The 144,179-nt window shown below is 37.8% G+C and overlaps 1 protein-coding gene across 1 annotated transcript; it reads left to right on the top strand.

The window, feature by feature from the left end:
* Positions 1-32,941: 32,941 nt before the first annotated feature.
* FAT1 (FAT atypical cadherin 1) lies at positions 32,942-135,375 on the top strand (the record flags this gene model as incomplete). The annotated part of the gene is made up of 26 exons (XM_081999421.1): positions 32,942-36,209; positions 61,954-62,268; positions 82,463-82,524; positions 86,991-87,320; positions 87,737-87,947; positions 92,102-92,241; positions 100,869-101,144; positions 101,362-101,572; positions 104,081-108,148; positions 108,798-108,994; positions 110,386-110,539; positions 111,997-112,230; positions 113,521-113,910; positions 115,281-115,495; positions 115,904-116,041; positions 116,349-116,492; positions 118,675-118,872; positions 123,092-123,893; positions 124,825-124,956; positions 125,069-125,226; positions 125,824-126,286; positions 126,830-126,983; positions 127,229-127,339; positions 127,545-128,176; positions 128,425-128,562; positions 134,081-135,375. The coding sequence occupies 26 exons, from the start codon at positions 32,942-32,944 to the stop codon at positions 134,704-134,706; spliced, it is 13,767 nt and encodes a 4,588-aa protein (XP_081855547.1). The 3' UTR covers positions 134,707-135,375.
* Positions 135,376-144,179: the final 8,804 nt, after the last annotated feature.

Here is a 144,179-nt window from a genome sequence, read left to right as displayed (position 1 = left end):
CTGCTAGATACAATTGCAGATTTACAGAACTTCATGCTTTCCTTTTAGAGACAACATTTCAGTTCTGTCAATATACATTATTCCTAAAGCAATGAAAGAATTTTAAAAAAAAAAAAAAAAGGAAGAAGAGAGAGAAAGGAAGGCTGGAGAGCTCTTATTTTTGCTTAAGGATATTATAGTTTATAAAGAAAGCTCCCAGAGAATGCAGTGTTCATATGTGCGTTCCTTATAGATGACAGTCATTTCGGAGAGGCCTTGCAGTTAACCCTGTCAATGGAAATGTATGGATTCTGGTAGGAAAGAGAATTATAAGCTACCACAATTTGTAAGAAAGTTTTATTTTTAAAATATTGACTACATGGTTATGAAAAAAGATGATTGAGGAGACTAGCAGTGAAGTGAAGATTTGTTCTTGCTCCTCCTGAAATCAGTAGATGAAATAAGCCTCTCTGATTTAATGGAGGAAAATCTGGCTCAGGAAATTTTATGCCAAAGGTAGAGACTATTTTCTAATTTTATATACAACTTACAGCATGTTTCTATAGCAGGAAGTTAAGGATTTTTTTTTTAAATGAAATTCTATTAATTTTAAAGGTTTTACAGCAACTTCTCTAGGTCAGAAAGGTATTTTGGTAAACATCAGAGATTTTATTATTATAGTGCTTTTGGGGTTGACTTGGCATCAACAGCTTAATAAATTATTCTATAATAGAAACCAAATCAGAAACATATAGCTATTTAAAATTATAGAATAACAATTGCTACTGTATCAAGTAAATCATAATATTTCAGAGAAAACTGTTGTCCTCCTCTATTTGATGGATCAACTTCCTGAAGAAAGGAAAAAAATAATTGGAAATGCTGAATGAATGACAGAAACATGGAAAGAACCCACTTTGGGGTTTTCATCAAGATTTTACTTTCCAGCAGGCATATAGCCTTTCTGCCACTTTAAGATGAACAAATATGGAACACTTTGCACTGTATTCTACATGTTATTGCATGCTGACACACCTCCCCCAGAAGTCTGACCACATATCTAATCTTGATTAGATGTTAATAAGCTTTAAAGAGAAAGAAGCTGATACATGAAGTTTAATCTCTTCTTATGTCTTAAGAAGGACAATCAGGGTTAAATTTCAAAAAGACATTTTAAAATGTAGTAAAGTGTGATGTGGCAGAAACAGTCATTTTTGCAGACAAAATGAACAGGTATACAAATAAATGCATGCACAAATCCAAATATTTTGTAGAAACAAAGAAGTTGCCTGGTTTTAATTGCATTTGATATTGCAGAACAGCAGAAATCATGCATGAACAGAATTTCTAAAAAGCACAGTCCTAAGGCAAAACTGAGATTCTGCTATTTAAAATTACTAGGATATCTCTGGAGAATCATCTAAAGTTTTAGGATTCTCATTAAGTACGTTACATTTTGAAAAGTTCCTAAGTTAATTGTCCCATTCTCATTGAAATCAATAGCAATCAGTGCTGGCTCTGTACAAAAGACTCAATCTTATTTAGGCAATTTTTCACGGCAATTTTTCATTCTTAGGTCCTTACTCGTCTGTCGGAATCCAGAGCTCTGAGCTAGGTGGATAAGTTTCTCATGAAATGCATGGCAGCTCGCCCAAAAAATGACTATGCATCTCCAGAAATACAGCTGTGATTCCTGCTCAGGTCTGCCTAGGCCAAAAGCGTTTACGCTCCACAGCCACAGAAGTCTGAACATCAGTATTTGCCAAGCACCTGAAGTTCTGTTTCTCCGTGCACAGAAGAGCTCTGTTCCTGATGCTTCGCTGCTCCCCGCTTCACAGACATTAAAGCAAACAAGGATCTGTCTTCTAGGCACCTTATATCTTCAGCTGCTCGGTCTGTTTGGCGTACTGCAACGCTTCCTATCACATGTACCTGAAATCAGGGTGCATAGAAAACCTCTTTCGCCCCCTCAAATAGCACTGCTTTTGCCGGCACGTGAGTCAAAGTGCTTATCTACTAGCTTGGAGTTCTCACTCAAGGCCTTTCTCCCTGAAGGTGAAACCCTAGCTGTTCTGTAACAGTGCTCAAACCCCAAGCTATTAAAAGAGAAATGGGGAAATATCTTTTGATCCTTTTGAAGCTATTTCACCAGGCAAAAAAATACTTAAATTCTCCATTGTGACAGTGGGGGAGAGAGGGATTGCAACTATGGCGTGTATATATAGATCATTTGTGGGATACAAATTTTCCTCCTCAACCGGTTTGGGGAATAGTCTTCTGATTCTCAGAAGGTCTGTGTTTATGCCTTGTCCTTTGGAAAGTAAGCATCTCAGCTGCCATTTCACTCTGCGAATATCGAATTGGGCAATACAGAAGTTCAACTGTTTCAGCAAAAATAGACATTCAGGAAACCAGTGAATTCAGGAGTTCTGTAAATGGTACATTTTTTTCTTCAGTGGTGAAGCTAGACATCCACAAACCCACACCAATCACTCTTCCTTCACTTATGATAGTACAATAGTTTGTGGGCAGGCACTATGAACTGAATGACTAAAATATATTGAGATTGAAAACTAAAGAATCTCCGTAACAAAGCATCCAGCTGGCTTTTAACCAGCTTTTAACGACTTTAATCACTGAGAAAAGGTCTGCAACTGTAGATTGCATCTACACTTATCCATACCATGTTGCTTGGAGATAACTGGTTAGTGCCAACTACAGTAGCTCCAAAACTGGAATCAGTGTAGCACCATCAGTGTGATTTTCTACTCTACATACTTGGCAAAGAGAAGGAGAGAAAATACGATGCTGCATTCTGTCAAGCTCCCTTCTTGATAACCTGGAGCAAAGCTACACATCTCCAAGCCTCTGTCGTAGCATCTTAACATGGCTATGTGTGGCACTGTTTGCACGGAGTTAACTGAGACATCTTTGATACACCACTGCGTAATGTGGTGTAGAAATACCCTGCTCTAAATTAGCAGAAGGGGAAATGGCCAACTGCTGGGGATGTCACTGCTGGTGCTCTGGGTCATGCTGCACAATACATCTTTTCACTCTCAAGGTTCACCAGTTAGTAAGCTAAACTGGCTAAATACGCAACGGGTTTCAATACAGGTAGTGCTATGAGGTATCTCTACACATACGGTTGATAGTCACAGGCCCCGATCCTCAGCTGTTATGAGCGGCTGTCAGTGGAACAGCATAACGTGGAGCTGCCTTGATTTACACTTGCAGTGTGTTTGGTTTTGGGGTTTTGAGAGAGGGGGGGATTCTCTATTAGTTTTCCTATAATCTATGTTTTTAATATCCTTAAAATCTACCCGTCCACTTGCCCAACCCTCTCTCTACCTATTCACCTATGTTTGGGCGTTACATGTAGTAGCAGGTTGGGAATTAACTTAAAATTTAAACCATGAAAGCTAATGATCCCATCTTGCAAGACTTTGTTTAGGCCTCATCTAAAATCAGCAAGAGCAGAATATGTTAGATTGGAAAAAAGACTTGATGAGGAAAGACTTAGTAATATACAGCTATATGAAAGGTTGGTGGGGGAAGCGAAGGTGTGAACCGAGAACGAACTCGCTGTCATTGCTGTATTCAAATATAAACTGTATGCATAAGCTAAAATGATGAACACAGACATGAAAGGGGAAGAAAAAGTGAAGGGATTAAAGTTTGTTGAGACAGAAAGAGATATCTGAAAATTTTGCATATGACACATTATTCATATTCTAAACATGTAAAATCACTGCATTGTATCAATTCCTCCTTACATTAAATAAGAAAATACTGAGAGATGGGAAGGGCAAGCCCAGTACAAAACATTCATCAGTTACAAATACAGCACTGCATTACATGGTGTTGCTGCTCAAAACAAAAGAAATGTTTCAAACGTTTTCTGCAGTTTCTAAGAGGCTTTTAACAGTATTATCACCATCAGACAAATCATGTCTTTTCTTGCTAACTGGAAGATGCAACTTTATAACTGTATTAAAAAGCTACTGCGAAACAATTATCCAGAGCAGTGTCTAAAAGCATTTGTTAGGACATTCTTTCATTCTGTGGCAGTACGTGCTCAGGGCACAGTTCTTGACAGGGACAAATGGAAGATTGCATTTTGATGGCCAAAGATACCTACAAAAACAAGAGAGAAAAATTTGCAATGCCCTTTCCTTCAGTATATCACACTGCTTTGTAGCGTGAAAGAGCAGCTTTCGAAAGACTAAAATGCAGATGAGGGTGCGTACTCGTACAGCCGACCCTCTTAGGAAGGGGAGCAGAACTATAACTGAATTTGAAAACTTAAAATTAGCTAAGAAAAGGATGAAGGCAATTTTTCTGGTTTGCCCCAGAAAGTTTTATACCTGACTAGCAATTAACCAGCTCTTAGTCCCTACAACCGTACTGACAGGTTAACCAGACTTAGAAGAAGTCCTGGGCTTCTCAGCTTTTGCTAACTTCTTCTGTGATCAATGTTGCTACAAAGCATAAACTTAGATTTTTGGATTACTTCTCTTATTTAACGATGCTTGTATTCAATTTTTAGAGCACTGTCTATGGAAATAAAAAGAACATGCCTTACATCTTTCCATCATGATGCACTTTATTTACTGCAAGGAATTTTGCTAGTGTTCACTTTCTGAACATAAAGAAATATATAAATATTTATATATCTATATATCTCTTCACTTAAATACGCAAATACATGGAGATATGCTTATATAGTAAAAGATATGCATAAAGCTTGTCTGGCAATCAAATATCAACTGGAAGAGCAGGAGATACAACTAAATGCAGCGGAGCACGTCGGTCACTCACTGTTACTTCTCATACAGAGGAACAGCATGCTTTGATAACAGCAGAAAAATGGTGGAACTATGCTGGAAAACTACAGATTGAGCTGTGTGTTTCAAAGAGGGACAAAGATCATGGGCAAGTGAATGAGCATTCATCGAAGTTTTGAAGGACCTGACCCATGCAGCTTCCCACAGGTCTCAGCATTGGAAAATGTGCCCCTTCAGGATCTCTATGGCTTTTTAAGCAGCTCAGATGCTGACGAGTATGAAATAGGATTAAGATGGGTTTCTCCAATTTTCTTACAGTCCTATGCTTTTTTTCTTCTGATCTCCACAGTCATTTTTAGACATGGGGAAGCAGGTTCCCATCCAGACACACTGCAGAGGGACATTGACTCTGAAGCGCTGCTAGCACACGCAGTGACCCCTTGCTTAGTCACTGCAATTTGATGTAGGTCACCATGGCAAATGTGGGGGATCTTCAGCACTGGAAAGAGTGCAGACAAAAAGAATGGAAGATGGACCCAGCTGATACACAGACTTTACAAAATTTCTTTTTTTTTTTTTTAAATCCCTAATGTAAAGCCAGATTGTCCCACAGAGTTTAGACACCTAAACTAATGAAGAAAGGTCATTTAAAATCAGCTGAAACTGGGAAAAAAGCCCAAACAAATAAGTTAAAAAAAAAAAAAAATCCCTCATCCAACCTTCTGTAAACAAGATTAGACCAAGAGATTGTTGATTTTATATACCTGAGCTACAAAGCAAGGGCCAAATTACCAGTATGTCACTCCTCTTGAAAACTAATTTTATTCTCTAGTTCAGCATGATTAAATCTTTGCCTTTAAGACATCAGTGGAAGGGAATGGGAGTTATTTGCTTTTTTTTCCCCTCAACGACATCTCTTCAGCAGCAGACAGGAATTTGCCCTCTGTTTTCAGTTTGTATAACATCATACTGTGCTTAAATAACCTACAGGGTGAAATTCAACCTGATGTAGCTCCAGTTAGTTCAGGAAAATACATCTATATTTTCCTTAGCAAGTTACTCTTCAGAGGTGTGATGTAACATCTGAAATACAGCACCGTAAGGATCAGAGGAAATGTCACCCATGGGGTGCAGTAATGCTGAGAAATACAGAAGCCACAGCCCCTCACAAAGGAACAAAGTTTAAATGAAGATACAACAAACCCAACAATGTTGGGTCACAGTAAACTGAGAAAAGTCAAGCAAACATGAATGGGTCATGCTTCACTTACAGTCCTACATACAGTCCTACAAACTACATGCAGTAAACATCCTTCAAACAACAATAAATTTGATCTACTTTTCTAAATACTCAGTATATGTATTTTCTTTAGACATGTGTATGTGTATTTTCTCAGTATATGTATATATATTTTCAGTATATGTATATGCATTTTCTCAGTATATGTATTTTCTTTCTTTTTTTAGCATAAAAAAGGAGGGCATGCTTTTGCTCTTGAGCTACTTTGTTCTCTTCTGTCTATCTATATAGTTTCTATACAGTTTGGAAGCTCAGTTTCAAAATTAAAATTAAAATTAAGGAGAACTAGTTAGTCAAATTTCTATAAGGATTATGCCATTCCACATAGGTCCTCAAGTACAGGCATATAGGGCACTCCTAGAACGTAAAGATGGACATAAAATTTAAAAGTTAAAAATAACAGAAGGTAACTTTAGGGACTTCTTATCTTAAAACAACTGTGCAAGCAGAAAATAATTGCTACAAACAGTTGTTTTTTTCACAGCAAAGGATGTATCCGATGAACGTATCATAGTTTTGCTTCTATGTTATCCAGTAATCAATCCTAACTGCTGCAATTGTATCCCTTATTCAGAGGCACAGCGTATGGATCTGTAGGCTGAAAACCATCAACATAAGCAGTATGCTGTTTACAAGTCTGCTTGGTCAGTCTCATATTATTCGCAGTAGTCACTTAGGTCACATGGTGGTTTTTTGTTGACTTGCTGGGTGACTTGAATTTTTTTAAACAGGAGGATAATAAAAAATGGCAGGCAATAATTAAGAGCAAATGTTGTTGTTGTATCTACTAGTTATTTTGAATGTGAAAATCAGATATGTTTGAACTAATTTACATTTTGGAGACTTAGTAAGTTATATGGACTTCAATTACACTTTTTTACCTGAGGAAAAAGAATATATTGGCTAGTCTACAGAAAATATTTATTCCTGCTTAGGAATAACCTATAGAGAGAAAGTCTACAGATATTACTATTTGCAGGAGAGAAGCATGACTAACATTAATTTTTCCCTTCAGAAACCCTACGCTTGGTAGAATCATGTTCTCGAGATACTGTGTAGTCTGTGCTGCTCGGTGACACTCTTCACCCTTAAAGATCTTCGTTCTAATTAAACTTTATATTAAGAACTGAATGCAGACAGGTTTTCCTGCTTTCAATTATACAAAGTCAGTAATTCAATGGCTATATGCACATTAATTTACCTAGAACTTAATGGAATTTGCCTACTCAGTTTCAACTGATACTCACATTAGCAGAGCCATGCTGAAACTCCATTCACATTCCATATATTCTTGCCTGGTGAAAAAATAGTTGCACATGCATGTGATTGCCTCTTTGGATGCCTTTCAAAGCCTTCTTTAGGAATCTGAATACGCCCTTCTGTGGGAAAAACTGCAGAAACAAAAAAAGGAATGAAAAACTCTTTAAGACCATCCTTCCTCCCAGAAGTTTCTCAGAACTTGATTGAGGACTTCAGATACAAGGGATCCTAAAAGAGCAGGAAGGATCAAAGCCCCCAGCATCAAAACATTTCGGTGTCACCTTTCATTGCACCTCCTACTTAGAGCCATTGGTGTAGAAAGAGTAAAGCACAGAGAGGGAGGAGACGCAGCTCTGGGAAAGATGTTTAAATGGGAATTCCACCGTGGAGGGGGCCTGGCAGAAAGGTTATCTAAATGGTACTACTTTTCTGCTTTGATCCCTGCTGGGAAAATATGCACCTTTCACTTTCTCAATACCTGCCATCCCAGAGACACTGCAGACTGTCTGGAGCTACAAAAGAATTGTGTGATCTATACGTACATGCACACAAACACACTCAAACATGCTGAGAGCGTAAGTCAGCAGGCGCTTACAGTGATTCATTCACTGTGAAATCATACTCGGCAAAATCAATGAGTTACTGCTGTGTAACCAAAGGTAAATTTCACTCATCACGGACAATTCGTATCTATTGTGTTTGGCAGGATTTTGTCAAAGAGTAATTGAAAAAAATGATTTTATATTATGCATGAATAGTATTGTAAACATCACAGACTGTAACGTGAAAGATCTCTTTAAAATATTAGTTTTGAACCACAGCATTTTGGGCACAGTAAGAAGTCGAAGCATTTGGTGGTTACATGAAAATTTTCATTAGAAAAGTAGGTTTGTTTTATGCTTCCTTTTGTACCTAGATCAAAGAGACTTGTGATGTGCCTCATGATTCTAAATAATATTATGTCTGTCCCCATGGTTTTCACATATCCCAAGGGAATTGGCAATATACATCAATTGCTGTACAGCAATTGTAAAGGATAATAAATGGATCCTGGTGTACTAGCTACTATAAATTACAGCTCCTCATGTTTTACTGATTGGTATGAGAGCATCTGCATTGACTTACAGATGATGCTCAGGGAAGTGCATACATGTTCTACCTGCTTATGAGCTGAATTACTGAAAAGCCCTTGGAAGACGAGTGCTTCTCAGGCACTACATAGCCATAGCATAAATAACTATGAAGAGGTCAGACATAGCAAGCTTTAACCTATTTCCTGATGCTTGAACCGTAGGTGTCTGAGTTTTTGCATGTGGAAGGAATGAAGAAAAAACAAACAACTGTTCATACGTTGTTATTAATCATTTACAGTGAAGTAACTATCCCGCCTTTGTATGAGCTAAATCTATCCAATGTGCAATTAATTAGAAGTGAGGATCAAAGCTGCTCCTTTTGATGTATTATTTTTATAATATATATTTAAATGTTCTGTCTTTTCTTTTTATGTCAGCAGAGAATAATAGAATGGCATGTGACATGTGAACACAAATGCTCACACTGAGTTAATACAACACATACAGAGTTTGAAACTAAACAAGAAATTTTGCACTAATTTATTCCTTATGTAATTTACAGAAAATTATGGTAAACACAACCATTCAGAAGGACATACATTTATTTCTACAGATTTAGTTCATGGTTAGGATTGTAAAGGCGATTTAAAGGAGAAGGGTGCTCAGCGTGAAAATTAAATAAACAATTGGATATTCATGTAATCTCTGGATTTTGTTGGACTTTTTTTGCCAGGGAACTTACAACATCACAGATTTATTGCTATCCCATCTTTTTATTATCAAGGAAAGGGCACATTGGTCCAAGTGGTTCTCATTATATGCTTGGAATATGATTACAGACAATCCCTTCATGGCAGTTCTTGCTTTGTGGGCCTGGGGGTGTGTTTCGGGGTTGTTTTTTTTTTTTTTGCTTTGTGTGTCCTGGGACTGTCTGATTTTAAGAGCAACCTCTTTCTACCTTAGTTACTAAAAGAATGGTCATGATGGGTCCATCTAGCCCGATACCCTGTGCTCTAACTGTGGACAACAGAGGTGCCTGGGGAAGAACACCAATATCAGGTAACAGCCGAATGTCTGGGCCCAGAGGGTTGTGATCAGCAGCACAAAATCCAGCTGGAGGCAAGTCAGTGTATACCCCAGAGGCTGGCACTGGGGCCGATGTTGTTTAACACATTCGTTAATGACCTGGACACTACTCAGGTGAGGACAGGGTGAGAGCTGGGACTGTTCTGCCTGGAGAAGATCTTATCAATGTTGGGGGGAAGGGGGACCTTATCAATGTGTATAAATATCTTACGAGAGGGAAAGAAGTTGAGGGAGCCTGATTCCCCTCAGCGGTGCCCAGTGACAGGACAAAAGGCAGTGGGCACAAATTAAAACACCTGAAATTCACTCTGAACATAAGAAACTCCTTTTTACCATGAGGATCATCAAACACTGACACAGGTTGCCCTGAGAGGTCATGGAGTCTCCATCCTTGATGATACTCAAAACAGAAGTGGGCACAGTCCTGGGCAACCACCTCTAGCTGACCCTGCCCAAACAGAGGGTTTAGGCTAGATGATCTCCTCCAGCCACCCAGTCACTCTGTACGATTCTGCGACAACAGGAATGCCTAGGAAAGAATGTCAATATGAGCTAAGCACAGAGAGATAGTTCTCCTGAACACTCATCTAACACTTCGTCTTGGGAATTTCTTTCAGGCAGAAGTGGTGTTTTGATATTTAACAGAACAGTCATAAATTTCAGTTTCCCATAAAATGTTTCTCTCTCTTCCTTTTTCTTCTACCATTTGGCCAATGATTAAATAGTTAACACTCTGGAGAGGCACTAATTTCAGCCTGGCTGCAGACTCACAAGAACCACTAAATTATTTTGGGCTAATATTTTTGTATTATCCCTGCAATCTGTAAATGTGTTTAGGGCCTAATATCATTTACAGATGTGGATAGATGAGTTCAGTGGCAACTCACCATTTGCATTAAATTTTTGAATGAGGTAAGTGCTTAACTTACCATGGTACTTCTGAAAACACCTGTAAGCATTTAAATGCATTTTCTGTCACATAAATTACTTTTGGACACCAATTCCTAATATCTTAGATAATAGCATGCTAGAAGGTAATACATAGGAAATTGCACTTGCTTGCTGAGGTAGCCCAGTTTAGTTGCTACCTTGGTGTATTTCCTTTTTAAGTTATAAGTGGCACTTGATAGTGTGCTAAATTTTGTGTCAATAACACTTAATCTACTATATCTCTTCAGGATCTTTTATAGCACAGATAAACTTTATCATCCTGCAGGCTTGCAACTTTTTTCCATGCAAATCTTCTAATTTCAAGAAAATTATCATGGAATCTAAAAAATGTCATAGGCATTAATATATATTAATTATATATAATATAAGGTATTATATATTATAATTTAATTAATATAGAATAAGTTTTGAGTAGCCATACCTTGAGATACACGTCCTCAGACAGCTGATGAGAGTTGTTCTTTGCTCTCCAGTCTTTGTTTTTTGAACAATGTCACCCTTTGAGTTTCCAGCCCCCAAACCCTAAACTGACAGTATGCTATTAGGCTGCAATAGCACTTCACCTTCCTAAATGATGGTCATACGCTTATCCAAAGCTTGAGAGTAAAAAATCTGATTTGAAACCATTCACCAGGTTCACTCTTACATAGCATTTTTAAGAGTAGATGCAGTCGCCACAGTTTCTACTGTTTGGGATCAGGTATAGCACCAACAATAACAGCTAAAGAGAGTATAGCAACACGCAGTTGGTTCTGATGTTGTCTCATATAAAATGCTAATTATTGTTATTCTGACTTTATTGACCTATTTTTGATGCTTCAATATTTCACAACTAATAATTTAAAATATGGCCCTTAGGTGCTCGAATATCAATAGTACTCAGTGAGATTTTGGCATGAAAGTAATTTAAAAGTGGGACTTGGGCTGGTTAATAAAAGCTCTCCTTTGTGTTTCTCTTCCTCGGGTATGAAATGAATATACTAAAACCTTCTAGTCACAAAGGCTTATTATAAAAAGAAGCACATTGAAGTTGTGAAGTAAACAATGGTTATATGACAATGTAAGATGGTAATTATATAGACTTTTAGCACTGGATATTGAGCTAGATCAATAATATGATTCATATGACAATTCTACACTAAAATGACTTATCTTGTACTCGAAGCTTTGCTACACTTTTTACTTTTCTTCTGCAAAGGAAATGAAGCTCAAAAGCTAATAGTCTCCAAGGGTATGCTACCAAAATGCATTTATTTTATCTAATCAGCCGGTGAATTTAAATGTTTGGTTCTTAAATCTTGCTATGTACAGTCAGATAAAGAAAATACCCAAAATATGATCTTCTCTTGCACAGGTAACCTTCTTCTTCTATCCTACATGTTTTCCTAAAAATATTCAGGAGTCCTGTAACATGCTCGGAGAGTCCATTTATCTGGATTCTGAGAGCAATGAAGAAGTGTGTTTCATGGCCACGGATCTAGAAAGAACAACACCATGGGAGGCAATGAAATAAACCAGCTGGAACTGAGCTTCTCAGTAAATTGAGGCTCTTGTTGTTCATATTTGTCACATCCAAAAAAATATTTTGACAAATCAGACAGAATATATCAGTCCAGATGTGATTAAAAGAACCAAATGAAAACTGCTTACAAAGAGAAAAATATCAACTCCTTAAGCTGATAGATGTACCGAAGCTGACCGGTTAATCCTTACCAATAAGTACTTTTCTTATGGGGCTACTGAGCGTCACAGTGATGGCAATGAATCCTTGTCCTTGTTTCCTGCGTGTCTCCCAACATTAACAAAAACATTTGTGTTCTGAAATCAGTCACAAAGCTTTCCTCACTGGCACTCTGGTGTTTTCTTCCTCTCGTTTCATCTCTTATAAGTCATTGCTACACCTTGATGACAGAGACATGGAGGAAATCATGGAGGGATCCTTTTTTAGCACTTTAGGGTAGGGGATCAATTGCAAATTCTATTTAACATGTTACTTATACAAACATTCTCATATTGCCATCTGGAAACACACAATGAAGCACAAAACATGGAAAATTCTTTCAAAGGACAGCCATCCCTTGACATTCTTCAAGTGCGTTGCTTAAAGACAAAATTCATTCAATTATTAAAATATCTAGTAAGTATCTTCATGTATTTGGTCTCACTGGCCCACAATGTCAGCCTTTCCCATAAATGTTTTCCAAACAACTAGTTAAATTCCTTCTGAAGCAACTTCAAAAGTCTCCTTTACAGTAATCCTGACAACAGTTAAGTTATTGGCAGTAATACTTAGTCCTCTCCAGCTGACCAGCACAGTCTCACTGCTTCTGAGTACTTCTTGTCACCAGTTTGTATCTGTCTGTTTTGCTTATACACACATTTTGAAATCTTTGGAGCAAGAATTTTTTATTATGTACTCAGAATCCAAGAACAATTGTCCTTGAAAGTATTAGCAGAAAATCTAGGCTTTATTTATAGCAATACTTGTAATAGCAACAATAAAACACTTTACAGATTTATGTACCTTTGTTGAGTAGGAATCATGAAATGCAATTGAACAGAAGAGGCAACAGTAACATATGTTGTGAATTGGACCAAGAAACCAAGTTCATTTAAATAAAAGGTGAAGAAAGCAATTCTTAATTTACTGTAGTTTGGGGGGGGGGGAGAATCAAAGAAAGCAAGGGGGTTTTTTTTGGAGACGGAAAAAAAGCATTCCTGACACATCTATTGCAAGGGGGAGCATACTTGTGTGTGTCTTTCTACTCTTGTGCCTGTTTCAGAATATATACTAACTAGTGAAAGGGACATTATGGTATTAAGAAGCTAAACAAAATGTTTATTTAAGAACAGAACAAAATGCACACATAAATAAACTATGGAGGTCTCATTTAGAACAGACCATATTACACAGAGCAGCTTGAAGAAATATTTCAAGATCTTAACCAAAGGAAAAAAGCAGTTTAAAAAAGTTGGGTCACTGGCTAACTATGTTCCTTTTTAATAACTGCCTAATTCACAGATGGAAATCTGAAAGGTGTCTTAACAAATAAATAATGAGAAAATTTTCCTTGGGGTTGTGTGTAATATTTTTCCTGAATTTACTTTCATCAAAAATCAGTCTGTACTTTTCTACAATGTATGATTATGGTAAACATTTTTTTAATCTTGAATTTTGCTTAGGGTCGAATTCTGCAACAGCTGCTTACACCGAATTTTGCTTACGGAAGCAGTTTTGTTCAGTAGTAGTTACAGAATTTCTCCTCACGTTTAACCAGATATCTTTTAAAAAGAATAATTATTGTCCGTAGTAACCTGTGAATAGCCTGAGAAACTCAAGTCCTTGATGCACAGAGCAAACATGGAGGTATGGCAGTACAGGCTTCACTGTATCGCTCTTACCCACTTATTAGCTTTTTCAGCTAAAATGTTAGTCTTATAATAGTGTCTAGAAGAAACCCTTTTTATCTTCTGAAACTTTAAGTGTGTATAATGTCGCCTTTGGCATCCTAAACACACCACTACACAGTACTAAATTAAGTCGCAAACAAATTTCTTACAGACAGCGATGAGCTATCAGAAGGAAACTACTGAAATGGGTCAGCTTCAAGCCGGTGCCCTGGCAGTGAAAAATCCATTCTCACTCCCCTGAGCATCCATCATCGCAGATAGCCTTTTTATTCTGTAATTATTTATTTCCACTAAACTCTAAAGTACCCTATGATGCTTGGTAAGATACAGGCAATTTACCTTTTATATTTGATATTTCATCAAAATGCAGAAAACTTTTTCATGGCCAGAGCTTTTATTCTTCTGTGCAGTGATCTTTGCAATTAGAACACAATTGGAGAAAATACAAAAGAAGAAATAGAGTCCACTGTGTGTGAAGATACTCTGGAAAAATATCTCAGTCGGAACTGAAGGTAGCAGCCAGTGTTGCCAAAGATGAAAAAAAAAGGACAAAATCTTCATAACTCATTTTACAAATACAGCTAACATAATACAATCAAATAGTGCTCTGTTATAGCCACTGCAATTTAATTATGTAGAATCTTTTTTCGATGAGCCTACCTGACCAAAACCACCCATTTTCATCAGAAAGGTCAGAAGAACAAAACAAAATAATTTTAATAGGTTCTTTTATTTACGCAATTGGAGTTGCACAGTCCTTGTCACCATACAGACTAAGCACTTAGTTTAACAATACATTTGACTGTTTAAATCAAGTGAAATGAGAAGATTTGTATACAGCAATACAGTTTTGCATTATAGTTTCTGCCTCCCTGGTAATGAAATAAGGAGATAGCCAGAATACTTCAAGTAGTTGAGTTAAAAACTTACCTCCTGAGAGCTCAAACATAATTACTTACTGAACGTACAAACTTACTGCATTGCTGTGAAAGTAGTGAGTCTTTTTCAGTCTGCATTTTTCTTTCATTTTGCAAAAGATTATGAGAGAGTTATGGTAGTGACTTCAAGAGATACAGTCACTCAACTGCTTTTGATTCCCTGACATACCTCAGTCCTGACAGGAAAATACAGGTGAATAAGTTTTGCATTTAATTTATCTGGTTTTCTTTGGGTCATAAATTAAAAATGCTGGTGTATAAATGTTTCTAACTCAACACATCCTTTCCTTAGAATTGTTTCATTTGAATACTGTCTTGATAATATCAAACATAAAAAAGGGAGTGATGGGCTTTACAGCGGATAAGAGGTTAAAAAAATAATCTGGATTCACCACATTTGTGGGAAAAAGTTTCAAAACCAAGACTTCTTGAAACAGAAGGGCCTCTTATTTATATTGAGGAAACACTAGAGAAGATATTCTGCTGACCGTGGGTAGATTTTCAGCAAAAGTTCAAATGAAGGTTCAATGGAGTGCCGCGTTCCTGAACACTTATGGTGGTAACAGTAATAGAAGAGAAAACTGGGCAGAGAGAAAAGTCAATAACTTGAGAGCAGAGAAGGAGTTATCATCAAAGCCAGCTTTCTGTCGTGTACTCAGATCATGATTCCTATTACAGTCTTGGGATGGTACGTACTCAGAAAACTTGTTAGAGAAGATGGCATTAGCAGAAATATCCTTAAAACCTGTTAAAAAGGAAAGAGTGGACAAGAAGGAAGAAAATACAAATAAAATGTCAGCAAAGGAAAGGCAGAATTAGGTATGTTTTTTGTTAAAAATTATTTAATTTAATACAATGCCTTGGAAATGCCAAATGTAAAATTTAAAGCAACCTTTTTCCTAATTGTTCTCTTTTAGCAGACTGCTTTTGATTAACTGAAGTAAATTTTCCTGTGGGTATTAATTAATCAGTTTGTGTTGGATAAAATACATATATTCCATTATAACTGGAATAAAATTCCAAGTTTTGGGCAGCACTGTGGTTTATTTAGAATATTGGAATGGGCCTGGTGGGGTTTTTGACTCAACAGCCTTGAACAAAGTATCTAAAATTCCGTACATAGGTCTGAAAAATTCCATCTGTGCAAGATGTATATAGATGAATGAATCACCACAAGCATTTATTACTGGCAACATCTGCTTTCAAGGTACAAATAGATTTAACTACATTGGTTAATTGAAAAATGTGCACGAGACATGCAAAAATTGCCTGGTACAATGGTAAGTTTGAACATCTTAACTGAATGTCACCTCTGTAGCTCACATAGTACTGTTTCTGAAAGGGAAAATATTTCCTTCTTTCTCTCTCATGCACCATCTGTTGAACTCTACCCAATCTACCTCATCAATCTACTTTCTCTGTCTTCTTTCTGCTCCCCGTGTAAGACTTTCTTCGCAGGTATGTCTTTCTATTTAGTGTGAACTAAAGCAAGGGTAAACTTTTCTGAAGTTAAAGAAACTGGTTAGGAGTTAAGCCTAGGTAGCATGCAAGTTTTATTATAGAGCTTCAGCTTCTGAGACACTTGCTTTATAAAGACTGTCAATATAAAATAATAATACAATAGAATTTTAAGGGCAATTCATGCCTGAAGGCATGCTCTGTAACTTACTGTAGGTAAGCAATGATGTTGCAATTACAAACAGAAAAGGACACAATATATTTCTCGTGACTGACACATTTATATATGCTTATGATGTGAAAACGGGATATATTGATATTGATTCTTACTTAGATTCTAGTTTGATATATGCTTTTATTTTACAGACATTGACCTTTATGTGATCCCATTTATATGAGGGAATTTTTTGACATGTTCAGCGTGATACAACATTGGTCTGAATGAACACTTCCACAGTGCTCATTATTTGGCTAATTTACATACTAATACCCTATTTGATGTGTCATAACAGTACTAAAGATGGTATAGAGATAGTATAGACACTAGCGCTTAAATATCTGGAGGATGGTGTGTTGTATTGATCTTGGATGTTCTGTGAGGTTTTTAGCGATTTAGTTACTTAAAATAGAGAACTTTGCAAAAAAAAGGAGTAAAGAAGGCAGCAAACCATGTTCTCTATGTTTATAATGCATGTTCTCTATGTTTATAATGAAAGAGCAACAGAAGTTTATTCAGTGCTAGAAGAGTAAGAGCAAAAACAGGTTGTCAAATCCTTTTCAGTAATATAGAGTACATGGGAGAATGAGAACAAGTAGATAAATTTTATGCTGGACATATATATTAATCCTTTTATTCAGAAATTTTGTTTTGGTAACACAATTCCTTTGCTTATACCAGAAAAGAGATGCCACAGTTCTGTGAGAAGGATTGCGCTGGAAACCCAGATCAGATAGAGTGGATAGACCAAGACTTTTATCTTACACCAAGCTTCCAAAAAGGATAGTAAATTGCTTTCAAATAGAGGAAAAGTAAATTTTATTAACTTTTAAAGTAGAAAACTTGACTTCTGAAATTGGAAAAAAATCACAGCCACGAGGTAATACAGAAAAGAAATAAAAAGAGTTCATAAACCATTCTTTCATTGCCCGCTGTGCCCTTGCAGGAAGGGTCCTTGTTTCACACACTGGATTCATTTCAGCCAGATGAGCAACATTTTGAGAAGAACTGCCCTCTAGTACACATGAAATGCCCCCCCACTTTTCTTTCCCTCTTCCCTGGTACAGAGCCGTGTACCTATCGGTTCTCTGTTCCTTCCAGCAAACTCTCCTCAAAGCATAGACTCTCATTGCCTCGCTGTGACACGGCGCTTGAACTAGACCGCTAAAAGGAAAGGGGACTTCTTGTCATGCTGAGCACCTTCTGTTTGTCACTCAGATATTCAGGCACTTGCAAGATCCAATAGGCATTCACTGAACACAGATTCTTTCATTGATTTAAGTTGGATTGTGGTTAATAATATAGAGAAGAACACCACGTAAGCAGTTGATGAAAGGGCCTTGTCACATACGTACTCCTCCTGGGTCAGGCAATCCAGTTTACAGTAGGTAAGACGTCATGCGGGATGGGAATGTCTAGTCACAGGAGTCCTCTCTTCCATTGAATGAAATAATATTCCCAAATATATTGAACTCCAGAAGCTGGATACATGTACACAAAGCTTAATCAGAAATGAATCTTAATATTAGTAAAGTGGGATAAAACCATCAGTAAAGACCAGGAATCTTTATCTTAATGAAATCTGAGGGCTTTGAGCCCACAGTAAAAGAGGATGTAATACTTTACACACACAGGAGACTAAATCTTTATGAGCATACAGACAAGCACTGGGTTCTTAATTCTTTGTTTTTGAAAACCCTAAACTTAGCTGTAAGTCTAGATTAATTGCAGCAGAAGCATTAGGCATAGTTTTCCACACTATGGAATAAAACATTGAGCCTTAGTGATGATGGAAAACAGCTTCCTTTCTAATTATCAGCTTTTCAAATTCTGAAGTCACCTAGGTTTTTAACTATTTGTATTTGCGAATCCTAAATCAAACCATAAGTTAAGATTAATTAAAGCTGGAGGAATAAGCAATACCTCTTAAAGAACCGTGACACTTATGACATTGTAGGTGCCAGCTCAATTAAAATCTCTTTGAGCTCTACAGTATACTGAAGTCAATTGGGTTGTAGAGTTATACTCTATATATATTTTAATGCTGGAGATATATAAGCTCTAAGTCTAAACCTAGTCTTTATAGAAGGACCGATTACCACAATAAAAGGGGCATAATGACTTAGTCCCAGTAGAGACCTATGCCTTCCCTTCTTCTTTATGACCTGAAGAATTTTGAAGACATTCAGAGTATTAAATTCCAACACTAATCATCCTAGACTAAATTAAAACTGGGCTACCAATCCATGAACATTAGGCAAATCCATGGCTTACACAGAGGCCAACCTTATTCTTGACGTTTATGAGTTCCACAGTTGCTGGGGCTCTCTGCTTTTCTCTACAGTTCTTCAAACCCTAATTCTAGCTTTAGGACCAGTTTTAGAAACAAAAGAACCAGTACCTTACTACAAAACAGAACATAGCACTGTAACATCAGCCCTTCTTTTACTTCATTCAGCCCTATGTAATACTAATGTCACCTGAGCTGTTAAAACTTTAATTTGTGAAGTCACACCAGCTCTGGGATGAATAGAACCTGGACAACTAATTCTAACTACCGAAATCCGAGGAAGTTTAGTTCTGAATTTATCACCATCTTTTAGCACTATGATATATTAACATCACTGGGACTACAACTTCTTCAGTTTTGAAAGGCCTAAGCTTCAAATTGTTAAATTTACAGCTGAAGAACCAGCTCAAGAAAACAGGAGGTTTAAGACCCAGTGGAGAGTTCTTTCACCTCTTTTTGTCCTACAGAGTGCCAAAGTCATGTTGGCTCTGGACTGGTGAGCCTGGAAATCGTGTTCCTAACTCCAGTGTTAAACCTGTGCTTCACAAAACCAAAATACTAGCTTACACAGCTAAAAAAAAAAAATAATAAAGCTTAATCACCATTATAGCCTAGGCCTTTTCTGATCTTTTTGAACACTTTAATTGTCCTTCAATTATTTAGATCTAAATTCAAGAGTTCCTCATGCTATAGGCACATGTGAAATTATGTCTTTCTGCCTTGAGCTCTGTGGATTTGAACTTGATAGTGTAGTCCAAGCACCACTCAGTAGTAAGATAACAGCACCCAACAGAGGAGCAGACTTGTTCTACCTTGCTGAGCCAGGCGAAACAAAAATCCCTGCAGATCTCCATACCATCATCATTCCACCCTAGGGAATATTGAAGATAAGTGGGATGTTTCACTTTTGTTTGGGATGCACTAGCACAAACCACTACCCTACTTTCAAGCCAAACCTTTAATCAAAATACCAGTACTGTCTATAACGGTGCAGCTGGTTCTGTTCCAGTTTGCCAGTATGGTAGGATCAATGCCATAACAGCAAACTTACCTTATGTGATGTTTTCTTATTATTTATTATGTGGACTTAAGTAATCTATTTGACTAGCCCTCAGCCTGAGATAGGTTGGTGGAGAAAAGTGTGATGTTGAAAAGTGTCTTGTTTCTGAAGTGATGCTAAAAATCTTCTCAAAAGTTGGCATACGCAGAAGTAATCTGTAAGATCAAAATGCTGTAAATATGAGGCTGCCTAGCTCACTTCTGGTTAGAGAATGTATTTCTTATTCTTTCTGCTAAAAAAACCCCAAAAAATCACTCTTTTCCAGACCAGTTGTCTCTACCAGTTTAAAGGCTCAGAAAATAACTATTCAAATAATTGGATGCCCTCCCCCCATTAGTACCTGAAGAACTAGTTGTACCTAGAAACATAAAGTAATGGTTTAAGTATGTTTTCATTTTTCTCCTCTGTAGAATTGCCCCAGGTTTTCTTTGCTGTTGCATATGTGTGTATTTAACACATATCCACAAACAGCTGTAGCTTGTAGGTTTAATGATTGAGTTGCCTCAGTAAACTCCTCTTTAGGTTCACAGGGCACACAATGGGTTGTCAGGTAGCTGAGATTGTTTAGCATTTCATTATACTGATGCTGATATATGACTATTATTTTGACATTGCTGCCTTGAAAGTCTTGAAAAGCACTGTGAAAGGGTACCTAATCAAATAGGCAGTGATATTTTACACAGTAAGAATTCTCTAGGGTAAAAGAAAGTCAATAAAAATAATTAAACTATGAAAAGTTAAATGTTCCTGCTCAAATTCTGTCAGATAGAGAGATACATGCTAAGGCAATCCTAAAGATTTTCAGGGGTTTTGCAAAAGTTTGGTTTAGGTAGAAAAATGCCAGTGCTCTCTCAAATAAGTGTATCATACAAATTGTCCCCTTTTCCCCCCTAAAAAGGGGGTGGGGGTAAGAAAGTGGTTCAACCTAAGTTTGCAAAGGGTAAGCAAGAATAGCCAGACAGGCTGAATCTACAAGAGAGGAAACAAAATAGAGTAGTAAAGGAGTATGCATCCTTGACTGTAGGCCAGGGAGAGGCTGAATACCAAGTTTTTGGAAGTTTCATAGTTTTGCTTTCCAAAGGCTACAACTAATTGAGATGCTAAATTCATCCTGAAGTGCTGTCATAGGACATTGGGGCCGGATGAAGAAAAGGAGAATGGTCGGAGCGGAGCTTCTGCTAATCAGCCTCCTTCTTTCTGTGTGAACGAGATTCAGATAGGGTACAGGTTTTGCGATAGCTTTTGGTACTGTAGAAAATTTTATTCTTACTGTAAAACCACTGTCAGATCAGTTTGTATTTAACTGATGGAAAACTTGCTTGAAACTGCGCCTGAGAAGATGTATTTGCCCTCTGCCACAGAGGCTCAATGTTTATGGGTCCTTGATTGCCCCTGAATCACAGGCTGCTATTGTGTTCAGAAGTGCTTTTTTTGAAGCTGCACTTGGTGTAGCAATTGCAACTGTTTCACCCTCAGAGAGACCAAGCCATAATTATCCTTGCCTTTGCCGTCCCTGAGCTGGTGCAATTTGAAGTGCTGATTTCGATCTTTAAAGCTTTATGCAGCTGAAGTCCCTACAATTTGAAATTAACTTCTCTTTTCCAAAACAGGAGCTATCAGTCCAAAATACTTGAGATATCATTCCCCACGTGCATAGCTGGGGCTGGTAGCAGGAAAATTTCTCTGCAGGACACTTGACTTAAGTATTTACTTCCGATCTATTGACTTACCCAGTTGATCTATCAGCTCCTGTTTGTTAAATATATAGCAAACGAGTTGAGATCTATGCGGCTAGGTTTTGGGGTAGATTAGTGAGAAGAGTGTTAGTGCCATAATGCCTTACCGGGAGATGATGATGAAGGTGATTATGTAGGAATATAATTTCTGATTGTCTTATTATTTTATGACAAGAGTTCTCTAACAGAATTGCTTGCTGGCAGTCTGAAACCAGATTACTATTTTAGTTTTGGGGCAATAATTCCAAAGTTGAAGGATCCACGTTTCTCTCGAAAGAAAACTGTCTAATGCAGAGAACTATTTTTTTTATTGACAGCTGAGCTAAAACTTGTTTCAGCTTAGTTTGTTGCATAAGAACAAAGATATGTTAATAGATGACAGGGAGCACCAAACATATTTTGCCAGATGGTTATAAGACTGGAAGTTTTTCAGAGCAGTGCATGGTGCCCTAGGCACTGAGGTGTGATTTCAAGTATTCTCTTTTTCACCTTCCCTACAAGTTAGAAAAATGTAACAGAATACATTAATTTTATTTAGGATAACGTATCAGAAAGATACCCTGGGAAGATTAATCTTTAAATATGACAGTCAACAATGATTATAACAACTTTATTAACATTACTTCCAAGAACAAAAATCACAGGGCAGAGAAAACATTAAATAAAAATGGAATATTCAGTAACTATCAGAATGACTGTGTCAATATTATTTATGATGTTAGAAACTTGTTTTAGGAGGTAAAACTATATATATCAAGAAGATTTATGAATACACTTGCCTGGACATTTTGGCTCCAACACTTTATCTGAAGTGCTAAGCACCATTACCCACCATTGGAGAGTGATGGCATATCCCTTTATTCTTCATCTAAGGTACTTACTGTCAGCATAGCATGTGTTTAGCAGGAAATACAGATCAGAAGCCCCCGTTTTTTTGTTATCTTTACCACCTACCTTTGAGAGATGCTCCTGTCCCACTTATAGGAGGTTAGTGCAATTAACCACCACTGCACTTCTCCAGGCATTGAGAATTAAAGCTTAGACAAAAGTTTAAATAATCTGCTGCTCTGGCCTTTCATTACTTAAGAGAGCAATCAGCCACAATATGGCAATGAATCTGAAAGATAGCAAATTTTATACTCCAAAATTTTGAAATATTTGCAACTGTACTGAGTAGAAGTGAGGTTTGCATTTGTTTCTAGCCCTTAACTATAATGACTTTAAAGTGTTCCCCTTTTAGCTCTTCTCTGGAATGCTATCTTCAGTGCAGTTTATTTTATGAAGATCACTTTGAAGCAGTTTTCACAGAAGGAAAGATCATTTGGCCCAGTGGCACTTGGATAAGGATTTAATATAATTCCACTTAGGATCTTCAAAAAGTAACTCTGAGATGCTAAGTCAGTCAATCAGCTGTGTCTGTTGTGGAAATCTACAAGGCCAGAGAATTTTGACATTAGACTTTCCAGACAGGTTAATTCAAAGTGATTGTTCCCCGGCTGAATTGGCTTGTGTGCACTATTTGGAAATGTACTTAGTATTTATATATCATGGTTTGTATCTGCTCCTCCTAACACAGAATGTACTGCACACTCACTTGGTTGATAGATTTTTGTGGTATATCTTATAGGAAATAATGATCCAAAGTCCTCAGAAGTCAATTTGACTTTTGGAGGAAGGCCATGACTTCAAGGTCCTTTGGGATAAATGATGTCATAAAAGAATACCTTACCTTCTGAGAATCTCAGAGTGCTTTGCAAATTTAGTGCTACACAATATCTCTCAGGTAGATAACTTTTAAAGCAGTTTCTGTAGTTTTCCCAAAATTGTATAAACCTCACCATTCAGGAACTATTTAGGTCCCTGTTTTCAGCTGATTCCTGCCACTTAACAGTGCCACCTCTCCTGGACTTTATCAAGGAAGAGTAATTGTTTGGGTGTTACTTTGAATGAGGGAGAACCACAGTATAACTATGCCTTGCTTGGCAATACTTCACTATTTTTGAGAAGCAGCAGCCATTTTGCTTTTTGAGGGGGAAGGTGGGGCAGAAACACTTTGCTGTGCCTTGAAAAATACAGCTCCCTTGAAGAAAAGAAATAGGGAAGGAAGGAAAAAGAAAAGAAAAGGAAGAAGAAAAAGGAGAAGAAAAAGAAAAAAGAAAAAGGGAAAGGGAAAAAATAAAAAAGGGAAAAAAAGAAAAAGAAAAAAGGAAGGAAGGAAGGAAGAAAGAAAGAAAGAAAGAACGAAGAAAGAAGAAAAAAATTTAAAATCCAAAAGAAAAAAAGAAAAAAGAGAAAAAAAAGAAAAAATAATAAAGAGAAAAGAAAAAAAAAAAAAGGAAAAAGAGGAGAGGAGAACTATTCTAGTCTTAACGTGGCTGGGGGAGAGTGAGATTCCCGTGCTCAGCCCACTTGCAGTCACCCGGTTATTTCAGCGGCTGTGCCCCGCCGAGGAGGAGCCGTGCGGCGGGGGTGGCGGCGTCCCGCCGAGCCGAGCGGTGCGGCGGCGGCGGAGCCAGCGGGGCCCCGAACCGCCGGCAGCCGCGGAGAATCGCCACGGAAGGGGGCCGGGGCCGGCGGGGGTGTGCAGGGCGCCTCGCCTCACCTGCGGGCGGGCGAGCGGCCGCGGCCCAGGTGCGCGGCAGCGGCCCCGCGCGGAGCCGTGGCAGCGCGGAGAGGTGCGCGCTGCTGGTGCCGCTGCCGCCGCCGCGTCTCCGCTGCAGCGGTGAGGAGAGAGAGGGAGTGGTGCTGCCGCGAGCAGGGTCCGAGGGGGACGGACGGAGTGCGAAAGAAGACGGGGGGGGGGAGAGGGAGGGCGGGAGGGAGGGAGGCGGGGGAAGGAAGGAAGGAGGGAGGGAATCGGCGATCCGGCACAGCTTCCCACTCTCACTCTCTCCGCGGCTACAACTCCTCAACTCTGCCCGTTCTTTGCCTGGACATGTCTTAAGAAAGTTGGATCTCTCCCTCCTTTTCGCCTTCTTTTTTTTACATTCTTTTTTCTTTTTTTTTTTCCCTTCTCCCCCTCCCCATCTATTTTTCCTTCGACCGTCGTTCAAGTTTAAAGCAACGGATGGGTCGGAGCCGACATGCCGCGTTGTGGCGATGGGGACGGGCGCCGCGCTTGCTGCGCGCCGGGGCCGCGCTGAGCGCCGGGGCCGCGGCGAGGTTCACGCTCTAGAGGGTGTGGGCACCGGGGCATTGGTCGCTTCTTCGCAAAAGGACAAAAAAGAAAGCGGGGGGCGGAAGCGTGCGGAGATGAACTGAGCTGCAGCGGACTTTGGGAGAAAAGCGCCGAGTCCAGCTGGTCTGGTGAGTTCTTTGTTTAATGAGTTTATTATCAGCAGGGTGCTTAGAGAGGTGATTCCCACGAGAGTTTTCGTGCTCTAGTTTGTTGCGTTATTGATAATACTCAGGTTTTCGCTTCAACCCGTAGTTTATAACTGTGTAGTATATGTATGTTTCTGTATATGTATCTATATATAGATACGCACACCGACTTTATCCAGAGCTATGCGTACCGGGGGCTGAGGACACCCCCAGCTATGCCGCCACCTCCACGGAGAGAGCGGCGCGCAGGTTTCCCGACCCATCCCCCTGCAGCCAGAGCCGGGCTCGGCGCCGCGGGCTGCCGGCTCCGCTCTGCCCGGATCGGCTCGGATCGGCCGAGCCCGGTCTGGCCGCCGGCGCCGTGCCCGGCCGCCCGTGCGCTGTGGCGCGGCGCCCCCTGCCCGGCCGCCGCGGAACTGCGGCCCCGCCGCGGGGCGGCCGGTGCCCGGGCCGAGGGCTGCGGGCGCTGCATGGCGGGGGTGCCGGCCGAGGGCTGGTGAGCCCGAAAGCCGGCGCTCTCTGAAGGGGTCGGTTTCTTCTGATCCGCAGCCCCCGGCGTGCGAGGCTTTGGTTACAGAAGGGCCCCCTGCGCAGCTGGCTTTATTTATTTATGTGGCTAATAAAAGACGTGGCGGGGCTAATGCGCCCCCGCCGGCTTCTCCCGCCCGCAGCCCGGCTTCGCCGTGAGCCCGCTGGGTCGGGATTCCCCCGGCAAACCTTTGATCGTTATTGAGCGTGATCACTTATTAACGAGCGGGGAATCCTCCGAGGACTATTTCGGAGTATTTTGGGCTGGCTGACAGACATCCCTTCAGCATGATAGGGTTCCCCGCCTGAGGTAGCCTGTACTCCCTCCCCTGGCCGGGGGGGTCGCCGCCGCCGCACACGCTCCCCCCGCCTCTGCTTTTCCCGGCGCTACTACTTAAAACCGTGGCGGGGAACCGCGGTCGCCGTCAGTCGTTTTTGGCCTCTGCTGGGATACCTCCCTCGGAACGGCCGTTCAGCGGCGGCTCGCCCGGCCCGGCCCAGCCCAGGGCCCGAGGCTGAGAGGCGTGCGGCCAAGCCCGCCGGCGCGTACCGGAGGCGGCGGCCCGGGCGCCCGCGCCCCCTCCCGCTCGCCGCACGGGCGAAGAGGGAGCGGCCGCCAAGGCGCTGCGGTCGCCGCAAAGCGGTCCTCGTTGCCACCGGCGCGAGTGGGGATCGCGGGCCTTGTCCCGAGTACCCGCTGCTCCTCGGACGGCAGATCCCCGCCATCGAGGGCCGCCCGTTCCCGGGGGCTCTGGCGGTCTCGCTCGCCATCCCCGTAAGATATTCCCCGGCAGCAGCCTTCTGAAGTTTCCGAGTAGCCTCTCCGAGGGAGGACTTCGCCACACGCGAAGCCGCCCGCGTCCCCGGACCGGCACCGCCCCCCCCCCCCTTGCGGTCCTGGCCGGGCTGGAGCGGGGCGAGCGTGGCGGAGGTGAGGCGTTCCGCCCCATCCCGGTCCCGCTGGCGTCCCCGTGAGCGGCGGGCCACCGGGAGGAACAGCTTGTGCTGTGGTTCGCCCTCCTTCCGCTCCCCCTTTCCGCGTTTCGTCCTTCCCCTGCGGGGCCGGGCCCAGAGCGGGGAGGCGGGCCGGGGTGCGGGGTCTCCTGCCGCCGCCGCTCCCGCGCCCGCGGAGCGCCGCAGAAACGAGTTCCGGAGGGGCGGCCGTCCAGCTCCGCGGAGGAATACAGCGGCGGGGGGCCGAAGGCCCGGAGGGTGGGCGGAGGGGCACCTCGAGGCGCGTGGGAGTGCGGTGAAGAAAGGGGAGCGGCGCGGCGTGCACCATGCGGGGCTGGCGCCGCCCCGAGCCCCCGCCCCGCAGGCAGTGAGCCGCGGAGAGGAGAAGAGAGGCAAGGTGCGGCCGGGCCGGGCCAGCTGGGTGAGTTGGAAGAAGTTTTGGTGGCGGGGGAAAGCGGGCGGCGGCGCGGGGAGGGGGCGGCCGGGCGGCGCAGGCTCCCTCGGGAACTTGAGGCGAGGCCCGGCGCGCGGCGAGGGCGCCCGGAGGCGCTGGGCGAGCGGCCACCTCGTGCCGCGGGGCCCCCACGGGAAGGGGCTGCGGAGCGGCGCCGGCCCCCTCACCCACCGCCCGCCCGCGGCGCCGGGCCGGGGTGGCCGCCGGTCGTGGCGCCCCGCTGCCCCCTCCGCCCCGGGGACTGGCGGCGGCCGGTGGGGCTGGAGCCCGCGGGAGTTTAGGCAAGTTCCTCCCAAGTTGCGTCGAGGAAAAGGGGTGGCGGTAATATTTCCCCCCGGGAGGCGAGGTGTCTTCGGCTGCCTTTGATGGGCCGTTGCAAACTTAATTCCCTGGTAAGCCGGCGAGCAAGTGCCTCGAGGTGACTTTCTTCCTTTGTTTGCACTTCAACGCCGCGTCCCTCGTTGCGTTCCTCGGCGGATTCCTCCGAAGGATAAAGAGTAGGGTCCGCAAGGGTCTGGCAGACCCCGGCTGAACGCATCAGCCGGCTTCTGCTGCTTGCTTTCTTCCTCTTTACGGCAGTTGAAAGAAAACAAAGCTCCGTTTGAAAGGTGCGCATTCTTAATCTCTTGTCGTCAGTAAGTGACGGTGTGACTTACTGCTGATAATAGCCCCTCGTTCTAAACTTTTTTTTTTTGGGAAACGCATTAATAAATTAAAAAATGCTGTCTTCTAACAGCAGGTTTTCCTACGGTTTAAACTACTTGCATGCAAGTTGTTCCGAGGCAGTTGCATGGGAAATACTACCTGTATTCTTTTACCATCTCTGCTGTCTTTTTGTAAAAGAAAATAATACCATGTAATTGATGTTAAACAAGTCAATAGGAAATATACCACATGGACATATTCAGCTATTCCGTGAGTAAAATACCTTGCATTAAGGCTGAAAACTATTTCGTTTTTAAGTTTTTGTGGTGTTCTCTGTGAAATCCTAAAATCTCACTTTTAGCACCTGGGAAGGCAAACATCCCAATACTAGCATAGTCTTAGGTTTTTATAACTTAGCATGCAAAAGAACTTCGTGTGGCTGTTATCACTGCTATCAGTGCAAGTAAGCTAACATAAAATCCCTTTATACCCTGAAAGATTTACATCGGGTTTTTTTTAAGTTTAAAACAGAGTTCAAGCTCAGTAAAACTATTTTTGTCATCACAAACTTTTAAGGTGCCATGTTAAATTTTGATCAGACTTTCATTTACGGAGATTGGAGGTCTTCTTTTCCTTGCACAACTGGTGAGTTCACTATTAGATACACTAGTAAGTAACTGCTTTGTTTCACTCCAGATTCAGAATCTTCGTGTGCTTGTTTGAATACAGCTGCTGCATTTTTCCTCTTAACAGCAAAGATAGTGGAAGCATAAATGAAAGTATCTCTTGAGGTTAATTCATAGTGTGGAGAATACAAGCATAAAACCTACTGGAGTTTAGTCACAAGTTGAAACTGTTATGTTAATCTCTGTGACAATGTACATTTTTTGAATAACTTACCAGCTTTACTAAAGTAACGTTACCATACGCTTTCATCGTGTTAGTTTTCTGGATACCAAAACAGATGGACATTCTCCCTCCCAGAAAAGTAGAAGACACTGTTAAGTTTTTTGATTGGAAACTTAAGCATGTTGAAACAGCTAAGCCTGATTTTTTTTTTTTTTTCTCCCCACAATCAGACTACATTGGTTTTAAACAATTGAAAGAGTAGATGTAACTACAGTTAGTACAGCCCACAAAGCCACACAGTCTCTCGTAGACTTCTACAATAGAAACCCTGTCATGACAATTTAGTTACTGCAGTAATAACTTTTCACAATGCATTGCTGTCAGGTGGCATCAGTTGCGTATGCTGATCAAAACTGACCTTTAGAGTAAATAGGTGATGTTTGATGCTAAAATGTCTCCACCAATAACTTAACATTGCAAATCAAAGAAGCTGGTGCACACGTTGGAGGGGGGACGCCTCTACTACATTTGCTCAAAGTTAGTGAAAGATTTCAGTGGACAAACATTGTAGAAACAGCACTAAAGAACCTCTTTTAGTCCTCAGAACGCTCTGATGTGTCCCTAGAGTGGTGTAACAGGCCGTGCTCGGCCTCTCATGCTAATATAAACGATGTAGCTTGGTCTTACAGGAGGTCCTTCTGGACTTAACTGGCAGATCTTGCATGTAGAAAAGGGACAGCAATGGCACGAAGACTCATCACAACTTGGGCTATGTGGACTGATTTAGGTTCTTTTTCTACATGCGACTTTTATTTGATTGCTAGAGGAATAAATCTCTCAATGTATGCTCCCCATTGACACATTTTGTAGTTGCCTGTTTTTTGGGTTTAGGTTTTTTTTTTTTGTTGGCTTGCTTGGAATTGAGATTGCCATTTACCAAATTCTGTATTTTATGCTTAAAACATTCAAATCTCAAACTCTAAATTTTGAAGTCTAGATACTGTAAACATACTGCTAAGAGAAAGTCTTTTATATGACAGCTATCTTATCCAAATAATCTTCATTGTTTAGTTACTAGTATGAGGTCTGCTAGCCCCAGAATTTTGCTTGTTCTTATATCTTTAATGTGAAGGTAGTTCATATTTCTAAGTTGTGTTAGTATTTTTTCCCATGTACAAGTTGTGTTAACAATGTTGATGTGTTAATAATTTTGTTAACGTTGTAACTAAATAGTAAAATTATCCTATGTATCCCAGTGTTGAATATGCATATAAATAAAAATGACCTGGATATGCATATAAATAAAAATTATCCAAATAATAATTTCCAAACAGGAAATCAAATGTTGTTTGAAAGCAGCTTTTCAGAATAAATGCAGTGTGCACTTCTAGTGTGTAGAATCTAGGGCTATGATGTTTCGTTAAGCAAACGGTTGCCTTATGTGTGTTGAAAGTGGATGCAGAAAATCCTAAACTGGTCATATTCCAAAGATAATAAAAAATTTAGGAGTTAAAAGTGTAGCCTTTGGCTAAAATGTTTCTGAAATTCAGTTCATTCTGGCTCACTGTAATGAGCCATCTGAGTTTATATCTAACACATTATCACTTCATCTTAACACTTTCGTACTTTCCCTTAGTAGTTAACTGTCTTTACAACTGGCATTGTTTAATAGTTTAGATATTTATCAGGATTATATTATGTTGATTTTTGGATAATCTTGGATCAACATTTTTTAGTTCCTGGTAGCTCTGTAAATTATGACAAGATGGAAAAAGTGTCATGTAACAGAAATGACTAACTTGTTTTTATCCAACATGGTTAACTGTTCAGTTGAGAGATGATCTTAAGCTCTCAATTGTGACTCAGCAAACCTTAGAAGTTGCTGCTGAGGAATGGATTCTTTTACTGGTAGTTGCGTCATCATGCGTAATAGGCTGCCTGTTGCCAGTTCTGAGTGGGCTCCACTTGAAGTTATTACGGAAAAGCAGCAAAAAGTGCTTGAGGTGTTATGGCATAGAAAAATATTTATGGTAATACTAAAACCTGTACATGTGTTCAAATTTTAAAGAGTTCGTATATCTTAAGGCAATCTAATGCATCATAGTGTGGTGCAGGTTGTGTCTAATGTGCATGATATGTGAGGAGCAAGTGATGAAAGATACAGACAGGTACACTTCAGACATCTTGTTGCTAAAAGTAAGTATAGGCAGTGAGTTATGGAATGCCATAGCATCAGAGGTCAAGCTGAGTTTTGGACTTCAGCACAGATTTTAAAAAAAATTTAAAAATCTTAGTGTAACTGAGGAAGAGGGAAAGATCTGATCATTTTAAGTAATTTTTGATAATAGCTTCCAAAATTTCAGCAAGATGGGCTAAAACAACCTGTTTCTGTTGATTACTTAAAAATTACATAATTTCTTAACATGTCTTTTAGGATAGTCTAATGGCATCTTAAATTGCTCAGAGTTTTGGAAGTATTGATATTAGGTATTTATTGCAGGGTTCTGGTTGGTTTTGGGGGGGTTCTTTTTTGGGGGGGTGTTTGATTTTTTTTTGATTAAATGTTTGTTTACTTGGCAGTATGGTGGAGGGATGAAGCCCTGGAGACTCAAGTGTCTGTTTATTCCCAAGACAAATCTTAGCCTGGAAAAGAATAGATAGGAGAGGAATAATATTGTTAACCCATCAAAATGGTGGCTGTTCCAATCTCACACTCATTTGCCCTTCCAAACTTTCCTTCATCCAACATTAAGACCTTGTAAGTCGTGGTTCCAGCTTAGTGACTTACTTTTAAAAGCTCATACACTTTTTATTGTTTGCTCATTCACTTTTTATTGTTTGCTGTGGTTATAGTTTTAATCGTGTAACTTAAGTGCTAACTTTGGAAGACAGATGCACTTTTTTTTCCTTCCAAAAGGATACTAGCTAAGTTTTCATTACTCCTCTCCAATATTTCCTGTAGTTTGTGTGGATCTGAGTCTTAAATTCTTCTCTTCTTGAAATTGTTGACTTAGTAATAGCTGTGACTGAATTACTACTTCTGACGTTTTTGGCGTGAACTGTTGACACAAATAGATTAATTTGCTCTAATGCTTTCTTGTGGGCTGAGACAGTCCATGGAATTTCAGCCAATGTGATCTTTCATGTATCTACCTGAGCAGGGAGGAATTAGGGAAGGAAGAAATAAATGTAAGAGAGAATGTGAGTGGAAGAAGGAGACAACATAATGTGATACCTTTTGAGCTGAGACGAACAGAACTAATGTGACGATAGGCACTGAGGCGAGACTGAAAGCCAAAGAAGGGAGAAAGTAGGGATAAAATGTGGGAGAAAAGATCAGGAAGAATGAAAGAAGGGTTACAGATAGGAATTAGTATGAGTTGTGTAACAGACTGGCCAGGGAAGATGTTAAAGGAGAGGTGAGGGGAAAAATATTCATCATAAATAGAGAATGGTGAAAGAATGTCTACTACTTAATCAAAGTAATCAAGTCAAAGCTAGATTGCTTTCTACTTGCTAGAAAGAAATTTTTCCCCCAAGATTTTGTTGAAAGCTTGGGCTTGTTGAGGAAGCATTCTGAAGCTTTGATTTGATAACAAACAGCCATTTGTTATCCTGTGAGACTTTGGGGAGTAAAGACTGTTGCTGTAAACCCAGATGAAGAGGCTGGTCCCAAAGGTCTTGTTCCTGAGGTTTATGCCTTTCTTCCTACTACAGTCTTGCCTGGATTTAGGGACTGCAAATGAAATGCTGATTTCTTCGAAAGGGAAAGCCAGTGAGGGTGTATCTCTGTCTTGCCATTCCAGGCTCTTTTGCTCTCGCTTCTGGAGTGTGTTTGAGAAACATGTTTTAACAGTTCCTCCAGTTGTTTTCATTGATTCCTGTTCTCATAGCTCTTGATACCGTTTTGATTCAGATCTGTTTTGAGAGGGGAGCAAAGGAATGTCTCATTCTTTATTGGTTTTACAACTTAGTGATGCTTGATAAAAATGTTTTTTATGATATGCGCTGCTATCCACTACTCTTATAAGGGTATTCAGAGCTGGAGAGAACACAATACATACAGAATTACCTCTTTATAATTTTTATAATTCTTGGAACAGGTGCTCATAGGTTACTTTAAAGAATTCATGGTAATTTCAAGCCAACTCTTGCTGTTTACTTCCACATCATTGAACAGCCATTTTACAATCTAAGTGAAATGAGGGAGAAGAATTTTCTGTCAGAAGACCGTGTCACATAGAAAGTAGAGGACTGGAGTGAATATTCACTACTCCAGATTAGTTCAGATCTAGTTTGCTTACTTACAGCAGACAGCATTGGTATATTTCTTCTAACATGTTGCTTCACGGAGTTGTTAATTTGAAGCTAACTCTGTGTATTCCCTTGTGTCATGGTAGTAATTCCTAGACTTTTGGTCTTGGGTATTCTTGGTGGGTTTTAGGAATTCTAATTTATCTGCATTTCTAACACTGTAAATCATGTTAAAACTTTCTGCAAAAAAGGATATAACCTAGATGGGTAATTTGTAGTTTTCTTTAAAGCATGAATTCTAAACAAAAAGTCGCGGTTATTTGAATAATATTTGAACAGTCTTAACATATCTTTCTCTTGTTTCAGGGTTTCTTTGTAATTGCTGCCATGGGAAGATACTTGACTATGCTGTTGCTGCTGATGCTGCTGGTGCAGCATTTTGGAAACTGTGAAGGAAATCAAAGGCCACACCATGCTCCGCCAATGCAATTTACACAAGTACAGTATAATGCCACTGTGTTTGAGAATTCTGCAGCCAAGACGTATGTTGGGCATCCAGTGAAAATGGGCATTTACATTACAAATCCATTATGGGACATAAGATACAAAATTATTTCTGGTGACAGTGAGAACTTGTTCAAAGCTGAGGAATATGTTCTTGGAAACTTCTGCTTTTTGAGAATACGGACCAAGGGAGGAAACACAGCTATCCTTAACAGAGAGGTAAAAGACCATTATATGCTGACTGTGAAGGCAGTTGAAAAAAATACAAATGCTGAAACTCGCACAAAGGTCAGGATACAGGTACTGGATACAAATGACTTGCGGCCTTTGTTTTCTCCAACATCTTACAGTGTTGCTTTGCCTGAAAACACAGCAATAAGGACCAGCATCGCAAGAGTCAGTGCAACAGATGCAGATATAGGAACAAATGGAGAGTTCTACTATAGCTTTAAAGAAAGAACGGATGTGTTTGCTATACATCCAACTAGTGGAGTGGTAGTTCTAACTGGTAGACTTGACTACTCAGACACTAAGCGTTACGAGATGGAAATTCTTGCAGTGGACCGTGGGCTGAAGCTGTATGGTAGCAGTGGCATAAGCAGTATGGCAAAACTAACTGTTCATGTAGAGCAAGCAAACGAATATGCCCCCGTTATTACAGCTGTTACATTGACTCCATCAGAATCAGACAAAGATCCAACTTATGCAATTGTAACTGTAGAGGACAATGATCAGGGTTCAAATGGGGAAATAGCGTCATTAAATATTGTTGCAGGTGATCCGCTCCAACAGTTCAAAACAGTGAGGTCTGTTCCAGGAGGTAAAGAATACAGAATAAAAGCCATTGGTCACATCGATTGGGAGAGCCACCCTTTTGGATACAACCTTACCCTTCAAGCTAAAGATAAAGGCAATCCCCCCCAGTTTTCTTCTGTAAAAGTTGTTCATGTGACATCTCCACAATTTAAGTCTGGTCCTGTCAGATTTGAAAAAGAGATATATAGAGCTGAAATAAGTGAATTTGCCCCTCCAAATACACCTGTGATAATGGTGAAAGCTCTGCCTAGTTACCCGCATTTAAAATACGAATTTAAAAATACACCTGGCAAAGTAAAATTCAATTTAAACACTCACACTGGTCTTATTACCACTTTAGAACCCATAAAAGCACAATATGCATCCCATTTTGAACTTGAAGTTGTGACAAGTGACAGAAGAGCTTCTGCAAAAGTATTAATTAAGGTACTAGGCATGAACAGCAATCCTCCTGAATTTACTCAGACATCCTATAAAGCCTCCTTCGATGAGAATGTGCCAATAGGTACGAGTGTCATGAGAGTAAGTGCAAAAGACCCTGATGAAGGGGAGAATGGTTATGTGACCTATAGCATCGCAAACCTAAATCCTTTGCCGTTTGTGATCAACCACTTCAGTGGGATTATTAGTACCTCAGAAGACTTGGATTATGAATTGATGCCGAGGGTTTACAATTTAAGGATTCGAGCTTCTGATTGGGGTATACCATATCGTCGAGAAGTTGAAGTTCCCGTTACTATTATTTTAAATAACCTGAATGACAATATACCTCTGTTTGAGAAAATAAATTGTGAGGGAACAATCCCTAGGGATCTTGGTGTTGGAGAACAAATAACAACTGTATCTGCTATTGATGCTGATGAGCTCCAGTTGGTGAGGTACCAAATTGAATCTGGCAATGAACTGGATTTTTTTAGCCTAAATCCAAATTCTGGAGTACTTTCACTCAAACAGTCACTAACAGATGGCCTTGGTGCTAAAATGTCTTTTCACAGTTTGAAAATTACAGCTACAGATGGAGAAAACTTTGCAAAACCATTGTATATCAACATAACTGTAGCTACTAGTCGCAAACCGGTCAGCTTGCAATGTGAAGAAACTGGTGTTGCCAAAATGCTTGCAGAGAAACTCTTACAAGCAAATAAATTGCACAGTCGTGGAGAAGTTGAGGATGTTTTCTTTGACACTCACTCTGTGAATCTGCATGCACCTCAATTTAGAAGTACTCTTCCCAGTAACATTGAGATAAGAGAAGACCAACCTGTGGGCTCCAGCATAATACTTATGAATGCTACTGATCTTGATACTGGCTTCAATGGAAAGCTAGTGTATGTCATCTCTGGAGGTAACGAAGATAGTAGTTTCATCGTTGATATGGAAAGAGGAATGCTGAAAATTTTATCTCCCCTTGACCGAGAAGTAAAAGATAAATATACTCTAAATATTACTGTCTATGACCTTGGAATACCACAGAAGTCTGCCTGGAACCTTTTAGATATAAAAATTTTGGATGCTAATGACAACCCACCAGAGTTCCTGCAAGACAGCTATTTTGTTGAAGTGAGTGAAAACAAAGAGCCAAACAGTGAAATAATTCAAATTGAAGCTACCGATAAAGATTTGGGGGCTAATGGAGAAGTGAAATACTCTCTTCTTACAGATACAGATAAGTTTACTATTAATGCTGTGACAGGAGTTGTGAAAGTTGTAGGAGTTCTGGATCGTGAAGAACAGCATGTCTATTTCTTGAAAATAGAGGCTAGGGACCAACCTACTGAAGAACCTCAATTATTTTCAACAGTTATTTTGAAAGTGTCTGTAGAAGATGTTAATGACAATGCTCCTAAGTTTATTCCTTCAAATTATCACGTGAAAATTCGAGAAGATCTTCCTGAGGGAACTATTATTACGTGGCTAGAAGCATATGATCCTGATTTAGGCCAGTCAAGTCAGGTACGATACAGTCTTTTGGACAGTGGCGATGGCACCTTTGATGTTGACAAACTAAGTGGAGCAATACGTATTGTACAAAGACTGGATTATGAAAAGAAACAACTTTATAACTTGACTGTGCGGGCCAAGGACAAAGGAAAGCCCGTTTCATTGTCCTCTACGTGTTACGTTGAGGTTGAGATAGTTGATGTGAATGAAAACTTGCACCCTCCACGGTTCTCTATATTTGCAGATAAAGGCTTTATAAAAGAAGATGCCCCTGTTGGCTCCTCAGTGATGACAGTATCTGCTTATGATGAAGATTCAGGACGAGATGGGGAGATTAGATATTCCATCAGAGATGGATCTGGTATAGGAGTTTTTCGAATAGATGAAGAAAAAGGTAAGGTGGCTTTTGGTTATTTTCCTATTCTAAACAAAATCATATGCCAGCAAAGAGGGAAGAGAAGCAGCATGTCACAGTTGACATAGATGTTCTTGTTAGGACAAAAAGATGTCACCAATAATGTATATAGTTTTATCTGTCACTTTAATGAAATTATATATGTATATAATATATATTTGATAAGTAATTTTCCTCTACTGTCCTCATTTCTATCCAGCCTACCTAAAGCCATTCTTAGATCTTACAAATCTATGCCACCTGTCAAAAGTAAGAATCCTATTGGTATAAAGCAAAGGTCTCCCTCATGTGAACGCTGTTGTCTTGTGGACAGTGGGACTGTGAAGCTAAGGCAGCAAACTGTACCTTGCAGGGATTTTTATGCTTTTTAATCTTCAGTGACATCTCTGTTGCTTCATTTACTGGAGGTATGCATGGGTGTGATATTGCCATACATGCTGGTTTCGGTAGTTATCTTTCAGAGTTATAGGTGCCCATCTGTAAGTTAGTAAGCAGTGCCTTCTTCATGGAAAGGTGTCTGTCAAAGAAAGCATAGATGCAGCCTTTAAAAAAACTTGTATAAATGAAGCAGACTGAAATGTTGACTTAAGTCATTAATAATGCATAAATTAATGAGCAATGTGAGAATTATTCCAGTGTCATGTGTTCAGAAGAAACATAATTATGGTTTCAATAAAATTCTAGCGCTGACTTCAGACACTTTGTTTGGACACCTGTGTAGCTACCTATTCATTTATGTCTCTGATAAAGATAGAGCATTGATATTGTGCTACTATTTAAATGCCTTAAAATAAATTGAGGAGGAATCGTGTGCAAAACTTAGCTATGGGTTACATGTAGGTAAATTATGACATATGTGATTGATACCTTGCAGGAAAAATAACTTGTAACTGAGAATAAAAAATGGTAAACATACCTGATTCATCTAGTAGCCGTTCTGTGTCTTTTGTATGCTTCCCACAATTATGAATGTGGGTAATACAGACTCACAAAGTCACTTTAGTCTTCAAGGTTTAGGTGAACAAAATGTTACTGGCAATATTTTTTTCTTCTATAGAAAGTCAGCTATTAAATTATGTAATTTGTGGCTAAAGACCCAACTCTAGAGCTTGAAATGTAGCATTACTTCCCTTAGCTTTACTTTTAACAAAGCACCTAGTTAAGATTGTGGAACAGACTCTAAAAATGGAGAATTGAGTACTTTCCAAGACTTAGTAGTTTCATTTTTTGGTATGTGCACAGACTATTTATTTGCATATCATTATGCCTCTCTTTTGACATAAGGACATTCAAGTTTACTGTGCGTTATGGTATCTTAGAAAAGTGTCTGGTTGTCCTACAGAATGAGGTGAAGTTTGCCAATTTATTGTCCAAGTGATAAATAACAGTAATGAGAATGAAAGAATGAAGAATTATTTTTATTGTGACACCAGTATGTACATGTGTACCTGCTTATGTGTATGTGGGCAGGTACATGTATTTTTGTGACACTACTACTGTGGCAGAATTAGTTGTCTGCATGTGTTGCCTCTTTACTCTTTTGGCACAAGGCTAGTTTGCTTTACTGAAGAATTGGCGTCAGTTTAAGTACATTCCTCTTTATCTGACAGGTTTACAAGGCTGGCAGAACTTGGGGCAAAACCAACGTCTAATAATCTTGTCCAGGACAGTGGCTCTGTGTTTTCAAGGCTGGGGAGAGGCATTGTGTATATTCATATCTGCTATCTAGTGTTTGCAGTTCTTCAGGGATGAAAGTAGAGGGGTTTGGTGGGGAGGGGGTGGTGGTGAAGAGAGATTGCTAATCTTTAATCTTAGTGAACAAATTCAGCTTAAGATGCTGGCATGGGGAAGAATGTGTGTATTTGTGTTTGGTAGGTGTGTGTTTTCCATCAAATGTTGATCTAAAGGAACCAAGGAAAGAACATGGAGTATTTTATAAGCTTGACAATGTAGCTTAAATTTTGTCTTGACACTTCTTTTTGGCTTAAGCCATCGGAATTCTTACAGAAGGCACTCTTTATACAGCACTGTCTGAATATTTGTCATATTTTTCAAAATGGACTGGCCTTGATACAGGGAGCAGACTGATAATTACCCAAGAAAGCACATTAAAGAGTTTGTAAAAGAGGAGATCTGGCAAGCAACTTGGTAACTTTTTCAGCTTGCTAAAGGGCTCTTCTGACTTCACCCTTGAGCTACATGTCTCTTCCTGCTGTCTTTGAAAGCATCATACTACCCTTCCAGTTTATCCATCTCTGAACTGAATTTAGGAAGGTATTTGGAGTCAACACTTAACTGTTTGGTGGCTAAGAGGAATTCTTTTGTCCCTTGCTTCTTGGGAATCGAGGACAACAATCACATTTGCAGAAAGACTAGATGATTGATGATAATAGAATAATCAAATAGCTAGTTCTATGCATGGAATTTTTGCTGGCTTTCAGGTTATCTTCTCCATGTTAATGGGTTTTTAATTTTATATTTTGAAATGTAGGAAATTGTATTAATGTTTGATATTTGCACTTCTGGAATTTTCACAAGAGAATTTAATACATCTTTACCGCTAACTCTTGAGTACTTCTTTCTAAGACTTACCTTTGTTTTGGGTTAGCTGGTTTTCATAGGTTCTGTTTTCTGCAGTCCTGTCCAAACCCTTAGAAATAAATCTCTTAACAAGGAGCCCTAATGCACCTGTACTCATGAACTCAGGAGTCGCTTTGATTACTTTGTTGCCTAATTGCTGTGATGCTTTTCAAGATGACACAGAAAAACGTACATTAGGATGAATTTGGTAGACAGCCATATTTTAGCATTCATTTAAGTATTCTTTAGCCTGAAAAGGCAATAATGGTCAGGAAAGGAGGAGAGCAGGATCATAGAAGTCTATAAAACCTAAAAAGTTTCTGTACCATCTTCCTCATATCACTGTTTTTTGCAATGCAAGAAATAGGGCACACACAGTTAACAGGTGACCAACTTAAAAGGAAGTATTTTTCACATGAAGTGTGATAAATTTGTGAAACTCATTTCCCTAGGAACTTACAGAGATCGAAAGTACGACTAAAGAAAATAAATGGTACTAGTGAGATTATTTTGAGATAGCATAAGGCTGAACCTCAAACTCATGAATTGTTAACTGGAAGCCAAGTGGGTGAGGGAAGGAGATCAGAGATCATCACTCAATATATAATGATTCAGCAGCATAACAGTGCATTGTGACTTATTATACAGAGATAAAATTAAAATTACATAATAAATGGAGACTCTGAATGTATTATAACAGTATGAGGAGGAAAATGTTAAAACAAAATTTCTGTGCAGTGAATTTATACAACAAAGCAATTTGTTTATCCTTTAGGTGTGTGTGTGTTCAAGAGAAGTTGGAGTTTAAGATAGCTTATTATGTGTGAGCTAGACTGAAGTCTGCAAATTGAGATGATCAGCTGGCTATATAAATTGCCTGCTAAAGCAGCTATAAAATATTTTCCCCAAGAATCTGATAAGGAGTTGAGCAGAATGGGATGTATTAATAATAGAATGCTTTGTGTTGATACAGATCCCAGTGTGCCACAAAAAATACACATGCACTATCTAAATCCCGTTAGCACTGAGCAATAAAAGTGAGATAAATCATGTCAATACCATGCTGCTACTGCCATTTAGAAAAACTCTAAGGAATGATAGAAGCAATTGCGAGAGGAGAACCTAAAGCAGAAGCTGTGTGGGACTGCAATACTGAAACCTCATCCTTCCTTGTCCCAGTTCTCATCCTAGCAGGGAAAAAGAGAATGTCTTCCTGTTTACTTTTTGGTTGTCAAATATAAGGATAGAGCATTTCCATTAGGTATTTACACTCCTCAAAGGTGAAATGAAAGATGGAAGATCTAGTATGTAAAAATGGTATTTGGAAGAACTCCCAGTACTACTTCTAGTTGTATAGGTGAACAAGGCCATTCAGTGTCACCCACTGGGCTGGATGTGACACTGTCATGGGAGTACCAGCACATGGTGAGCAAATTTCCACACTGGTTTTCATCTGTAAAAATGAGAACTGTTACTAGTTTTGCTCAGTATCTGGCCTTCTCCAAGAACTTTTTGTCAAGCAGGCTGCTCCTTTCCTTGAGATATCAGGGCTTCTAGCTTATTACTGAGAGCTGATTTTTATCTTGTTTCAAGTTTGTCATCTTTCGGTTCTGGTTTTCTTCATGGTGCTCAAAATTTAGACAGCTGCAGGAGCCAGCAGACTTTGGGAGTGTAGATGCCCTGGGTCATTTAGCCGAAGAAAGGTCTCACTGCAATGTTTATAGAAGATGGGAACACATCCTGGAAGCTGATGTTCAGAAACAAAGGAACTTTCAAGAGTCCTGTATTCTGTGGTGGTGTCTGGTTGTGTCTATACCAGTTGTGTACTGGAGCGGTTGGATTTGCAACCCTGGCACACACAGATGCAGGGTGTTACGTGTAGTCTCTATGCAGTTCAGGTTTCCCCTGATGACAATTTGAACTATTTTAATAAACCATGGTGAATTTTACAAACACACTGTTATCAGAAACTTCCCAGCTAGTTCAACTTGCAAGGCTACCGGCAGGCGTTTTCTAAAAACTTCTGCAATTGAGGCTATTTCCCAGTAACCTAGTTCCAGAATGGTGTTAAGGGTCATGTGACAGTCTGAACTTCATGCATGACCTTGTTACTCATGTTCAATCCAGTAATACAGTTACTTGTTACCAGGAATCTTACTGTTCTTTCAGTAACCTGAGTTTAAGTTATTAGGCCATGAGTGTTACAGAATAACAGTAATTCTGTTCTAACAATAACAACAAAGTTTAAGGTGATTAAACTAATTTACTGACTTAAAAGATGTAGGTATGACTGTACTTTATTAGAACAAAGTCTGGGTAGCCTGATATGCTGTCTGCAGTAGTATAAGGAAGCATGAGAGGAGGGCAGACACTTCCTTCTAATACTCTCCCAGTCTCTGGTTGTTTTCTACTTGGGAAGTTTTTGAGTTGGATGTGATTTGTAACCTTTAGTGGATTTATCTTTCTTGTGTAGTCTTGCCTTGGAACCATGTAATTTTCAAGTGTAACCTTGCTACCATGATAAGGAAGGATGATTTGTTTTGGTACACAATGCTAAAGGTGCAAGTTAAAAAAAAAATGTTAACGGGGCATGTGGAAGAAAATTGATTTTATTGCCCTATCTCTGTATGCATAAAATACCATCAATAAAGTTTAACGGCTGTGAGATGCTATTTTTAATATTACCAGAACCATTTCCAGCTGGGAAGACAGTCATTCATTAAGGAGCATTAATAGGATTTTAACTATGTAAAGCAAAGTACTGAATTATACTCTTAAAAAGTACAGAGCATTGTTAACACATAATAAGCATGTTGACATTTCTTTGTAGTGTTTTCATAATTGCATTAATTAAAATGCAGGTATGATTGACATTTATACATAAGGTATAGCTTCAGGTTCTGTTTCTTCAGTGATCTTTGGCTTTTGAGCTTTTCAAATCATTCCACCACTCACCATTGTTGAGTTCTAATGCCTGTCTTCATATTAAAAAAAGATTAAATACTGTGATTGTCAGTGGAGCAGAACACTTTAGTACCTATGGATAGCTGTTAAACCAACAGCGTTGTCTGGAACAGAAGCCAACTGGCCTGCATCTATCCTAACAACTCGTACTTTTAGGCAGGGTGGCTGCATCCAGACTGTTGAGAATCCTGTCTGCTGCATTTCAAGTCCTCACTGTGCCCCAGTGCTCTTTGGAAGAGTGGTAGCTGGCACAGGCCAAATGCAGTTTAGGAATGTAGAGAATCAAGTTCCAATGCCTGGGAACGGTTTGTGTCTGTTGTACTGATACAGCCATAAACCACTTGAAGGTAAGGGGGTGTGGGGGGGTACATTTTTAATCAAAATTGAGACTAATATGATTTGTTTTTAAGTTAATTGTAGTTAAGCAGCCTTACAAATACGGGACTATCTTCGCACTCTTAATGTTGACATTAAATTAAAAATTGTAATTGAAGTTGATAGTCAGGAAAGTATTCCTGGTGGGTTTGATATGACAGGCTATGGGGAGGAGATGCTCCAAGATTTAGGCAAAGTTTGCTTACAGAAGTTGTGTCAGTGACACAGATACAGTCTCATTGGCACATGGGTTTTGGCATTAAAGTTCCTTTGATTAAAAATGAGGAGTAAATGGGCTATGAGGGTCTTCTCATAGTGTTTTCTTGCAAAGCGCGCAGTAATTCTCACTATTTTTGAAGAGAGAACTGAATTAGGAAATGCTCTATTTATGCAGAATACTAAGTGGTTGCAGCTTTTTGCACAAGAAATTTTCACCCTAGCTAGTTCGGATACAGACGTGAGTAAACTCAGAGCACAGACTAATCTCCCAGGTATCTAATTAGCTTTTCAGAGAAGTTATTTTTTCACTCTACACTGAATTCTGAACTGCCAGATTACATTGTATTGAAGTTAATGATTTTCCCATATAGCTATAGCAGCTAACTTTCTTTAGTGGATGAGGTATAAATGTGCTAGAGTAAGAATTTCTAAGGTGGTTTGTTTAAAAAAACAGAACAAAACCCTAACCAAACCAAAAAAAGCCCCTTTCAGAATGGTTACTATAAACTTATATAGCTCCAAGTTAGAGTTAAATTCTTAAGCCTGTGAATGTTAATCTTTTAAATGAGGGGCTGCGTCAGCACTTTGTTTAGCAGTTGAGAGCTAAAACCTAATTCTTATATGTATGCCGGAGATTTGAATGAAATTCTAGTCAGCAGAGAGGGTTTTTTTTAATCAAATGACTTATGCAGATTATTCTTGGATTCTAGAATTGGCCAGCCAGTTGCCACACTGACATCTGGAACAGAATTCCAGGTCAAAACCTGGAATTCAAGCACAAACTGTTAAACTCATTATTTCTTTGGAAAATAATACAAGGGCAAGCATCTTCTGTTTGCTTGAATAACGTATAATTAAAGCTCTTAAAGAAATTCAAGTAACACTTTCTGAGTTTGAGAGGCTTTTTATTTTTTGTGCCTATTGGGATAAAAGTATGTGTCAGTGTTTTGTTTTTTGAGAAATGTTAGGAACATATCTGTTCAAGAAACGTTAGTTTATCTCTGCTAAATAATAATAATACAAAATACAGGAGTTCTTATTCTGGAAACAGGTATTAGTTTAGGGCAGAGATGCAGAAAGTAATTTCCTTAGCTTTCTCTGCGAGGAGAGTTTAGTAAAATAATAACAGTATTTTTAAAGAAAGGGGGGGCAAGTGAAGATTAATTTGGTAGCTAACTGCTCTGGAGAGATATTTTAATGTTGATATACATTCAGTGCTATTTCTAGTGGCACGTTTATTTTGTGCCGTGCCTCCTTTTGGTATTGAATTGAGAAAGATGAGCAGCATGAGAACAACTTGAATTGATGTGACTGAGAGACAAGATCTACCCATTTCAAGTTCTTCACTGGCAATCTTGTGAATCCTTTGCAGAAGAGTCCTTATCAAACCTCTCCAGAGCCCACCAGAAGAACAGCTTTGTTGTAACAATAAATACTGAATAATAAATAATTACAGTACCATGCCCACCCAAACACAATAACCTGTTTTTTAAAGCATTTATTCCATGTTTTGGTGACTTCTCTTCCCTACCAGAATTGCCAGTGGTAGTCAAGTATGCAATATGCATGGAGCAGAGCTGAAATCCTTGCTTCGTCTGCAAGATGGGAGAGACAGTTGTATCTGTGTGGGACACTTAAATTGAGGAGGCATATTTATGGTTGTTGATTACAGATATTTTAAGAACTTGTTGTGTAGACTATTTTTTAAATGGGGTATTATTTTATTTTCTGCTTTCTGGTTAATGATACCCAGTGGGTTTGAGTGTGTTCAGCATCATGTTGAAAATAAGAGTGAAGCTGACACAGAAGATCTGTATGGTTTCATTCTGGTTTTATGGCATTTTTTTTTGGGTGGCATGAAGTCAAACTCGGGCCGTTGTGTAAGAACAAATCAGTTATGTTAAAAAAAAAAAAAGAACTGTGCCTGAATTGGATAATAATTTGAGTTTAAAAAACATTTGCTTAAAATTTCATGCAACTAAAATAGATTTTCCGCCAATTTGTTACGGTTTTAAAAATGAGGCATTTGGCACATAGATTCTCTTTTATGAGACAGTACAAATAGCTCTAACAGCAGCTTACTAAGAGTAACTGTGCTATCTTTAGATCCCCTCTAGTATTAGGAGAAATTTAAAAACTTGTTTTGAAGAGGTATAGACCCAATTCAGCACAATTTGTGTCTGTTTAAAGAAATAAAGGTAAAAGCCAGAGACCTGCTATCAGCTAGACTAAAGGCAAGTCTTAAATTTGCTGCAATCAAAAAAAAAAAATCCAGAAAGCTTTTCCTAGGAGATAACTTTTGGGGGTGCATTATTTTGCTTTATTGCTGGTACCAATAGTCTGGCTGCCCGACACCTGAATTTAGTTGTGTGCATGGAATTACTTAAGTTCAGAAGAGGTTACCTGGTTAACCTGTCAAGGACCATCTGATCTTGACTACAGTTCACAGTTTTGCACTCAGGGTATGATTATGTTGAGGCTTAGGTCTGGAACTGATGGTGCTGCTGGGTTAACCTGTGGGATGATGCTGTTGCATTTATGTTTCTTTTCAGGTGTATCGAATATGCTAGAGCTAAGCCTGGCATTTAGAGCTAATGTTGAGTTTCAGTTTTGTCAGAGGTTAAGGAGGCCTGGGTTTGGACCACGGTCCTGAGCAGCCTGGAGCTAGCTCATTACCTTCCTTTCTTAGGCTAGAAGGAAACTATGTAATTTGCATTTGTGATGGTGGTAACTCACAAACTGCTATTAGATTGTTAATGTAGGTTTTAGAACATGTCTTTGGAAGAAGCTGAGTTCGTTTTAGACAAACATATTCCTCTTATGTTTTGCTGTTGGTAGGGGGGGATCTTCCAAAGTAGTTTGAGAGTTTCTTAGGTATCCAGCTGAGTAAAACATCACCTTAGCTGCCGAATAGAGATCCCATACGAAAGCTGGGGCTCCCCTCCTCTTCTGCAGGGATGCTGAAAGTAAGGGATTGTTTTGTTGTGAAAGGTGTTGATTGGGTTACAGCTTGGTCTGATGAAGACAGAGCTGCCGGGGGGCTGTCTCTCTGTAGGAGATGAACTGAGGCTGAGCCACATGTGGTCCCAAAGATTACCTTATAAACAGCAATCAATTCAGGCAGCAGTGTACATATTAAGGGCCTATTAACTTGCTTAGGCCTCTCTTTGACTTGAAAAGTACTTGTGAGCAGAGGAATAATAAAAGGGAAGGGTTGCCAAAAGCTATGGAAGGTGCATCTTGCCATATCACTGTTGGTACATCTGTTGAGTTTATTTCCTACTAAGCATCTGCTTAGCTTTTGAAGTACATATTAAGGTCAAAGGAGGAGAGCTTGAAATGATTGCATAATGTTTATTCTTTTCTTTGAAGATTTTAAACTTTAATCATACAGCATTTGGACATATTTAACAAAGGACAAACCTACATGAGTGTTTGGCAAACTTCCACAACTTATAACATGCAGTAGTTGCAGCTTTAGAACTTGGATTTAAAAATACTTTGGGCCTTGCTGAAACTATGGTTTGCAGGTCTGTTTTGTAATCTGTGTATCGTTCTTACTGCATCTGTGACTTGATTACACTGGTCATCTGAATGTGACCAAAAATGAATTCTCAATTCAGCAGTCTCCATGTGGCTCGGCAAAAGAAAATGTCTAGCGTTCCACTGTCATCAAAGAGGAATTTTTGGGAAAACAGAAGTGTGCAAAGAACCTAGCAACAGGACTGCAACAGATAACCTCATTCCTGAATGACGAAGTTTCCCCAAACTCCTTGTGTTCTATCCACACTCCTAATAGCTGCTTCCATTTAAATTGAAATTATCAGTGAAAAAGGATAAATCAATATGTTCATGGTTCTTACAAAGAGTTGTGTAATTTTGATAGGCATTAGGGTTAAAGAGCAAACTGCTGAGCTAGTGGGTATAAATTGTCTTGACCTATCGGTAGTGGCGATCATTAATAACTCTTCTGGCTCAGAGTTCTGCGTCTGTGCAGACTTGTCAGTGTGGCATTGCTGATACCAGAACTGCCTATATCTGTCTATATGACAGGGAAGGTTACACACAGGAAAATTCAGTAGTTGCATTGCTTTATTGCTCAATCTACTTCGAATAATCCTCGCTGAGATGGACTGCTTCCAAAAACTGCATGTTTAAGCCAATCATTTTGGGTGCGTATATGAAGAAGGGCCACTTTTATTTTGCTGATGCAAAAAGCCTGAAACCACCTCTATACATTAAAAAATGAAAATTCCTGAGTTTTTGTTTTGAAGTTGCTGATCATAGTGTGCTTATTCATATTTTGTACAGGACTTAAGTATTAAAAGATTATTTATATTAAAATTTTAAAATGTAAGAAGCATAGTTACATAATAGCCTTCTGATTTTAGCGTTACTGGTAAATGTACATGAGTATTACAGAACTGCTCCAGTTGTGGGTGAAAAGATTAAGATTTTGGTAACATACTGTGCTAAAAATGAATACAAAATGAATGAATAATAAGCTAAAAATGAATACATAACTTCTCTTCACATGTGTCACATGTAGTCCTGGTTGTATTTACGCACAGAGAAAGTTTGGTAGTTCAGCTTGAAAGACTTGCAGTACAAAGAAGCTTATGATGGAATGTATGAATGGAATTATGTATGTGATCTTTAATACTAGTACCTTGTCCCCTCCATTTCTCCAAAGCTGTGAAGGTGACATGCATAGCTCTTTCATGGGGAATACATCTCCTTTCTATGGATTTTTTTTAATTTTTTTTTTTTTTTACACCCCTAACCCCTCTGAACCTTTGCCTCTAGTTTTGCCATGACAGGGTATATCCTGTCTCTATGAAAATTAGAGATTGCTGTCTAATGATAAGGGTTTAATCTGCAACGAATCAGACATGTGGAAACTTCTGTCTGTGGAATTTTCTGTTTGATCTGGGAGGAATGCCCTTGCTGTGCCCTTCCTGTAATGAAAGCAAGGTAGAGTGAATCAAAGTGATTCTAGATAAGATTGGAATGTGTGCATTGGTTATGCCTCTATTATATTTGGTGTTGCAATTCTCGTTGTATGTATTATTTTACTATCCAAGAGATTAACAGCATAGTTCATCTTTTTAAAAGATACCTCTTTCTGTTTTAGTTAAAAGTGCTGGTTTTTTATTGATTAAATTCCTGCGTTAATTACTTGGGTTTGAACATGGAAAGTCTTACTCAAAAAAAGACTTTGTCAGCAAAATATTGAATGTGCTATGATAATACAACAGGTTTTTTGTTACTGTAAATACTATTACACTATTTACTAAATCTTTTGCCTTAAAGATTTTTTTTGGGGGGGGGGGTGTACCATTGTGAGAAATGGCTAACAGTTTCTCTCCCCTTCTTTGTTACACAAACAGTTAATGATTAGCAAATGTCCAGCTGCCTGTGCAAGGAATGTTAATTACTTTGGGAGGGAGGGAAAGATGACTATGCCTTTGCATAAGAAGTCTGGTATCATAGTTCACTTTGAAGGTAGTGTGACTATTATAGTACCAATTTTAGCAGATTAATCAGAAATGGAAAAATTACCTATGCCTCTCTCTTTGATGTCTGGTTATACATACGTGCTCCCATACCTGTGCTCCTAGCTAGTACAGTAATATTTTTGGTTGCCTGGGTTTGTCCAGACCATTTTAAAATAAAAAGTGTGCAAGAAGAGATGACAGCTTGTTAAGAAGTGGATTACTTTGTGTATGGATATAGAGAAAACATGGCTCAAAAAAAGTGATAAAAATCTAAGCAGTTCATAGTCCCCACTATTTCACACCATTCCTAATCAGCTTTCTGAATGGGGACTTGTGTGTTAAGTAGGTCTAGAAGCACAGAGATCAAGAACTGTGCTTGCAAATAAAACAAACAAACAAAATCTTAGAACTTGCACTTTTCAGTTAGCTTTTTGCTTGCTTAAAAATATTTGTGCTGAATGGTGAAATTTTGTAGTGAAATTTTGGACTGACTTGAATCTTTCCAGATACAGGTAAGGTAGGGGAGGGGAGTGTGAGAAGGTTCAAAAACTGTTAGCAAAAGAGGAGTTGTCAAGTTGTCATTGACTCAAGTGACTTGTCAGTTTTGATGTGCATTGTTTAATAAGAAGTTAAGGGAGTGATGATTATAGTGAGAACAAGATTACTGCAGATTATGTGGCTTAAATTTGGAGTGAATATTGATCCAGCATGTGATGATAGGAGGAAATGGAGTAAGAAATATATGCCGTGCTATGTCTATAATTCCAGGGGCGATCAGAAAATCATTTGGAAATTGAGTTGTTCAGTCTAGTCAAACACTAGAACGGTCAACATTTGAGAACATACTGTTGAGAACAGTCGTGTGCACATAGGGAGATTTGAGAAGATCGCCTCATGCAACTCCATCTCTAGTCACTGCAGATTCTGTGAATTTCTTAAAAAAGGAAAAAATTTTCAGTGCTTCAGGAGCAAAATGCATTTGGTGCTTAAATGGTCTACTACTTACCAACAGTATTGTAGTGTTCTTTCGTTTACACTGAGTGTACCAGTGTAGACAGAGTTGGTCTACTTTTATCATGACTGTCAATTAAACTTCTTGTTTGGTGTAGAGTTATTCATGTCACTCATTCCCTTTGGTATAAGCTGCAGCTTTACTAAAGGTGCAGTTGTATTCAGCAAAAAATGTTTCTGTGGGGAATAATTAAGAGGTTTCCAACGGAAATTCTAACAGAGAAACTGTGGTCTGTTTATCCAAATGCTTGCACGTTCTACTATTAAGCAATAAAGATAGAGTTTATTAAATTTATAGAATTTTAACAGTTAAACTTGCATTAATTTCTACTACCTTTAGTAATTCTTTTCTTCTGGAAAATGTTGATTAAAACTGTGCAGGCAGTTAGCCATTATTTATGTGAAAAACACTGAACCCATCTCCCAACAAGCATCCAGGGCACTTAAAAATAAATATGCTTGACATCTAATAAGTTATTTCTAGTTTTCTAGTTGCAAGTCTCCTTTTTAGATTTTAAGTATTGATTCTTCAGTGTGCATGTAAGAATTTGCTTACAAACAAAAGACTTCTCGTTTACTTGATACAGTAATCTTAACCAAAGAGAATGAGCACATTTTTTCAATCCCAAAGTTCTTTCCCTTCATGACTCTCCTGTACTGAAACTTTTACTCAGAAACAAACAAGTTCAGAAACATTGCTTTCTATGGCCTTTTGTCTATTTTGATTCATATGCAAAGACAAATAAAAAAAAAAAAAAAAGAATAGTATAACAAGTACTGATCAGTATGGAATCCCCTCCGGATACATGAGTAGAAATAAAGCCTGAATAAATGAATGGATACTTTGTAGGTTAATAAATCTGACTTCATCAGAACAAGGGTGAAAATGTTGTTTGATGCCACTGGATACCAGATGCTTTAATCTCATCATTTCATTGATTTACTTTGTTTTCCTCGCACTTGCATGCCCACAGGTACACCAGGTCTTCTTTGTACACATAAATCTGCTTGGGAGCAGATTTCTGTTGGCTGTAATTAAGTGCCATTGTGTATATGGCTACCTCGTGCGATAACAGAAACAGCAGTAATAGCCTGATTTCCAGTATTCCTCGACATGCTACTTGCCCTTTGATAGGTATTGGTATCTTCCCTTGGTCAGAACTTGTCTGGGAACTGTCACCGTTAACCAGCAGTTTCTGCAACTGGAAACAGTCTGGAGACTGAAAGTGTGAAGCCAAACTGCAGCAGTTCAAAACACAAATCAGTACAAATAACATGCACATGCTAAATGACAATCTTTTGCATGTGGATTAGTCGTGAGCCAGTGTTGCTGTAGAACACAACTGTAACTGCTTCTTACTAAAGAGTAGTTAACTAAAGAGTAGTACTGCTCTGTTGAACTTGCTGGGCCTTCAAAGTTACGTCTGTGGAAGTGATATGAGATAGGCTGCAACTGTTCAAATTGCAACCAAAAAGGGAGTCTGAGAGAAATGCTGTGTATGCAGAAGATTCTTGTGATACATGGAACAATTTTCCTTACTTAAGATGGTCATTAAACTTTGGATTTACAGACAAAAAGTGAATATACTTGTCACAGAACTGTCTGTGTATTTTAATAGTTTGCAGAGGTCTAAACAGCTAGATCCTTCTGGATCAACAAACCAGTTTCTGTACAATTAAATGTGTTGCTCTTGTGTGTAATTGGCTTCTCATGCGTCTCACTATTTTCCTTGTAGCCTCTTCTTCTGCCTAAGGGGGACCTAGGTTAATCTGTCAACTCCAGTTAGTTTTGAAATTCCTGGGGCCACTTACAGAGGAATTTCCCCTTCAGAGGCTCCCCATTTCCCAGTTAAATTATTAGAGTGGTAATATAACTACTCACATTGTCAACAATTTCATAGTACTAGGAAGACTGATGGTGAAGTTAGAGGGATTTTGCAGGGTGAAGCCAGACCTCTAAAGAGCATATGTGTTCATTTGTGTGTGTATATAGGAAATTCTTATAACCTTTAACAAAGAACATAGAAATTCATCCTTTGCATTTCTTAGGCACATGCAACTACACATATGTTCTAAACATTTGATTAAATACATTTTCTTCTTTGTCTTTGTTCATAAGTAAAGAGTAGGACTGTAGAAGAACCCTTCACTTGTTTCCAGATTACCTATATTTCAGTAGAAATTCTGTTGGTCATGGAATTGTAGTAAGAGAGCAGGATTTAAAGGTAAATGAATAGTGTAACAATATTATCCCATAGTACTTCTGCTTAAACATAGTTACTTATTCTAATTTTATACTGTGTAATTGTATTTCTTGGGACGTAGAAACCAGTTGTGTATTTACCTGAAGACAAAAATCTGTCCTGGGTAAGGGGATGAATGACTGGCGCAATGATTTGCATCAGATCCTGCAAACCTTGCTCATGTAACACAGTAAGAGGAGCTGCTTTTGTGGGTACTGAGAGCTCACATGCTTGGCCCAGAATCTGCTGGCAGTTTGTTCCATTTTCACTAATATTTTATAAACCTGCTGTAATGCTGATGTAGTAGTGCAGTCATGTTTTTTCAGCATGCTTTCTCTCAAGTCATGAATGACTGCTCATGTTAACAGCAAAGCTTGCCTTGCTTGTTCTTTCTTCAAAGAAATGTAGATTGTATGTGGTTGTATTACAATAAATTTTCTTATTGGCATAGAAGCTAACATTTCATTTCCCTAATGTGCACTCATCAGGGGCTTTTTATGTCTCTCCATATCGAGCTTTAGCAACATGGTACTGTTCCTCTGTATAGCAATTATATTGCCTGTCCGAAAGTCTGACATACAAGCAGCCTAGCTGACAGAAATAAGCTGGAGCTATTAAAATAACCGTAAATGAGGCTGACAATAGGAGCTGTCTGCCATTGTCCCAAAAGATTTTCTGAACTGGAAGTAATCAGTAGAGTTCTAAGGCAACCCCATCAGGGATCTTCTAATTGCAAAAATTCCCCCTTGCCACCCCCCCAACTTCCTGAAAGCAGGTTCACGATCTTTGTGGACCTTAGAAGGTTTATTACTTTTAGCCCAGACTGAATCATAATTTCTGGACATAATGTTTTATGTTGACAATTTTAAGAACATGTTTTCAGAACTTTTTTCTTTTATAAATGGCCTAAACACTGTCTTTTCCATTCATTTGACTTGTTTTTGTATAAATGTGCAGAAAGCAATGTGACAGGAACCAAAATGTTGCTGGGTCTCTATTATTTACAATTCTTTCTCTCGCCCTATGGTTTGTTCTATTTTACATGCAAAACCTCTTTTCCCAACGTTTTAAAATGTAATCTGTGTTTGGTGCAGAGCTTTAACTATCCACATTTTTTCTTCTAGGTCTTCTTATTATCTCTAGATGCTTGTTTAAGTGATAGCTGCTCTTAACTGTTGAACATTGTGTATTTCTTCAAATCTCTCTGTATCTACCTTATTTGTAAGCTGCATGTAGCAGAGATCAATAGTGATTCTTTCTCTCCCTCAGCTTGAACACAGTTCAAATTACTGCCGTCTGTTCATAGCTCAGAAGTGATGCGTCAACTGTTTTGTGTTTTACGTCAAGGTCTGGATTTGACTACATACTAGAGCTCTCTGGATGCAGAGTTTTTGCCCTCAAAAACTGTTTTCCTATGAATGCATTGGTGATTTCTATGCACTTACAGAAGTGAGTCTTCCAGTTTTGACCCTGGTAGTATCTGACTTTCACCAACTGTTCTCTGTTGTTACATTAGTGTCATATGCAGAATTTTGTTTAATTTTGAATACAGTAGGTTATTTAATGGAATTGGGGGGTTTTTGAAAATTTGTATTCCTCACTTACTGAAAGTTTTGATACAAAACTGGATTTGGCTATATATTTCCTTACATCTAGACAGTCCAGTGAAGTTAAACTTGAGACCTAAAACAGGTCATAATTTTATTATGATTGAGGTTTGACTTTGTTCAGTTTGGTTTTGTTCAGTTAAAATCTGAAATTGTTCTGATGATGATGTTTCCTATACTCTTGTTAAGGGTTCTGTGTGCTCTGCAGTGTTATTCGTCCCCTTACACCTCCCAGAACTTGCAATAACTGGTCCCTGGAAAGAGCAAGCAGTGGTGGACTTGACGTGTTGGAAGGTCTTGCAGCAGCACAGTGAAATGGCATTTATCACTTAAAGAACTTGTGAAAATTCACTACAGTTCTATCAGCTTGCTCGTACTGCTAGTTGATAAGTTACTTGAAACTTTCTAAAAGTTGTATTAGAAAATGAGCAATCTGTCCTTGAAACAGTAACAAGAGTTGCCTTCCATTTAAGTGTCTTGTCCAAACATGATTTCTCAGCTGGTACTACAAAAGACACAACTTGAAATGGTACAGCTTTCTATTTCAAAGAGCTATAAATAAAATTTCATTCAATTTTCTGGGAATCTGCCTTTACAGATGCTGACAAAGGACTTGTAATTCCAATATGTTACTTTCAGCTTATTTTCAGTATTTTTTCCTAGCTTCTCCTGAGAGAAGTTTTTTCTGAGCATTCTCTGAAGCAGAAATTGTAAAGTTTAAGTTTTTTTTGTTGCCTTTCTTCAGTACTTACGAAGAAGAAACGTTATATATCTGAAAAAGTGGATTAACGCCACTGTATAGAAACTTTGTGAATATCTAAACAAATAAATGTGTAAAATCTAAATATGTGACAAGCTGTAACTATTAGAAGGAATGTTTATACTGATGATACACCTTAGATTATATTATCTGAGGACTTTTGGGGTAACGTAATTTGTTGCAGAATTTTTCAAGGATGGTTGTGTTTTTGTGGAGTGCAGTTTTGTTTGGTGTTTGGGGTTTTTTTTAAACATTAAAGTACAGTTAACCAGGATGCATGTAAAAGGTAAAGCCACAAGTTTTTTAAAAAATAAATCAGAATGTGTTCATTTAAGATTCAGCTGTACTCAGGCAAAGTAGAAGAATCGAGTGGTCAAAAGGAAACAATGAAACTATTTCAGGCTAGGTTGAATTATTAGTTACGCACATTCATATTCCTCAGATATGTTTGCAAACAAGCAATCTGAATTCTTCATGAGTTATGCAAAACGCAGTATCGATGGTTTGTTGCTAGGTTACAGTCTTCCTAGCTGTGCCTAATTAATGGACCTGGAGGAGAGGAAAGAGAAGAGCAGCGAACACCTCTTGTTCATGTGCGAACCAAAGGCAAGCAATAGTTGCTAAAACTTTCTGCTCTCCTTCAGGGCTGCAGCCAGGGATTATTTACACTCTGAAACAGTACAGTTTAGTCTGTGTGAACCTTCAGGTGGAGGAAGCCTGGTATGTGATTAGCCTGCGCTGTCAGTGATGACTCCATGGCAGTTTAAAGCTTGAACAGCAAATGGTATTTCTCGGGGTGGCTGTTGCACTTTTGTTCCGTGGAGGCATAAACGTGTAATGCCTCCTGTTATAAGTGTATATGTGGTACAAGTAAGGAAGGCTGGCAAGTTTCCAGCTCACTTTGTTTATCAAAAATATTACATCTCTGGAAAGAGAGATTGTATATTCTTTTAGAAGTTCATGCTGCCTGTCACGGGTCTTTACTATTTCAGAAGCTAGAATGCAGTGCCTCTCTTGGCACTCTGCCTTGTTTATAGAGTGGACGACCTGACATTTCTCTTCTGCAAAAGGAATCTCATTCCATTCCTTCTTTAGAAGGAGATTGTTTCAAGGAGTTCACAGGATGGAGATTTTGGTCTTTTCAACTGACATTTTAAGTGCTGAATAGTTCCTTGTCTCTGTGGCAGGACATACTTGAAATCTTCACTGCTTTTGGATAGTTGGTTTGTGTAGAATAAAGACAGGTGTGATATTGTGCTGCCTTTGTTTTGGTTTTACCAAGTGGCTATTACTTGACTGATTAAATTAAATTTTGTTGACATTAGCATTGGATGCTATTTTAGAAGAACTGTGGGCTTACGGCTCAGTTGTCCCTTACACACTGGTGTTTGGTAGAGGCCTGAGTTAAGTAGCACAGCAGCCTCAGGGAAGGAAAAAATTTTTTTCTTGGAAGTTCAATAGGTTACATATTTCAAGACCTTCACTTTATAGAACTCTTTGTGGCACGTAGGGTTGTGGCTTTATTTGACTACTGCTTCAAGGCATTTCCCAATGTCAGACTACAGTGGTGGCCAGAAGATACCAGAAAGACATTAAGAAGTTGACAGAACTACAGATAAATTGGCTAGAGGATTTTATTTTTTTTTTAATTGCTGTAAAAGTAGAAAGAATCTGAGCTATGACACTGATCACAATTAGTAATAGAATCACAATTTATACTGAGTACTCCAATCTGCTGTAGTCTGGTTTATCTTGGGGGAGTGGCTTCCATAACTATTAATAAATTTGCTTTTTTTTCAAATCACCTTGCTTTTTCTTACTATGACTGACGGGGAGCATAAGGGGGGGTGGGGGGAGACCATAAAAAAAACCATACATAATACGCAGGATTGCACTTGCTAACTGTCCTGATTTGACTGTGCCTCTAGAAGTTACTCGAGGGGAGAAGGAGGACGAAAGGGTATGGATGTGTTCCTCTTTGGGGCCTCTTGGGACTGCTGAGAAGCAGAAAAGCACTGCATCTTCTCCTATGCCAGATGCTCTTTCCTGGTTTTGGGTTTGTTTTTTTGAGGGGGTTTTTCTGGTTGTTATTGTTGGTTGATTGGTTTTTTAATGTTTGGGTGTTTTTTATCCTTTCATCTCTGCTATAGCCTCTGTGTGTATACAGCTCAGGTAAATGCTTATCATGTCATGGCAGGTGATAATCTTAAGAAAGAGAGGTGTATTGCAGGAAAAGCAAAAATAGAACGTAGAATGACAGACAAGTAGGAACAAAAAGTCTGCCAAGGGAGTCATCTGCATTCATCTGTGTTTGATCTGGACGGCATTGAAGAACTGCACTGTCACTAACTTGTACCAAAAGGCAAAGTATGGATTAGAACAGATGCTATTTTAAATAAGGTGACCTGGGCAGAAATCAAAAGTTAATTAAAGTGGAAAGTACCAACTTTGTGAAATGTTTTGGTTTTTCTGGACTATTCTGGTTGTGCAAGTGAAGATTTTGGTAACAACCTGAAAACTGTCCTGAATTGCGTAACAACAGAAGCCAAAGTATGATAGTATTATATTTAGTAAGATTTTACTTAAACAAAACAACCAAACCACTAATCAGTGAGGATAATGTGATTCTTTGTTTTAACAACAACTAAGCAAAGTTCCAAAAAAACGGCAAAGCAGAAATTTGACCAGAAAAACTGTAAACTTTTGGGAGTTGGAGTTCTTTGCACCTTTGTCCACATAAAAAGCTGATTTCATAAATGTTAATAACTTTCTGGAAAATATATGCTGCCTATCTAGAGGTAGCAGAGACTGAAGTAGTAAACTGTGGTAAGCGTTTCCCCCATGTTTATTTTTAATTCAAAGGATTGTGCAGACCTTAGTCATAGTTTAGACTGCAGTGACTTACCATTTGTTCAGAATTCAAGACAAAGTTGAAGTCTGTGTTGGCAAGCTAGTGCCATTGAGGGATAGCATGCTTCTGTGTTTATATCAGGCTTAATCCACTCACTTTTAAAACTTTGATTTGGATTGGTTGTTCATTGAAGGTCATATTTGATCAAAACCTTTGTTGATGCAATTCTTAAAATACTCCCTTTTTTTTACCCCCAGAGATGGCTTTTAAAGCAGCTGAAGAAGCTTTTTGATTTGCCCAGCTTATTAGAATTTGGATTAATTAAGTTTGTAATCAGATTTCAAGCATCATGTTCCAGGCCAGGGATTTCTCTTAGTTTGTTTAAAACGTCACTCCCAGGGCAAATTCTGCTAAACTGCATTTTCATGCTTTGCTGAGAAATGATTGCAGGTTTTGATTTCCATTACAGAATCATTAATATTGTTAATGAGAGTTCTCATGGATAAGCACACTTAAGGAGGATCATCCCTGGGAATTGGTAGTATTATAGTTTGAGCATTTGTTAATTAGATAGAATTGGCATATGTAAGACTGTCAGATTTGGGGTGGATTTCTGTATTTATTTTTGTTTCAAGAGTGACTCTGGTTGTAGTGAACTGGGTTGTGGGATTTAAATTGGAAGTAATGTTGGTTCTTGTTGAGAGTGGGGTTAAAGTTCTGATTTTTTTCCTCAGTGTCTGTATTCATGAACCAGCCTGTTCCTCCATGTAGAATTCTGTCCAAATTCTATTCTACAGTATTCACTTATGACTTCTGCCTTCTTTTAATTAGATTGATAGAACAGTCCTATTGCATCAAGTGGGAACGATACCTAGTCTAAAATTTTAGACAGAAGAATATTGTAAAATCAGCTCTGTTGTCCTCTTGTAGATGACTGAGAAACATTTCATCAGAACTCTTTTGTACTCCCCTCTGGTGGTTAGTGACTGAATATGAAAAACTTTTTTCCTGACCACCTGAAAGGCTTCGAGATTGCATATCCAGACAAGTGAAAAATGTTTTTGGAATCCTCACTTCACCGTATTTTATGAACAATAATATTTACAAGTCTTTGGGGTTACTGTACATGCTAAAGATTCTTTAGTGGTGCTCTGTGGAAAATTTCTCTACTTGCCTTGCTACATAAAAAGCAAATGGTTTGTAAAAGTTAATTATCAAATTGCCTCAGCATAGAGAATGGATGGGAAATTCACTGATTAATGATTTTTTTAGAAATGGGAGAAGAGTTAGAGCAGAGATGGAGCTTTTACAGTGTTGAAGATACAATAGAAGCATTTAAGCTGTATTCCCTAAATGTGCTTTGCACCACTGGAAGAAAAAAATGCATATACTTCCTAGGAGCTAAAATGTGCTGTTGAAACAGATGATACTGATCAACATCTATCTTACTGGTGCTTAATGGATCTAGCCGATTGCGAGATTAAAACAAATTAACTCTTACTTTGATTGCTTTATTACTTCTCTGTAATATATGAGTTCCCATAATTTTTCTCTCCGGTGTCTTGAGAACCACTGGAACTAGAAGCCAGTGAATTTATGAACTCTGTGAGTGCTGGCTTTCAGACAGCATACAGTATTATGCTTCCATAATATGTAAAATAGGCCACTATAGTGAACGTTTGCAAAAGCAGAAAGTTGGCACACCAACCAGTGATACTTTAAGGACTAGTTCTAGGCCTGTGATTTGGTAGGAGAACTATTTGTTATCTTTGTTTAAAAAAAAAAAAAAAAAAGTCCTCTTAGCTAAATTATTCTTCTTTGGGCTTGTGTGTTTTGGAAGGTGTAGTAGACTACTGAAGTTTACATGCATTTTGGGGGAAAAAAACCCCAAGTACTCGGTGTAATTGTGTGCGTTTTGTGTTCGTTGTGTTTTGTGACACAAGTGCTGATGCAGAACCAGAAGAAATTCAGGTTTTGGTAGTGAGAGCTTCCCCCCACCCGCAGGCAGGATCAGTATCTGTTCTGTTTTATTGCTGGGCAGAAACAGCAGGAAGAAGGCTGAGTCATGCCAACAGACCAGTCATCCCTTCCCTCACCATGCCTGCAGCTTTGAGTGGTGAAGGAGAACTAGGTGTGGTGGCCTCTCCTCCACCACCCTCAATGTGTGAGAGGTGAAGGGAAATTTTGCTCCCTATCTTCCTGTCCCCTTTTGTATGGCTTTTATACTGGAGGAGTGTTATTTTGAGTCTTTAATATTGTCAAAGTAATCCACTTTGTGTGATGTCCATCTCTTAGTAAGTTTTCTAGCTTGCATACATACCCGTCTATTCCATCTGTTTTGAACTGTGAGGTACATGACAGCTTTTTTTAAGTACCCTTTATGCCTCTAGGAAGTGTTTATTCAGGATTTAATCTGTTGATTATTGTTAAACAGTTATGTAGGAATTTTTACATATCTAACTGATCATAAAGTCATTTTTCTAGATGCTTTCTATTTCAGTTTGGAATTCTAAAGAGCACATACAGAAAAAAACATTCACCTAACAATTCAGGATCTGTTTGGTGAGAAACATGAGAAAAATGGAAGAAAAATTTTAGTGAATGATGTTTCATTTTGCTTTGACTAATGTGCAGTTAGAGTGTGGATGACTCTGTAGAAAATTGGAGATGTGCTGAAAACCGGAGCTATCCTGTCGGGTAAACATCTGTGTTTAGATGGTGGTCAGATGATCAGACTGATTACAAGCCTTTCACTTAAAATTTCTGCAAAAGTCTGTGTAAAATATACAGAAATAATGTCATATATGCAGATCTAATTTGAAATGAAAAATGAACCAAAAAATAAAGTTGCCCATCTTTGCTGTATTGTACTGTTAGCCACTATCTCTACTATCCCTATAATCTTCTTACATATTTCTTTCTGAAATACAGTTGTTGGGTTTTTTGGTGTGGTACTTTTTTCCCCCTTTTCCTTGTGAAGTATGTGACTTTAGAGACTGGACACTTGAGAACTGCGGGTCCACAAAAGCAAAATAGGTTCAGTCTTCTTTTTCCTTGAGGTAGGCTTTGATAACTAAGGTGGTAGAATTTGAAGTGCCAGGTGAGCAGATTGCAGGAGGAGAACTCCATTAACACAAGAGTCTCTCTTAAGTTTCTTGTAAAGTCAGGCAAGGCTGTTTTAAAATTAATCTGACACTTCTGATGTAGCTACTGTTAAGAAAGCAGGATGGGTGTAAAATTTTAATAGTTGCTCAATTCAGCACATAAGCATGCCCACTGTGTTCTGTAAGGATCGCAAGCAACAGAGCAGCATTGCTGGAAGCCTTGCTAAAAGGGAATTGATACAGCCTGGTCCTGTGTTTAGCAGGACATGAAGGTTTTACAGAATTTTCCAAGTCATACATGGAGTCTACCCAAACGTAAGATGAAGTGCTTGCATGCCACATCCAGCATTTAGGTTTAGAAGTGAGGCCACCATAATTAACGAACTTATTGACTCCCAAGCAAGTTTCCTGGTTGAAGTAGAGAGGTGCAAAAGGTGCAAACATGAGTTACAAAAATGGAATCCAGGTAACTGGGTGCTCAAGGCTGTGTGTCCATTTTTAAGAGCAAATTTATATTCATTAACAATTGGAAACTATGCACGTAACCACAGCATAAATCCAGTGACTATATAGGAATTTAAAAAATTTTTTTTAATAATAAAACTGTCATCAAACAAAACCTAAATACTGAGGTGAAGAGACTGGAAATGTAGAATGCCAATATCCTTAAAATTAACAACTTGGCTTAGTTTTTGATGATGTTCCTCTGGAGGGAAAAAAAAAAAGGAGGAAATTATAAAGCCTCTAGTTTGCTTTCAAGAAAACGTTTATAGAGTGTATGTAATGCATGTGTGTTGTCCAGTTGCAGTGCCCCTCCTTTTTACCCATTTGACAGTATATAAAACCAATTTCCACACTGACATCTGCTGGTAGACCTGAAACGCTGTGTTGCTGAAATGCAACACAGGGTGGCTGAATGGGTTTCTTGCAGGTCTAAGCATTAGATGCTCTCCCATCCAGCCCTTCTGAAGCGATCTTACTGACATCTTAAGATTTAAAATTATCATCATCAAACCTTTATTCAGCTTCCCACAAGGCAAATAAAGTAGTGAATAAATGAGTAATTCCTTTGTATTTATCTCATTTTGCCTAGCTGATATAATACTGTCAGAAAAAACTGCCTGCAGTGTGTTAAAGAAACAGTAGTTGGAGTTAATTCCTTTCCTGTAGAACTCCTGTAAAAGCACAGCGACATAGTTTATTGAGGTCCTGTTTGACTGATGATACATATGTTGTGTGGAGTAAATGAGCTCAGGACGAGAGCCACATCACACATAGTCACGTTATGTGGCTGTGTTCAGAGTCCAAAACTGGCTGTCATTCTGATAGTTTGACGCATCTTGGCTCCAATCCCGGTTAGGCTTGGTGTGTCTCAGTATAACAAATAAGAGCCATGACAAAGCCCTTCAAGATTTCCACAGAAATGCTTGCAAGGTCTTGCTATGTCCCTTACTCTGGCATCTATCAGCTTCATTGTAATTCTGTTTAGAAAATATCTCAAATTAGACAACCTGTAAGAGCGACTGGATCAGGAAAACAAAAGTGCAAAGTCTTACTGTGCCATGGCTCCGTGAATCTGTTTGATGTTCACACCCCATCAAATAGGTTGCACCGCGTCAGGTACCCTTCTGAAGCTGTGCATACTGTGACAGTGCATATTATGACTGTACCTGTAGAGTAAGTTGCTTATAAAAACAGATCTGCATTTCCTTCACAGTGGACAAAAACTGGAGTCCCTCATTTTTTTATTTTGTTCTGAGTCAGACAAGCTCCTGTAGACTCGGCAGGTAGATTTTTATTAAATTTGTGAATTGTGGAGCTGTTGCTTAAACAGGAATTCATTTTAAGTGTGTAAAATTGAGCTAAGCGCTGTTTTCCATTACTAGAGTAATGGCAGCCACGAGTTGGTCCTAACATTACAAAGGTTGGCTTCAGGTGTAACTTTTGTTTTCTTTTCTGTGAAATTTCTGTGAGAGCCCAAATAAGCACATCAAGAAAATTCGTTAAATAATTCATTTCAGCATATAGATAATAATGTTTCACGTTTAAGTATCTGCTCATTAATATGAATAATGGTAAATAGTTCAAGAGTTTGGCATCTAAATCAGATAGTTTAACAGGATATAAAATTCACTATACTCAGTGATGAGTAAAGAGGGTCATTCAAGTCCCAAAAGGCTGTGAATTACTCATGATAGTTAATCTTTTAGGCAAAATAGCTTTTATGAATAGTGCTAATTGATCTGATAAGTCTCAAAGGCTGTTGGAAAGGAAATGAAGTAATATATTGTTTTTTGCATAATTGCTGGAAACTGTTGTAATTTTATTTTTTGTCGCTTCAGGTTAACATCAATAGGTTTGCCTGTATATTAACACAGCTTGTAGAATCAATGTCAATACTTGTATTTATTTTTATTTCTTCATTTACTTAAGCTTGTTGCTAACTCTATTTTTACACACTTCTGCATATTTATTGAGCATATTCTATTTATCTTTCTTCCTGTTAAACAGGTATTATTGAGACTGCAGATCGCTTGGATCGTGAGACTACTTCACATTACTGGTTAACTGTTTATGCAACAGACCAAGGTGTTGTGCCTTTATCATCTTTCATTGAAATCTACATAGAAGTTGGGGATGTTAATGATAATGCTCCTCAGACCACAGAACCAGTTTATTACCCAGAGGTCATGGAAAACTCACCTAAAGATGTATCAGTCATTCAGATTGAGGCATTTGATCCAGATTCCAGCTCAAGTGAAAAATTAACTTACAAGATTACAAGTGGAAATCCACAGGGATTCTTTTCAATAAACCCCAAAACTGGTAAGTACAATACAGTGTTTTATTTTGTATATGAATGAATCAAGGTATTTGCATAAATACATAAACCAGGCAAAATTGAGATCTTTAGTTTAACATTGTAACCATGCTTTCACAATAGTTAACCTGGTATCTTGGGCTGTGTCAATATTAGTAAGTTAACCAAACAAGTAGAAGAGGATCTGAGAGTGAAGCGGTTGGTTCAAAGTACTTGACATCCACATCACCTATTGTTTTTGGGAAGGTTTACTTCAGAGTAGCTTCACTGTAGACTGGTCAATGCCCATTTGCTTTTCTAGTGCTGTAAATATACTCTTGGAATACACATTTTAGCTTAGTTTCATCCAAACTGTTTCTAGTAGTCTGTCTTCCAATTCTCACGCATAAGTCTTTTGTCAGGCTTTTTTTTTTTTTTTGATAGTGTCAGTCTAAGCAATGCAAGCCATTTATTAACTGCAAACTCACTCATCCTACAGTCAGAAAGGACTATCTTTGTAAGTAACTGTTGCTGTTGTAAGAGGTGCAAAATCTGGAAGATAGTTTGCAGGTGTGGTTGTTACGTAATGAAAAGAAAGGATCTTGTGTTGGGTGGTTCTTTGGAAAGCTTCAGAAAAACACATACTGAGATGTGAGCAGGAAAGTACAAATACAAGAAACAAATGACCTTTTAGTAACCATGAATTACAAATACTGAAATGTGTGTAGGGCAGAGAGACAGGAAACAAATAAAATAATCAATTTTTAACTGAAGTTACAGAGCAATTTTGAAAACGGTATAAAGGTTGCCTACCATCCCTTGCTTCTGAATGAATATAGAGAAAATAGTACATACACTTTCCTAAGGGTAAAGAAGGGTTTGGTTTTAATAAAGTAATATTTTGCTGTTAGGTGCATCTTAGCTTTTTATATGTTGCACTTAGGTACTATTTTAGACTACAGATTACAGGAGATGCTTCTGGTTCACTCAGAAATTTCTTCTCAGAATCCAGAGATTTAGACTCGAGGTGCAGTATAGGTGTAAAGTGTGACTTTAATCTGTAACAAACCTAGTAAGTAGAAGGGAGCAATAGAAGCCTTATTCATTTAGCTCTTTCTCATTCGTGGAGGGAATCTCAGGGGATTTAAAGGAGTAAAAATTGTGTGAAAAAGGCTGGGTTGACACTATGGCCTTCATTCTGTTTCATACTTGTCTCAGCTCAGGGTATGAAAGACTTGTGTGCTGTATCAGATGTAATTGCTGTGTCAGCAAAGCTCTGAGTGCGAACACAGGTATGTTGTTTGGATTATTTCTGACAATAACTTCTTTGTCAGCATGTGCTGCATCTGCTTGTGAAGACATTGCCAAGAGGGACGTATGAAATAGCTATAGCAACAGAAGTTCTTTAACATAGTTAAAGCCTGTATCTAAATACTATATTTACAGAAACGTTGGTTTTAGAACAAAGGCAGCCTAAGAAGTAAACCAAGAAAAATTCAACCTCATAGTATTCTGAAGTGAATGCAGAAATTCTGGGTGTGGGCTTTATTTCTGTCATTCTCTGCTTACACATGATGCAAAAGGAAAGATTTTGCACTTTTCTGTCTACTTCTTGCCCTTTCTGTTTTTGAAAAGTACTGTTTGCCTGCTACTTTGATATTTCTTGTTGTCTCAATCAGTGATATTGATAAAAATGGTAGTAAAATTGCCTGTGATTTGGGTGGAAAGAACTGAGTGACTGCAGTGTTCAAATAGCAAGCGAATGTAAACTTAATTTACATTCTTAACTACATTCCTTTACTCTTTACTGTATAATTGGCCAACTGTTTTTGGTTGCTGTTCACTTATTTTTTCTGGAGGTCATTTTCTCTTCCTCTTTCTTCCAATCCTTTCCTACTCCTCTCTGCCTTTTGTAACATTATGCAGCATTTTCCAAACTTTGTTTTTAAGAAGATACTTGCATGCCTCCCTTACCTAAGTTTTGAGATGAAGAAACATCTTTACTCCTATTTAATGGATAGAAAAATTAGGGCAGCAGGAGATTACAAACTCTATCTGAAGACAAGTCACAGTTTTCCACATCAGTAGCTTACTGCCGATCTCATTTATGTTAGAAAGGGAGCTCAACACACTGCATGGTGAAGTGATAAGGAACACTTAACAGAAAGCTAAGAAAGATTTTCTGTCAAGAGAGTTTCTCACCTGCCTTTTTTGTGGCATGCATATTGTAGAAGCAAGCAGTGTGGTCCTGAGTCCTTCCCTGCTCTGTGTAAAAAGAAAAAAAAAAAAAAATTAAATAGTTATGTTTCACAGTACAAGCATTGAGAAGAAAAGAATCTCCCTCTAATTTACTTTCTGCAGGAGATTTTTTTTAAATCTAGTTAAAATCACAGGGATAGGTAAACTCATTGATGTCTATTATTGTTAAAATTGTAATGCTAGATAGACATAATAAACAGAGAGAGGAGGGGAAGAGAAGAGGTGGGCAGAAGGGCAGAGAAGGGAAACCTCTTTGGCTGGTTTCTATTGTGTTCTCAGAGTGCGCTCATATAAGTTCAATGAATATTAAATAGCTAGCTCATGTATATTGTCTTCCTATTACATAGGACACTGGATTTCATGGAATCTAATGGGTTGTCTTGTTTTTCCTGTATGTGTGCAGTTTGAAACTGTCAATCTGCAGTAGGCACTAATGTAGTGACAAGATGAGTTTTGATTTATCAGGATCGTAACTGCCCAAGTCTCTCTTCTGTCTATTAGAAATCAAATACATTTAACCTGAATAGATCTTATTTGGGGTGAAAGTGCTAGGATTGGGATGTTAATGAGTTGAAAAATAACTTTAAAAGACACTAGTTGATGTTGTATTTATAATACAGTCTTTTATCTCAATTAATTAAAATAGGTCTTAGCTGAAGGGTATGTTTGACTAGAATTGGTGAGATTAAACCCTGTCTTGTTTGCTTATGCAGGTATGTAACCCTTGTCGGACCTTGTGAGGCTATCGCACCATAAGGTGTTTGTCAAAGGAAGAGAAACCTTCACAGGGCCCCAGGTTTCCGTTCCAGCCAAAGGGGAGATAGGGCTGTAATATGAATTAAGTCTTTAACTGTATCCCATTATACCATTGAAAGTGACAGCGTAAGAGAGTTAAGCCTGTGTGACGTTACTTCAGGCCACTGTGCAGCCCCAAAGGCAAATTGAGGACTGTAATGGCATTCAGTCCAAGTCAAGGAAGGGCTACTGCTGGGATTCTTAAAATATGTGGTGAGTGCTAAAAATACGTTTCAGCTGACCTGTGTTGTTATCTTCTCTCCAGGTCAAGGATCCATCTTTTTCTGTCTCTATAGAATTTAACACTATGGTATTGTGGTCCATGGCTAGAATTCCCACACATAATAGTAATACAGATTAAAAATAGCAATAACCTATATGTAACCTATGTCAAGTAAAACACTGCTTTCTGTTCTCTGTAAGCAGCTAATTAATTTCTAGAATTTTATAGGCTCCCCACTAAGATGTCTGTGTCTTTGTGCAATAATCCTGAATTTTTAGATGGTGAAACTGACTGACATGGACCTATGTAGGATATAGTTTATCTTTCACAGAAATAAGAGATTTCTCTTCACAACAAGAACTATTGACTGACTGATCTGTTCCTCAAAAATGCTACTAGCTAAAGTAGTATCTGTGTGCTTCTTACAGGGATAAGTTTCTGAGTATTCCCTTCAGTAAATCTTCATTGGCACTTAAACAACATCTTTCTTATTTTAAGTAATTATAAAATATCTTAGTTGAAGAAACATCGCTAAGTTTTTCTGTACATGCAGAAATGCTGTTTAACTTTTTGGAGCAGGATATGTAACAGTACGTCACAGGACATTATGTAATCTTTTCAGGTATATCTGGCTTTTCATTAAAGCAAATGAAATACCATTTTCTTCAGTTTTGGAGTTTCCATGTAATAAAAAAAAGCTGCTGTACATGTGAGCTGGTCAGGTGGAATAAAAATAGTTGTTGTAATATTATTTGCAGGAAAAAATTAGAGCAAAGACTAATTTTAGAACTTTCACACTCAACCTGAACACAACTGTAGACAAATATGTAAATTATGGTAACTGCTTTGTATCTGCTTAACTTCTTGCAAAATAGCTTGTAATCAAATATAAAAGTAATTGACAAAAATGATAGAGTTCTAAGGCATTTTAGTATGTTTAGATGGAAGGAGTTAGAGTTGGCAGAATTTGATGGCTGTTCAGAACATATGTCCTGGGACTGTATGGTTAATCTCACAACCCTAGAGCTATTGCACTGAGGATCAGAAAAGATTTGCGCTTTTAGCAACACTCACAGAAAGCAAAGGATTATATAAGAGTAAACAAGTTCTGGGGTTTGTGCTTTGAGCTCAAAATGTACAATGTTTTTTTCTGGTATGTATAGTAGAAAGTAGTTTAGTCATTTTTCACTGTTTATTGTGAGTGTGGTTTATTTGCTTGTGAGTTGTTCAGCGGTTTTTCTTTTTACATTTCATAATTACCTTATTACAAGGTCAAAGACCTTGACACTTAATTATCAAAATATTCTGAGTTGCTAGTTTTCATATTTCATTGTATGCATTTGGGTACGTTTTGTCCGAGAAAGCAATGGGACGGGCAAAAACAGATGCTATGGGGAAAGAGTAAGGAGCAATTTCAGCTAAAAGTCAGTGACTCAACTCCAATCTAGTTGTAGGACTGAAAAGTTTTACATCTTACTGATGTAAACTCCATGGTTGCATTTACAAAATACAATTGAATATTCATAGAATCATAGAATACTTTGGGTTGGAAGGGACCTTTAAAGGCTGTCTAGTCCACCCGCCCTGCAATGAGCAGGGACATCAACTCGATGAGGTTGCTCAGAGCCCTGTCCAATCTGACCTTGAGCGTTTCCAGGGATGGGACATCTACCACATCCTGTTCCAGTGTTTCACCACCTTTATTCTAAAACATTTCTTCCTTTATATCTAGTCTCAATCTGCCCTCTTTTAGTTCAAAGCCATTACCCCTTGTCCTATCGCAGCAGGCCCTGCTAAAAAGTCTGTCCCCATCTTTCTTACAAGCCCCCATTAAGTACTGGACGGCTGCAGTAAGGTCTCCCCAGAGCCTTTTTACACAATCATATGGAGTGGACATACCTACATTTTTTTCTATCTTTGATTCTTTCATATTCTAAGATCTTAATTTGCTTTATTGCTTTTGAGGAGGAATGGAAGCATGACAGTTGATAGCAGGATTGCAGTAATTCTTAGAGAAAGTGGAACACGTACTTAGTATGGCATCTGCTAATAATGGCTGATACACCATTGTATATAAGTGTACATTTATGAGCTTTTTATGAATTATGATTATATAATTTCTAATCTGAACTGGATTAACCATTTAGAAATGGATCTGTTAGTGCCAATTCAAGAGAGTTATTTTATTCTTTTTACAAAGAGCTTTCAGTCAACAATTTAATTTCTTTCTGTCTGATACAGGAGAGCAGGACATGCATTAAATACAAGCTTTTTGTTACACCCAGTAAGAATTGTAAGGGTAGTATGCAAAGTAGCTCCTCAGTTTAAAATGCATATTTAAAGTTCCCCAGAGTGACATTGTAGTGGGCTAGAACAAAAATCTTTTTCTGTTTTTGCTTCCTGTGTTTTGTAGTTTTCTTCTGTTTTCATTCTTTAAATTGTGGGATTGCAAACTTCATGTGACATTACAAGAAACATATTCAGCTTTAACTGACCAACAGTAATGGCTCAAGTCATATATATGTAAAAAATGAAAATTTAAGAGTTGAGCAACCTTAATTGCTGCAGAACTAGAGCCATTAGACTGAACTCTCTAAACAAAAGGAGCTCACTGAATTCCCCTAGGCTCTGTATCTGTTTCTGTATGGATGGAATAGTTTTGCCATGCCATGATTTTAAAATAAGGCTGCTACTTAATTATACAGGCTTTGTATAATTACTGTCTTAAAGATTGTTAAGGTGTGTGAAAGAAGTTTATACTACTTCTTTGTAAGTGGCAGTATATGCATTAGAGTGGCAAAACCTACATTTGCATAGTGAAAGGAGTTCTAGTTCTCCTTGGTATTACTGAGCAAGAAACTGAAATTCTAATCAGGTATCTATACAGGGTGAGGGAAGATCCTTTGTACTCTTTTTGGATTACCTTGCCCCATATATTCAGGCCAGAAATAATTTCTGATCTTTTTGCCAAATTGGTATGCTTATTTCCACTCCCCCAGGACTTCTGTTACATTTATTGTACCGACTAGATTTGGCTTTGGGAAAGAATCAGGTTTGGGTAACAAATAACGCTTTCTCCAGATGTACCAATTTTGAGTCAGATTTGCAGAAATGCTGAGCGCAAAACTATAGGTTTCTATCCCTTTAATGCAACTTGATATGGAAATGATGCACGCCTCCAAAAACTAGACTTGGGTTTATAACCTGGACAGGAGAATGACAAAATCAATTTTGAGTGATAATTTCCCCATACTTCAGTTTTGCAGGTATAAAATAGGAATAATTGCATGACCTAATTGCTTGGAAGTGTGGTGAAGATGTATTCATTCATATTTATGAAGCACTTGGGTATTATGAGAATGCCACGGATGTTCCTTTGAGGAAATTAGTAATCCTGTGGTGTAGGAGTTAGGCCATTTAGATAAGGCCTTTCTTACACAGGGAATTCTAGCAGAAGCATTGACTAATTACCCATTTCAGAACATACTGTAAATCCTGTGCTCCCAGTGAGGCCTGAGTCTCTGCATCTTAATGCACACATGCAAGACAGTCAGATGATATGGCAGTCTTCACAGTGGAATTTCTTCATTTGAGTGACTAAATCTGAAGATAAGTGTTTGGCTAGGATTTAATATTATTTGACATAACTTCTGCTCTTGTTTTCTTCTATGCTCTTTTTTACTATCTCAAGTTTTTGAAGGTACTTAACACTAAATTGATCCTGTAGCAATTTAGGATTGTGTTAGTTTTTGTTTCATAAATTATAAGACAACTCAAAACACGCATTACAAAGTTAACATCAACCTTCAAGTTAAGTGCTGATTTGAAGACATTTTTATATATGCAATCCCAAAATAGAATGCTATTTTAATATAAAAAGTTTGTTCTATCAAACAGGGGAATTTAAATTTTGGTAACACTGAGTCTGTGGCTCTCACTGTCTGTTTGTTAGTCTCTAGTAATCGTTAGAGCTTTGTGAAGTTATAAAATGCTAATAGGTCACGGGCAAATCATCTTCCTCACATGATTTTGTCATTTTACACTGTAACCTTTAAAGCATTTATCTTTGTGTGTGTGTGCGCCTGACTTGGAGACTGTGAAGTGAAATAGGAAATGGGTACAGCTGCAAACAACTTCCATGAGTTTCCGATAACACTGGAGAATTACTTAGTGAGGAAATGAAGGGCCAGTGACCGCACAGTAGTATTGGCTTCATTTTAACAAAGGAAATCTTTGTTGTTTAACTACTTGTGGGTTTTAATCCCAATTGACCTAATATTTTAGAACTTGAATAAAACCAGTATTACTACATTGCACACTAATGTGATTTAAAGTTAAATAAAGACCCAAGCACTGAAATTGTTCGTGTTACTTCTCTAGCTGGCAAACAATGCCAGGCTCAATTATTGTTCATTCATGTCACACAGCTCAAAGCGTATCTAGCAGCCTCCATGTGCCCCACTCTTTGCCTGTCACGTGCAGAGAAAATAAAGTATTTGATTACACTGTCTCTAGAACAGATTTTTTTTTTTTTTTCCCCATAACTTTACTGAAAACGTGACCAGAATTATCCTAAATATTTGTTGAACTCATGTAACCCTCTCTGGTTGCAGGAGTAGACAAAACTTTGTATAGACTTACATTTGGAAAGAGAGTTTAATTCTGCAAAAAGCTACTTTCATTTTCCTTTTTAAATATTGTTTAAGGCACTGGAAGCACTATTAGACTAGTGGTTTTCAACCTGTTCTCTTTTGGAACTGGGAAAACAAGTTCATATCTGTGAAATTTCTAATAACATCTTCATATCCACTCACTCTACAGTGATAATATAGAAAATTTTCTATAGTATAAGCAGGTATTTTAAAAATTATTTGCAAGCATTTATTTAGAGATGACTTTTAAATTTCAGGTGGTGGTATTGGGGCTTTTTAAAAAACATTTATTTATTCTCTTGCATCTTTTTGGAAAAAGATAAATGGTAGGAGCTGGAAAAATAAACAGGAAGCACAGCAGTCCTTCCCTTGTCCTCTTTCTGTCCCTTGAACTACATAACAACTGGGTCATACTCTGTGTGATCTTTGTTGTAAAGCAAAAGTTTGAAAGAAAGTGAGGTTTTATTTAAATTTTCCCATATTCTGATGCAGAAATAGTGATGGAGACAGACTCCGTCTATATTGTTTGTTCTTTTGAGCTGGAATATATAACGTGCAAAATTATGGTTCTGTACAGTGAAGAGATGGTGATCAGATATTGTCAGAGACACTTATGTAGTACCACCTTCACACAGTATAATGGCTTTCAAAGATACCAGTCTTTCCTTGATAGGCGCTCTGAATAGTGTAACTTAATGGAGTTTGGGTATATAACAACGCTATAACACTAGTATTGATTAATTTCAGATTAAGAGAAGATTACTCAGAATTAGTGCCCTGATTCACATCTAGCTTGGCTTGATTTTTGAGTGATGAAAAGATCAATCCCAGCAAAAATATAGTTCTACATGAAGTAATACAATTTTTCTATCTGACATTTTCACAGTGGAGTCAAAGTCTAACTAGGAGTCAGCTATAAAATTCTTCAGCTTTTCTGAGAGCTGAACCAAGACCTTTGGCAGCAGCTTCTGTGATCATCTCTGTCATGAGTGTTGCATAGAGGTCTTTACATATGGCTCAGTTACAAAAGCAGTTCCCTTTAAATCAGCAGGTAAAAAACTGCAATGCATTTCAGAGTTCTTCTAGTAGTATTCTGTCTTGTAAATATAGGAAATAACATGCAATTAAAACAGAAGCGGGGGGAGAAAAGGCAACACCATTGTATAAATTTCCAAATTCTCACTTAGAAACAACCGTTTTAGATGTATAGGGAGTTAGGGGACCTGAAAAGAAAGTCTTTAATGGCGTTGGAAATATCCTAATATTCTTCATGTCATTTGAAAAACTGTGCTTTTGTAAATACGTATGTCATCTCTAAACCATTTTTAACATGAAAGGAGAGAAGATGATAAGGATGATTATATATAACAGGCTTGTTATACTACTGCCTCAACTTTCCTATGAAAATTCCAAGGTTATTTGTAGGCTTAAGGCTGCCCAGAACCTTGAAATATCTCAAAGTGCTAATTTGTGCCTCATTTATCCACATACAGAGATGATTAGAATAAAGCTGTTCTTTAAAAAATAAAAAAATTAAAAATTGTTTTTATTGATAGTGTTGGATCATACGATGTTTTTTCTGGCATGCTACTTGTAGTTCCTGCCTCAGTTCATTTGAGATAAAAACTTATGATCAGTGTCAGTGCTGTGATAAATGTCGAAAAAGCCTCTGCCAAATCACATTGGTAGTTCATCTTTTCCAAGTCTTTCAAAAAATTTATCTATTTCAACAATAGAAAAATAGTTCTGTTTGTTGCCTTCCTAAGAAGACACATTCTGGAATTTGCCTACATTTTCAAATTTAGAAGACACTACTTTCAATTTGGATACCCAGTTATGAAGTTGGCAAAGCAAGACCAACCCTCTTTTGCAACTGATGAGCTTTCTTAAGGAAATCCTCATGGTTTGAATAAATAAAAAACAAATAGTGAAATAAACAAACCATATACACACATAAAAAAAATCCAGTGATGAACTTTGGAACGTGAATTTCCCACTTCCATAATTCTTATCTTCAAAGTTTGGAAGGACTGGATTTTGTCTGTAAGAGTCAGTTAGATAGTTTCATATCCATACTTCACAAATCAGTTGAATAAATATTATTTTTCACATGTTTATATTTTAAAATGTAATCTTAGTTGAATAAAACACTGTGACTTTCTCAGATGAGTTTGTATTTCATGAATTAATATTTTTATCTATATTAAAAATGACTATTTTTAACATTAAGCTGTATTTTGTGTGGCTGCTTACCCCCTTCGTTTGGTTTGGTTTTTTGGTGGCATCAATTACTAGCGTGGTTTTTATGAGCAACATCTAAGTATGAAAAACTTCTGTGCTCAGGGTATTTTATGATCTGTATGCCTTTAAGTTCAGTGGGTGGTCTCATTTGTCCTTGTGTAGATGGAGTCTTAGATGTGCTAAGATAACTGAGATGAAAACCCTCCCTTTATGGTTTTGTTTCCAAGATTATAATAAGAGACACCAGATTTAGAACTAGTACTTCTGTTCCATTTTCTGGCTAAGGTTACTTGGAAACTGTTTTCCCAAAAGACAATTCCTTATTATAATATGATAAATACTAAGAAACTTTAACTAGACAGTTTAATTTCTTATTTCACTTAGAACATATCACTGTAATTTATCAAAGTTTTAAACAGCTGTTCTCATACTTTGCGGAGAAAAAAATTGTAGTAGTATCAAACTTTCTCCTCTCCCCCCGTAATACATTTTCCTGTTTGTAGAATTTTATTAAATGCTAAGAAGAGTTCAGTAATTTATCATGTTACTTACAGGCATTCTCAACCAATGCTGTCATTAGCTATATGCTGTAATTGCAACCAAAACACTGTTTTGTGACTAAAAAGAGGCTTGGTAAGAACAGTTGCATTGCATAAGAGCAATTTTGCCATCAAGGCAATAGCCAACATGGAAACCTGCTATGAGATTTCTCTTCGAAATCGTGTATCCTTAACTTGCTGTAATAACTTTTAAAATCTCTGTATTAAAGTTTAGATTGTGTAGCAGGGTGTAATTGCAATGCATGCAGACTTTGACTTTATGGGTGTTGCCATTTAACTGTAACTACAAATCTACTTGTTGATGAATAATTTCAGGTAACTCAATGCAGAAATTTAAAAATTAAATTTTGTTTAGCTACCTTGCATTTCATAGACAGTATTTACCAACTGTAAATAACGTTACAATCAAGAGTAAAGTCTGAAAACTATACATGTTCTTTCTTTGTGAATTTGTCAATCTTCCTTAATCCAGGTGTCTGTTGCAACAGTTTCATGGGAGATTAATTGTGAAATTGTAGAACTTCTGTGGCAGAGGAAGTGACCTCAAAACTAACCTCAATCCTTTAATAACTGGTCTTAAATACTTCTCTCAGCTGATGATGTGTTTTGTTTTTTTTTTTTTTAACCGCACTAACAACTCAGTGCTGGCTATAGTAAGCTGAAAAATGCATTTTCTTGGCGGCGGGGGGGAACCAAGTTTGGAAAAGTGTAGGGTTTCTTTCTTTGTTCAAGCACTATAAATGCAGTAAGGTTATGTCAGGTTTGAAAAGATCTTTCAAGATCATGTGAGATTTTATGGCAATAATTTTGTACTTAATTATTGAAGATGGTATCTCTCACAACGAGATAACAAAGGTGAGTGGTGAAGATCAGGTTACTTAAAGAGTTAATTACTGAAGGCATATGAGCTTTGAATTGGTGTGGCTTTAGTGTACCAGATGGTGCTGAAGGCAAGAGTATTTTTGCAAGGTAAGCAAATAGATAACACAAATTTATAGTGCTCTGTTGATAGTAAAGATCATTCTAGAGGAAATTCATCATCACTTTCTAGTTTCATTTCAATAATCATACTTGGGTTTTGTTGTTTTATTTCCAATTCAAAATTATTTTAGCTGTTTTTTATTATTTATTAATTGCCTTTTATTTTGTGACTTTATCTTATACTGCTTATGACTTACAGTTCTGTTTTTTATCCTCTTACATATAAGAGAAACAAACTACCAAAAGAATATGATTCACAATGAAACTGTACACATCCTAAATGCTTTCAAGTTCTCAGAATGCAGGATCTTAGACTTAGGTTTATTTTTCTAGTATAGCTATCTGTGGGTGTGTGATTATTTATATACTTCTTTTCATTGTTCCCCAAATAGTTTTACTAGTAAAGGAATCACTCCAGAAGCAGTTATACCACTGTCTTAGTAAATCCAGTCTGAAAATAATGTACTCCATGACTAATTAGAGTATACAAAATTGTATGTTTTACTCTTGTAGGATTCATTTGAGCAGTTTTCTGTAATTACAAGATCACTAAACACAGACTTTATACTTAATTTGAAATCTATCTGAAATTGAAGCTCTATAATGTTTCTTGGATTGGATGACTTAGTTGTTTATGTAAAGTGTTTTTTCCTCCCTATACTATACGTTAATAAACTTTGGTGGGTTGCTTGTCTTTGCTCCCTGCTTGTAATCATTAAATGATTAATGAGTACTCTGATCAGTAAATTCCAGGTCTTTGTATCTGGATGCTGTTAAAATAGTTCAGGGAAGCGACTCAACTTCAGATGTGCACCTTGCACTTACACTGTGTAGTACTAGGATTGAGTAGTTAAATTGCCTGGTTACTGATTAACATGGTGACTGGTGGTATGAAATATCAACCATAGGATTAAGTAACTTTTTGACCCTGTATATAAAGCTTATAGTCTGTCTTGGCAACAAGTAACAAACTCATAAACACTGATACTACTGTAATTCAATAAATGTCTAATGTGCTGACACAAGCATGCCCCTACGGACTAGGCTGGTTATCCCTTATTTGATGCAATCCTGACTTGGGTAGGACTGAGCTCTCAACTATTACTTTGCTTTTCATGGAGTACTTTTCAAAGGGCAAGACACTTATTCAGCTGGGGTAAATGTGCCAAAAATATTTTTTGTGAATGAAAGCACATGGAGCATATGTATCAGCATCTGATACAGGAATAAGGAAGTGCCTAAAGTAAAAAGAGGAGGTGTTCTGACGAGCAAATAAAGGGTGTAGTTCTATAAAGCATTGTAGACCTTTCAGTCTGGAGTTTACCTATGTGCTTGTACACTGTGAGAATGTCCTGCTGGCTTTTGCCCGAAATGCAGCAGATGGGAATTGAAGGGTGAAAGGTACCAAAGCTGTGAGAGAGTGCACTAGTTGAGTGTAATCATGCTATACCTAACAGAAAGGGAACACTGATTTCAGCACAGTGTACTGCAGTAGGTCTTCCTTTTAATTTTTCTAAAACTCCCTATTTATAGGGTATTGTAACTCATTTCTGTAAAATACCCTGATCAGAAAGTTCATACATGAAGTGGGCTCTTGATTTCTCTTGGAAAGTGTTATCAATTTTACAGTCTTTATTGAAAGAACAGAAATAATTGCTTCTAAATGTTTTACTTGAGTGGAAGAGGCATTTTCAGCCATTTAATGTGCTTGTAAGTGATATTGCTGGTTTCCTTTGGGACTGTATGTTTACAAGAATTGTCAGCACTTGAAAATTACTGGTGACAATTCTGTTGCTGGTTTTATTGAGAGCTGCTAAGGTGCTTAGGACAAGGAGGAGTTTAGGAATGATAAGCAAGTTGCTAAGGAACTATCTTTAGGACTATGTAAACCTGTTGTGGTTTAACCCCAGCTGGCAACTAAGCCTCACACAGCCACTCACTCCCCACCGTGGTGGGATGGGGGAGAGAATCAGAAGGGTAAAAGTGAGAAAACTCATGGGTTCAGATAAAGGCAGTTTAGTAGGTAAAGCAAAAGTCACGCACGCAAAGCAAAACAAGGAATTCATTCACTGCTGCCCATGGGCAGGCAGGGGTTCAGCCATTTCCAGGGGAGCAGGGCTGCATCACACGTAATGGTTACTTGGGAGGACAAATGCCGTAACTCCAAATATCCCCCCCTTTCTTCTTCCCCCAGCTTTATATGCTGAGCATGACATCATATGGTATGGAATATCCCTTTGGCCAGTTGGGGTCAGCTGTCCTGGCTGTGTTCCCTCCCAAATTCTTGTGCACCCCCAGCCTACACGCTGGTGGGGTGGGGTGAGAAGCAGGAAAGGCCTTGACTCTGCGTAAGCACTGCTCAGCAATAATTAAAACATCCCTGTGTTATCAACACTGTCTCCAGCACAAATCCCAAGCATAGCCCCATACTAGGTAGTATGTAGAAAGTTAATTCTATCCCTGCCAAAACCAGCATAAAACAAAAGCTGTTCGGTTGCTCTATGATCTGCTTTCTCCAGTATAGCTGGTTAGGACTATGATCTTATTTGGTTTTTAACTCAGCTGTCTGCGTTTATGGTGATATGTTACAATGGCACACTATCTAGCTTATAATTGTTATCTGTACATGACTGATAAGACATGTAAGAGTCTTATATAAAATATTAAGAGTTTATATTTTGTCAGCTGCAAAGTTGAAATCTGTTCTTAAATACCTCTGCTCTTACTTTTTTCATTGACCTGTTCTTATTCACCTGTTTATTTACTTTCATTGTGAAGCCTTGTCTTGGCTTGCATAGAAGCCAAGATTTGGCTACAGTCTTGCCAAAAAGCATATCTGAACATCTTTAGAAAGGAAATGTGGGCCTTTTTCTGATGGTCACTGATTGTAAAGTAATTTAGGTGTAAATCATAGTTATCTTGAAATCAGTTGAAAGAAAGATGACTGGAAAAAAGTTGTCTTTCTGTGGCAGTGGTGAAACAATCATGGATTGTTGTGCTCATCAGTCATTTTGTCCATATTTCAGAAAGTGTTGAGATATTGGAAGCCGTTTAAAACAATGTCATAAGAGATCTTCCTGACAGTGAGACTTGATGCTCACTGTATTATTAGAGATGTCAAGGATATGACTTGATCACACTAAGTACTTTTCATAAGGAGGAAACTGCTGATTCCAGTGGATGACTTTGTCAGACAAAAGAAGGATCTATTCCTCTGTCCAGAAGGGCAAGCTGTCTTGAATTGGACATAATACACTATTTCTTAAATGAGGATGGTTAGTAGGAAATCCTTACTTGAGGTGTGACAGCATCTTTATCACTTGAAGAGATGTAATTGGTCTTCGACTTACAGAATATGCTGTAATTTGCCCAGTGTTTTAGGGTTGTGCTATGCAGTAGTCAAACTAGATTGTCGTTAAAGCCACATGAATTTAAAATCCATACTTCCTTCAACTCTTACACTGATTTATATATTAAGACTTTCTAAAGAAAATACAAAGATAATTGGTTTTAACATTCATTAGTAATTTGTCATTTTTGAGGTTAAAGTTGGGGAATGAGAGCTTAAATAATAATACATTGTAAGTAAACTGATCTAAAGCTTTGAACGGATTGAGTTACACTAATGCAGTCCATAGAAATAATTTCTGCTGACTGGTTATGGTTTGTGTTCAACACAGAAGACTACAATCTCATCAACAAAATGTGACCTCTCCTATATTTAATTCCAGTGTCTTGTATATGTTGAAGTTGATTAAAAAAAAAAATGTTGTAGCTGCTTTCCACATTTCCTTAAACCTTCAGTGCCTATGCATTCGAAGATCAGAGAAACTATATACGTACACTTCTAATACACTGCAATTCAAATAGTGTTCTACTACATTCAGATCAAGCCTATCAGTTCAAACTCCTTGGAGGCAGCTTAGTAGACTTGGCATATGTTTTAGTTTTTTTGGATCATGGTGTGTTAGCCCTGGCTAACAGCCAAACTCCCACCCAGCTCCAGAACCTTCATCTCAAGCTGAATGTGCAGTTGGAAAGTCTATTTGTGAAAGTACAAATGCATGCGTTTGTAGGTATGCCTGTAGTGGGGAACGCATGATGTACACAGAGCAAGACAAAAATTTTGAGCCTTCCTCTTCCCCTTGCAAAGACCTCTTTTCTGATGCTACTTCTTTCATCACTGAGATCATCCATGCCATGAAGATGGCTAATAGCATGGAATTAATATTAACATTCTTAACATGGTGCCCACGTAATGGTCTAGTTTTTTTAAAACAGATTGCCATTTCAGCATTGAATGGAAGTTGTTGATGTGCTATTTTTCAGATACAGAGGTAACGTGATGCGACTGGGCACATGAAAAGCATGAAAGCTTATATGGGATAAAATAAATCCCTGCTAAGGTCAGCTCCCTTGTGCTATTTTCAGTTCCAAATGTAGCAGTTTTAGTTCTGTTTACATAGTTGAACACTGTAGTTGCATTTTTGTCTGTTTGTTTTAATACTGTTTAAAATAGAAATCTGAAGTAAACTTTATTTGAATACAGTTGTAACTACTTTTATTTTTCAGTAGACCTCAAATAGATACCAGATATCCCCAGAATGTTAGCTCAAAGGAGGAAGGAAGGGAGAATACTATTGTATTTGTTACCTAGTATGGGTTTTGTGTTTTGTTTTTCTTATGGATGTTTATAATTAGTTTCAGTTCATTATAGTACCTCTCCAGCTAGTGAGGCAGAACAGCTGTGGTTTATCCAAAATCTTTCTAAATTATTAATCTGTTATTATGAAAATGAGGTGAGTTTTGAAACATTACTAAACAGAAAAATTGTACCAATTTGCCATTTGCTCATCATTATCTTAGAAATGTTTGTAATAAACTTGTGTGTTCCCAAGGATGCTTGACCCATCTTGCCTTAATTTGCACTGATTTCCAGGTGGAATAATAGTCAGTGATGTGAATTACTGGAGCTCATTGTTCCTGTTATTTAGGGGGGTAGTGGTGATAAGAGGCGGCAGAAGGAAAACAGGGAAATCTGGCTGCAAAACGATGCTCTGTGAGTGAGTTTTGCATCAAAAATAAATGCTTTACCACAGTGATCCGTTTCTCTCACACGCTGTCATTTCTCTCATTCAGCAGTGAACAGATTCTCCTCACCTCATAATAAGGATTTCAAAATTGATTGTTACAGACTTCTTCAGAGATTAATTGAAATAATCTTTTACTTGTCACTTCTGTGGGGATGTGGTGTATGTAAAGGTGTGATTATTCATTTATTTGTGTAGAGGGAGGGGCATGGCAAGGACATCTCCAAACTGTTACAGATATGAGAGGGAGCTCAATCTAAAAAGTTTGAGAACTTTCGTTTTCATTGAAAAGAGCACAGTGGTAGCTCTTGTTGCAGGGAGCTGACTTATATTAGGTCCAATGATTCTCCCTAATCATACTAACGGGCAGTCACAAAAGCCACACTGCATAGGAACACTCGACCTTATTATCACAGCCTTAGTACAGAAAAGCTCTTCAACAACTGATGAAATCTGTCATTGCAGCATTAAGCATTTTATAATACAGAAAAACTTGGAAAAAATGGAAAAACTTAGTGATTGCCATAATTATAGTCTTTAGCTGTAGTGGAACACTTCACTGAAGCTAAATTTTCACTTAGGAGAGTGGCTACCAGTAAAGAGTTAAATAAAAAGAATGTCATGCATGTATATGTGATTCTAAATCCAGAAGTGTTACATTTCCTTTGTTGGCATTAGTTTCTGCTGAATATACAGGATACATATGCTGAAGACTAAACCCTTCTGTTATTGGTCTGAAGTGTTTTAACAGAAGTGTGGTATGCTTGGTTGAAAAGACTGGAAGGTTTAACAGATCAAAGCATATATGTTTTGTTCTTACTGGATATTTTTCTGCTTACCCGTTTGAGTTATATTGACCAGCTCCATTAACAAAAATTATATCTGGTGTTAGACTTTCTTTAACAAACTGTAGTATGTAGAGTAGTGGTACATGGTAGAATTCTGTCTGGAGTGCTTGCAGCAAAAGTGTTTTTGGTTTGTTCCCTTCCCTCGCCCACCATCCACACCCCCTAAGCATTAGTTGTCATTCATTGGTGGTGGCTCCAGTCTTAAGGGCTCTTGATGGGGGAAAAAGTGGATAGGAAGCTGTTGGAAGGTGCCACCTCTCAAGTGTTAGCAATTCTCTACTTGCTGCTGCTGTGAGAGATGGAATCTAATATTGTCAGAAGATGTAGACTGGTTATTGACTATTCGGAGAAATGCAAGAATAGTGAGATATTTGTGCAGGCATTACTTTATTCTTCCTGTGCTTTTTGAGATCCTCCCCATCCTCAACCCAGCTATTCAACAGCCAACTCCTTTAGTGGCTATGCTGAAATTTACTCTTCCCTTGCAACTGTGGTGAGTTTCAGGGGATTAATGCTTCATGGGAGGGCTTGTGTTGGCATTCTCCAGAGGTACTTGATAGAAAGAGGTATTTAGGAGAGCTTGTGTATCTTGAGGTCACCTACAAGTAAGTCCCTTTTGCTCCAGAAGCAGATGAGGCATCTGGTCTGCCATTTGTTCACTTCCAATTAACTAATGTCTCTCCCTAATGCAACATTTTTCCCCCTTTTTTTTTTTTTAGCTTTCATTCCCCTTTTCTTTGTAATTAAGGGCAATAACTTCATAATACCAAAATATGTATCCTAGCAATAACGTACATATCTTCTATGTATTGTAAAAGCATAAAAAAATAAAAATAGAAGATGATAGATCTTAATGTCTAGAATACTAGGTATGTAATGGATTTAATACAATGGCAAACCAAACTGCTGGAAAAACAAGGTCAGATTTCACCATTATTGAAACAGCCATTACTTGCACTATCTATTTTTTGAAGAATAGTTGTTTGAACATTTGATACCTGTAATACTGCTTTATATAGGTTTTGTTCATATTATTTAGTACAGGATGTCTGATTTTGTTGGTATATGTAGAGTACAACTGTATTTTGACAGGAGCATTGAATAGCTATGCACTGGTGGTATACAGTTCTGTTTCTGTTGGCCTTTCTCTTTTAAGTGACATTGAAATCATTGCTCTTCTTACTTACATGCTCTAATTTTTTTATCAGATGTGAGACAAAAGGGAAGGCTTTTTATTGTAGCAGATCAACCTTGAAAACTTTATAAATTTATTTTAATTTTGCTTATAAGAAGTCTTATTAATTAAAAGCTTGTGCTATAGTTAGAAAAAGGAACATGAAATACGTGGCCTGTGTTTTGATCTCTATTTTTTCCTTAATTGAGCAATTGCTTCCCTGTTTTTCAGTTTGACAATGAAGGATCAAGATGGCAGTTCTTCCTGTCACTGTAAAAAGCTGGGGTAGTTGGATAAAAGGTCTCATGATGTTGCAGCATCTTCTGTCTCTAGCATATGCTGGGTTCCTGCTACAGAGAACTTGGCATGCTTTGGCCAGTAGTGGCTTGAGTTGGCCAAATCCACATCTTGGTGCTTGCTCCATGAAAAGCCAAGTTGGGTCTAGCAGGAATTACTAGCACAGGCTCAGTGCCAGGTGAACACAGCAATGGTGTTTGTAGGGCCAACTTGTACCTGCAAACAGGTTAATGGCTTTTGTGCAGCGAAGAAACTGAGTTATCTCTTGTGTCTGCATCCATGGCATGGTTAACCCACACCATGGCAAGTCATTCAACTATAACTGGGAGGTGACTGAGTTTACTTTTCATGAAACTCAATAGTTATAATTTTCAACCTACTGTTAGGGAGAATTAATTCAAATAAGATCCTTTTTTATTTAGATTCCACTGTCGTCTTGTTATCTCCTGCTTTTTTGACTTTCTTCATGTAAAGCAAAACTCATCATGCCTTCCTAATCTTGCATCAAAGGTCTATCAAACTTGCTACAAAATCTAGTATCATGCATGAAAAACTTGTGCTCATTCACTGCAATTGCCAACAGCAACTGTTTGACTCCTTGTCCTTGCCAAATCAAGCCAACACACACGAATGCTCTCGTTTCCACCGTTAATGCATCTCTTCAGGTCATCCTTTAGCTATCACTAAAAGTACAAACCGATATTTCTCCTGAAGAGATTTGTAATTATTCAAATAATGTGTGTAAGCACCCTTTGAATAAAGCGTATGAACACCTTCTGAAAACAAGGCTTCATGTGAGAGAATTACGTACATTACTCTTGTCAGAAGCATGACGTGCACAGATGTGTTGGAAAATTTAACTGTGTCTGTCTTAAGGGCTACAACAGTTTATCTTTCAGATTGCAAAGACTATTTTCACGGCCTTTAAGGACTGGAAACCCCTCAGCCCTTCCCTTAACAAAAGCTAAGTTCTGCAAAACCAAAAGAGGCCACCTAAGAAGAAATTGAGGTTGGGTATATCAGTACCTACTGGTTTACCCTAACCTTCATTCAGATTATTTTCTTGAATGATCTGATAAATTATTCTTTTATTTTTACAGGTCTAATTACAACCACATCTAGAAAACTAGATCGAGAGCAGCAGGGAGAACACATTCTGGAGGTAAATAACTTATTTATTTCTCTGAAAAACAGTGACTGTTTTTGCTCTTTCAGAGAGTTATGTTTACAATACTTGATTACTATGTGAAGAATTTAGAGAACTGGATTTCAGAAGTAATTTGCGTCTATGTTCATTATATTGCAATGCACAAGACTCCCTATCTTATAAAAAGAGTGTGTGGGGACTTCTTAAGAAAAGAGTTAAGATACAGATAGAAGGCAATCTTTTGTTTTTATGTCTGTAAACCAAGATTTTCTTTTAAACAGTACAAAGGCATGATTGCTAAAACGAGGAGTGTGATTCTTTTTTTTTCCTTCCTGTGTAATTATTGGAATAGCTATTTCAGCCTACCTATTGCTGAATATGAAAAAGAAGTGCAGAATCTTTTATTAACATTGAGAATACAAACAGATTGTGAGTGAGTAGGCCCTTCTTCCTGCATAACATATTTATCAATCATGTAAGTAGACGAGTTGCAAAATACACATTATAGATGTGGAGTCCAAGAGCATAAAATTTGTGACATAATTCTTTCATTTAGCTACATTTAATTGATAGTCTAGAACTTATGTAATAGCTATTCTCATACTCTGTCAAACAATGTGAAAGAAAAACAGGTAAACAACTGTGAGTCTTCCAGCTTAACAGTGTTGTCATGCAGAGTGATGGCATTGTTAGTCACCTGCAATGAAGGCTTAATATTCACAGTGATATATACTAAGGTATTTCTGGAACATTTATTGTGCTTCTCCTCCTGGATGGTAGATAAAGGACTGCAATGCGAGTCAGCAAAACTAAGATTAAAGATAGAGAAGAAGTCTGGACTTAGTCAAAACTTGTGAAATCTGTAGAAAAGTTTTCTAATAGGAATGCAGTGACTGCATAGACTTGGAGGTGAATATATTCCTTGATAGCACAAACTATCCTTTTGCAGAACTCCAGTGTACATACAAGTCTTCCTGGCCCTTTTCTATCCCTTTGGTGCATTGCAAGCTGGATTAATGCAGCTGTTGGACCAAATTTTTATCATTATTTTCCTTTCTGTATCAGCTTTGGAAAGAACTCTGCACAGATAAGTACTAATAGGGTGGAATTTCCTCTGTAGTGTGTATCTACTAGTAGTAATAGCAAAGTTAATTAATTGGAAAATCTGGTTCAGTACTAGACACATTATTCCTGTAAATTGTAAAGTAACTATATTATTCTCTTTTTAAATTACCTCCTTAAATAGGCTTGTGTCCGTTTCCCAAAGCACTTCATGTCAGTTATATCTTATTTCTTGACCACTGCTATATACTGGTTGTAAAAGTGGTATCTCCTGACTTTTACACCTATGCATATTGTGCTGGCTTTTCTATTAGATTTATACAACGAGCTGTGGACCATTCTCTGATTCTGAAGCCACCTGGCACAGTATGGCTTATACTTTATCTCTGGAACAGCGTGGCCATGTTCAAGTTGCCTATTGAGAATGGTGCCTGAATTGTGTGAATTCTCAGGCTGCAGCTCGGCAATGTGTGGGAGTGTGCTACTTGTTTTGGGCCAAAACTTACGCCAGAGATCACACTAGCAGCGTAATGTTATGGGCAGTTGTCTGCTTGCAGTCATGCCTGACAATTTAACCTAAGTTATTGCAAGATAACATGTACATAAGTCACAAAGTTGGGGTTTTTTTAAGGTTACAGTATCACACAATGGTACATAAATCCTAGTTTCAGCATTATCTGTAAGAATAGCAGATTAAACTCATTGCTCTTTAATTTGGAATATTGGCTATTGCCTGCTGGTATCATTTATAACTCTTCATTCTTCCTTAATTTTTAATTCTAGCTGGTGGTTAAAGTTTTAAATAGAAGTCTGTGAAGTGTCCAAGAGAAGAACTCTTAACTGCAAAACAATAATGACAGACAGCATGGCCCAAAGTAGCCTTTTTCCCATTTATTAGTTTTATGTTGACACCTTTTGAAAATAGGTTGGAAAGGAACCCAGAAATGCACAGAATGGTGGGCAATATTATAAGCCAAGTGCTGAGCATCTGGCTAATTAATTGAGCATTGAAATGTTGACCAGATGGGTTGGTGGGTTTATTCCTTGTTTGCTATTAAATTTGATCCTTGATTGCACTCCTGCTTACATTATAGTAATTACTATGCACCATTCTTTTATTCCCAACTTGTAACTATTTTCTGTGTGCCAATTGGCACTTTATTAATGCCGATATTTTAGATTAGCTTCACGTTATTCTCTCATATCTTAGTATTCTGTTCGTTATGTCAGGAATGCCTTCAAAGTAGATGTTGCATTCAAATAAAACTAGATTTTCTCAAATTTGCCTTTTTTTCTACTTGGCTTAGGGCAGTGCTAATTTTACGTTAACAGACAAGTTATTCTATACCCCCTGGAATTTTTTCTTTTGGGATGTTGTTTTGGTTTGGATTGTTGTTTGGTTTGGGCGGGGGTTGCAAACTGAAAGAGATGTGGTGATGTTCTGTTACAAGAACTGAAGGGAACAAATACTAGTACATGTGGAAATCCTACTGCCTGTTACAGATCAGCATGAATATTTGTATTTCATGTGTTTTGTCATGGTTAATCACTTTACTCATGCTATTTCATTACTCTTCTGCTTGCAAGTTACGCCACGTTTCATTTGTATTTCAATTTTTTTTTCCTAAAATAGACTAGAAAGGGCAAAAAAAAGAATATGTGATCATGTGTAGCTATGACACTTGTCCTCATTCATGTAAATGTGAATGTCTTTTTTTTTTAATCAGGAACTCGATTCTAGTTTTCCATTAGTATTCTTTCCATTATTTTGTATCCGTGTTATCCTTTTATCCTTGTGTTTTTCCATAGTCAAATTTCCCAGGGTATCATAAGAACCAGTGAAGGAATTCACTACATTCATTTTTCTTTGTTGTTTTTTTTGTTGTTGTTGCATTATTCTCGAGCTTTGACAAGTGTCTGGTAGAATTAGATGAGCATATCTCAGATTATTAATTTCCTCTAATCACAGCAGGGCCAGCATAGGTGACTGTCAGACACCCCTGTGTGATTCTATGCAATAATAAGGAGGGTAAAGTCAAGGAAGAAGATTTTTAAAGGGGGGGGGGGGAATTGAAGGGGAGAAGACAAAAAGGCTGAGGAGTGCCTCACTGGATCATAAATATTTCTTTAAATGAGAGACACGAGGATTAAAATTTACAGCTAAAACCAAAATGTGCCTGAGAGCAAAGAGAAAGTAAGGAAAAATGCAGGAAAGATTGACAAAGAAAGAAAAATGTCTTTACCCATCATTATTACTTCGGTCTTTAATGCGAATTTTTGGGAAAACATTCCCCTTGGAAACCGAGATTTAGACAATCTGCTAGAAGTCAGGTAATACTCTTATCAGTGAAGAATTTGTATATGTTTTAAATACTTTATGTAGTAGCAGCTAAACTCTCCCTTGAAAATGCCTGGTGTCTGCTTGAGCCCATGTGGATGGCAGGATGCGGCCAGAAAATGGTGGGCCTGATTCTGTAACTCTTCTACTAACCGAGCTCTTGTCGGAAGCAGGAACATGAACCCTCTGTCTTTTTCTTCTTTGAAATAGATGGTAAAGTGATTTACATATGTTTATATTTCACCCTTTATTAACCAGTAAGAGATTAAATATGTAAGTAGTAAGGTATAAGGTAAGATTCCTATAAACGAACTAAGTTTTTTCCATCAGTTTGATCCTTTCCAGTAGATAAGGATCTTTCTCTCTGTTTTCTGAGTTCAGATTAACACAACTCTTAATTTTATTACATTTTTGTTTACTACCCATGTCAATAACATCAGATCAGTCCTAGAATTAATATTATAGAAGAATTCATAATAATTTCCTTGCTTTATACTAGAAATTTTATCTTTTGCTGGAAGAGCATTTAGTCCATGGAAATAGGTTGTTGTGTGTCTTCCTTGCAAGGCAATTTTTTAAGCTGCTTTCAAACAAGCTAGTGATTTTGTCTTAAAATATAGGGAATTTTTACTGCATAGGCCTGTCAAATTCTGAAAATTATATCTTATTAATTGCTTCTTTTGAGGTGTAAAATCAAATTATTAAATTGAAAAGTTGCAATGAAAAATTAGGCTGGAGGTATATTAAGATATTATTACAGTGAAGCTATTATCAAGAGATACTATACTTGTGCGCTGTTCCTGTACTCAATATTTCAGTTACAATGCTGCAAAAAAGTGAAATAGATTTAATATATATCTGTTGACTGCTACATGCCATACATCAAGCATCAAAATGTTAAGATAGTAACTGAATAAACATTCACCCAATAACTTTACTCAGTGGTCTTCAAGTAACTGAAGCTAGGGAATTGCTTTACAGTCGTAGTAGGCAGTTTTAGGAAAATATGATTAAAAAAGAGCATTGTTGGAAGGATCGTGTTTGAATTGAGCACTGACCATATCTTTTTTAATAAAAACAGGTAACGGTAACAGACAACGGTATTCCTGCAAAATCAACAATTGCACGGGTGATTGTGAAGGTTTTAGATGAGAACGACAATAAGCCTCAGTTCTTGCAGAAGTTTTACAAAATTCGGCTTCCAGAGCGTGGTAAGCCAGAACGAGAGAGAACTGCTAGGAGAGAGCCGATCTATCGAGTCATTGCTGCAGATAAAGATGAAGGCCCCAATGCAGAGATCTCCTACAGCATTGAAGATGGTGATGAACATGGCAAATTCTTTATTGAACCCAAAACTGGAGTGGTTTCATCAAAGAAACTTTCTGCAGCAAGGGACTATGATATCCTTTCTGTGAGTCAAAATCTTGTATATCATGAATATGTGTGTTTTGTGGGGTTTTTTTTTTTTTAAGGATGGTTTCAGATGTTTGTATTGAGAAAGTGAATCAAGAAGCTGCTGTTCTTTTCCAGAACTTGACAGATGATGAACATGATGAGGGAACATAAACAATCAGTTTTACTTTCTTTCAGGAAGAAAGCAAAATAAAAGTAAATTCATGGTAACAGTTTGTGCTACTATCAGGTGCTGCATGCTTTTTCTCTATTTGCTGCCCAGATAATGAAGGGCAAGTGGCACTTTGAGACATTTAACCTTTTTGTATGTATCTCGCACAAGCAAACATGCTTGGAGCTTGTTACTACTTCCCCATTTATGTGACATAATGATTTATGTGATCCTGTAGCCTAAAAGATGTGTCTGTTTCACAGATTAAAGCTGTAGATAATGGTCGTCCACAAAAATCATCAACAACACGGCTTCATATAGAATGGATTCCAAAGCCTGTCCCACCCACAGAGCCCATTTATTTTGAGGAAGCATTTTTTTCATTTACGGTGATGGAAAGTGACCCAGTTGCTCACATGATTGGCGTAATAGCTGTCGAACCTCTTGGAACACCGCTTTGGTTTGACATAACGGGTAAGGATGCCTGAAGGGTTTTTATTATTAGAAACAAGTGCATGGAGTCTGAGATACTAGAGGGCTCATTGCAGCTTGGTTTATTAATCGCTCTTCTAAATAATGCAATGTTTTGGCATTCTTTAGCTGTGGATCTGTATTTTTTTCCCCTTATTTCATTATAAATCAAAATGACTTTTAAGTTTTTATCAATGCTACTATGTATCAAAGATTAAAATTACACTGCAAAATATCTGCTGTGTTGCAGTTTTGGAAATGACTTATGAATATTGTGTCAGTGAAATTAAAATGAATCAAATCCATTTCATAGATTGTAGAATAGGGAAAGAAATAAAATGCGAGTTTTCTGCAAATCAGGATAGTACAACCAAAGAGAGATTATACTGTTCACATTGATTTCTCATCCTCTGGGCTGCCTCTCAGCTTGCTGTCCCTTGATTCAGTACTAAAAGGAAAGCTTGCAATGTTCCTAACCCCAGCAAACTTCTTCCTGTATGTATTCTTACTACTATATCATACCTTCGCCTCTACCATTGAAAGGGGAATTCTAATCAGTAATATGACTATACGTTGATGCTGTGGTGACAAAATGAATAGTACTTTTCCATTTTAGAAAAATGGAGCACCAGGAATACACAGAGTGTTTGCTGTATAGCTGATACTAAAAACAAGTTCTGTCCTGTGTTATGTGCTTCAGAATCGAGGAGAATAGCACAACTTTGTTTCAGGAGAGGTATCTTGCAGTGAACTGTTTCTGGTCTTAGGATGACCCTCAAATGGGGATTTTTCCACCACATTCACAAGAGAGAGAAGGTTTTTCACCTTGGTTACTGATGAAAATTTTAGACATGATTATGGTGTTGTTGGGGAGAGCTTTTTTTTAATTATTTCTTAAAAATTTAATTATTTTTAAGGTCTGTTTTCATGGTATGTATTTCCTAAGGGATGCCAAGAACAGCAACGGTTTGTAAAATTGATACATGTAGCAGGCATATATAAATGCCAAATACTCGTGGGTGTTCTCAGTAAAATTTCAAGCACATGAGAACAGACACAACTCTTCCCTAAATGCATGCTTCATGCCTCAACAACCTGTGATGATATTGGTAATAATTTCTAATGTATTAAATACTTACATAGGTTGTTTAAAAGGGTTCCTGTCCAAATAGATTATAGCTGAATAAAAAGTGTTTGCATTTAGACAGACTGAGGGATTGGAGATCTGTACAACTGTGGAGAGGGAGTAATAAAGAGTTCAGGATGCCCCCTTGAATTCTCATAGGGACAAAGCTTTCTGCATTAGAGGTATTTTGAAACAGAGGCTGCTCTTTTACTGTTCTCCCAAACACACACATACAAAGATATGGGAGTAGAAAAGCAGAAAATATAAAAATAACTTAAATGAGCAGGAGAGAGGAGAAGGTTTCATGTGCTCCAGTTCAAACACTGTCATCCAGTCATCAACAAACAGAAACATCTGTAGACCAAAAAGAGTCCATTAAAGGAAAAGTTAAGAAAGGGATATAGTCAGAAAAAGGTGAGTGGTTCATGGAGATGAGAGTAGATAGAAGAGGCCTCAAAGATCTTGGGAGTTTCCACAGAGTACAGCAATGGCATTTCCTGGGGTCTTTAATTAGCAACACTTATTACTTAGATTGGGGATGTACTTTTCTATTGTTCTTTTTGGTTTGCTTCAGGTGCCGTGCACTCTGAACAGTGTGTACATCTGAATGGAATTCCGATTATAGTATTATTTTGATTTGTTCCTTCTACACACGCAGCACAATTTGGACATTTGCATAACATTTATTGTATGGTTAGTGTGGAAAATAGATGATCTTTTCCTGCTGTTTTTAGAAATACATATACAGAAAACTCCAAGGGGAAAGAGCAGAACTTGTCCATACACTGTGAAATAAACCATTTTATTTGGACTGGTTTTTTAGTGAAAGTGTTTTGGAAACTTTGATATGTGATAAAGTTGTGAAATTATTGGCTACTCTTACAGATGGTTGCTTTACTGCCCTCTTTTACTGTTTCTAATAGCATGAATTAATTTGATTGACAGCTTTCCTTTGTGTTCTGTGCTTGCTTTCCATGCTTTCTTTCTTTTTGGCTGAGCCAGGAGACAAGCTTGCTAGTGAAGTATTTTACATCTTTCAGATGGCTTGTGACCTGAACTGTACAGCAGAAGGTATCTGCTGAGATCACATAATTTATTACCAGATTATGAGATCTGAAATGAAAGCGTACATTTATAAAATATTTATTTTATTAACCCTTCGGAAATCAAAGTGCTCACAGTTGCATTTGTGACAGGTTCGTTTTTGTTTTGTTTTGTCATCATTACATGTATATAGCATCAATTCGGAACATTCAGCTTTGGCTTTGGCCAAAACTGTTGCTGTTACACATTCAGTGTACCAGATGCAGAAGTTTGGGTTGAGTTCTGCTTCAGCGGATTACCACATATCACCACTACTGCAAAAATTAGGCAGGGCCTTTGTGATTTCCTTGATAAAGAAGGAAAAAAAAAAAAAAAGCTAGTGAGAGAGCTTGTCCTCATATGAGGGAAATGGAATGAATGGATTCATACTCACCCTGCTCTTCCCTTAAAATGGAGATGACTTCATTGAGACATTACACTCTCCTTTCCTAGCCATCTCAGAAAATGGTATTGCGCGCCAGCTATAAAAGAAAAGTTAGAGATTTACTTTCTGAAGCTGACATCTTGCACAAAGCCCATTAAAAAATTTCATGTACACCTGTTTGAAAAAAAAGCTGCTACCTTTCAGCTGTCCAGTTTTTATCCGTTCATATGATTCAGAAACTGCTGCTAGACCAGTAAGAGGAGCTGGCTTTTGGTGAAACTAGAAAAATTACATTATCTTTGTCATTATCAAATAACTTAAATCCGGTGAAGCAGATCCAGCCCATCCTTCCTAAACTGATATGTCTGTCATGCAGTGGAACTTTCTAAAGGTTGAAGTCCTTTTTACATGTGACTGGGGGCCCATTTCAGTATTTACTATTCTTTCTTGGATTAAGTACAAATTTGCAACCTTTGGAACTTCACCCTCTCACTTGTAGCCTTGGCTTTTCATAAAAGGCATTCAGTGATTTACATAACATAGCATGTAAAAAAACTCATTAAAAAAAAAAAAGCACTCAGATGATATGTGAATGCTATCCTTGTAAAATATAATTAGAAAAACACATGCATGTAATTAGGAGAAATTGGTTTGCCAGATCTAGCACTGGCTTGACCAAAATAAAAATTGATTCCTCCATTTTAGGCAGTTTATTGAGAGGGCTAAAGCAATTGTAGTTAAATGGCAGTATTTATCATTGCTAACAATATTTGAACTTAATGGACATTGTATTCTCATGACAGTCTGCTCAGGGTGGCGTGATGATGATGAATTAAATGTTTAAACGACTAAGTGTAGTTATTGATCTACACAGTTATTTAACTATGTATTTCAAAGGGTAATTTGAAAGTTTCACAAGGGAAGTTAAGATAATTTGCTTCAGAAAAGGAGCTTGGTCATACTTAAACGTTGGGCATTTAAAACATTTAGCACTCATCTGAGTGCTTATCTCAGTAGGAGTTGGATAGTGAGTTCTTCAGATACTCAGCATTGAGGTGAGAATCCGTTGGAGGTAGTGTAGCTTTTTCAACCTGACGTATAGTCATATGAGAGTATAGTAACTTGTACTCTTCTCCAAAGGACATAAATTTGATAGTATTTCTGATTTGTGACTTTAATTTAGTTTGATAAAAGGTATGTTTTTTCACTAATTAGCCTAACTGCACAGAATAAACTATCGCATATCACCTAGTAATTATGAGTTTCCTGCTATTTGGAACCTGGTTAAAAAAAAAAGGTAGAGACTCTTGTTAAGAGTCTACCTGCTAACTTTCCATGAGCCAGACAAATCAGCTTTGTCCAAAACTGATCAGTTTTAAATATCTGTAAGTAGCAGCATGTCACATTACCAGAAAAAAAAAAAGGGTTTAAAATCAGTGTACGTATATGTGTATATAGTTCCACCTTCATTAAGCATCTGAAGACAGAACATGATCATACATGAAAAAAATGCAACAGTGCTGTGTTTTATGAACCTCTCCCTCTCCCAATTTCCTGAACAAGGTGGCAACTATGACAGTCGATTCGATGTGGACAAGGGTACTGGGACTATCATTGTCGCTAGACCTCTTGATGCAGAACAGAAATCATATTACAACTTGACGGTAGAGGCAACAGATGGAACCAGATCTATCAGCACTCAGGTAATGGACTTTCTAACGAAGCACTTACAGAAGAAGGAATTTTTAGGTGGGGGGTGGGGAGGGTGTTGCATTTTCTCTTTACCATTTTTTTCCATCCTGGACAATGAATATGGTTTTTATAAATTAGGGACTGTCTAAAATAGAAGTGGATTCTGACATTCATAGAGCCATGTTGTTTGGCGGTCCAGGTGGAAGGTTGTGTGTTACTATGCTACAATCTGAATCAGCAGCTTTTAGGTTATATCATATTCCTACATTAGCTGAGCAAATGAAAACAGAAACTAAGACCTTCCATGCATGATTTACAAGAAAAAGGATTAGTACTTCTTATCTGAATTACCCCTCTTTTTCCAACTCCCCCAAAATGGCCAAATAATATGATTCCTTAGCTTGAAATTTAAAAGACTTACTACTGTAAGGTTGTCTGGGTTCCCCACCCCAAGATCTGTGGATGACAAATTGTACAATGACCAATTACCTTTCTGTGAAACTGAGCTGCTCCTTCTGCATGGTGTGCATATAGAAAAAAGGTTTAGATCATCTCTCTGTATCTTCCTGGGTGTTTTCTTTTAGCATCAGTGGATGTAGAGCTTGCCAAAAACTCTCCAAAAAGCAGCAATCCCAGACAAGCCAAATTTTTTTCAAATTGCCACTCTACTAAGGCTCCATAGTGGTGCAATTCTTTGCAGTTGTACTAAGAAGTAGTTCACTTCAAGGCAGAAGCCTTTTGTAACACTACTGGAAGTAACTCATAGTAAAGCAGGTTATGATGTATATCCCTTCTGTTTTTCCCATCTAGTTTCTTTACCTAGTCCAGCTAAGGTTTAGGTGAAGTTGGTGTGAATGGAGCCATGAGCATAGAGGAGCTCCACTTTTCTTCCAAATAGAAAGGAAAGGATTTATTTACTGTTGGATTGGGACAGTGATGTGTCTGTTACATACCCCTCAGGAGCTCAAAGAGCATTAAATGGTTTGCTGCTGTATTTTCTGTACATAGAAATCTGTGTTATGAATGCAATTTCTTGTTCAGTTTTGGTGCAGTCTATTAAGTTAAATAGACTAAAGTCAATAGTGGAAGATTGCAAGGTTAGCAGTTTCCTTTGAGAGCTGCTTCTTCCTTTAGTGATGACAATTGTGAGTGAATTGTGTGACCATGGATCTCCAAACATGACAAACAGAAGTTGCTGCTGTCATAGCTGTGGTGCCATTGCATGGTGCTGATAACCACTGTAAAAGGTTTGGAGAATCCCGCTGTAAATTTATTGCCTAGTTGTAGTAAAAATACTGAGCGGATTCACTTCTGCTGATTACAAAATGCTGGGTAGAAGGCATGAATTAGTTTGAGAAAAAATTGGGAGAAACCCAAATCCAACTAAAAGAGAATTCCCTTTGCCAGGAAAGTCAGAAAGACAGCAAGAGGCTTTCCACACACACTTCCCTCACCTCCTGCAAGAACGCAGTCAAGAATACTGCCATGCAGAGTGTATTGGGATAACTTGGAGACTGGTAAAAGGCTGAATTTGTGGTCTTGATGACTGCAGATATTCTGTCCAGCACTGCTGCTTATGTAGCTGAATTTATGCAAGCATCCTGAGCTGTCACAGTTAAACCATAATCTGTTTTTTCTAGAACAACCAGGAACTGGAAGGTCACAGAAATACTTTAACCCTCACCCCTTTTCTTCCTCTGGGTTATCTGATTCGTTTAGTTTTTCTCGGAAGTGCACAGTGTAGCTTTTGTCAAAATTCTTTAAATGAATTTGTTATTTTAACATTTTGTAAAGCTGGGTGAACATTATAGACATTTACCACAGCAGTCTTCTGCTGAAGAATTGGAGTAGTAGTCTCAAATTTATCCTATCTTATTTCTGTGATTGCTTTGTGTATGATTTTCTTTTGTGTCTTTTCTCTCTCAGCAAGAGTTGGCAGGAGCAGAGGTTGTGGTTTCCATTACAAGCAAGCACAAAGACTTCCTTTGCATGGTCTTCCTTTTTCCCCTGCTTGTGGGATAAGCACAAGTTCTGCTGTTGCTGTCCGAGTCTCATGTTACTGTGGTATATAGATTGAGGAGCATGGATTAGTTTAAACTCCGCAACTGTTGGTGTGTGAACAGACTCCTGATTTTAACTGATCTTATCTCACCCATAACTCCTGGCCTACCCAGATGGACTGATCTCTTAGCCCTCAGGACTTTCCATTAAGAAGATGCATTTTGGATCAGACTTAGCTTCAGGGATGTTAAAAATGTTGCTATGAAATCAAAGTTGAAGATGTGATTTATGGCTGCCAGTGTGTAAATTCCATTACTCACTGCTGAAATAATGATGATTAAAGTTTGAGTATTGATGTGGTGTTGGATTCTTCTAAGAGCTGATAAACAGTTAAAACGGAGTGACAGGCAAAAAAAATTCTGAACACTCAGTGCATACATTAGGAACAACAACATGCCATACACAGCTTTTAGCTTACAAAGTAATTGCTGTAAACACTGGAAATACAGTAAACAATTTAACAGACCTTGATTAACAGCAGATTAAGTAATTTTACGTTTAATTTGAAAAAGGAAACTGCGTTTTCAAGATACTGTGTTAGGGGAACAAGAAACGAAAATCTTATTGTGTAAAAAAACAGTGTATTGAATCTGACTTTAAACTAGAAGGCATTTGCTGGCCTCAGGCCATTAACATCTGTAGAGCATTTGACTCTTTCAGGACTTCAGTTAAATAGCTTTTTGAAAAACAAAGCAGCAGTAGGCGTGGAGGCTGTTAGAATTTTGCATGCATCTAAATGCCAAATGCATGATGCAAAACAAGGACAAACAAATTCCAGGCCTACAGTGGTGGTGTTTGACAGATTACGTTAGAGATGACTAGTGTCACACTAGGAAGGAATATCATTCAAAACCCAAATCACTGTACTAATGTTTTTGGATTATAATGTTTTGGCCTTAAATGGAAAAGATTATTCACAGGATGTAATTAGCAATATATGAACTATTGGGCTACTTTTGGGGGAAGAAAAAAAAAAAAATCCTGTTTCCAGCTACAGCCACTTCTAGTCATTGCTATGTCTATCAGTTTTTTCCACTGGAAGTAATACTTAAGATGTTTTAACACTAATTGCAACATTTTTACCTATTGCTGTTCTGTTGCAGAATATTTAATCTTGCTTTATGCAAAATTTATATGAATATTATGCTTTGAGGCTGTTTTGGGAATAAAGGATAGAATGTTCTTCATTGATTAAGTGTGAATTTTTGCTTGCAATCACCATACTGCTCCGCAGAGAAATTTTAGAGCTGGAATGCAGTTATATTATCTCTGGATAATATAACTTTTTGTTTATGAAAATTATTACAAACGCATCAATGTAACTATAAAGTAATTATGAATGAAGAGAGGAGAAGATTTTAAACTCCACATAGAATCTGCAAATGAAAAAATAATCTAAAACAATCTAGAGGAACATCATGTTTAAATATTATGCACCGTATATGTTTTGTCCATGGCACATTTCTTCTTTATAACTCACTAATAATCAATGCATTCCTATGCAAATTTAGGTTTTACCTGTCAAATAATTCATAGATTTCAAGTCCTTCCTCTAAATAATTGTGGGCTGCTTAGTTCTCTGTCTGTATAACCAGATTGCATTACTCTTACTGGGATGTGTGAGTAGAGATCAGTGGTGCAACACAGCTCAAAATCCATCCAGTTTCTTTAGTTCCAGATTGTTTCATTTCAGAGATGGTGTTATGGTCTATTTATGTCAAACTTTTCTGTAGTGCACCTCCTTTAATATGCAACTTCTTTCTTAAGAGATAATATTAGTATATTTCATTTGAATTTGATCTTACCATTTCACTGAGATTTTATGTAGCTGTTTTTATTGTATTACACGTTACTTTAGAATAACACAAGTTCTTCATATGTGTTGTTCTCAGGTGCACAAATCCATATTATTATGTGTGGATCTTTAAAATTGCACTCACAATTATTACTACAGGTGCCTTTCATTTAATTTGAAGACCTTAACAGTTTACACGAATATTTGGTCCTTTTGCATTTAAAAGGAAATTGCACATCTAGCACCTGTCACTTAGCGTTGATAAGGAACCCTGTCTTGAAAGTAGGGTTTCCTTAGTACATTTATATAATAGTTCTGGTTGTAAGGAGCTCCTGGAGTCCATCTAGTTAAAACTCCTGCTCAGAGCAGAGCAAACTGCAAAATTGGATCAAATTGTTCAGGGAATTGTCAGGTTCTAGGTGCCTGGGAACAGAGGCGTGCTACCTCTTGGGGCATGCTTTTATGTTAACGTTTAACAATCCTCCTTGAAAATAATTTTTTCTTATGTCTGAATGTAGTTTTCCCTTACTGGTGCTTGTGACTGTTACCTCTTGTCCTTTCAGCATGCACCTCTAAGAGGAATCTGGCTCTGTTTTCTGCAGCCCTCCCTTTACACAGCAGGTGGAGTGCTTTTAGATCCCCATGGGTTTTGTTGGACCTTCACTGGCTTCACTTCAGTTAGTCAAGACCTCTCTTGCACTGGAGAGCACAAAACTGTGGTGGATCTACAGTCCCACCAGTGAGTGCCAAATAGAGGAGAATAATTCCTTTCTCTCTACCTGCTGGTCCCATTATTCAAGCAGTCCAGCATGCAGTTAGCCAAAAGGATGAACTTTGATTCACGTTACACTTGTCCACCAGAATCTGGGGAGAGGCATAAACTAACAACATCAGTGAGTGAGAAATGAATCCTGAAGTATGTAGATAAAACACCTTTCTAGTTAAAGATAAACTTTGTATTTTAGGCACATTGAAAATTATCGCACTAATAGATCAAATTGTGTGTTTGCAGTTGTGTTTACCAGTATGCAGAAAAACTATATGCCTTGAGCAAGTAATTTGACAAGTAATGGAATACCTGAGCAAGCCACTTATAATGCCAGAGTCATTATGTTCATTCCTCAGCAACAGTTTTGTTAATAATTCATATTTAATAGTGATGTATATTTTGATGAGCTGTCTCCTTATCTGCTCAGCCCAACGGTACCTTTTTGGAGGATGTCTTAGGTATTTAGTGGTAAGGTGATTTTAACTGCTTCACTAGCTAATACCAGAGGAAGTTGATGCTAAGTCCTTCTGATACAATCAGTAGATCACTTCTCAGTTAAGCTGGTTCATTGGCTATGTGGTTAGTCTTGCAAGTACCAATGTTGGTTTCACAGTTACGACCTTCCTGGCATTTGACTTAATACTTTGCACAGTTTTTTGTGGTGCTCCATTCTACAAATGCTGTTTTCCTATATTCATTTTGTGTAGTACCAGCAGCACAGGTGGCCATGTCTTCTGCTCCAAAGATTCGTCTAACGCAGTTGCTCTGGAGTTGCATCCCCTCCCACCTGAGGGTTTGACCCATGTTTCTGTATTTCCTCATTTGGAAGGAAATAGACATGAACTTAAGTAACAGTTTTGATTTAAATCCATCAAATTTGACACTTTATCTTTTCACTTTCTGTTTTTCTGAGTCTAAACTTAGTATCTGTTGGGGGGTGGGAATTGAATAAAAACATTGTTTGACATGTTCATTTTGAAAGCATAATATCCATGAATTAAGTGTTGTAATTATATATGGTCTTTTAACCTCTTGGTTACACAAAATATATTTGTATAGTTTGATTTGTATTGAGGGTTGAGTTTTTCTGCATTTTTTAAAATTTGTTGGTCATCTTAATTTGGTTTCATTTTTCATTTTCCTGAGGACCAGTGTTCAGTGAGCAGGTGTTTTTACTAAAATGCTATGTAAGTGACTGTATTGGACCCCTTCAGTATTTCTTCTTCCAAGATGCATTAAAATATGTTACTTATACAGAACTTCAAAAAAACCCAACAACTTGTGTTGTACTTATGTTGCTTTATTATAGCCTCTCTAATCGTGACAATTTAAAAAAAATCACATATTTAAGGTCACGTTCTTGTTAGTGAATATATTTGAAAGCTTGAGCTAGTATGTGTCCTGGGCCACCTACCATTAATTTTTCTACCCTCTGAAAATCAATGTTTACTCCAGCTCTTTGTTTCCTCTCTTTAATCAGTTTCTAATCCATGACAAAAACAAACTCCTTAGTTTCCGTAGCAACATCTTCCAAGGGATTTTATCAAGGTGACAAACGATTAGTTTATTTTCTCTTCCTTCTGTTTCCTGAGAAACCTAGTAAGTCGTGGGAGGCGGCATTTTCCTATAAAAAGCAGTGATAGTTTGTATTTATTCTAACAGACTGTTTCAAACACTGAACAACTACCTATGTTCATGAATATTTTCCTGAATGTACTATATGTTGGAATATGGCACAGTGACCTGCAGTGCCTAGGATGGCATCTACTAAAAAAGTTAGGGGCTTGCCTGTGTGGCTGTGGTCACTGGTGTGTGCACACGTAAACGCACATGCCACCCTCCCTGCCCCGACTGTCTGAAGGTGGAGCTCAGTATTATTAATAGCATGTGTTACATTAGGAGTATTGCTATCTTAATTTTTTTTCCTGCCCCCCTGCAGTCTAGCAGAACCTGGGGGTGGCTCCCATCTTATCCTGGTGATTTGTTTCCTTTTAGCAGCTTATTGCAGCACCACTGATTTGCCAGGGTTTCATTTTTACTTTGTTTTGTGCAGGGTCATGCTCACTATTGCTCTTGGTGAATAAGACTGAGGCAAAATTGTACTCTGGGATGGCTTTCCTCCTCCTAATTGCCCTTTATACTTCCTGGTGATCTTGCTTACCTGCAGGTTGTTTCATAGTTTCAAATAAACTTGAAACCCTTTTTATTCCTTATGTGGCTTTTTATTCCATATCTGGCTTCTGACTCTTGAGATTCCACATTTGCCATCTTCAGCTCTATTCCTGTATTTTCTTTTATATGCTCATCTGGTTTGTGGTTTTTTTTTTTTTAATCATCAGAGTGAAATTCTCAGTGAAAACAGTCTTTCTGGTGACAGTTATTTCAGCTATAAGATTGGGCAATATTCCAGGTTTTGGGAGGACTTTCCTATGTTACAATACAAAGTCATCCCAAGAGTTCCACACCCAGGTCTTTGTGTTTCCAGATTCTCACTGCCATTAATCAGTCTGCCCCGTGGTGCCTCCAGGGTTGGTACAGGACTTCGTTACTTAGATGCAAAAGTATTTCTGTTGTAACTTAGAATAAAATCTTTCTAACAGTCCCTTGGTAGCATTTGTAGAGTATATCCAAGGTCTACTTATGTCTGCCTGGAAGTTATTTAAATGTTTTCAGCCTGTATTAAAATATGCCATTGGGAAGAACTCATTGTATTGGAGTTTAGGTAGTAGTTGCAACCTGGGATAATATACCTGCATTTGAAAGAACTATTTTTCCTTGATACAAGTTTTAACATAATATGCTAATTTTGCAAGGTTGAAGTTGAGGAAGTTTTCTCTTCCTGCAGCAAGATATATGGCAATTCCTTATTACTTACCACCATCAGGGTTAATCTCCTCTAGTTTCTACTGCATGCAGTTTGGTGTCTTGTCTAAATTATATATCTAGACTCCACCAGGTATCAATGGAAAGCAGTAAGTATCCTCAAAGAGCAATTTAACCCACTTATGATATCATAAGTACCTATTTTAAACACCTGTTGATGGCACTTAACTAATTTATACAAAGCGGCTAACCTTCGGGTAGCTAAAAGCATGGCTGTATGTACAGCCCATTAAGAACTTGAATTTAGCCATGTGTTCTTGGAGCTTTGCTCTGTGCCTGCCAAGTCCTCTGCGTTACTTAGCTGATGTTACCACTGGTAAAGGAACAGGATGGTTGCTGAGTGTCTTACCCTTTTTAAACAAGAGTTTGATGCTGTGAAAGGCAAATGGGTGTACAGGGATCTTGTGTGGTTCAAGTGAACATTCTTACTCAGACAGAGAGCATTGCCTGCATAGCACATAGGTGAACCCAACTGAAATTCTGTGGGAAAATGCAATTTGAAGCATGAAAGTTAATATAACTGTAACTATAGAGAAATTGTGGTGACCAGTTACCTATGCTGAGGTTGTGCGTCATTGCTGGAGAAAAGCAAACAATCAGTATCTGTGGTCCTTTGAAATAATACACTTCTGTGGGAATTCCATCACTTTTCCATTCTTGCCTAGGAGCTGAAAGAGGATTGTTTCCATCTAAGGGCAAGGGGTACAGTGCATCTGCTGCCTTGGAAAACATTACTTAAAATTCTAAATTTGCACAAATAAAAAGGATTTTTACCCACACTGGCATCCATATTGAGAATTATATGATTTTTTTTTTTTAATTCCAAAATTACTAAGGAATTCTTTTTCATCTTGCTTTAGATAATAATCATTCTCTTCAAGATATCTTACTTAAGGCATTTGTGATCACATAGGTTTCTGGTTTGACTTTGGGGAAGGTGAGGCAGAGCTGGGTTTAGTGAGATTCTTCTTCCCTACACCTCTTAGAAATCTACCCTTCCCTGAAAAAAAATTTTGTCTTGCAGTGGAATTATTTCAGTATTACGGTCTGATTTTTAATGAAATATCCTCTTTTCATCTATGTTTTCCAAATATCATCAATGCTTTCCCCTTCCCATTGTATCATTTCAGGTGTACATCAAAGTTATAGACACAAATAATCACAGGCCTCAGTTTTCTGCTTCAAAATATGAAGTTGTTATACCTGAAGACACCATACCAGAGACAGAAATTCTGCAAGTCAGTGCCACAGACAGAGATGAGAAGAATAAACTGATTTATACTATGCAGGGCAGCACTGATCCCATCAGTCTTAAAAAATTTCGTCTGGACCCTGGAACTGGCTTTCTTTATACTTCAGAAAAACTGGATCATGAGACCATGAACCAGCATATTCTCACAGTAATGGTAAATAAACACAAAATTTCTTGCGTAGTCAATAAGAAACAGATGTTTTTCAATGTCTTTAATTTGTCCCCTTAACTCAAACATTTATTTGTCTGTTTAATTTGTATGCCGTCTTTGTCTCTGTGACTGGTACAGATTGAACCTTGAATTATTACAAATATTTTATGAACTACTGCTATGACAGTGCTAACTACCAGTAATATGCTAACTGTTTCAGGTTCGAGATCAAGATGTTCCTGTAAAGCGTAACTATGCTAGGATCATCATTAATGTTAGTGACACAAACGATCATGCTCCATGGTTCACCAGCTCTTCCTATGAAGGACGGGTGTATGAGTCAGCAGCTGTTGGATCAGCAGTACTCCAGGTTACAGCATTAGATAAAGACAAAGGAAAAAATGCAGAAATTGTGTACTCTATTGAATCAGGTATATTGACTTTCTTACATCTTCAGTTTATTTTGAAACAATGCTTGCTGATACTTTGTTTCAGCTGTAGACATGTAAAAAAAAAAGCCATAAAAAAGCATGCAGTACAGGTATAAGTGTTGTATTCTGTGAAATGTATTTAAGATGTAGCCTCAGAGCACTTAAAAGAAAACTACAATGACAAATATTCATCTCCCTCCCTCAGCTATTTGTATTACCCTTTAGATACATTTGGAACATTTTTGTAGTATAAGAAAAAACTACCTTTAAACCCTTAAGAGGGATGTGTTCTTTAGAAATTACAGAAGCATTAAATTCATATCTTAAAGCATTCTTTTTTGATAATGTAAGTGATGTTTTGTGGCATAGGCAAGGCAAGAATTTGATGAAAAGAGTAAGAGCCTGAAACGAGTGCTTTCATGTTTAGCACAACGCGAAAGAAAGGAGCTCAAAAGTATACATATTCTTAACCACTAAATAGTCCCATTTTTTAAGTTAAACTTCTGATGTAGCAAGGAAGGAGTTGCTTTGCATGGTTCCCTCTGGCTGATTTCAAGTAGTAAGGCTGCTATTGCAGCTCAATAAAATATATATTTAATAGCTGGTCAATTTGGCATTAAGGCTTCTTTCAGATTGCAGGCCAGCGAAGAGCATTAGGTGCTGCTGCTCATTTTTAATGTATCTTTCTGAACTTGCCGTTACAATGCCATTCAAAGATGGCAATTTTGAATAATATGAAAACAGGATAACATAGACTGAGTTCACTTACCAGATGGAAGTGAGTTTGGGTTCAGTCCATTAAATCTATGTACAAGTCTGCTATTACCAAGGCCCTGAACTATTTAGACTCTATGACTGGGGAAAAAAAAGTTCTTTAAATTTCATTACCTATGTGCATTGCTACTTTCAAGGTAGAAAGTAATTTAAAATAAAAATCCCAGTAACAAGCATAAGATACTGTATGTTAAAGAGAACGGTAGGTTAAAAGGTATTCAGTTACTGTTGCGTGCAAGATGACATGTGGAAGTGCATTTTTATTTGCCATAAGTTGCTTTGTAAAGCATAGGAATTGCTTACTTGTAAATATTTTCCTTTCTTTTTCTTCCCCCAAAGTGTTACTTTGATATGAAAACATACTTTAACACTGTATTAAAACAAAGCTGTGATTATGACACTCCAAAGAGGAAGAATGTATTTTAAGTGTCTCATAAGTTGCTTAAAATAAGTGTTTGTTTTCTGTTATATGTAGAAATATGACCTTTTTACTGAGCAGGACACTCACATCCCTGAAACTTTTCTCTTGCCTTTCCCATTTTAGTAGTGCTTGTTTTACGAATGCCAAAACATGGCAAGAAAAAAAATGTGTTTGTGTGCTGTCTAGAATGAAGTTACACCCTGTTCTCTTCCTTTCTTCTAGCTTTTTGTAGGAGTAAATGTAAGACTTCCTTAGGTTTGTTTTAGAGGACTGTGATCCACTGGGAGGTTAAAGCATAATAACTGATGTTCTAAGCATATGGAAGGAACATTCTTTAAATGCTTGTAATGGCTGCTTAGATTTGTAATGGGATATTCTAAGAATGCCACTGTGTTTAGAGCCTGCACTAAAAAAAAAACCACACAACCAAAAAAACCACCTCTTGCCTACTTGTTGGCATAACTCAGAAGTTCTTAATGAATTTTTTCCACACTGAGAACATAGCTTTAGTAATGTAATTTTTTAAGGAAGTAAAATGTTAAATCTTACCATACTTAGTACATGAGCTGAATATTGTGTGCAGTGAAGTTCGGCTTGAAAATACAGAGAAAACAAGTGTTTATCAAATGGTAGCTGGTAATCCTCAGCAGGTAGTATTTTTTTTTTTTTCCTAATACTATAACAGTGAATAATTTGCCTATGTATTAATACGAAGTTAGGAGACATACAACTTTTGGTCCAATTCAGAAAGATTAATTCTGAAGCAGTGATTTAAACAATACTTGTATAAGTAACTAAGACTCACAAGTGTGAATTCATTAAAATGCTCCTTTTTTTAAAAGCAGTCTAGTTATTTTAGGTCATAAAATGTAACTTGTATTCCACCAGTGTTACCTTCTGAATATAATTTTCAGCTTCAGTAGATACTTAAGTTGGCTTAAACATGAACTCGATAACAAAGATAATTTGAGGAAAATACATAATTTATAATGTTGAAACTTGCAAAATACTTTGATCTTTTTAAGGTTTTTTTTTAATGTAAAACGAAACAAATTGTTGCATTTATTTTCAAGGCTTGGGTGGCTTTGCTAACAATGTTTTATGCAGTGTTTCCACAAGTAAACTTAGAATTAGTACTAACTCTTGATTATAGAAAACTTTCCAGAGAGGCTAACAAATGTTTGTTAAACAAAGCTAAGAAACTTTAATACTGTGTTCTTGCTAAGTGATGTTTTTTACTATATAGCTAAATAAGCAATCATCCTTTAAGTTCTGTATACTTCTTTTTTAATTACTTTTCTTTTTCTTCACAGGGAATATTGGAAACTCCTTCTTTATAGATCCCATTTTGGGTATGATTAAAATTGCAAAGGAATTAGATCGTAGTAACCAGGAAGAATACAACCTGATGGTAAAAGCTACAGACAAAGGCGATCCTCCGATGAGTGAAATGACTTCTGTGCATATATTTGTTACGGTTTCTGACAACGCCTCACCAAAATTCACAGCCAAAGAATATTCTGCAGAAATCAGTGAAAGTGCCAGCATTGGCAGTTTTGTTGGAATGGTTACAGCATACAGTCAGTCTTCTGTAGTTTATGAAATAAAAGATGGTAATATAGGTGATGCCTTTGCTATCAACCCAAACTCGGGTGTCATTGTTTCTCAGAAGATACTTGATTTTGAAACTTTGCCTGTTTATACTTTAACTGTGCAAGGAACAAACATGGCTGGCTTGTCCACTAATGCAACAGTTTTGGTACATCTTCGGGATGAGAATGACAATACACCAATTTTTATGCAGCCTGAATATACAGGACTCATCAGTGAATCAGCTTCAATTAACAGCGTGGTTCTGACAGACACGAATATCCCATTAGTAATTCGAGCTACAGATGCTGATAAAGAATCTAATGCTTTGCTTGTTTATCAAATTGTTGAACCATCTGTCCGCAAGTATTTTGCCATTGATTCTAGCACTGGTGCCATTCGGACAGTAATGAGTCTGGATTACGAGGAGACAAATATTTTCCACTTTTCCGTGCAAGTACATGATATGGGGATACCACGTTTATATGCAGAATATGCAGCTAATGTTACTATTTATGTCATTGACATCAATGATTGCCCTCCTGTGTTTTCACGAGAGTTGTATGAGACATCCATTTTGGTTCCAACCTACAAAGGCGTGAAAGTCATCAGCGTAAATGCCACTGATGCAGATTCAGGCATTTTTTCACAATTAATTTATTCCATTATTGAAGGCAACATTGGAGAAAAATTTTCAATAAACCCTAAGACTGGAGATATAACAGTACAAAATACAACTCAGTTAAGAAGCAGATATGAATTAACAGTGAGAGCATCTGATGGCAGATTTGCAAGCACTGCATCTGTAAAAATTAATGTGAGAGAAAGCAAAGCAAGCCAGCTGAAGTTCACCCAGAGTTCTTACTCTGCAACAGTGCAGGAGAATTCCACAGAGGCAAAAACAATAGCTGTTATTACTACTATAGGGAATCAAATAAATGAGCCTTTGTTTTACCATATTCTAAATCCAGACAGCAGATTTAAAATAAGCCCAACTTCAGGAGTCCTTTCAACAACAGGAATACCATTCGATCGTGAACAGCAAGAATCTTTTGATGTGGTCATAGAAGTGACAGAGGAATATAAACCGTCAGTTGTTGCACACATTGTAGTTAAAGTCACAGTGGAAGATGTAAATGATAATGCTCCATTTTTTATCAATCTTCCATATTATGCTGTTGTTAAAGTAGACTCTGAAGTAGGCCATGTTATTCGACGTGTTACTGCAGTGGATAAAGATACAGGGAGAAATGGAGAGGTGCATTACTATCTCAAGGAACATCATGAACATTTCCAAATTGATCCCACTGGTGAAATCTCACTGAAGAAGAAGTTTGAACCAGACACACTAAATAAGGAGTATTTGGTCACAGTAGTGGCAAAAGATGGAGGAGACCCGGCTTTTTCTGCTGAAGTTGTAGTCCCAATTACAGTTATGAGTAAAGCTATGCCAGTTTTCGAAAAGCCTTTCTACAGTGCAGAGATACCAGAAAACATTCAGCTCCATAGTCCTGTGGTACATGTACAAGCAAACAGCCCAGAAGGACTTAAGGTGTTTTACAGCATCACAGATGGAGATCCTTTCAATCAGTTCACCATCAACTTCAACACTGGAGTTATAAATGTTGTTGCCCCTCTTGACTTTGAGTCTCATCCAGCCTACAAACTGAGTGTTCGAGCAACAGACTCCCTAACTGGTGCGCATGCTGATGTGTTTGTAGACATAATAGTGGAAGACATTAATGATAATCCTCCTGTGTTTACAGAGGAGTCTTACACTGCAACCCTTTCTGAGGCATCTGTCATTGGAACATCTGTTGTACAAGTGAGCGCTACAGATGCCGATTCTGGAACAAACAGGGGGATTTCCTATCACTTGATCGAGGATAATAGTGAAAGTCATGACTACTTCCACATAGATAGCAGCACTGGACTCATTCTTACAGCAAGAACTTTGGACTATGAACAAATGAAGCAACACAAGTTACTAATAAGGGCCATAGATGGTGGAATGCTGCCCTTGAGTAGTGATACTGTTGTAACTGTTGATGTAACTGATCTCAATGATAACCCCCCTCTTTTTAACCAATTGGTTTATGAAGCTAAAATTAGTGAACTGGCTCCCCGAGGGCATTTTGTGACATGTGTGCAAGCCTCAGATGCAGATAGTTCAGATGTTGACAAGCTGGAGTACTCCATTCTGACAGGCAATGACCAAAAGAATTTTGTAATTAATAGTAAAACTGGCATTATCACCATCTCAAGCATACGCAGACAGACACTAAAGTCACACTATAATCTTAACGTGTCTGTTTCTGATGGGGTCTTCAGAAGCTCAGCCCAAGTCCATATAACGGTAACCAGTGCCAATATGCACAGTCCTGTTTTCAGCCAGAATGAGTATGAGGTTGAACTAGCTGAAAATGCTCCATTGCATACTTTGGTAACTGAAATTAAAGCAACAGATGAAGATTCTGGTACTTATGGCCACATCACTTACCACATTGTGAATGACTTTGCCAAAGACAGATTTTATACAAATGAGAGAGGGCAGATATTTACCTCGGAAAAGCTTGATCGTGAAACACAAGCAGAAAAAGTAATTGCCATTAGTTTAATGGCCAAAGATTCAGGAGGAAAAGTTGCTTTCTGTACTGTTAATGTAATACTTACAGATGACAATGATAACGCTCCTCAATTCCGAGCAACAGAGTATGAAGTAAATATTGGATCTGATATTCCACGTGGTACTTCTGTCATTAAAGTCTGGGCATCTGATGCTGATGAGGGTACAAATGCAGACATTACATATGCTATTGAAGCAGAGTCAGAAAATGTTAAAGAGAATTTAGAAATTGATTCATTGTCTGGTATAATTACTACAAAAGAAAGCTTAATTGGTTTAGAAAATGAGTTTCTGACCTTCTTTGTTAGAGCAGTTGATGGTGGATCCCCCCAAAAAGAGTCAGTTGTTCCTGTCTATGCTAGAATACTCCCACCAGAAGTACCTCTTCCAAAATTTTCAGAGCCATTTTATTCTTACATGGTTTCTGAGGACATTCCAATTGGGACTGAGATAGATGTTATCAAAGCAGAGCATAATCAGACTTTAGTATATAACCTGATTAAAGGGAACACTCCTGAAAGCAATAGAGATGATTTTTTTGTGATTGACCGACAGACTGGAGGGCTGAAACTTGAGAAGAATCTTGATCATGAAACAACTAAATGGTACCAGTTCTCAGTTCAAGCACGGTATGCAAATGAAGATTATAATGTTGTTTCCTCAGTAGAGGTAAGCATTCAGGTAAAAGATGCAAATGATAACAAACCAGTTTTGGAGTCCAATCCATATGAAGCATTCATCGTAGAAAACATGCCAGCTGGAACAAGAGTCATCCAGGTTAAAGGAACTGACGTAGATTCAGGACTCAACGGCCAGGTTACTTACAGCCTGGAGCCTTCTCAAGAACTAGACACTATAGAGTCTTTTGCCATAAACATGGAAAGTGGCTGGATTACCACTCTCAAAGAACTTGATCATGAGAAACGAGACAAATACAAAATCACTGTGGTTGCATCTGATCGGGGTGAAAAAATTCAGCTGTCTTCTATGGCTGTGGTTGAAGTTACTGTTACGGATGTGAATGACAACCCTCCACGCTTTACTGCAGAGATATATAAAGGAACAGTCAGTGAAGCTGACCCTCCTGGTGGGGTAATTGCTATCTTGAGTACAACTGATGCTGATACAGAAGAAGCCAACAGACAAGTCTCTTATTACATTACAGGTAAATCTTTAGAGTAATGTCAGAATAATCATTTCAGTGGTCCTGGAATGATGTGAGATATAACTTAATCTTCCAAATTATTGAAAAGTATTAGAAACCATAGAGCTGCAAAGAATGAATGTCTGTGTCTTAATATGAATATTAAAAACTTCAGGAGAAAAGAAACAGAGTTTTAGAAAACAGATCTTTAGCTTTCTGGTTCACGTTTGCCTTGTTTAAAATGCTTTCCTACATTTGTTGTTTAGTTTTATATAAAATTTTATTTAAAAAATATATATTACACTGAAATTAGTGATGTAGTTAAAGAACGAATGAAATAAATTTCACAAAATAATAGACTTAATTTCAAGTGGAATATTTTATTGGTCTTGTTATTTAGCATATGTCTTATTATGATGTTATCTATAATACTACATGAATTTCTATGTTGGGTTTTTTTATATATTCTATTGGCTGCAGTTAAATTTGTTGTATGAGTATCTACTCACTATTTCTACCTGGAAAATGAAGCTATTTCCCTATAAAGTCACAGAGAGTGGCTGCTTATTTACATTTACTTTTTTTTTTTTAGCTGTAACTTAATATTGATAGAGTAATAGGAGCAATCTCACTTGTCTCTAAATGTTTTTTCCTGTATCCACCTTTTCAGGAGGTGATCCCTTGGGACAGTTTGCTATTGAAAATATACAGAATGAATGGAAGGTCTATGTCAAAAAACCTCTGGACAGGGAAGAAAAGGATAATTACCTTCTGAATATTACAGCTACTGATGGGACTTTTGCAACTAAAGCTGTGGTGGAGGTTAAAGTCCTTGATGCTAACGATAATAGCCCTGTTTGCGAAAAGGTAGGCACAATCTTGTATCTTCTATGTCCAGCTGCTTCCATATGTAAAATGTAAACTTTCTCTGAAATTGCTTCTGTGGAGACTGACAAATAGGTATTCCTTTTATGCTGGTAACAGGAATTTGGAATATAAACATAGGATGCTGCCAAAGAAAAGTCTTTATGGACAAGTTTGTTAAGTATCCAAAACCAATTCATTGACCTAATTTTAATACTTGACAGGTATTTGAAGAGTATGAGGAGAATTGTAGTACATTTCTCCTGTGTTAATGCATGCTTCTCCAAAAGGAATTGTTTTAAGCTGCAGCCATGATAGCTTATATGCTCTATTTTCTGAAGTAAGCAAAGTCTCAAAGACTGCATACCATCATTTAGTTGATGCATTTGTGCATTTCCTGTCATAAAAAGAGTTGAAAAGACTAGAATATTAGCCTGCAGTTGCACTCAACAGCACCAAAAAATCTATAATATATTAATGTTTTCTTGTTACAAAGCCACCTACTTTACCAGATTGGTAATCTGCAAAAATGGAGATGGAAAAATAAAGAATGGAAAAAAACACAGAAAGTGGACCCTACAAGATGTATAATTGCCTGTGAGAAAGCCCTGGCTTTTCATAGTCAGCTTTTTTTTTTTTTGCACATTTGAACTTTTTCTAGCTATCTTGTTGAAGACAGATTTGATGTTACTGGGTAGGAAGGCAAAATCTTTTCTTGTTCTGGGAAGCATCAACTACATAATGAGCATTTGACTTTTTCTTAGTTGATATTTATGTTGGTTACTTCTATGTAAATGATTGCAGTTATATACAGACTGGTAAGTCGGTGGTTTTAGCTTCTTTTCCTTTGTTAATATTGGTCTTACAAGGCCTAGTTCTTGTAACTCGATGCACATCCCTGACGTGGATGAGCTGTTAGAGTGCTTACTGCCTTTAAATTTTGCGTGTTTTTTTCTTAGTTTTTATTTAAACTGGAAGCTTTTATTTCATGCCATTACAAAAAAGGCAAGTACTAATGTCTTCTAGACTGAGTCAGACCTAAAAAAGTTAATTTACCAAAAGAGGAAAAAACTTATAAGTCCTATTTTGGGAATGCATTTAATTATCAGTTAATTAGTTACAAGGGTCTAGAGTTCTTAGCTATGCAGTGATACTCAAGAATCACTATGGTTGCGATATTAATTAGCTTTCTGAAAAATCTAATAAAAGTGAGAAAATTAATTAGAAAATCAGAAGTTCTTTTCATTTTCAGGTATTTCACCCTCTGGTTCACTTCCTATCTTATCAAAAATTCAAACATGATATCTCACCTGTCATTCCTTCTTCCCTTACTCTTTCCAAGCTCTATTTACTTCATATGTTTAGTCTTTCAATGTAACTTTAAAATCTTGCAGGCTTTATACACTGATTCTGTTCCTGAGGATGCCCTTCCTGGTAAACTGATAATGCAGGTATCTGCTACAGATGCAGATATTCGTTCCAACGCAGAAATTACCTATACACTGCATGGCACAGGAGCAGAAAAATTCAGACTCACTCCAGACACAGGTAATAATGCTTTATACACTATACAAAATTCCAATCATGACCTCATTTTGTAAAAAAAAAAAAAAAAAAAAATGTTTTACTGTTACATTAAGACATACATAAATGTCAGTACTTTATGCTTTCCATTAAGGGTTAGTGTATTCTAGAACTGTTTAACTTAAGAGTTTCTACTACACGAATACTAATTGAATAGAAGTCAGGGGACAGGCAAGTAGTTTAGTATATGAGGAACTAAAGAGTAAATAGGATAATTGCTCTGAAGCCAGAAACTTCCATGCTGAAGCGGCTGGAGTAGAAGTATGCTATAAATTTTGTACTTTTTATATTCATTGTACTAGTAGCAATAATGGTTTATAAACTGAAAATGTAGTCATTCAGATTCTCTGTTGTCATTGGGTTTGGCATATTAAATGGGATGAGGTTAGATGGAGCAACAAATTAACTTTCCATCGTAAACACCAAAAGTGCCTCCAGTTTTATTGGCAGTGTTATATAAACAAGATTAACTTTTAACTTGCCTGACTGGTTTTCATGGCATTCACGTTTTCTGATTTATAATATAGGTCAAAGCTAATGCCAAAATCCTGTGCTCTGCAGGCTGCAGTAGACAAGTAGTAAGAAGGGAGTAGTAAACAATATAGAAAAATTTAGATGGGATAAATACAAAGATATAGTGGAAATATGGAGAAGCAGATTTGACTACTTCATAGCAAAATAAATGAGAAGGATCTTACTTCATGGAGGGTTTTTTTACTTCAAATGTCACCTGTGTGCTGTGCTAGTATGTCATTACAATAGTGGGGCTAGAATACTCATGAACAGTATTTCAGAATACTTTTTGGAATTGCTTAAAAGAAGACAATGGTTGCACATTGTGCCTGTCATTGCGTTTTCTGTCACGTTGGAAAGAAAGTATGTGTTGAACTTCTAGAGTTTTGTAGCAGCAAGTTACATTTGATACTGCGAATAACTGTTTATTCAGTGGCTGTTAGAGGAAGAGAGTCAGATCAATAGCTATGGAAGGAACACAACTAAATAGCCCAGGATATGTGGATTTTACTCTGCATTTTGTTAAAGCCAGAGTTCTAATATTTTAATTTTCTTTACACAAAAACACATGGATTTGTGCGTGTACGCATGTTCTCTCTCTTTCTGCACTGTCAGGTAGTCTTACGTTAGCTAAGTCCTGTTTCAGAGGCATTGGAAAAGAAGGCAAAGGATCTTAGTATTTACAATCTTTTAAAGCTGAAAAGGCAGGCCACTGACATGTTTTGCCCAAAGGGGAGCTCATTAGTGCAGTACAGCTGTTGGCTTAGCCACTGATGAAATTATCATCAAAAAGAAACTTGTTGTTTGGTGGGGTTTTTTTTTTAGTACAAAGATTTTAGAGGAAAACGTGTTAGGGATATTTAACTCTTGCAACTCACATCATCTTATGTATGTTACTCTGTTTATAGGTGAACTGAAAACATTAATGCCACTTGATCGTGAGCAGCAAGCAGTTTATTATCTTCTAGTGAAAGCCACAGATGGAGGAGGAAGATTCTGCCAAGCTAACATTATTCTGACTCTGGAAGATGTGAATGATAATGCCCCAGAGTTTACAGCTGATCCTTACTCCATTACAGTATTTGAAAACACAGAGCCCAAAACCCTTTTGACAAGAGTGCAGGCAACAGATGCAGATACAGGTATGCATTCTTTGACTGATACTTTTGCCATGGTCTCAAAGTTACAGTAATGTTTACTTAGTCTTATCCTGAGAGTTGTTAAGTCTTTCAGTGGAAATGACAGATGTTCAATACCTCTCAGAATTAGACTCCTGAAGGATATATTTAGGGCTACTAAATCATGTAACACCTGACTTTCATGTGTGAGTAGCTTGAAAAACATCCCTTTTGGGTGTCTGCAAAAAAGAAGAGAGGGAAGAGAGACAAAATACCCTGTGTTTTTAGTGTGATAAGCTACTAATGTTATGATGGGTTAGGTTTTACTCCTGGTATAAGTAAAAGAAGTGTCAAGACTTACACAAGTGTTACACTGTTTGTGTAAATGTGCGTTCATAGATTTTGAATGTGTGCTTCTCAGACTAGCCATCAATGATCGCACCATAAAGAGAACACTGGTCAATTGTAGCTTTATGCATATGCTACCCTGTTAAGATTTTTGCTGCCTCTTTATCTTCACTGTTTAGTTACAGGTATTTAAGTGGACATGAACTGAAAATGACATTAGAAAGAGTTTGTTCTTGGGCTTTGCTATAAGGAATACAACAGCATAAGGTCTTTTTAAGGTGTACAATTTCCATATATCATCAGTTTATTAATCAAATAATATTAATTAATAGTTGCCTCAGTCTCATGAAGCAACCAACCTGCTTTCTATGATAAAGCTAGGTTGCTGAATTGGAAGGTAACAGACAGATGTTCTCACACTTGACTAGACTTTGAGGATCAGGAGGAGCAAAAAGCTTTGCTGAAAAACCTGTGGGTTTGTTGTTTGGTAGTTTTATACAGAAATGTTGCCAGAAATTTTGTTCCTGTTGATTTTGGGACATGGTACTTAAATAAACTTAGTGATACTGGGTCTCGTTATTTGATGCAGCCTAACTTTCCCACATCCTCCTGTGTTATTTATAAGCCTGCTTAAGCAGATGCTGTTCTTCTAAAGTTATAATTAGATTTATATTACTAATCGTTTCATATTAGCTAGTACTGTGACTGAAGCAGAACCATGCTTCATGTTTTTTGCGTGGCAGAAAATCAGTGCAATAAAGTGTTAGCTTAATTTCTTTAATTAGATTACATCTTTTTGGAAATCATTCTGCCCTTCACAAGAGTGTTTAACTTTTACTGAAATGTACTTTAACACGAATGATAACATTTAGCATGCATGTTTTATTTCTGTACCTATCAGATATGTTATTATGTTGGTGTATTTTAACAGCTGCTTCACACTCTGCAATTGTTTCCAAAATGCAGGAATGAACCGTAAAATCCATTATTCACTAGTGAACTCTGCAGAGGGCCAGTTCTCTATTGATGAATTCTCTGGAATCATTCGTTTGGAGAAGCCTTTGGATCGGGAATTACAAGCTGTGTACACTCTAACTTTGAAGGCTACGGATGAAGGTTTACCTAGAAGACTGTCTTCAACAAGTAGTCTTATAGTTTCTGTTTTGGATATAAATGATAATCCACCTGTATTTGAGCATAGGGAGTATAGTGCAAGTGTATCAGAGGACATTTTGGTTGGAACTGAAGTTCTACAGATCTATGCTGCAAGCAGGGACATCGAAGCCAATGCTGAAATCACATACTCAATAGTCAGTGGGAATGAACATGGAAAATTCAGCATCGATTCAACAACAGGTAACAGATTGCAACTGTAAATACACGTTAGGCTAACCAAGCACAGTGCCATATTCTGTTCGACAGTAATTCAACCAAATAGGTTATGTATAAGCTGTGAGCATTATCGTGGCTCTAAAGCCAGCGCTACTCTCTGTTCGCTCATTTTGCCACCATGCTTACTAGAGGAGTGGAGTGGAATGTAGAATAGCAACTTTATTTATTGCTGCTATTTATTGTTATTTCGGTTAGCTGGCAAAAGTAAGGGTTTTCTAGATGGAATATTCTCCACCCTGGGAGCAGAGCAGAGCAGGTGGAAAGACATAGTTCTGTAATGATGGAAGTGTAACAATCTTTTCACAAAAGCTATGTAATCAGAATGAGTGGCCAGACTTGGTAAAAGAAAGATCAGAAATTCAGATTATCAGGAAAACTAATCATGGGTCCACAAAGACAGTAATTCTAGAGGAGTTTGATATGGCATTAAAGAGAGGTTGGAATATTCTGTTCAATCATATATCCAGCATGACAGTGGAGATTTTAGGCTTGCGTGTTAGTCAGATTTAGTCTCAGGAAGCATTTAGGTTCTGGGGGAAATTTTTCCCCATTAGTGACAATTCTTTGTTAAAAATCAATATAGACTTCAATTCTAGTTTTGTTTTCTTATTTTCTAGAGTTAATCTCTGGTGAAGCTTCTTTTTTTTCCCCCAGTAAGATTTCTACCTGAAAGTTAATAGTAGTTAATTATACCAGTGTAATTGAAATTATAATTCTTCCAGCTGCTTTTTCCAGTGTGCGTGCTGGTACTATGGTATAGCAGTACTTTGCCAGTTAAACTTTTTCACATATTTGAAAAGAAGAGAAAGGTTCTAGGAAAACACTCTTCCAGCAGCAAATCAGCATGTATGTTAGGGACTGCACTATCTTAACTATTTGATTAAAAACTCACAGTTTAAGTTAGATAATTTTATTAATCAAAATTCATGGTCAGACGCTTCTGTTATTACCTCTGCATTCTCCATGCATGACATTAATGCTGCTTGCAAGGAAAGTCAAGTTAAAGGTTATTTCATATTTTTAGTTAATTTTAATTGAAAATCAAGAAAAGGGCATTTTCTAAACACTTTTTTTTTTTTCTTCATTTTTTCATTACAAAATGTGAGCCAGGTGAGTCTGTGTTAATGGGAGGAACTTCTCACCTTTTTACTTTTATGTGTAAAGCCTGATCATTTTACTGTGTAGCTCCAGCTTTACAGTAACAAATCAAGCCCTGAAGCAGCCAAGTATTTATCAGAGCAAAATCAAAAGTTGCAATATATAATACTACAGTAATAGAGTTTGTATAATATGGTTTGTTTGTTTTTGTTTGTTTGGGTTTTTTTCTTCCCTAGGAGCCATTTTTATCATTGGGAGCTTGGATTATGAAAGTTCTCACGAGTACTACTTGACAGTGGAAGCCACAGATGGAGGCACACCTTCATTAAGTGATGTTGTAACAGTGAATATTAACGTAACAGATATCAATGACAATACGCCAGTGTTTAGCCAAGACACTTACACTGCAGTAATCAGTGAAGATGCTATGCTTGAACAATCAGTCATTACAGTATGTGTTGTTTTTTTCCTTTGAAATACTCTGTCATGACAATCTTGCTTTCAGTCTTGAAGGAATAAATATTGATTTGAGGATGGATGTAAGTGAATAGATAAGTTTGCCACCAAGTGAATTGAAAACTTATTTTGAAAAAGTTTTGGAACGAGGGACTTGAGATGCTATGGGAAAGTAGATGATATTTTGTGATATATTTGTGTCATCCTCATGAGAATGTGACTTCATTTCCTGAATTTCTTCTGAAAATTAAGTGATGTTGGTATGTTCTATTCAGATGACATTTCCCCTGAGAACTATGAAATGTGTTAGACCAAAACAACTGTGCTCCTCTTCAGGATGAGTTTATCTGCAAGATGATAGTGTGTTTTGAGCTGTTTTAAATGAGACTGTAATGTCCCTTAGGTTATGGCAGATGATGCTGATGGACCTTCAAACAACCGCATTCACTACACAATTATAGATGGCAATCAGGGAAATCCTTTTACAATTGACCCTACGAGGGGTGAAATAAAAGTGACTAAACTTCTAGACAGAGAAAAGGTAAGTTTTTGATGCTTTTTTTGAGCATTTGGGATTAATTTAGCTATACGTAATTGATGACTACCATTTTTTGGATTGTACTTGTAAATCACCATTTCATATGTTCCAAAATGAATATAGCCATAATAACGTGAAAGCATCGATTTATGCCAATGCTTTTTGGGGGCAGGGAGAAAGAGAAAGGATTAACTATATGAAGACAAGCTTTACTTGGGCTTTGCACTACAATATTTCTTCCTTAAAACAAAATCTGCGTTTGTTACTTTTCGCTCTTTAGTGAATGTTTGAATTTTTTTCTATTTCTTAGATTTCAGGATATACCTTGACAGTTCAAGCTTCAGATAATGGAAACCCACCTAGACTTAACACAACCACGGTTAATATTGATGTTTCTGATGTAAATGACAATCCTCCAGTATTCTCAAAAGGAAACTATAGCGTTATCATCCAGGTAATATAAATACAGATGGTGAACTTTTAGTAATATTATTTGCACGTTAATTTGTGTCTTGAAAAATTCTGCAAGTTATGATAAACCTAATGCTGCAATTTTATTTTCCTGTATTTTTAATTATTTAAGATTGCCAGTGAGACTGCTTACCTGAAAGGGTGTGAAGGGTTGCAAAATTCATATTGTGCAGTCCATTTAGAACCTTATGTTGCAAGTACGATATGTTCTTTTTTTAATGTACTTCGTGTGTGTACATGTATATATATTATACATTGCATTTATGTTCATAATGTTCTTAGCATCACACAGGTAGGTTAAAATACATAATAATTTTGCTATTTCTTTGTAATCTTAGAGTTACCGCTTAGAAAAAGATACTTTAGGTACCTATTACTGTGAAGCAAGTGTACTGTGGAGCACTGCGGCACATAGGTTAAGACTTAACCGCTTCTGATCCCAGAGAACGCTAATAGGAATTAAAACAGGAGTAGTATTTCATATCTCTACATACCAATCCTTTGACTAATTTTGCACCTTAGGATGGTAGTAGTGGGCCAGACTTTCAAATGTTGGCATGTACTTGCCTGATTCGGAAAACTCTGCTTAAAGCAAAGATAGCAGAGGCAGTGTCTGTACTTCTTGTCTTCCTGAATCCAACAGAGAATAAATGGGAACCTTTTAGGGAATGAAGGAATTGCATTAAGACCTTTATACTAGTAATGTAAGTGAGCTCAGTCCCTTGGGTCCTTTTGCTGGTGCCTGGCCTTGTACAATAGATAAATGGGGATCAGGCAATGTTATCTGGTGCACTGTGCCATCCCAACATACCACTTCTGTTTGAGACCATGTACATGATTCGTAAAGGTAGCTTTCCAAAAGAGGACAAAGCGATTCATCTCTACCCAAGATATCCAGAGTATGCAAGTAAGATGTCCTGGATCCTACTTTTTTTTTAAGTAACAGATTAGTATGCTTGTGTGCTGTCAAAGGTATTTTGCTTTCCTCAATTACAGTCTTTCTTGAAGTGAATGTTAATTAATGTATCACCTAAAACCATAGACTATATAGCCAATGTCTGTAATGATTCCCTTACTCAATTAAAAAGGAAGACCTCCTGTTTTATAGTTCATTTATATCAGCCTGTCCCAGTAGGAGTGTAGCGGAGAAAAAGCTGGAGGAGTTGCCCAAGAATGCTGTGTGCATTTCCTCACATATTGGAGATGGACCTACATATATTTTGGACACAGTTGGAAATGTGCTTAGCTATTACAAAAATCAAATTACTTTAGATGTCCAAATGTAAATATTTGTATTTTAAAATGATAGTCCTTGTCTGTTTTGCTGAAGGGGGGACAGAAAGCTTCAGTTGCAATATCTGATAATCAACTTGACTTACTCTCTCAAGAACAAAGAGTGTGCTTGTTACTAGGAGTTCTTGCAACTGAGAGAGGATAGCATTTTGTTATTGTTGTACTTCACAATAACGTTTCTACTTTTTTTGCATTTAAAATATGTATGTGTATAAAAAAATCTGGTCAATACAGTATAGCATGAATACTGTGGGAGAGGTGTCACAAGTGTTAACTAAGGTTGTGTGTGTATCAGATACATAATAAACCAAAGTGTGTGAAGTGTCTGTGAAACCTCAGGCATCCACATGGTGCTAACTTGAAGGGATTTTATGATGCAAAGATTAAAACCTGGATTTCATATTTATACCAGAGTGTAGGAGCCACAACTGTAGTCAGAACACTTAATTAGGGACACAACCGGTCAGATAGAGGAGTGTGTTTTTTCTAGTCCTCCCAGCAAAGGCATTGGATTGTTCTTAACAGGTGTTTTAGCTAAATTTGTAAACTTTGACTTGATAATTAATCTACAGTAGTCTTAGTTCAGACCAAAAGTGGAAAATGTATAGTTTCAAGTCTGAGCTACATTTAAAAATACAAGACAGAGTTTAAAAAAACAAAGTTAAAAAATGTATTGCCTTTCTACTTTTACTGTTTTCATCATTATTCTCAGGGGGTAGTACTTTTACTTAAACAATACTGTTACTCTGATTTCTCTTATACTGATTAACTGGTTTGACAGTAATTTTTTTTTTTTATGTTGTGAAAAAGAAAACGTCAGGCAATATCCTCAATTATAACAAAACCAATGAAATTGTATTATGCATTTCTAGGAAAATAAGCCTATTGGATTTAGTGTGCTACAGCTAGTGGTGACAGACAAGGATTCCTCTCACAATGGCCCTCCTTTTCTTTTCACCATCCTGAGTGGAAATGAAGAGAACACTTTTCAGATAAACCATCAGGGAGTACTGACAACAACTGCTGCACTGAATCGCAAAGTGAGGGATCACTATTTACTTCATGTTAAGGTAGGATGCGCTACCTTCAGCTGTTTTGCGTTATTAGTATAAGTATTTAGTTAACTTTTCCCGCTCATGCCCAATTCACCACTTTTTCCTGCCTACTCCTTGTCTTTCTGTTACAAGATCCTGACATGCCAAGTAGTCATCTGAGACATGCCTCTTGAGGTAACATCTTCAGAGATAGAGTCTGTTGGTTTAAATGGAAATCTACACAGGTAGAACAGGAAGCTTAATTAAACTCACAGTAAGGGTGAGGTGTAAGTGAAATATTAACTGGCTGGAGTCTTGATAAGCCCTTTGCTCTTCATGTCAGCCACTGGAAAAGCCAGCAGGGGACAGGTCCCTTGAGCCACCTACTATTGGCTGCAGACTTCCTCTTGCTGCTATGGCTTTGACCCTTGAAGCTATGGGCTGGACTACACTGATATGATGGAAACATGGATATTGAAAGTTGCACATCATGGCAGTACTGGGATTTTTTTTCTTTAATGCCACATTCTTTTTCCAATGGCGATTGAAAGCATCTTTTTTTTTTAAGTGTGGAAAACCAGGTCAGTGGAACTTTGTTGTAACACTGAACCTTGCAGTGCAGTACTTGGAGATCTCAATTTTGCAGTAGAAGACAAGGCGTAAAACTAAAAAATGACCCTGAAATGCAATAATATATGCCTACTTTTGCAATTGTTGTGCAAAAAGACCAGACCATGTCCAAAAATCCATTAACGTAGCTAAGTTGTCCAAACTACTTTTTTGTAACCTAATGTAGGAAAAATTCAAACAAATTTTTTTCATTTTATCCAGTCCTTTTTAATTCAGTTATAAATTAAGCAGCTGTGAACAGGGGACTTAAAATTGGTAGGCTAAAAATAGCTGGCCTTAATTCTTAAACTTCATTTCCAGATTCATATTTTAAGAAAAATTCTTACTTTTATTTTTACATGAAGAATTTCTTTCAATCTCCAAATTATACTCTCAGGTAATAATTGCAGACAATTTCTGAGTAAACATGCACTTGCAGAGTTTTAGAGCAGTACTGTGTGCGTCCGTGTACACTGAATTCTGTCCACATTGGGATAATAATCATGATGTATTTACACAAATTCTATCTCTTTTCTTTGGGGAAGGAAAAAAAAGTTCACATAGGTACTGTCATTTGCTGGTTGAGTCACTAAAATACGTTATCAGGAGCCATCAGTATAAGAACCAGCATAGATAAAGGTTCCACTTCAGTGTAGTTTACTTTAGGGTTTAAGAATTGAGATTAAAAAGGGGGCAGGGAGGTATATCATTCCTCTGTTAGCCATTTTTTTCTCAATAGTGATCTGCCAATTAATGGTGGGACAGATTAGCCTTCAAGGTACCTAAGTGATGGCTCTGGCCTTCCTCAGGTACATGAGTCCAAAACAGCAGTTGAGCTGGGCTTTGTCACACTTGCCTAATAGTCTTTCCAAGTTCTATACCAATTCCCCAAAGTCATCTTTTTGTTTAGGGAAGAAGAAGCAGCAGTGTTTTTCCTGTATTTGCAATCAGTGTAATACAAGATTCTTATGTTATATTTTGTATTTTCTCTAAGGAGTAACTAATTTCTACTTATTTTGCTTCTAAAATATATTCTTATGAATGCATGCACAGGCAATTATGTCTGTTCTGCATAGACTGTTAGTGTCTTTGTCACATTTCACGATTTAGCTGTACCTTTAGCCCTTCCTAATGTGCCTGACTTTTCTTAAGCATGAGGTGCCTATCTAACACCTTCCTCTGGGTGGAGTAACGCAATTCTTTCATTTCCAAGCCACTTCCTAGGCTGTAGGATGCTTGTAAACAGCCTGTCAGTACTTCAGCTATCTTCTATTTAGCACAGCACTTGAAAAGTGCCTTTTTTTCTAGGGAATGAATAAGGGCTATTTTAATGGCATCCAATAGCTAAACAAGTGTCTTAAAACAAATGTACTCATTTAGAACAAAGGCTTCTCAGAAATTGTAAATCATTAAAGCAGGCTATACTAATATAGTAGTAGTAGTAGTACCCAATCTCAATATTTTGGACCTGTCTAATCCCTTGATTTACAAGTTCCTTGCCTGGATTCTGGAAATATGTCACTGTCTTTTAATTGCCATTTGTCATCTTATACTATGATAGCTTTTTTTTTAAATAGATACAGTGCTATAATATGCTATTATCTTCTCCTTAGTGAGTCACTGTACATGAGTATGAAGGCATCTAAGACTAAAACTTAAAACTAGCATTTCCATATCACAAGACTTCAGTTCCAATGGTACACACAAAAATAGATACATGACTTTTCATTTAAAAGAAAGATTTTTCAAAGGCTGTAGGAAGGCATCTTCTCAGGTTTACACTGTCTTTAATCTATGCACTTTAATCTTGCAGCTCACAAGTTAATGGCTGTGTACAATCTCTTGATGCTTTTTTAAATTTTTTAACTGACCTTCACTGGTGTGCTTTTCGGTATTGACAGCTTTCACTTTATTTGCTCTCTGGATGGATTGCTGAGGCAGAGGGCTTATGTTACAGGCATACTTTAATTGGAAAAAGAACAAACAACAACAACAACAAACTTAACATGAGCTTTTCTTTTACTTCTGTGGTTTTAATAGAAATAAGGATTTTTTTTCCCCAACATCCACCTACGTCTGCATGCCACTCACATTTGCTTTCCCTCTCTCCAAAGGAAATAGATTATCCATTAACAAATGTCTCACAGCATTAGTGTGTGAAATCTTCAGCTATGAGTCATACAGTCCTTCGTGCCACACTCTGAAGTCTATAATTTAAAACCACAGCAGATTTTTAAATATCTGCACTATTGAAAAATCATTTCTCCTGGGGCTCTTCTTTCCTACTTGCTGTCCATTTGTTAGAATTTTGCCTGCCTGTTTGTTTTAATCCCTTTCTTGTTTCCCTTTGGCATTTCTCCTGTAGCTAAACTGCCTGCCTTGTCTTGTTTCCAGGCAGAAACCTAGGCAAAACAAAACTTCGCCAACTTACGCTCACTCCCTCTCTCTCTCTCTCTCTCATTACTTATGTTTGGGTAACTACAGGGCAAGTTTCTAGCCATGCCTGTCTTTTGGAGTTAACAGATGAAGACATGTAGTTCTATGAGACATGCATTACATTTTAAAAATGTTGCAATTATGTTCACATCTACAGATAATCTTGTGCCTGGAGTTTTTCCTCTTTTGCTTAAATTTCTATGAAAAATCAAAAGCAGCTTCTCTGCATAGATCTTCAAAGTGTACCAACTACCTGTAGTCATTATAAAACTACTGTAAACTCTTTTGAACAATGCAGGTATATCTTTTACCTTCTGAGTGCTGTCTATCCATCCCTTCTGTCCCTTCACACCTCTCCAATTCCTCTTTGCCCATTCCTTTAGTCTCACTTTCAGTAACTGGGAGAGAGCTCTGTGAAAAAAGTAGATGGGAAACAAGAACTGAGAAATAAAAAGTAAACCCAAGGGAATGCTCTTTTCTCACTTTTCTACTTTTTTTTTTGTCCCCTCTTCATACAATGACAACGTATGCCTTTCTCAAAAGGGGAGGAGGACAAGGGACATGATGTTTAAAAAAGCTTTAAAATTTAATTAGGCAGATTCTGTTAAAGATAATTACTTTAATTGTCTGAAGCAAATAGCACTATGAGTGCATTTTTTTCCTCTCCATGATCACAAATCATAAAAGACAACATAATTAATTGTAACTTTTGACATTGTATTCTTTTCTTTTTGAAGTACTGTTTGGCATACTGCATTTAGATTGTCAAGACCAGCTCCTAATAACTGTGGTGAAGCATGCTGTTAATTTCTAGTGCAAGACTCATTTCAAGTTCGTCATGTGTTTCCATGTTTGAAATAAAAAAGCTTCAAAGCACCATCTGCTGTCTGAAATCAGCTACTGTGCATTTCCTCTGTGTTTGCTAGAAGTGTTAGTAGCTTCCTGGCATTTCCAGGTATTAAGAGCACCGTAGCCTTTTACTCTTGGAAGAAGTGAAAACCTGCTTGTGTGTGCCTGCTTGTATAAGCTTTTTAAATTTTCAATAATAACTTTTATGTCAGGAGGTGTGCTATGAAATTTTCATAAAGCATTTTCCTGTAGGGACTTTTTTTTTTGGTAGAAAAATACAAGTCTACAGTATACAGTACAAATATCTGCAGTAGAATTTGAGATAAAGCAACAATCTAACTCTATCCTCATCTTCCTTTAGGTGGCAGATAATGGAAAACCACCGTTGTCATCTTTGACTTACATTGATATTAGAGTTATTGAGGAAAGCATTTATTCTCCAGCAATTCTGCCTCTAGAAATCTTTATCACAGCCTTCGGGGAAGAATATTCAGGTGGTGTTATTGGAAAAATTCATGCAACCGATCAAGATGTTTACGATACTTTGACATACAGTCTGGACCCCAAAATGGAATCCTTGTTCTCAGTTTCCAGTACTGGTGGCAAAATAATAGCACATAAAAGGTTAGATGTAGGACAGTACCTCCTAAATGTCACTGTTACAGATGGAAAATTTACAACTGCAGCTGATATTACTGTACACATCAGACAAATCACACAAGATTTACTAAATCACAGCATTGCAATACGCTTTGCAAACCTTGCCCCTGAAGAATTCATTGGTGATTACTGGCGCAATTTCCAGAGAGCTTTAAGAAACATCTTGGGTGTGAGGAGAAATGACATCCACATTGTTAGTTTGCAGCCTTCTGATCCTCCTTCAAATCTTGACGTCCTCCTGAATATTGAAAAGTCTGGTAACTCTCAGCACCCCATGAGAATTTTGCTCCACAAGATAAACTCTTCTGTGCCTGACCTAGAGGAAATTTTAGGTGTCCGGATAATTGATGTTTTCCATAAGCTTTGTGCAGGCCTAGACTGTCCTTTGAAATTTTGTGAAGAAAAAGTAACAGTGGATGAGAACATCATGTCAACCCACAGCACAGCCAGGTTGAGTTTTGTCACTCCCCGTCATCACAGAACAGCAGTTTGTCTTTGTAAAGGTAAGAAGAGCAATAAGGAAAACAGTATCCTTGAAAAGATTGTTCTGGTTTTGAACAGTCGTAATCTACAGGGGAAAATTTATATTACAGGACAAGATTAAGAATGCCCTGTAACTCTCACTGCAACATTTGCTTAATTGTGTTCAGAGTAGGAGTAATTCTTTCGTGTCTTGTTACCTCATTTAATTTAAGAGTTTACATAATATAAGCTTATGGGAAGGGATTTTTTTTTTTTTTTTTGGTATAGTTACACCTTCATTTTCCATTTTATGAAACAAATTCCTTTTTTTGTTGCCTGTTGTAAATTGCCTGCCATTTTCAGTCTTGTATGCATGAAGTTTAGTTCTTGCAAAGCACCTGAGTACTTCCTGGTTTCTGTTCAGAGGAACAGCCCACACAATTTCCAGACTTGGCTGGGAATGGCAGGGTGAACTGGGAAATGAATATTCATTAAGATACATACAAGTATACAGATTTATAACAGAAGATTAATTTGTCTTTAGCTCTGAGGAAAACAACATTGCTTTTTAAAATGACAACTTAATGTTGCTGGGTGAACTTACACATCTTAAGTAAATATTTAAAGCCTGTTTCTTTTCTATCTCAAGTACAGACACATTATTCTCCTGCTGTCCACAGCCCACTCTGTCCATGGTACATGATAGTAATGGTAAACCTTAAACCACCACACAAGTTTCCAAATTTTACCAATTGAATTGTTTGAGTAATCAAGATAACTATGACCATCAGACACTATGTATACCAGTTGTATAGTCTGTATTTGTGCCAGTCATGTCCCATAACTGTTACTTCACTGCCTTGTCTGATAGGAATATCATTTGGGTTGCCTTCAGCTACTGTACTTAAGTGTCCCTTTTCACAAAATACCATTAGCACCAATAGAAGAGAAATAATGTATTTCATTTTACAGAAGGGAAATGCCCCCTGGTGAACAGTGTGTGTGAAGGAAACCCATGCCCCGAAGGTACCGAGTGTTTAGGAGATCCAAAGGAAGGAAAATACACCTGTGTTTGCCAAGACAGCCAAGCTGGACAGTGTCCTGGTAAGAAATTAACTCAAAATCTCTGCATAAAACTGTGTTACTTCCCAAACACAAATTTGATTCCAATCCTGTGTTAATACATTTTATGCTTTTCTGTATTCCTAAGCATCAGCTGGCTCTGCTGTGACATTTACTGGGAGCAGCTATGTGAAATACCGTCTCATGGAAAATGAGAACAAAGAGGAAATGAAGCTGACAATGAGACTTAGAACCTACTCTGCTCATGCAGTTGTTATGTATGCTCGAGGAACAGACTACAGCATCTTAGAGGTATATTAAAATCTCCTAGTGCATATCTCCTCTTTTCTTCTTACCGTCTTCTTACTATTTTTTGTGCCAAATTAAAAGATTGAATCATAACATCTCTGTAGAGTTGTTATAATTGAGAATTGCCTTCAAGGTAGAGTGTGCTATACATTCAGGTGACAAACTTGTACAGAATTTTTTTAATGTGTAAAAGGAATTCATTTTCTTTAATGTTTTAAAAATAAACCAAAATTTTTAAAAACTGGAATTATCTATTTTAAGTAACTTTAAATTTATTTGCTTATAATACTCATTAAGTCCATACAGAAAAAGTCACTTAAGGCACAAGATGAAAGATCTTGAAGTATTGTAATCTTTTGAGGATGATCTGTGACCTCTTTACTAGAGAAGAAAATGTACAAAGCATGCATTTTAATTAAAAGAACCATATAAAATGTATCACAATCACTGCAACTGTTGGAATACAATGTTGTTAAACTGCCTTTTATGAACATCACCATCATCCTGTCGCTCCAGCAAACATAAACTCTTATAGGCATCAATATTTTATACCCTTAAAGCGTGCAGACCTTTTGTTGATGTTGTGGCTTTCCTCTTTAGATTCACCATGGAAGGCTGCAATATAAATTTGATTGTGGCAGTGGACCTGGGATTGTCTCCGTTCAGAGCATTCAGATTAATGATGGCCAGTGGCATTCAGTATCTCTTGAAGTGGACGGAAATTATGCAAGACTGGTTCTGGATAGGGTGCATACTGCGTCTGGTACTGCTCCTGGTACACTTAGGACACTAAACCTAGATAATCACGTGTTTTTTGGTGGTCATATTCGGCAGCAAGGTACAAGACATGGTAGAAGTCCTCAGGTTAGCAATGGTTTCAGAGGCTGTATGGATTCTATTGTACTTAATGGACAAGAGCTTCCCCTAAACAGTAAGCCACGAAATTATGCACACATGGAAGAATCTGTAGATGTGACTCCTGGATGCTTACTGACTACCACAGAAGGTTGTTCAAGCAGCCCATGTCAGAATGGAGGCATCTGCAATGCACTGTCAAATGGAGGTAAGCTGTGCTGTATTCTTCTGCTGTTAGTGTTCAAAACTGCTTTTCCACTTCCCTGCCTTGAATGGCAAAATAACTTTGTGAATAATTCGTGCTTTTCCAGAGAGTTGTAGAAGGCTGTGTAGTTGAGGTTGTTGAGCAGGTAGGAGGGCTGTGTCTGCATGTGTTCTAGATTCAACTCCTAGAGATATGAAATAGACAAAGTCCATCAGACAAAGTGTCTGATTAATATTCTGTGTCAAGACCTGAGGTCTGTCTTCTTACCTGCCTACCTTAGAGTTTCCTCTAAAAATTCTGAAATTGTGTCAAGCTTGAGTTTTGTGAGAGAAATGGAAGTTACCCTTCAGTCATATTCAAGAAGAACCTTACTGTTAGACTTTCATTCATCTTTTAACACAAATATTTCTATTTCTTCCCATCCTCTCTCTCTTTGAACAGGTAGGTGGGCAGGGAGGATTTTATCTTAAATCTGTAGCTGAGCAGGATTTTGTCTAAAATGCAGTAAAGCCACATGTCTTTCAAAAAGACTGTATTTGATTTCAGGTTACTACTGCAAGTGTGCACCTTTGTTTATGGGAACTCACTGTGATGTAAGTGTCAACCCCTGTGCTTCCAACCCCTGCCTGTATGGTGGTACTTGCATCCCAGTCAGTGATGATTTTATCTGCCAGTGCCGAGGACAATACACAGGCCAAAGGTATGTTTGTATGGTTTATTGTACCAATTAACCCCTTAGGGAATAAGCTATAAATGTAACACTTTTTCCGTTTCCTTTTTTATCTGTTTCCTACTTAAAGCTCTTTGAAACCCTCTGGAGGTAGTTGAAGCTAATGCCAGCCCCTATGTTACAGCCCTGAATCCCACACTATATACTCACTTGCAGTAAGGTAATGGTTCATTCATGCTTTCCCCCCCACCCCTTTTTTTTGTTTGCTTTTGCAGGTGCCAGTTGGGTCCATATTGCAAAGACAATCCTTGTAAAAACAGTGGCAAGTGTATTGACAGTTTGGATGGCCCTGTTTGTGAGTGTGAAGCAGGCTTTCGTGGAGAAAGGTAGGTAGTGTTCCACATATATTGAGTTTTTAACTGTTACTTAACAATTAACAGTTCAAATTAGTTGAAATCTGAAATGTTGCTAAAATAGCAAATTGCCTGGTAGTGTACAGTACTGTATATCTAGAATTGTTGAGAACAAGGAGACTACAACAAAGACTTCTGGTGTAAACTAACCATCATTTCTCTGCTCCCTTTCTGGTAGGTGCCTCACTGATATTGATGAATGCATAGAAAACCCGTGTCTTAATGGTGCCCTTTGTGAGAATACTTATGGTTCATATCACTGCAACTGTAGCCGTGGATTTGGAGGAAAACACTGCACAGACATTGTTCTTAACAAATACGTTTCAACATCTTGGAACATTAGTTTAGCTGAAGTGATTGGGATTATTGTTTTCATCGCAGGAACATTCTTGTTAGTTGTGATTTTTGTTGTTTGCCGCAAAGTGATTAGTAGAAAGAAGAAGCACCAGCCAGAACCTGAAGACAAGCAACTGGGAGCTACAACAGCTTTCTTGCAAAGACCTTATTTTGATGCAAAATTGAATAAGAACATCTATTCTGACATCCCACCACAGGTTCCTGTTCGTCCCATTTCGTACACTCCAAGCATTCCGAGTGACTCCAGGAACAATCTTGACAGGAATTCTTTTGAGGGGTCTGCTATCCCCGAGCACCCCGAGTTTAGTACTTTTAACCCAGATTCTGTACACGGTCACCGGAAAGCTGTAGCTGTTTGTAGTGTAGCACCAAATTTGCCACCTCCACCTCCCTCTAACTCTCCTTCAGACAGCGATTCAATACAGAAACCCAGCTGGGATTTTGACTATGACAGTAAGAAATGTTCTTATTTTATTACTTTTCTGTTACAGCTGTGTAGCGGTGCCATTTCAATATGAGTGCAAGGTCTCTGTCTATGCCTGTTAGGGTACAAAAGGCTTTATGACTTCACTGGGTTTTGAGTCTGATCGGGCTTCATGCTTTATTAAGTTTTGTAAAAATGTGTGCATCTCAGCCTTAAACTTTATTAGCAGATTCTAGATTAAAGAGTCAATAGTCTCACTTGAAACTTTTTCTTTCAGCTAAAGTAGTAGATCTTGACCCCTGCCTTTCAAAAAAGCCTCTGGATGAAAAGAACTCCCATCCTTATAGTGCTAGAGAAAGCATGTCTGAAGTCCAGTCTCTCAGCTCCTTCCAGTCTGAATCATGTGATGACAATGGTATGTAAAATACAATCATTCTGTATTGCTGCTTACATTCATTTGTTCTGTCTTTGCATCTGTATCTCTTAGTATCAACAGTACTTACATATATCAAATATATATTAAATAATAGCTTATTTAATATATATCTGTATTTACTTATGCTAATACCCAGATATGTTGATTTTTTAAAGTATTTTGCCTATCTTACACCTTGTGTTAATTACCTTAAAATTATATATAATCATTCTGTTAGAATATTAACAGCGAAAATGCAGCACAAGGTGTTCAGAGCCTTGTGTTTAAAAGGTGTTAAGAGAGTGAGAAACTTTTCTAGGTAATTGTTAGTTATCACCTTATACAAGGATACAGTAAATTTAAAAAATGGCCTCGGCACAAATACAACATTCACTTGACGTTCAGCTCTCAGTAAAAAGCTTTCTGGTGTTACAGTTTCATTTGTTTCCTTCTCTTTTTCTTGCTGCGACCTCAGCTCCCATATGGATCAGATCAGTTCTGAGTGAGAGCAGAGTTTAAGGGACTGCTTGTAAGTTTGATTACTTTAGTAATGAAGGAAGCTGCACAAAAAGAAATTTTGTTATAGTAGAACAGTATATTTGGCTTTCACCATGATTAAAATAAATACATTAAAAATTTTCAAACATTGAAAAAAGCCAATACAAAAATACAAATATTTTTATCACAACTCCAGTCCTTCAAAACATAATCAACATCTGTATTGTGGGGTTTATTATTATTATTAATTGGAAGTCTTTTACTTTTCCATTGTGATGACAGATGCTTTTACAGTTGATATGAATGCATCTATGTATTCAGAAACTAATTCAGACTAATTGGACAAAGCCACAGTTGTCTTACAACTTAATTCACTAAGTTAAGGTATTTTGACTCTTTATTCCAATTTCTGCTTTTGTCTCTGTATGGTAAAAAGAATTTTAAATTCCTTTAGCTTAGGAGTAAAGAACATTCTGCTTCTCAACGAAGTTGAGTGATTTGTTCTTAACAGCATGAAAAGAAACATCTGTGTTAATGATTGGTGAAAGTAAAATGGTATGCTTGCAGTACTCATCACTTTATCAGTAGACCTGATATCAATTTTCTTCCTGTGGTATTAAGTGTTGTGCAGTATATGTTGTTCTCCCTTCCTCTCCATCCCATATATTTCATATACTTACTCACATTTCTTGTCATGTATTGATTACTCATTAATACATCATTTTAAGAGAAATAGCTGTAGCATCATAGATATTGTTCCTTCCTTCCTTTTTGGTAGACTTTGAATTTATTACTTTGAAATTTAATCCCTGAGCCATGCAAACAAATTGCATGTGCTTACCCCATCCTACCCTTTAAGAGTAAATCCTTCTCCCTTCCAAAAGTATCTTGGCAAAGGGAAGACATAAAAAATACATTCATTTTGGTTGTTTTTAAATAAGAATGTCACAACCTGAATATGGTACTCCTACTGTGATACCATTATTCACACGCAACTTAAGTAGGCCAGCAGCAGAAGTTTGCACTAGATATTTTTTGTATTCTAGCATTTTAGTGAAAATTTCTTCCCCTGGTCTTCCATTGAGGGGGAAAAAATGTAGTTTGCAGTCCAAAAAGGGAAGCTTAATGCAATAGTCTTAATTCATCCAACACAAGCCTTTAGAAATGCCTAGTTTATTGCTATCTAGATGAAATATTATGCAAATTGTATGTTTAGGCAACATTTCAGAAATTCTGACAAAACTAAAGCAGCTATGTGCTCATGTAGAATTTGCTTCAGTAGTTACAAGTACTTTTCCATGTTTATCAAGAATAAAATTCATGTTTAGAGATGTATTTTATGTATTAGATGCAACTGCTTTCTAGATTGAGAGTAAATTTATATCTACACCAATAATGTTGCTCTGTAAGATAGTAATGAACTGCAATTCTACAGTGGTTTTTTTGTATATTTGTATGCTGCTTAAAGTGATACTAACTATAGGTTTGTTTTAATTTGCTCCTTTTATACCTTTTACAAGCTTCCGTAGTGACTGTAATACACCTTGTCAATGCTGTTGTTGACTCGGTGGAAAAAGAAGGTATATACATGTTTTCATATTTATTTACTGCTTTGGCAGAATAATGCACGTTTGTCTTCTAGTAATGTAGTCCTAGCAGATGGGAGTTATAAAATATTATTTACTTAGACTTGATGATAAGTTTTAGTAAAGGATATATTTATATTGTATATTTTCATGTGTATGCTGTAGCTACCCTGTGGACAGGTTTCAAAGTGTGATTTCTTGGAAAAAAAAGTATTGGCATAAAAAGATCTTGGTGCATACTCTCTTCTGAAAATATTTGCACTAAAGCTCCCAGCAGAGCATCCCGCATCAAAGGCGGTTACATACACTACTGTAGATGAAAAAGCAGCAGCCCTCACTTCCTTTTCTTTTCCCACCCACATCTGTTGGCACCTTGTCCAGCTGAGCAGAATGGGAGTAGTCTGACACCAGTACTCCCTTCCCTGGTTGTCAGATCAGTCACGCCAGCAGAAAAAACTGATCTCTAGTATGCAGTTGAGGTATACAGGTGTATGCATCCTCATCAGTTTAAGTAGTTACTACCCAGCCTTACATCAGTATCTAAAAGGTATGTTTGTGTGTACATTATTTGGAAGTTAGAAAGAGGCAAAGCAGACAATTAATGGAATTTTATTTCCTTTCTGCTAACATTTAAGAAATGACCACTCTGGAAACCACAAACTCTTTACAAAATAACAGTAGTAGAAAGGAGCCAGTGAGTCTACACAAATGCTGTTTTCTTAATTGACTTTAAAATTCTTAAAGTTCTGGTAATATGCAAATAATTCACTCCATGGCCATTAGTCTGCAGAGATTATTTTGGAAATAACATCCACAGTGTATGTTTCCTATTTCTTAATACAGAGTAGGAAACCCTACTTTTTTATTAAGTCCTACTTAAAATGAAGCCATTCTAAAAACATAAACTTAATTATAGTAGCTAAAGATTGTGTTGGGTTTGTTATTTGAAGTACATCCGGTCTAATGTATGCACACACAAAAAAGTAGACAAGTGCAAAGATTTCTAATTACATGAGAGTATTTCATGAATGTGTACCTATAGGCCAGAGTCCTCAGTGCTAAAAAACTGTGGGGTACTTATGAAAGGGAGAATTATAAGACAAGAGGCAAAATATTTAATAACTTATTCAGATTTTCTACTGTTAATAAGCATTCCTCCTTTCAAAGCATCTCGGGTAAAGAGTTCTGCTTTTGAGCATGCTCAGGAGGATGCCAGTCTGAGCAGTAGAGATCCTTGCTGAAGTCTTCAGCAAGGTCAAGTTTGGGACAGATGGTCTTTTCCTTTAGTCTCCCCAAGTGGTTCTGTCCAACAGGTATTCTGGAAGCATCAACTGTATGTAGCTAGGCTCATCCTAGGACAGTTATAGGCCTGCGTTCTCTGCACTGCTCCTCAGGAAAGGTGGTAGCAACATGTAAATCAACAATGCTGAGTGAAAGAGGAAATATAGCTCCAGTCTTGCAGATTGTCACCTAGAAAGATGGCACATCAGGTTCTAGTTTGTGTTTCTGTATTTTATGTAAAAGGGTCTTTGCCTCAGAAGAGGAGGTAAATTACCCATTCTTGGTAAAAGTGCTCTAAATCATAAGGCCACACACAGTCTGCTTGCTGGCTTTAGTTTTGCACCCAGTTTCCCTAGAAAAAAATGGAGAATGTCATTTTCTAAGTAGACTAGTGGTCAGAACCTTCTCCTGGAGCTGAGGCCAGAGATTTTTAAGAGTCTCAGATCTCAGACTGATACTTCTTTTAGTGTGGACAGTGTTTTTCTTGTCTGGACTAGTCAAGCTCAAAAAAAGGACACTCCCTCTCCTCCAAGTCAAGCTCTGTCCCTCTTAGTCTTTCAACAACAGATAACAGCATCAATTATTAGGAGAAGATTCCAGTATTAGGATAGGCATTGCCTGTCCTTACACACCTGAACAGGGACTATAGATTCCTATAGGGAGGAAGGTTTAAAATTTGTCAGCTAACATGGGACAGTTCTCTGCTGAGTGCGAGTTGTTGGGATTGCTGTTACAAAGGGAGGCAGGTCTCCCAGTGCATGGAAGCTAGATACCGAAGGGAGAGTTCCCATCTTTGCATGAGATACTTGAAAGTGTAAGTGCTAATAAATGCAGCCCTGTGTCAGAAAACAAGGGGGGATACATGGGGAGAAAAAAATCAGACCAAGTTTTGTTACCCGTTTTAGCAGAAGTCCTAAATCTACTGATATGAGGATTTTGGCAAACGGCAGATTTTGCCACTACACAGCTGTGCCCCAGGTGGGCTGTACATTAATTCAGTAGCTATGCTGCAGTTCAAGCCTAACAAAGAAGGAACCCAGGAGATAAAAAAATGCCAACTTTAGTACTGCTAAGTAAACTGGACAAAAGCAGCATGATCATAGTGACAGTCATTGTTTGTCTGCACATTGGTTCCACTATTTGATTCCTAACTACAGATGTTTTCTCCTTTTTCTTCTCATTCTGCCACCTAAAGAATCTTTTGCTGTTCCTGACCTCAGCAATTCAAGAGGTGACTTCTGCATGCAGTTCATTGATGTTCACCAAAATACTTCTGTTAATACTTGGTTTTAACACAGACTTACTGTCAGTTGCTTGCTGTGCATTTGTCTGCAGTGATTATTCTTTACTAGATTTGTACCTTATTACAATTCTGTATTGTTTCCCTTTTTGGTGTTCAGATGAAAAAAAGAATTTTTAATGAGATTAGGCTTACATCTAGTTTCCAGAAGATGAATACAAACTTATTCAAGGGGAGTTTGCAAGAGAGGATCAAGTTTAGTCATTTATGCATGATTAATCTTGATTTTTCCTGTTTTGTTCTTGTATTTGAATGTGGAATGTCTTTACTAATAGTCAAAGATTTTTATCAGAGGTGTGGCAGCTTCTGTAGAGCTAACAGCATTTTTGTGAAATTAACTTCACAATTCAGTTAAAGTATCCAGACCATTTAAAGTAACTTTACCCCTTACCAATTAGAAATTACTTCTTTTATGTCAGAAAAGCATGGTTTATATAAGCTTAAGAAAAAGTGGGCAGCTGTTATCACCCTAAATGTAATTACTCAAATAATTAAGAATTTAGCTGCACCAGGGAGGCTGTTGGTTCTTTGCTATCCAGTGAACAATTTTATACCATTATATATTATGACAGCATGTTCCATAGGTGACCTACAGCTCTTCCCATGTTGGGTGAGATGCCTGAGAAAATGTAAAAGTTCAAGTGTGAATGACACAATATCTAATGCATGGCATAATGTAAAGTTGTGTTGTGTTGAATGTCTTGTGGAACCAGGGCAAACTGCTCTCTAATTAACAAGTAGTGTCCTAATCACAGTGATTGCATTGTCTTAATACACGTGTTGACTTTGCAGTTCAGACTGACTTGAAGACAAGATACTAATACTACTTTTTTTTTTTAAATTAACTTTTCAGGTTATCACTGGGATACATCAGACTGGATGCCAAGTGTTCAGTTGCCAGGTATCCAAGAGTATCCAAATTACGAAGTGGTTGAGGAATCAGCTCCCCTCTACACAGATCCAAACGCCATTGATACAGACTATTACCCTGGCGGTTATGACATAGAAAGTGATTTTCCACCTCCACCTGATGACTTCCCTGCACCTGATGAGCTTCCACCATTACCACCTGAATACAGTGACCAGTTTGAGTCAATACAGCCACCCAGAGACATGCCAGCCATAGGTAGTTTGGGTTCTTCTACAAGAAGCAGGCAGAGATTTAATCTTAATCAGTACCTTCCCCATCACTATCCTGCAGACATGTCAGAACCACAGACCACAGCCAGTGGTGTCAACAACAGTTACAGAGAACCTTATGCTCCTTACACATTAGGGTACAATAGAGACTTTGAAGCACCCACTGTAGACAACATGTCCATGTCTGTGTATGCTTCCACAGCTTCATGCTCTGATGTGTCAGCATGCTGTGAAATGGAGTCTGAAGTCATGATGAGTGACTATGAGAGTGGAGATGATGGTCACTTTGAAGATGTGAAAATTCCCCCACTTGATTCCCAGCAACATACAGAAGTCTGACACGCTCAACAAAAGTGCCTGGACTCTAACAAACTTTATCAACTCTAGAACAACTTTGAAGAGCTTTTTTCTTTTTTTTCTTTTTCCTAGCCACAGTGAATGCTTTTGTTTCAGTGAGCTAAACTGGCATGGCAGCATTGGATCATGCAGTTCATTTCACTAAATCAGCCTCCTATTTCCATTTCCTGACCTACTGTAATTGGACAGTTCTGAGATTTCCATTGGCTGTGCCATTTCTGACCATCCTTTTTGTACTTTCTATGTTAAAAAATCACATACCACTTTTCCATGTTAGCATGATGCATATATTTATATAGTTCTAATGCAATTAATTTTCTCCTACTTTTTGTAAATTTTATGTACAGTTTTGATTTTAATAGTTTTAACTAGATTTTGTAGATATTTTGTGAATTTGTTTTCCACTGAAACAAGTGGTGTTAGTGTGCCATTAAAAACTAGCACCCTGACTTATAATCAGGGCATCACTGTATGTATTCCCCTGAAAGCTAAGGTTTGACATTTCATTATAAAAAACTAAACATTCACACAATTCCTATTGTACATAGGTTAGGTCTGCTATTTTTCTGGGTCAGCTACATGGAAATGTCTTAAATGGGTTGCTGTATTTTAGAACTGTAACCATTTTTTCCCTTCTTGGAAAGTGTGTTGGGGACCTTCTACATACCAGTTTAGAACCAAAACCACCATGACACAGTTTTTATAGTGTCTGTATATTTGTGATCCAATGGTCTTGTAAAGGTTTTTACTGAAAATTACCATTAGCCAGTCTTTCTTACTGACAATAAATTATTAATAAAATACTTTAGCTTTGCTCTGTGTATCTCTATTATATAATATACAATTGACAAAGCATTCAGTGCAGCATTTTTAAGTCTGTATATGTTTTGTACTGTATTAAGTTACTTGCTCCAAGCAACACATTTTCCTCTCCTCAGAACTCAAACTGCAGCTATGTTAGAGGTGCTCACTAGATGGCAGTGTGTGTCTACTTAATGGTGTTTTAAAAAGTAATCGGGCCAGTATGAATAAAGATTGATGGGTATCAAACTTCAGTAGCCTTCTCAGTAGTTTGCATTTTTCTTTAAACATATTATATCAGCTATGTAGATTACTGAGTATTTTTTCTGGACTCCAGAAAATATACACAGGAAAAAAACCCTAAGCTCTTTAAGAGAAACAGCTTTAATGACATGAATAGTTATTTTCATGAATAGTTGTCCCTAGATTGTGCACTTGCATGCTGAAATTTCTGAGTTTGTGATAAATACATCAGGGTTTTTATGCAATTATATTTCAGTTGCAGTTTCTTGCATTAAGTTCACACTAGAAGTTTACCTTAAAGAAGTCAAGACAGGATAGAGTTTGTCTGTATATTATCCAGCTGCTTTTCTAAGTGGGCAAGAACAAGTTCTCTAGCATAAATTTGCCCTGATGTATATGCTAAAGGAAGATTATAATTGTCTTCTGCCTTTTGCATGAGGGACAATTTTAAGTTCAGAACAGATTTCCTAGCACATAGTGAATTTTTAGTATAGCCTGCAATCCTTTCAGATCTACTGCCATTTTTTTTTTTTTTACTGTCTCAAAATTCTGTAGCCAGGAAAGGTACAATAGTGGATTCTCTCAGGCACAAGAGCTAAGCCTAGGCCTTCCACCATCTGGGGGAACAGGGTACTGCATTTGTATTTGGAGCACTATTTACGCAAAATACAGAAAAACTCCCAGCCTGGCAGCTGTATAACAGAAAAAAAGAGATGCATTACAGGACAGAGCCAAGAGCCACAACACAGCCATTCCTCAGTGTTAGCTTGCCCAGATACAGGTAATATCATCACACTGTATGTAAAAAGGCTGAAGTCAATGGGTTTGAAAACATGTTCTGGCTGTAAGCTGCACTATTAATCCTGATAATGAAAAGAGCATTTTGTAACATTGGACCCAGTGTTAGCGTTTTCTTATTTAACAGCTCTAAAAGAACCTTGCAGAACTGCAAGTAGATGGTATGATGCACTTTACAGCAGTTAGGATCACTGCTTAAGGTCCCTCTTCAGCTATGAAGGTGAAGCATAGTGGCAGTTCTGCTCAAGATTTCTTAACTTCTGCTTCTCAGTAGGAATAACCCTCTGAAATCAGGAAGACACTGCACAGACTTACATAATTTCTCAGTTGATAAGGTCTCCCAGTAAAGACTAAAGCCTGCCCTATAAATCCATTTTCTTAAGCTACTAGTTTACAGCAGAAAGGTCTGAAAACAAGTTTTTAGAATTGAGAAGTGTAAAGGACAGGAATATCAACACTGAAGTACTTTTTTCATAGTACTGTGAACTGAAGGCTAATGCAGAACATAATGCTGAAAAGGAACAATGTCTCACTACTCTGCAAAGAGACTTCAAGTCAGCTTAAGAAAACCTTATGTTGAAAGTATCAGAATATCCTTTTTCTTCACAAGAGCTGTGCTGCTAGGCAACATGCAACATCTAGGTTATACTTCACAGCAGAAGAGGGCATCATAGCAGTCACTTTATGGAAATAACAGGCAGTTTCAACTCCACAACAGCTTTGCAGTGAGTGAGTAAAGCAAGACCCTGTTAAACAAACGCTCCCTTTGTACAAGTACCAGGGGCTATTATCACCTAATTCAAGTCCGGTAAGTGCAATTAAACCTGTTTTCCCACACAGAGCTACAACAATACACAAGACCAAGATGGTGACATTTTTAACCCAATTAAAACACTGACACAGCAGAGCATTGCTGTTTTGGACTACTATTGTGTCAGACATTCAAAAGCATCAGCCAGATGATTTATTTTATGAGCCAAATATTTTGAAATAGGGAATTTCAATGAAGTCATACATTCAAATCCTCATCGTTGCTGTTAGTGTTTTACCTAACTCGTTATACAGATTGTAAAGTAGCTAAAGAGAAATACAAACTTAATCTCTCAGCTTTTGAGTAGTTGGCCTAGCCATATTAAAAGGTCTTAAAGCAATACTCTGAATCACAGAACAGTTGAGATTGGAAGGCATCTCTTGACTATTTGCAAAGATGAAGACTAAAACCTCTCTGTGCAACCTATTCCCATGTTCATCTGTCCTCACATTAAGAGTTTTATGTTCAGATGTAGTTTCAGTTTGTGCCCATTGCTTCCTGTCCTGCCACAGGGCACCACAGATAGAGCCTGTCTCTATCTTCTTTACATCTTCTCACCAGGTGTTTATAAACATAATGAAGTTCCCCACTGAGCCTTCTCTTTTCCAGACTGAACAGTCTCAGTTCTCTCAGCCTCTCATAGAATCATAGAATCCTTTGGGTTGGAAGGGACCTTTAAAGGCCATCTAGTCCAACCTCCCTGCAACGAGCAGGGACATCTTCACCTCCATCAGGTTGCTCAGAGGTCTGTCCAACCTGACCTAGAATATTTCCTCATATGAAAGAGGCTCCAGTCCCATAATGATCTTGCTGGCCCTTTGCTGGACTCTAGTTAACTCCCTGTCTTTGTTGTACAGCAGATTGTGAAAGTGATTTTTTTTTTTTCCCTACTTTAAAATACTTACAGGTAGTAGAATTCAAAGTTTTACTGAGCAGATTTGAGTCAAACTCATTGCTGCTCTGTCCAATCTACGTTTTATTTGCAGTCTATGAAATGTCATTTTGCCTTGGAGCAAAGGACAGACTGCAATTCTACCCTATTAATGATGTTTGAGGTAGAAACAACATACAATTCTATAAAACTTCTTTCAGTAAATATTTAACACTCACATCTGGTCTGAGGACTCCAGGATAGAGGCATACACTTACAAGAAGGAACATGACTAGAGAGTGCCAGGTTTTGGCCCCTCCTCCAAGAATATTTACTCAGAATATTTTATCGCTGTTCACTGCTCAACCCATTGCCTCCACAAAACAAGTATGGTCACAAGCAACCAAGTCCAAGGAGTTCCTGCACTGCCCAGGGGATACAAATCTGAATCCACTCAAGCCAAAGAAGGTATTAAATCAGTCTAACTGCAAGACACAAGACCCACCCTTTTTTGGGGGTAGAGGTAGAAGGAGGAATCACAGAATCACTAGGTTGGAAAGGACCTTCAAGATCATCAAGTCCAACCATTAATCCAGCACCACCATGTCCCCTAAACCATGTCCTGAAGCACCACATCCACACATTTTTTGAACACTTCCAGAGATGGTGATTCCACCACCTCCCTGGGCAGCCTGTTCCAATGCCTGACCACCCTCTCACTGAAGAAATTTTTCCTAATATCCAATCTAAACCTCCCCTGGCGCAACTTGAGGCCATTTCCTCTTGTCCTATCACTAGTTACTTGGGAGAAGAGACCGACACCCTCATCGCCACAACCCCCTTTCAGGTAGTTGTAGGGAGCGATAAGGTCTCCCCTCAGCCTCCTCCAGACTAAACAACCCCAGTTCCCTCAGCCACTCCTCATAAGACTTGTGCTCCAGACCCCTCACCAGCTTCGTTGCCCTTCTTTGGACACGCTCCAGCACCTCAGCATCCTTCTTGTAGTGTGCACCACCTCCACCTTGTATCTACCTGTAAAGCCCTTGAAGACAGTTGCAGGGATTAGTTTGTGCTCTGTCAGAGGTCATGACTAACACCTGTCTGCAGAGAGAGACCAGTGCTGAACAGGTGCAGTTCACCAAAGTACCTAGGATGACTCCTGCTTTTGTATTCACAAGCTCCATCCAGATCACAGCCCTGCACACTAAGCAGCAGCTGCTAATTGCCACACCAAGGTACCTGAAGCCTCCTCACAAGGAGTATATGCACTTCACAGCGGAGCTCTGCACACACTCCACATACACAAAAGTCAGACAGCCAGGAGTTGGCTGCCTCAGTTTCTTTTCTTATCTCAGCCATTTAATGCTAAAAAATTGGCAAATCAAGCCTACAGAAGCCTTCGTGAAAATACTGACAAGATGAAGTCCCCATTAAACCAAGCACGCTGAAGCAGATGTTAATTTTGTCAGCATTACTCATTCTTCTACAGGTAGAGTACAGGAAAATCAGAGAAGCACAGCACAATATCCAGTACAGCTGCAAAGCAGGAAAGTGAGCTCTTTGCTCTGATCTTAGAGACAAAAGTTTAAGAGGAAGCTTATTATAATTATTTTCCCCTTATTTAAGGTAAATTGATTATCAGCAAATTCAGAAATTTAAATCTTATTGATTACTAATGCCCACCATCCATTGCTAAATCTGATACACAGAAGCATTCCAATTATAACACAAATTTAAAACACCACACACAAAAGTTAGGCATTTGCAGCAGTCACACAGGAGTCAAAGTTATTGGGAAGAACTGACATTATGACCATGATAACAAGGACAAACAGTTTCATTTAGATTTATCAAAACTGAGCCATATGCCTTTCTAAACATTTCACAGCAGATGATCATTTCTCAATTTCTTATTTTCTTATGTTTGGAGTAGAAACTTTCAGTGGGAGGAAAAGCACCAAGAAGCCCAATTATGTGTATGAATGATACTATCATTAATCTCCAGGGCAAGAATTGGAAAACATGCTAAGCAGGATTAATTGCTTTCAGAGCTTGCATTTAGCTTTGAAGAAATACATAGGGAAAGATTGTGCTGCTGTATCAAAAAGTTTGTTTTCTAATTTCATACATTTTTCTAGAGAACTTGAAGCACTGACTATAATTTATAGCATAAAAGTTCAAATGCCACCTGTTTAAACAATTAATACTTTACAATGGCCATATAGGTAGCAAGAACTTCTACTTTGAGTTTCACTGGGAGGAAAAAGACCTCAACTCAAGGAGAAAAAAGGCTAAAATATAGTTAGTCTGATAATTGGATCTTGATTGTATGTATTTTTGTTTTAAAGCCAAACACTGCTCTGTCCCAATGAAATTTCACAGTACTTGCCTCCAAAAACTCAGAGTAGCTGATCAGAAACACCTAGAAAGAGGGAGAACAAAGCTTACTTTAGCCTGAGTTAGAGTAGACACTTTAAGTGTTTAAACCCACCTCTTTCACTGATTACCCACCTGGAGAGCTCCTGCTGAGGAAGCCAGAAAGCCATCTAACCTGGGCAACAGGAAAAGATAAAGAGAAAAGATGCACCTTTTGTCCCAAGAAAATAAGAGTGACAAAACAAAAAAAACTACCACACCAAACCACCTCCACACAGAAACACACAACCCACAACAACAAAAAAAACTTATCAGCTCAGAGCCAGGCATGCAGAAAAGCAATGTGTGAAGAATGTTGAAAATCAGAGGAAGAGAGCTACTGAAAGTAGAGACCAGCTGAGGCAGAGAGAGATTTTGCTCTAAGTCCAAGAAAGCATACCCTAATAACAGTTTCAAAGTCTTTTAATAGGCCACGTCTTAAGTATTTTAGACACTTAAATTTGTAGCCTAGAGGCTTCCTCTGATTTACTGTGGGCTAATTCTTGCTCAGTGTGCAAGTTTTTCTGAGAGCTAGATGCAGAGCTGTGTTCCTCAAGTTAAAGTCCCATCTTACTCTGGAGACAGCAAACCTTTCCAGGCTGCCCTCCATAGTCTTCCCAAGAAGGAAAAGAATTTCCTCTTAACAGGGCTACTAGAATCCATACGCATCACTGTCATATGCCATGACTTTCCTATTGGCCACCCTAAAAATCCCACAATCAGTATTTTGACATTATGAGGAAGTGAGGCAGACTCAAGATTAAGACTCCTCAGTCTTGTGGGGACAGCAGTCATTTCCCTTCCACTACCTCAGTTCTAGTTGAAGTTAATAAATCCTGTTGCCACCCCCCTGCTAAACAATCTACAGCCACTTTGCAGATCGGCATAAGTCCCTCCCCTCTTAAACCCACAGCACAAGCACGCAGGAGGGAGGGCTGAATTTATATTCCCAGAAGGCAATGGTATTCACACTTACTGTTAAAACAAGTGAAGAAAAGGTCTCACATTAAGAGGCTGACATGCAGCTCAGACTGTACCTGGATTCAGATATTACTGAGTCACCCCTCAAACAAGGAAAATGTACTGGTTATGCTGTACTTTAAATCAGAGTTTGTTTCTCTGTATCTGGAGTGAAGCACATTATTTTAAGTAGCCCTGATTTTTAGGCGGGGTGCTTCCTTTTGGCTACAACTAGTTGATTTCCTTGGGAAAAGGCAAAAAGATATTCCTTCATATTCATATTCTGTTTAACCCCTCTGCTAGAAACTTGTTTAAATCAATCCGATTTAAGACCCTATATGGAAACGTATGGTCTTCAGTTAAAAAAAAAACAAAAACATGAATGTCCAACTTGGCTGATCTCTCACAGCAGGCTTAGTTAGAGTCTTAAGGAAAGTGTGCAACAAACAAGTTTTATCTCTCTCTCTATAGAGAGTTAGTAAAAAAGGATGCTATATGCATGGGGGGTATAATGAACAGTCTGGGGACTAGTGTACAAGGTTGAAGACACCTCATTTCAATACTGCTTAAGTAGGCTTTGCCTACTTAACACCTCAACATCCATTAATAGCCAAACATCTACAGATTCTCAAAGGTGAGAAAACTTTAATCCTTTGACATCAAAAAAAAAAAACCCAACAACCACATAACACGATCTTTGCCTCTGTCAGTCTGGATGACGAGAAGAATCACGCTACACTCCTTTTGGGCAGTTCTGTTAACCTTGCTGCCCATTAATTCAGAAAGAAAATGCCTTTTGCTTTACTGAACCAAATCAAGTCTATTTATGTATAAACAGAGGCAAAATGAGATTCATGGTGACTGAGATGAGTGAGGTTCCTGGCACTGAGGAAGCATGAAGAAAAAGAGAGATAATCTTGACAAAATATGACCCTAATCATTTCAAGAAGGAATCCTCTGGTAAACAGAGCATTTCAGAGTAATTCACAATTGATATCTTTATAGCTCCATGTTTCCAACATATCATTCATTTACCACAAGGTAAATTAATTGTATAGTACCTTACCTCAAGATCAGTCGGGTACCTATCCACTCTGTGATTCCCATTTGTGTTGGTATTTCATAAACACCCTCATGACATGCAACATCTTTCAATCTTGTCCCTGTCAGTGACTCCTCCACAGCTCCACAAGCCATCTGACATGGTTTAGCCTCAGCCAGCAACTAAGCACCACACAGCTGCTTGCTCACTCCCCCATCCCCCAGTGGGACAGGGGAGAGAATTGGGAAAAACACTCATGGGTTGAGATAAAAACAGTTTAATAGGACAGCAAGAGAGAAGGAAACAACAATGATAACAACAATAATAATACCGACAAAGGAATGTGCAAGAACAAGGGATGCCCAATACAGCAGTTGCTCACCACCCGGTGATCAATAACCCGTCCCTGAGCAGCGATTCCTGCCCCCCAGCCAACTCCAGTTTATGTACTGGGCACGACGTTGTATGGTATGGAAAAATCTCTTTGGCCAGCCTGGGTCAGCTGTCCCGGCTGTGTCCCCTGCCCCCAGCTCCCTGTGTACCCCCAGCCTGCTCGCTGGCAGGCCAGGACAAGAAGCTGGACTGTCCTTGACTGCTTAGCAACAGCTCAAAACATCAGCACCTTGTCAACATTTTCTCATCCCAAATCCAAAACATAGCCTCACACTAGCTTCTGTGAAGAAAACCAGCTCTATCCTGGCTGAAACCAGGACACCATCCCATGAGCCCCTAAGAGTAGTAGCAGCTCTTGAACTTGTCCTTTGCAGTGCACAGTACCCAATGAGTAATAATACTGTTGAAGACAGTCTTTAACAAAAGAAAGTTTCATTTTAAAACTTTGTAGGAGAATCAAAAGCCAAAACTTCTTACTGACACATAAATAAGACACATTTAAACACAAATGTGAGCAAGCTTTTTAAAGAGAGCTAAGTGGCATCTAAAAGGCCATTCTTAGCACAGAGCACAGATATTACAAAGATGACATATTGGCAAGTTTGTTCCATTTGTCTCAACATGAGTTGAAAGACGAAAAAGGACACTGGCATGGTACATAGTAAAGCAAGGAAGGCTATGAACTCCGGGAGGTTGAATTTGTACAAAAGTGATGAAAACAAGAAGGAACAAACTCTGGCAACTGCAGTGCAGAGTGAGATTATCCAGACATGTTTGAGGAACAATTTGCACACATCAAAAATTTAAGTTTATTTTTAAACACATGAAGAGCAGAAAGTTCTGCCAGAGAATCTATAAATACAAAACTAGTAGAAGATCAAGGTGTAACAGGAACCTTGGAGAATTCAAGACTAGCAGACTTTTCTTCCCCATTGCATATGTCTATTGGGGGAAAAGTTGAAATGTTTCACTGCTTTCCAATGTCTTAACATGAAAAAAATCACAGAATAAAAGGATATTAATGAATGAGAATAAGTGGTATCAAAGAAAATGTGTCACTGACTCAACACTTCTAAAGCACTTTAAGGATCACAGGCCCATGTTATCTGGGGCACAGCCAA

Source organism: Phaethon aethereus, assembly GCF_964289735.1.
Source record: "Phaethon aethereus genome assembly, chromosome: 4".
Taxonomy (NCBI): domain Eukaryota; kingdom Metazoa; phylum Chordata; class Aves; order Phaethontiformes; family Phaethontidae; genus Phaethon; species Phaethon aethereus.
This window is presented reverse-complemented; position numbering and strand designations above follow the sequence as displayed.